The sequence below is a fragment of the Elephas maximus genome, chromosome 12 (genome assembly GCF_024166365.1).
Source record: "Elephas maximus indicus isolate mEleMax1 chromosome 12, mEleMax1 primary haplotype, whole genome shotgun sequence".
Taxonomy (NCBI): Eukaryota; Metazoa; Chordata; class Mammalia; order Proboscidea; family Elephantidae; genus Elephas; species Elephas maximus.
This window is the reverse complement of record NC_064830.1, coordinates 99,563,790-99,685,685: the sequence shown is the minus strand read 5'-3', so window position 1 is coordinate 99,685,685 and position 121,896 is coordinate 99,563,790. Positions and strand designations below refer to the sequence as shown.

Below are 121,896 nucleotides of genomic sequence, written 5' to 3'. Positions count from 1 at the left end.
TGGATCTCGAGTATTTGTTACCTTTATTTTTAACGTAACTTATTTAACTAAGTTTACATAATTTACGTTTTAATAATGGCCATGTTACCAGCCAGCTCACAAAGTTCCTGAAAATTTAACAATCCGCTGTTGTAGGCTGACTCCATAACATCCCTGTGATAAACCCTTCCGGTGCCGCCCAGATCAAGACAAAGAACATTCCCAGCTCCCCAGGAGGCTCCCCCCTGCCACCACCCCGGCCACCACCATCCTCACTCCGTCTCCGTCACCTTCACCAGAGGTCGGCTTTGCTTCTTTGTACCTGTCCTGTATCTGGAGCCACACAGTGTTCATCTTCTGATCTTTCTTTCACTCTGAAGGCTGGTGAGTCATCCACATTGCTGTATTGTAGCCAGTTTTTTTTTTTTTTTAAATCACCGTGTACTTACGTGATGATATCAACTTACGACACGTTGTCCACTCTATTGATGAATATCTGCGTTGGTTCCAAGTTTTGGCAATTGTGAATAAAGCTGCAAAGTACATTCTTATATGTCTTTTGGTGGAACCATTTCTCTTTATTCTCCTGATTCACAGGGGAGCTAATGGATGGGACACATACGTACGTCCTAGGAATCATCCCCACCCCTATGCATGCACCCACACACGCGTGCACGCATGCACACACCAGGTTATATTAAAAAAAAAAAAAATTACCAAGGGGAATACCTGACCTGTTTCCCAAAAAAATCTACATTTGTGTAAAATGCGATTTTAACATCTTACTAGAGAAAAATGGTTGTCTTAATTACAAAATCTTAAAAAAATTGGGAAAAAAAAAAAAAAAAAAAACGCTAATTAGCCCATGTAGCTCCCTGGAGGAAACTTTCATTCTTGCTTGCTATTTGGCTTGAATCTTAAAATTAGGGCTTCAAACCCGTTCATTCAAGTTCGAACCCCAGCTGAGAATTTGCATTTCCACCGGATAAACCGAATTGGAATCTACAGTTTAACAAGATCCCCAGGTGGCTCTTATGTATGATAAATTTTAAGAACCACAACTTTACTAGCGGTTCCCAGAATCGGTCCCTAACCAGCTGCATTAGCATTAGAAATGAATAGGTTTGAAGCCCTGCTTAAAATATGACTCTGCCAATGTGATGCCAAGGCTTCGAATTTTATGTAGGAATGGGGTCACCTGAAGGAGCAGCTGAAGACCCCTGTACGTCTGACAACAGGCATGTTATGCGATTTACTTACATGAGATTGTGAACCACAGGTACCAACAACACAGAACCTGACGGGTATGTCCGTGACACATGCTATGGAGCCCCGGGTCGGAGTGGCCAGCAACACAGAACCTGACGGATATGTCCGTGACACATGCTATGGAGCCCCGGGTCAGGGTGGCCAACAACACAGAACCTGACAGATATGTCCGTGACACATGCTATGGAGCCCCGGGTCGGAGTGGCCAGCAGCACAGAACCTGACGGATATGTCCGTGACACATGCTATGGAGCCCCGGGTCGGAGTGGCCAGCAGCACAGAACCTGACGGATATGTCCGTGACACATGCTATGGAGCCCCGGGTCGGAGTGGCCAGCAGCACAGAACCTGACGGATATGTCCGTGACACATGCTATGGAGCCCCGGGTCGGAGTGGCCAGCAGCACAGAACCTGACGGATATGTCCGTGACACATGCTATGGAGCCCCGGGTCGGAGTGGCCAGCAACACAGAACCTGACGGGTATGTCCGTGACACATGCTATGGAGCCCCGGGTCAGGGTGGCCAACAACACAGAACCTGACGGATATGTCCGTGACACATGCTATGGAGCCCCGGGTCGGAGTGGCCAGCAGCACAGAACCTGACGGATATGTCCGTGACACATGCTATGGAGCCCCAGGTCGGAGTGGCCAGCAGCACAGAACCTGACGGGTATGTCCGTGACACATGCTATGGAGCCCCGGGTCGGAGTGGCCAGCGGCACAGAACCTGACGGATATGTCCGTGACACATGCTATGGAGCCCCGGGTCGGAGTGGCCAGCAACACAGAACCTGACGGGTATGTCCGTGACACATGCTATGGAGCCCCGGGTCGGAGTGGCCAGCAGCACAGAACCTGACGGGTATGTCCGTGACACATGCTATGGAGCCCCGGGTCGGAGTGGCCAGCAGCACAGAACCTGACGGGTATGTCCGTGACACATGCTGTGGAGCCCTGGGTCGGAGTGGCCAGCGGCCCGGGCCCGATGTCCTACTCCCGCGGAGCAGGGGGCTTGGCAGGTCCTTCCTCCCTCGCCCCGGGACGTGCTCTGTGGTGGGTGATCCCTGCTGCAGTTTCAGGTCGTGCAGCTCAACAGCAGAGCAGGCCCTGGAACCTGGGCTGCCGACCCCCAGATCCAGCCCAAGTTCCTTGGCTGGGTGCCCTCTGCCCCCAGCACCCAGTGTGAGCCCCACCTGCTTGAAACAGACACGGGGAGGCATCATTCTCAGCTGGTGGGCAAGAGGCTCGGCGGAGGCAGTGCTGGGCACCTGTGGCTGTCCTCTCCCAGGCTCCAAGTGCCACACAGCCAGACAACGGCCCCACTGTCTCCTCCGAGGGGCAGACTCGGGCTGGGCTACTGATGCTCGCTCCCCAGGGGCCAGGGGGTCCCAGGAAACGCAGGGACCCACGGACCTCACCCTCTTTGCCAGTTTGCTTCTTCCGAGAAGCAATGAGAGAAGGGAGACCCCCAGTAGCTGCCTGTTCGTGGGCCCGTGCTCACCCCAGGCAGTAGCGGGACAGGCTGGAAGTCCCAGCCACCCCTCTCAGCAGCCCGCCAAGGACTACACAGAGCCTGGGGCTGTCGTGTCTTTAATATATAATTTTATTTCTGGTTATAGAAACAAATGCTAAGAGGAGAAACAAAAGTTCCCCGTCCAAGTACAACAATTTAATAGATAATAACAGAACAGTTAAAATAAATGGAAAAAAAAGTAGAAATTTTAAACTTTGTTATAGCTTTAAAACGTTAACGTCTGACAATTAGAAATCACATTCAGATCTTGAACTTTTAAAAAAAGTATGGCTCCTTATTAAAAAAATACTGTATCCCATTTGAAATGAAAACCAGCTGGCCCAGTCTCCACTGTGTGACCCGTGCTGGCTGCCCCTTGGCCACCTGGTCAACTCCTCCTAGTCCCCAACTACACTCTCCTGCACACAGCGGTCACCCACCGACGTTGTGATGCCACCTGACATGCGAGAGAGCCTAAATTTCCACTTTATAGGATACCGCAGCTTCTTAAAGCACTGATTATTAAACAGATTGTGAGAAATACTTTAGACAGCCACAAAAAAGAAGCGCACACGCACGCGCATACACACACACACCCCTAACAATACCTCCCCCCCAAATTGTTTTTACAGGAGAATTCTCATTCAGATCAGAAGCAGGAAATCTCAGAACCAGCTTTAGCCCCTCCTCAGGCTGGGGACACAGTGGTGGCCCCATGGTCTTCCGACACGTTTAGCTCGCGAGCCTGCACGTGGCGAAATCTAAGGGGACAGTCTCTTCTCGTTCCTCCCCACCCTTCCTCCTGAAACTGCAATCAAGCCACATAAATTAAGGTACACTAGGTATTCAAAGCCTTTCCTGAAAGGAAGTGAGGAAGGAAGGGAGGGAAGGAGGAAGGTGTCAAACCTAAAATATCTGATTTTAAATTTTAAAAAGTTTAGCGTTAAAAGAAAAATCTGGACCAGTCAGACCAAAAGTCAAGAGGCTGGGGCTTAGGAGGCCGTGGGCACAGCTCTGATATCCCCCAGGCCAGCTGACCTCGTGCTGGAGATGGTCCACCCCAGGGTCCGGTCAACGGGCTCAGAAGCTCGTGAGAGGGTTCCCAAAGCTCCCCTGACTACAGAGAACAGCCTGGAAGGGCAAGTGCTACCGAGCAGGACCTCGACTGGACCGGCACCTCCGCACTCCCTGGGGCGGGGGCTTGGAAGGCATGTCAAGGAAAGTCCCACCAACAGCAGTCCAGGGGGCCGCAGCCCTTCCGAGAAGGGGGTTTACTGGGCCAGGAAGAGCCCACGGCAGAGATGGCTGAGGGTGAAAGTTAACAGGGAGTTTTTTTTTTTTTCAGTCAGTGAAATGTGCCCACGTTCTACCTGTTCAGAGGTGATGCCCAGGGCTGTACCCCAGAACCCCATCCTTCTAAGCTGCTCTCATCCGGGGCTTTAGGATGGAGCAGGCATGACCACCAAGACCTGACTACACCCACTCCCAGGCAGGACTCCGGCCTCACAAGGCCAGGGAGAGCCGGTACCCTCCAGGTGCATGGCCACCCCACCACCGCAGGAGGGACGGTGCCTCCCCCCGGCCCCGCACACAGTCCCTACAACTTCTCCCCTGTACACTGTCCCCCGTCCCTACCTCACTCCCACATACCATCCCCCTCCCCCCCAGAGTGCCATCCCCACCTCTGCCTCATGGAGCACCACCATCTCCTCACCCCACACACCATCCCCTGGCCTGCGCACCGTCCACACCACCTCTCCCCTGCGCACTGTGTGCCCCTCTCCCCCATTCACCTCCCCCCCACCCTGTCCCCCCCTCCCAGAGTACCATCCTCACTTCTCCCCCACACCCCACTGCAGCAGCAGCTTCTGGTCCTCCAAGAAAACGTCCTGCAGCAGACCCCTGCGAGAACATAAGTGCTGGACGAGAGAACCGTGTCCTGAGCATTGAAAAACCTTAACATGGAAAGTCAGGGCTGGGGCCAGGGTCTAGGAACTAAAGGCAAGTATAAAGTACGGGGACACGGACAGTGGTCGAGGGCCACCACTGCACCTATCTGCTCCCTCAAAGAACCAAGACGTGGGGGCCCCCTCCCCCCACCAACTGGTCCCGGAAGCCTGGTCCTGTCTTCATAGCAGCTCCCAGGGGAACATTACGTTATTCTTAAGCCATGATATTGCGTCTGGGCAGAGGTATCACGGGTTGGGAGGGGCTCACAACCAGGCTTTGGGCAAACACATTCCACTCTGAGCCAAAACCAGGAGGATGGCCCAGTCTGGGCTTCCGGCAGCTTCCTCCCACCCCATGGACCAGGCTGCCCTCAATGCTCCGGGGCTCTTCCTGTCTGCAAAGAGTCTCACAGCCATCTTGTAGCTTATTCTAGAACAAGCAGTGCGCCATTCAGCACTGGAATGAGCCAGAGCCAGCCGTGTCCCTGCACACGGACTGTCTCCCTCTCAGCCACCCAGAAGTGCACAGCCTCCTCAGGGGCCAACTTCTTTCTCCTGCCTCCCCTCAGGAGGGCCCGGAGCACAGAGGACAACCCTGGGCATCCAGGGTGGATGGAGACGGTAAGTGCAAAAAAGAATCAGCAACTTCAAAGGAGAAACAAATCCTCACCGCTCCCACTGGACTTACTTCTAAAAGCTACAGGGAGCCCTTTCTTCTTTTCTGACGCTTTCTCACATTCGATACCAGTCCTTTTTTTAAACAAGGTCTGTTCTTTGTGTCTATAAAGACAGAAGCTAACCATGTGCCAGAAAAACACCAAAGCCAGAAGACCGTCCTCCTCCTTCTGAGCTGCCCAACAAAGGTACAGAGTTGTTACATCACAGCCCGCATGGAGAGTCCCGTCTCAGCCCCAAGATATTCCCGGGCTGTCCTTTTCATTTCAGCAGAAATGAGAGTGAACGGGACATGGCCCGTGCCCTTGAGCCTGCCTCACAGCCCACTGAGGTGCAGACAGGGGCCCGGGGGCTGTGAGAGCCATCTGTCCACAGGAAGCGAGGCACCACCTGGTCGCTTTCCCCCGGCTCCAGAAACAGCGTGTCCATCTAAGGGTCACACGTAACTCAGGAATTCATCTTCACCTGTCAGATTTGGCTTTGCTGTTATATCGAAAAGAAAGAAAATGCAAACAGCAAGCCCCCCATTAGGCACAACCAGGCCATCAGGAGGGTGGCTGACCTGTGTGCTCTGGAGTCAGCTCCCCAGGGGCCACAGTGCCTGAGAGTAAAGCAAGTGTGAGTCCCCAGCAGGACCATGGGGGCAGAGGGAAGGCACTAGCTGGGTCACCCACCCCCGCAGTCCAGGAAGAACAATGCTCCAGCGCTGCACACACTGTGGAATGAATGGCCACCCCTGACGTGGGGGTTCTCCTGGCCCCTTTGCTCAGGGCTCCTGGAGGCCATCACATGCTCAGCTCTGGGGTGCTGGGCAGCCTCTTTGGCTGGGGCTGCCTCTCCTCTGGGCACTGGCCCTTCCAGGGCCTTCTGGCTCTTGGTTCCAGGTCAGGTTGTGGAACCAGCCGGGCAGGCAACCTGGCCAGTGACCAAGCCCCTGTCAAGAAGCTCCTTATTTACGAACCACCGAGGCCTCACCCCCTGGCCCCACTCTAGGTCTGAACTGACTCCACAGGACCCATCCCCTAACCCTTTGCTCCTCTTGGGCCCAGCAAAGCTAAGACTGCAGACCCTGCGCAGGGCAGCCTCCCATGGGCCCTTGGCCTCTGTGACCCCTGTCCTGTCACTCTCTCCTCCTGAACCATAGCTGGTGTATGGAGCTGGCACTCCTAATGGACAGAAACCAAACTTGCCAATGTCAGGAAAGCAAACGGTCAGATTGGGCAGAGGCCAAAACTCCTTGAGCTGTCTGTGGCCACTCCAGGTGTCCCCTGCAGACTGTACCAGCTCTCACAGGTGGCGCACCCAGGCAGTCACCCAGCCTAGAAGCACATGCCACCCCTGCAGGTGCCACAGGCAGCATCAGGAGGGCACCAGGAGACACAGAAGCACAGCAGGGGAACCAGAAGCACCGTCCAGGCCCTGGGCTGTGAGGCCACGGATCGGGAAATGTCGCTGCAGGGCGGACGTTCACACAGAACACAGATGCATAGGAGGCGCAGAGCACACCCCCATTCAATGGTGGCCTCGACCTCAATGACACACTCACACACACTGACACCAGCCCGTCCCCTCCCCTCTGAGCTTTACCGTTGGCAATGGGAGTGGACGCCACATAGAAGCTCATTTCCATCTAAAGTTTAGTGCCATAGAAATGACCGGTCTGAGGGTCTGAACAACAGCCCGGAAGGCGTGCCCCCCCCACTCAGCAGAGGGAGTGCTGGGGGGCCTTGATGCCCATGGTGGGGGCCAAGGTGGCCTCAGTGATGCTGGCTGTGTGGACATCAAGGTAGGCAGAGCCCTGCAGCCCGCAACCTGCAGGGACCGGCGCCCGGTCGCACCCAGCTGAAAACATCCAACTTGCCTGCAGCTCCTTAAAACCATTTTAAGCCAGAACAGCCCGGCCCGAGGCTACTCTTGTGTGACTGTCTGCTCTGCCCCTCAGCTGCCTCCAAAGGAAAGCCTGGTGGCCCAGCACTCGGGGAGAGGACAGGTGGGCTCCCAGAGAAGCCTGTTTCTTCCAAGATTCCCAGGCTTGCTTAGATTGTGATGTTGCTGTCTCTGGTTGTGGCCACAGCTGTAAGAATCAATGCCAGAAAGTCTGGCAGTCTTCGGATCAACTTTTACACAGACGTACCCACTGTTTCCTGAACACGCTCTCCAGGGGCAGCTGAGGGGCTTGCGATTCTACCCCAAACCGGCTACAAGTATGTTGGCCTGGGCTTGGCCTACTCGTGGGGCCTGGACCTCAGGGGCAGTGGGGTGCAGGAGGCCATCCGAGGAACTGGGAGGGCGTGGTCTCTCACCACGTTACGACAGGACTCAACAACCAGTGACGTGGGCTGGGGTAGGCACACTACCTCCACGCTGCTCCAGGAGGTAGTTTCCTTCCTGCTGACTCGGGGCCCTGGTGCTTTTAGGCAGAAGAGACAACTCTGACTTCTAACAGCAGGCAGGCGCTGGGCATAAGTGAAACTGATTTGGCTGAAGGGCAGAATGACCAGGTCCCACTGCAGGTGTGGCCCTGGCCTCAGGCACAGAGCCAGGCTGCTGCTCGTCCCCGTCAGAGCGACCCCGCCAATGTCCTTGTGGCCCTCTCTTCCACTTCGAGCCAGTAACCTCCTTTTACCTCCAGTACCAGGAGCCCCAAATTTGAGCTGATGCGACGTGAGGGTGGGGGGCCCTGGCCTACCGGCTTGGGCTGACCTTCCACCTTGTCTTCCTCGGAGTTCACACAGAGGCAGGTCCACCCCTGAGGGGACGAGGCCAGCAGGTGCCCGACTGACACCGTGAACCATCCATGAAGGAGCCTTAGAAACACGTGTTTGCCTCTGCCTTGCGACTGCACCTGAATTCCATGCTGACACGTAACACGGAGTGTGTGGGGTCCGAGAGCCACATCAGACCCCAGGTTAATGCTGACAGCTCTGAGGCATCCCACGCCATCAGAAGCAGGGCAACCTGCTGTGCCCTGCCTGTGTCTTTGCTCCTGAGTGCAGCCTCGTGGGCCTGCTGTGGCCAGGCCACATCCGTCCCTCCAGTGCTGTGTAGTCTTCCGGATGACACTCCTTCCGTGCCCACTAAGCTGAGAGGACGGGGGTGCCGGGTCGTGGACAGAGGGCAGCCTGCTCCTCACAGCAGATCTGCTGGGGTACATTCCTCGGATGCTGGACTACAACCTTCCCCTCTGTGCCCCCGAGAGCCAGGCTGGGGGAAGAGAAGGTGTGAAGGGAGAAGAAGAAAAGAATTTCCAGAACCATACAATCGGTTGTCTGAATGTGTTTATGTTTGTGTTTGACCACGGGGAGGGCAGAATAAAAGGAGGAGCAACCGCATGTCCTGGGTGTGTGGTGGGTTGCTCCTTACACGTTGGGCACTGCGGACTCCAGGCTGCATTGCCCACACACGTCCGTGGGAGCAGCGGGCTCGGCCGCACCCCCGCTCCAGATCCACAACATGGGGCTGTCACTCTCCGGAGCCTGGGCCCTGGGGGCCAGTGGCCGCGATCACGCCGGCTTGTGCGGCAGCTGTCCCACCGGGCTCCTCCACCCGGGATCGCTTGACCTCGGGCTCCCCAGTGGGGGAGACGGCAGCAGCGGGGGCAGCAGTGGTGGGGGTGGCAGCCGCTGTGACCACAGCTGGTGGCTCCTCAGGCCCCACCTCGCACACGCGGGTCACCACCACAGGAGTTGACGAGCTGGCCTGGGCCGCGAGGAGCTGCAGGGGGCTTGTAAGGGCTGGGGGAAGAAACAGGCTGTGAGTGGGGGCCAGCAAGGACCAGCACCTACCTTCCCAAGCACAGGCCACATCACCTGCTGGAGGGCAGCGTGTCACCCTCCCGGCTGAGGCCACGGCCCCTCACACCCCCACACCAAGCCCTCAGGCCCGCAGGTCAGGTAGAGGAAGGTGAGGTCTGTATGTGGCAGCGATCCCTGCCCTGCCTGACCCCTGCTCCCCAGTCCCCTCCCCTGCTCTCACTGCTCCGTGCATGCTGTGTGTAAGAGCCCAAGATCCTGGATACCCCGACCTGTCTGTGTGCCACTGCCCCCTCAACCTACCCGCCTTTCCCCGTGCCAGCCACCACGAGAAGGCTCGCTCCTGGCTCCTTTGTGCCTCCTCACAGAAGTGCCACCTGCCCTGAACTCCACACCCACTTAAGCCCTCCCACACATCTGCTGTCCAGTGGCTGCAGCTCTGACTTCCTCCTGCTGACCCCCTTCCCGCCGCAGGCCTCGGGTCCTGTGGGCTCTGCCTCTGTCCCTGGCACTCTCTGCTGAGCCCACCCCCTGGGCCTCACCGTAAGCGCTGCTGGCCAGGCCGCTGGTGGGAGCAGCGTGCTTCCCGTTCTGGGTGACTGCCCGTACCGGCAGGTGGTGCTGCCCAAGGGTCACCGGAGTGGCTGGCTGCAGTATGGTGACTGTGTGTCCGGGGACGCCCGGGGCCATCTGGCTGGCCACCGTCTGGATGACACGGCTAGCTGCAGGGATGGTGGCAAAGGCGATGGTGGGCTTCTCCTCCAGGCCTAGAGGATAGGACATGCATCAGACCCGACTCCTGGTGGCTATGTGTTTTGGCTGCGCAGCAGGCAGCCTGCAGGCACTAGGCTGGGGGCTCCCAGCAGCCTGGCTCTCAGAAAGGAAGCTCACTGATGAAATGTGTTTTCAGATAAAGATGATGAATAGGCTTTAGAAAAAAGTTTGAACACCTTGAACTTTAGCCACCTCAAATTTAATCTGAGAAAAAAAATACAATATTTGAAATGAAGTGATTTTACCATTGTAACTTAGTCTTTTACCAAAATGCATTTTCCATTGTGACAGTATTAAGAGATTTCTGAGAGATGAAGCCAATGGTGGGATAACCAAAAGCAGGTTCTGCTCAACGTAAGGGCCCAAGAGGGCTCCACAGTGCAGGCTGCATCTCAGTGTTTGCCTGCTCACTCCCAGACCCAGGACTCTGCAGCATGGGCTGCGTCTCAGCAGTGTTTACCCGTTCACTCCCAGACCCAGGTTTCTATGTTCTGCTGGAAATGCCGCTGAGAGGCTCCTCTCTGGGACCCAAGGAGCCACCTTCCCAGGGCTGCCCTCCTCCCTCAGAAAAAGTTACATTCCACTGGATGCACAACCCACAACTTCACTCCATGTCCCGTTGAGGTGAAAACGAAATCCAAGGAAGTGCCACATGTCAGTGGCGCTCCCAGACAGCTGGGGACAGCTCAGGAGAAGAGTCAGCATGGATGTAGAAGGACAGACCCCTAAAGCCCCTGCCACCCTGGAACCCCCAGGTCTTGACCCTGACTAAAGTTCCCTGAGACCCGAACTGCACGGGCTTCCTGACCATGTTACCTCTGGCCTCGCTGCCCAGGTCCAGCACAGCCGTGCCTGGGGCGTCGTGGGCACTGCTGGGCATGCCCTGGCTAGCCAGGATGTAACCATTGGTGGAGCTGGCGGACGTGGTGACCACCCTGACCATGGTGACGGTCGGCGCCTGCTGCACCACATGGATCGCGTGGCCTGAGGGCTGCTGGGAGGCCACAATGGAGGCCGGCATGTAGGCGACGGGCTTGGCGACCAGGCTGGACGGCCGGGGTGGCACTGCCATGATGACTGGCTGGGCGCTGACTGGCGAGCCTGGGTACAGAAGGGGCGCGTCAGGCTGTGGCGGGGCCGAGAGCAGCTCCCGGCCCCCTCCCACCGTGCCGAGTCCTGCTGCCTTTGACACAAGGACAGACACGGTCCTCACCAGGCGCACTTTGAGAATACCGGTACTCAGGAACAGACGCTAACTTTGACCCAAAATCCGGATCGTGTGGAATGGGTGAGCCTTCCCGGGACAGACACTCTGGGGTCTGCAAGCCACTGGAGCGCGGAGACACGAGCCCAGGGTGGGTGGGCGAGGCAGGAGCACTCCTGGGGAAAAAGACCATAGCTGTCAGTCTGACTTGAGAGAAGGACAGTGAACAAAACACCAACACGTCCTTCCCTCGGCCCCTACGACATGTACCACTCCAAAACTCCTGGCAGCGACAACCTGCCCTGACACAGAGACCTGGCATTTAAAGCCCCACTAAACGTGGGCTGTTTGTGGCTTCCAACAGGAGCGTGTATTTACTCAAAGGCCCACCAATCTCCTGGGATGTGGCCTGGCTTCTGTAGGGACCGTGGCTGCGTGCAGGCACAGTGAGCTTAAGAGGGCACAAGGAGCCTGGAGCACCATGGCATGACAGCACGCATCGCTGTCAAGCTGCCGCCACCGTCTCGCCCTCGTCTGTCCCTGCACCTTACGGGGTCTCCTCCCACCCAGAGCCTGGCTCCACCAGAATGGCTGTAACCATACCCTGCTGACGTTCTTCACGCTTCTAAACACCGCTCGTGCCGCTCCGCCCGCGTCAGGTTCTAAGAACTTACATGCTGGAGGAGTTAGCGGTTTGCTCACTACCTTCCTTGACTACCACAGAGGCTCGTCAGTCCCTAGGCATTCTCTCGGGCGAGGGTTGAATTTTTAAGTGCCCAAAACAACACTGTAAATCTAAACACAATCCTCTGTCCTGGGCGCTGCGCTCCCCCACAGCCTGCAGATGCTGAGCCAGTGCAGAGCAGGGCTTACCTGGATGACAGGGGCCCGAAGGGGGTCCGGAAGCAGGAGACGCCTCTCTGCCTCCGTTTCCGGAATGCCTGCTCCACGAGTTTGGCTTCTGAGGCAGGGTCTATTCGCCAAAAAGAACCCTTCCCAGGCTCCTCCTGGGAACGTGGGACTTTGATAAAGTAACGGTTCAGAGAGAGGTTGTGTCGAATGGAATTCTGCAGGGAAGCAGACAGGTCCACCATGACTGCGCAGATCGGCAAACAAACCTCCGCCTAGCCCATGCCCCTGATGCCAAATGATCCAGAGACACGGCTACAGAGTCACAAAGGGGCCTGAAAACAACAGACGTGAGAACTAAAGGGAAAGCACGTTATGCATATCACGGCATCAGCCCTCGGTGCTGGTGTACTGGCTTCACTGGCAAACCGCAAAGCACAGTGGTGGTTTTTCCCTATCAAAATCCAGCACAGGACTACAGAGGAATCCTGACCAAAAGGGGAGACAATGTGGACCAGAAATTCAAATCCCTGGACCATGGAGACTGGATGACCCCCACAAAATAATTGCCCTGAGATAATCTTTAAACCTTAAACTAAAATGACTCCCTTGAAGTAATCTTTAAATCAAAACAACAGTTTAGCTTAACTAGAAAAGAATGTCTGCCTTGAGCGTTGTGGTCTTTTAAAGAACTATCTACATGAGATCAAATTAACAACAACTCGAAAGGTTAGGTAAGAAGCTTAGGGGACAGTGACTTTGTGTTGATGATGGTAAAACAATTTGGAAAAGAATATAGAGAAAGGTAGCACAATTTGAAGAATGTCACTGAACTGTACATGTGGAAATTGTTGAACTGATCTGTTTTGCTGTTTATCTTCAAAAAAACAAAAAAAAATCCAACACGGGAGCATTGCCATTCTTGACAGAGAAAGCAAAAAGAAAGACATGCCCTGATCTGGGAGCATGTCAAGAGAAAGAAAAGACCGGATCGAGCAGCACTCAAAATGACTACTGAATAAATCAGTGAACTGAAAACATCAGCTATAGATAAAACGTCAATGAGCACAACATGCAGACAGCGGTACTTCTGTCCTCGGCAAGAGACCATCGTTCATGCAGACATACTGTATATAAACAACGCAGATGGTACACTTCTAAACTAGCACAGGATTACAGAATACACAGCAAACACAGACATGTAACCTGGTATATTCCAATCTTCATGTTTCCGGACATCAGAAGGGGGAACACTAACCACTGATGCAAACTTGACACAAATGTTAAGCCCTTGGCTGCTAACCGAGAGGTCATCTGGTCAAACCCACCCAGTGGCTCCAAGGCAGAAGAGGCCCGACGACCTGCCCAGATTACCGCTAGAAAACCCTTCGGGGAAGGTCTGCTCTGTCACGTGAGGTCGCTATGAGTCAGAATTGACTTGATGGCACCCCATCAATAACAACCCAAACTTAGGAGGATGTTAGACTTGGTACAGCTGCAGCTCTAACACACTTTAGCCAGACCACCATAATCAACGGGGACATCCCCTGTCCCTTTCCAGGTTGCTTTTAGGCAGAGCGGCATTCCTGCCATCGGTCCAGCGAGGTCGGAGGGCACCCAGCCTTACCTGCCAGCCCTTGTCAGCGGTCCGGTAGTAGGGGTAATGCTTGGTGATGTGGGCATAGATCCCGCTTAGTGTCAGCTGTCTGTCCTGGGCCGAGGAGATGGCCTGCACAATGAGCTGCGCATACGAGTAGGGGGGCTTTGACTCGTCCTGCAGAGAACAGAGGACAAACACGGTGTTAGCTGGAGAATGTCCCATGGTCCCAATGACTCATGATATAGAGTCAAGTCTTCCCACCAGGATGTGTAAGTCTGGTTACATCAATCCCAATGACACCCTCAGTGGGCTTGCACCAAACTAGGAAGAGCCGTGCCTGCCTCACAGGAAGGAAAAATTAGGTCTTCCTCATAATTTCATTCTGAGGTGTCTCATCTCCTCTACCAACTGATTAAAAACCATTGCTATCAGCTGGGCATGAGCCAAGACACGAGGTCATATGGAAGATACCTGCTGCTCCTCTCAGAGGCTGTAATTAAGCCTCTCAGAAGCAGGTCTGTCAACAGCAGACGGAATAAGGACACAGTCAGGAGGGGGTATCACTCATGGGTACCAAGGACAAGTCATCAGCAAATGACCAAAGTACATTATGCAGGCATGGTAAGGACAGAAAATGTCCGTGGTTGTTATGGATTGCAGTGAGTCCCCCCAGTTCTAACCCTCATACCTGTAAACATGACCCTGCTTGGAAATAGGGGTTTCTTTTGTTATGTTAATAAGGACATAAACAGTAACTTAGGTCCTCAACCTGACCTCCTCTGAGTTGTAAACAGCAAAAGAGAGACGGGGGGGGGGGGGGGGGGGGGGGGAGGCGGAGACGGGAACGGGAAGGGACAGCTCATGCTGAGGACCTGTCTACCACCCCCCTGAACGCCAGGGATCGCTGGAAGCCACTGGAAGCTCAAATAGACCAGGGAGGCCCCTCTCCCTAGAGCCACACCCTGAATTCTGACTCCCAGCTCCCTGAGCTTTGCGAGAACAAACACCTGCCCCCTGTGGCATTTTGGTTATGGCAATATCAGGAGACTAAGACAGTGGTGCCCGCGCCTATGTGTGGGTGCACAGCGCGCCCTCTGACCTTTGGGCTGTCCCCTCCAGAAGCGTCTGCCTGCTGCTCTGATGCAGCCTTGGCAGCAAACTCCGCGGCCAGCTGCAGGTCCGAGGTCACGTTCTGGACGAAGCGGTAGCCGGAAGACCCTGCGCCACGTGGGCTGGCAGGGCAGGAGTTGGGAACACTGGGGAGAGAGAAGATGCCTTGTGAATCCGCGCTCCTGAGAGAGGCGCTAGGCAGGAGCGGGGGTCAGGAGCCACCGGGAAGAAGGGAAAGGAAAATCTGCACCTTCTGATTCCACACCCATCGCCCTCTGCAGGAGCCCTCTGGACACCAAGACCAGGACTCCAGAGGCTGCAGGCACACTGCATCGCATTGTGGCACTGACTCTGGTCACAGGCCGTGGCTGCCTGGGCTCTGCACAGTCTGGTCCATTGTCCTGTTCCCGGGAGCAGGACCGGCAGGGGTGGCAGTGGGCAGGGTGAGCCTGGTGTGACTAAGAGGTTTCAGCAAGTGCCTCCCCCCAAAGCAGGACCTGAGGAAGGAGCCCCAACTTCAGGCGCTCTGCGGTCAGCCACGCCAGGCACTGAAGGGCTCTTGCAGGGAGGTGGTGGGTGGGCTCTAGGCGGGGGTGGGGGGTGGGGGGGTGGGGAGGCTGGGGGCAGGGCAGTGGTGGAGGGGACAGGCATCTGAGCCCTAAAGCCAGGCCCCTAAAGCCACCGCCACAGGTCTCTGGGTGGCAAAATGGTTGCACACTCAGCTGCTAATTGAAAGGTTAGTAGTTCAAGTCCACCCAGCGGCACTGTGGAAGAAAGTCCTGGTGATCTGTTTCCATAAGATTACAGCCACTGAAAGCCCTCTGGAGCACCGTTCTACTCGGACATTCATGGGGTCACCAGGAGGCTAGTCAACTCCATCAAAATGAGTTTTTGTTTTTTTTTTTCCCAACAGTGACAAGGATGATTGTTCAGTATTCACACTGTCCACAAGGTGGCAGTGTAAGGAAAAGCTTGGGACACAGGACACCCTCGCAGTGATAGTCACAGAATAACTGCACATGGGCACACGTGGTCAGAGGACATGCCCCCACTGGACTGAGGGTAGGCCGTTGGGGGTAGTGACGGGCAGTGACGCACATGGGCCTCCTGGAGACACTATCCCCAGGGAAGAGTCGGCACAACTAAGGAGCTTCCTGTGAGCCACAGCACCCCCTTCGACCAGAACATGGCACAGTTCAGTCTCCTTCCTGTTTTCCTTGGCTGCGGCAGCAGTCCACAGCTGAAAATGACAACCAAGTGAACAGGGTGGAAACAGCTGACGTCCCTTATCTGAGGCTGCTCTGCGTTGCAACCTCTCAACTCAGCCACAAAAAAGACAAATCAAACCCATCACCACCAAGTCTCCTCAGACTCATGACAACCCCATGTGACAGAGTAGAACTGCTCCATAGGGTTTTCTTGGTTGTAATCTGTATGGAAGAAGACTGCCAGGCCTTTCTTCCTTGGTGCAGCTGGGTGGTTTTGAACTTCCAACCTTTCTGTAAGCAGTCGAACACCAACTGTATAAGCCACCAGGGACCTCTCCACTCAACACACACCATTAAGTCCGAGGCAGGGATAGGGCCACCGCCACAGTGACCTCGGCTCCCCCACGAGAACAGAGGCTCCCTGAACACTGTGGCCAGGCCCGCTCCAGTAGGAATTCTTCGTTCAGTTGAGCAATGATAAGTTTGGCCTATTTCCTCTAATTTACTAAGATAGATTTTGGTCATCAAACCACCTCAAAGATTGAACTGTGAAATCATTTCTGTTACAAAATATCCAGAGGAAATCGGTAATCGTTGAAAATTTACATCTGAACCTCAGACGGCAAAACCCAAAGACAGGGCTGTTGCTCCCCAGAGGCTGATTCAAACGGGACGATGAATGAGGCTCAGGCACCTCGTACAGGAGAGAAGGGCACTGCTCCCCCAGGGGCACAGCAGGCCTGGTGCAGGCTGCAGTTCTGGCTCACAGGCCTTTGAGGGGCTGCTGGTCAGGACGGCGTGTGTGTGTTCACAGGGCTCTCCTGGGCTTCAGAGGACCTGACTTCCCAACGAACCCCACTCAGCTGTCCTCTCCTAGCAAGCGGTGCTCGTGCCAAATGAGCCCTGATGTCAAACCTCCATCTAGACAGGAAAGGCAGAGAGTGAGAGACCCTACAGCCCGTGCGTGGCCCACGGCAGAGCTACAAAATGCCCGACTCATGGTTCTGAGTGTTCCAGGCGCTGTTGGGGCGGGGGTGGGGGGTGGGGGGGATAGGGAGGCTGGGGGCAGGGCAGTGGTGGAGGGGACAGGCATCTGAGCCCTACAGCCAGGCCCATACCTTTGGGATTGTTCAGAGGAAAATGAAAACCAACCAACAAACGCAGAGTCTCACATGGACAGTTTCACCCCACTACTGAAAACTCCCTGAGTCATTAATTTGACAAAAGTTCTTAAAAATGAAGTATAAATGCGCACATGTATCTCCTCAGGGGACAGGAAGGAGAAGAGACACTGGGAGAGCCGCTGTTCCCCACACAAGGACGCCCTGAGGCCTGCACGGGGCACCCAGACCCCACAGCCCGAGATCGATTTCACGGGAGACCCTAACAAGGCCTCTGCCTGCCCAGGCCCAGATCTGCAGGAAGTCTGGACTCAGGCAGGGTCAAGGGGCACAGGCCAGATGAAACAACCCCTAAGCCTCACAGAAACGAAGGCTTTCTCTTCCTGATTCAAGGGTTAAAAATGGAAATGAAGTTGGACTTGCACTTTAGACCATTAGTCACTGGTTCCCCCTTTCAGGGAAAAACCCCCCATGTCACGTGTGTCTTGGGTGAGGATGTTTAAGGTGGTCACAGCAGCAAGCTCCTCTCACGGGGTCACCCATCCCCAGGGCAGGCGTGTGTAGATTGGGGCAGAACAGGACTGGCACTGGCCCCCAACAGCCCTGCCCCCCTGTAACCTCTGTGCCTGTCACTGACCCACCTGGCAGAAACACTGTATCAAGTCCACCAGTATCTGAGAAGACCAAGCAGCTTCACAGGAAAAGAAATGTGTCTAAGTCTTACAAGCAGCCCCTGGGTGGTGCAAATGGTTTATGTGCTCGGCTGCTAACCAAGAAGGATGGCAGTTCGAGTCGACCCAGAGGCACCTTGGAAGAAAGGCCTGGTGATCTACTTCCAACAAATCAGCCATTGAAAACCTACAAAACACAGTTCTATTCTGACACACGTGGGGCACCACGAGTTGGCGCCAACTCAAGGGCAACTTGTTCCTGGGCTTTAGAATTCTCTAGCCAGTAAACTATGTAGTGTGGATGGAGAATAAAGATCATTTCCACGGGCGGAAGGCTTTTTTAAAATGTTCCTTTCCCAGGAAGCCACTGGTGGATGTTGTCCAATAAAGCAAAGGAACCAATCAGGACAGAGAGGATTCCTGGGAAGGGCAGAGCTCAAAGGCAGTGGCTCCAGGGGAGGTTTTCACAGTCCAGGGGAAAGCCATGGGCTTAAACAGGAGGAATGGCGACCCACGTGCCATCACAGAGCACAGCCACGCACCTGGGCATCAACAAGAGGGACACAGATTGAACCAAACACAGAAAGGGGGCAAATGTCAACACCAAGGGAAAAAACAGAGCCAAACGTCCAAGACAGACAACGGCAGAGCAGTATCATCATGGCCCAGGTATTATAAAGAAGGTGCTATAACACTGATTAGGCAAACAATGATGCTGTCATCTTATGGGGAGGGTGGGAGAGCTAACTCCTTCACGTCCAGCTAAGGAGTCAGTATGTACTCCACACAATCACGGAACAGCCATGTAAGGCTTTCACTCTGACGTTTGTGGTCAGATCCCAGAAGAAACAGCGAGAGGTTCTGAGAGACTGCCTCTGGGTGTGGGCATGATGGCAAGTTTTTCATCATAGCCTTGCAGACTCATCTGAGTTCTTAAACAATGTGTGTGTATTACATTAATAAAAATAAACTTTAAAAAATTTGAAGGAAATGAATCCATACCACCACTCTTCCTGTGGGCAGCTGATGGACACAACACACGATCCTTTTATATTCTCTGTAGAGAGAATATAGGTTACTGCCGAGATTAAAGGGTATGACATTCACCGGGCCCCTAGCACAGCTCTGAACAGTGTTCTGTTATCATGATTGTTCTTAAAATCCCGTGGCTCCTGACCGTAAAGGGCATACTCTTAACAAAATAACCACATCTGAGAACTCTACCACCTCGGTGTAAGATATTTAGACATTTTGGAAAAGTCCTCTTACTCCCTAGACATGACTGGGATTCTACAAGAAGGTATCACAGCACTGCCTGCAGGAGTGAAAAAATGAAAACCACTCACACATCCCTCAGTAGGGAACTGGCTAACAAACTACGGCGGATCCGTAAGTGGGACATCATGCAGCCACTGAAAACCTGAAGACGTGATGTGACAGGAGAAGGACCATGGATCCTAGAAGATTTTTCTGAGAAGAAATAACAAGGGACAACATGGTAGGTCAATGAAGGAAAATGTTTGGGGAAGGTGACCATGTGAATTGTCCCTGAGAGTGTCATTATGGGAAGTGTGAGTTTTCTGAAATGTAGAGTTTTGTATAAAGCAATATGGTATTCCGTAGTATGAAAAAGCAAATTTAGAGGCATATTTCTTAGGCTACCTTCAATGGCTTTTGTAGCACCTTAACATAAGGCAATGCTGAGAAATCCTGGGAGCTAGCTACAAGACTAAGTTTCTGAACTGCTTAGCTCTGGTGAGCAACAGTCAGCAAGCTGGCCTGCACAGTTCACTGTTCTTCAGATGCAAGGAGGACCAGAGCTGATGCCCCGGCCCTGCAGGTTCGGGGTGCCTGCTGACATCCGTGGCCCCCCAGCCCAGAGTCCTCTGTCCTCTGCTCCCCAGGCTCTTCCGTTAACCCAGCCTGTGAGGTCTGGGAAGTGCTCTCTATCCCACAGCACGTGCCCACACAAAAGCATACACCAGGCTGCCTGGGGTGTACAAGTCAGACAGAACGTGGGTGTGTCCCTCAGGACAGCCCCAGTGAGGTTCACCGAGAGATGCTAGCATCCTGGCCCTGGCTGCCAGCAGAGACAGACATTCGAGCACCCAGGTCACCCGCTCTCAACATTGTGAATCAAAGCACGCCCCTGGGACAGATTCAGGCAGAAGGGAAAATGAACAGGACACATGGGTTTGTTTCAGAGCAGGGGGCCCGACCTTTCTGTGTGGATGAACCTATTTTTATTTCCTCTGAGTTTTCAGACAGGAAGAGGCTCAAGGTCTGGGTGGGGTGGGGGCCACAGGTACAGGAAAGGGACAATGGCCACTCAAGGTGCTTCAAAAGAAAGACCTGGCCATCTGCTTCCAAAAGGTCACAGCCTTGAAAACCCTAAGGAATAGTTCTACCCTGTACATGTGGGTGGTCATGAGTCGGAATTGACTCGATGTCAACTACCACCACCACCACCCCACTCCTGTCTGAAGTCAGGCTGAGAACAGCAGGAAAGGTTACCGCTAGGAACTCTGAAACAGCAGGAGCCCCTCTGAAGGAAGGAGCCAGAGTTTGCAGGAAAAACAAGCCCGTTTCTAATGCAGATCCGGGACCCAAGAACTGACAAACCCAAAGGACCACACAGCGAGAAGGGGCTAATGTCACAGAACAACATCAACTGAGTCAGAGCTGGGCTTCATCTAGCAATAAAGCAGCACTGAGTTTAAGGGCTATGACTAAAAGTTGCTTAAATTTTGAAGTCGGTTGCTTAAACTTAAAAAAAAATATATATATATAATCGTATTTTGTTGTTGAGAATATGTACAGTAAAACATACACCAATTCGACCGTTTCTACATGTACAATTCAATGACACCGACTACCTTCTTTGAGTTGTGCAACCACTCTCACCCTCCTTTTCTGAGTTGTTCTCCCCCATTAACATAAACTCATGACCCCTAAGGTCCCTGTCTAATCTTTGTAGTTGTTGTTGTCAATTTGATTCCATATTGACAGATCTTAAAAGACCATGATGCTCAAGGCAGACATTTCTTACTAGTTAAACTAAACTTTTTTTTTTTTTTTGGTTTTAAGAAGACTTCAGGGGGGTATTTTTGGTTTAAAGATTATCCCAGGGCAATAGTTTCAGGGGTTCATGCACCCTTTATGGCTCCAGAAAGTCTAGAGTTCGTGAGCATTTGAAATGCTGTTCTGTATTTTCCCCCTTTTGATCAGGATTCTTCTATGGAATCTGTGATCAATATGTTCAGTAATGGTAGTCAGGCAACATCCAGTTCTGGTCTCGTGGCAAAGGAGGCAGTTAGCCACACATTCCATATCCTTCTATTCCTGGCTTTCCTTCTTCCTCTGTTGCTGCAGGCGAATAGAGACCAATTAATTATGCCTTGGATGGCCACCTGCAGGCTTTTAAGACCCCGGGCACTAAGTAAGGAACTAGGAGGTGGAACAGAAGCACTAAACACATTACTAGACCAATTAACTGGGATGTCCCATGAAACCATGACCCTAAACCTCTAAGCTAAGAAACCAAATCCCATGAGGTGTTTCGTTGTACATAAGCAGCCTCAGCAGCTAGTTGCTGAATTTTTATTTTTCATGATGCATTGCTTACATTTGCTAAATCCCACCAAATTATCTTCGTTTTTGATCTCCATATTGGAAAAATTTTAAAAAGCCTTTTTAAAGAAATGGTTCCTGAAATCTTGCCATTATGAGTCAAATCAATCACTCTTCCTGGGCAGTGCCTTTTCTCGGGTTTACTTTCAGCTGTTTTCTTAAAACTTAGCTTGGAGGGCACTTTCAGGTGGTTCCTATCCCTGACTGATCAAACTCATTAAATGATTAACCAGTTTATTCTCCCCTAAAAACACTGTAATCCTTTGCAAGAAGAAAAAGGTCAATAAAATGTTGCCTAACGTAGCCGACTTTGTTTCAAAGAGAGTTCATTCAATTTCTGGGTAGAATACTTCAGGGCAGGAAAAAAAGAAAAAACAAAAACCTCCCCCACCCCATCCCGCCACCCACAACATTCACAGGGCAGGGGGAGGCTCCTGGCAGAGCTGTGGGGAAACCGACTAAAGGGCAGGAGGGGGAGGAGGAGGAGAGTGGCTGGGCTGTTGATGGCGGCCACAGCTCCCACAGGTTAGCTGGCTCCTCACAGCTGGACCAGGAAGGGGCTCAGGACAGGGGTGGAGGCACTGGCTCCGGAAGGAACAAAATTGCACCTGGGTCTCCAGATGTCAGACTGAGCAGGTAGGGGACAGATTTGGTAAGGGGAGGGTAGAGGGTAATGGGGGCAGAGAAGAGGAGGGGGAGAAGGAGGAGGAATGGGAGGCGAGGGTGAGCGAGCCAGGTGCCCTGTCTTTTCCTCCCTTCCTCTGTTTGAAAACACTTAGCTTGCCTGGCCCCGAGGTCCCTGACACCCCAGGGTCCCTAACATGCCAGGTCTCTAATGCCCTGAGGTCCCTAACACCCCAAGGTCTCTAACACCCGGGAGTCCCACCCCAACATAAACACAAATCTGCCTCCTGCAGCCTATGTCCAAGGCCTGGATGGAGACCACCAGGCAGGGGCCCCCCATCTGCTCCAGGTGAGGGCCAGGACAGGTGAGCTATAAACTCAGGTCCAGGGAGCATGTCTCAGCTGACCTCTGGGCCTCACTGCTCAGAACAGCCTCCCCCATATGTGTTTACTTCTGCTTTGTAAAAACATGCTTTCTTTATCCTTTACACACTGCTGTCTTCCTCCTCACACAAACCCGTTGCCATCAAGTGATTCTGATCTTTTGTGATGCCATGTGACAGAGGAGAACTGCCCCATAGGGTTTCTAGACTGTAATCTTTACTGGAACAGATCACCAGGTCTTTCTCCTGAAGTGCCGCTGGGTGGGTTCCAACCACTGACCTTTTGGTTAGCAGCCGAGCGCTTAACCGTTGCACTACCAGGCCTCCTTTCCTCACACAAAGCAGCTTCAATATGCAAAGCTCTACCTGAGGATCTCGATCAGTCGGCTACTACTGTTCTTTGAAATTTTACTGGGAAATGTTTTCATTTTATTAAGCCCCCAAGGTACGACCCAAAACATGTTTCTTAAAAAGCTTCTATTTGCTGGACTATAAATTGATTATTAATAACCCACGCCAGTCTAAGGCTGCAACAGGAACATGCTCCTTACTCAGAAGCCTCTGACACTGGGCTGGGCTGCACCTGGATGTGGCAACAACCCTCGCTGCCTGCCCTGCACACGGGGGCGGGCGCCTCTGGGTGTCAGCTCTTAGTGGTGTGCAGAGTCACCCTGCCTGTTGTTTTACAGCTGCTTTAAGGTGCCCCGGCTAAAGACTTAAGTACACAGAACTTTTTAAACAGCGTACCACACAATTCACCCACTTAAAGTGCCAAATTCAGTGGTTTCTGGTTTATTCACGGAGTTGTGCAGCCATCACCAAAAACAATTTTAGAACATTTCATGACCCCGAAAAGAAACCCCATGCATTGGCGGGTCCTCTTCTCAATGCCCACAGCTTCCTGCAACCACTGCTCCACGTTCTGTCTCCACAGATTCGCCCGCTCTAGACATTTCACACAAACTGAAATCACACAACGGGTGTGGTCTTTCGGGTCTGACTTCGTTCACTCAGCATGATGTTTTCAAGGCTGATTTATGTGGTGGCGTGCATCAGGACTTCATTTCTCTTTATGGCTGAGTAGTACTCCATTGTAAGCAAGGACCACCCTGTGTGTGCCCATTCATCTGTTGTGGATACTTGGGTTGTTTCTACTTTCTGCCGACTGTGAATAATGCTGCAAACACATTAGCGTACAAGTTTTTGTGTGGTCATATGCTTTCAATTCTCTTGGGTACACACCCAGGAATGGAATTGCTGGGTCTTGTGGTGACCCTTTGTTTAACCTTTGGAGGAACTGCCAGGCTGCCTTCCAGAGTGGCGGCACCATTTCACCGCACGTGATTTTTATCTATGTATAAATTATACCACCTAAGTCAACGTAAGCGCATCATGGCACGGTTAACAGTGGTCTCAAATGGAGTCCTCTTGTTTTGGATTGAATTCAAGTTAGATGTACGAAAGAACAATGAGATCACATACTAAATTTTAGATTTTAGAACAGAGTAATTACTGGAAGTCAGAAATGAGCTTAGGAAAAAGCTGTCTCTCTAGTAAAGCTGTGAGGACTAAGTATAATAACGCCTGTGAAGAGCTGAGCAGAGTGTCTGGCGTAAAGGAGGTTTTCAGTAACGGCTGTTACCTAGCACCATCATCGTCATCTCGGAGAATTATGAAACGACAGTGCTGGCCTCGCAGAGGAGGGCAAGGCCCGGTGAGGCTGACCGGACTCCGGTTCCTACCCCTGACCTTGGCACCAGTCCATTTCTCAGCGCCGTTTCAGAACTCTTCTTTCCGTAAAGGCAGAGGAACACCCAGATGCTGGCTCTGGGGGAGCAGAAGCCAGCTCCAAGCAGCTCAGTGCAAATGACTAACTTGTAACTAAAAATTTCATGGTGGAAAACAAAAAGCCTAAGTAAAACAATGATTGAGGCAAAACCAGGTAGAGGAATTCAATGGTGCAAAAAAACAGGGGCTACAAGAGTGTGGTTGGTTAGGAAAAGAAGGAACTAATATTTGACGAGACTGTTGTCATTAGGTGCAATTTTGTTACTTAGGGTTGGATTCAAAGGGACCTCATGTACAACAGAACAAAACGCTGCCCGGCCCTGCACCATCCTCGGGATCGTTGGTCGCTTTCAATCCATCGTTCCGGCCACTGTGTATCGTGAATATCTTCTCATTTCAGGGGTTCATCTGTTATTGTTGTTAGGTACTCACTGAGTCATTTCCAACTCACAGGTATAACAGAATGGAACACTGACCAGTCCTGTGCCACCCTCACAAGCCTTGCTATGCTTGAGTCCATTGTTGCAGCCACTGTGTTAATCTATCTCGTTGAGGGTCTTCCTCTCTTTTGGTAACCCTCTACTATAGCAAGCAAGCACGATGTCCTTCTCTGGGGACTGGTATGTTCTGATAGCATGTCCAAAGCGTGTGAGTTGAAGTCTTGCCATCCTCGTTTCTAAGTCCAAGACAGATTTGTTCATTCTTCTGGCAGTCCATAGTATATTCAATATTCTTCGCCAGCACCATAATTCAAAGACATCAATTCTTTCTCAGTCTTCCTTATTCGTCGTCCAGCTTTTGCATGCATATGAGGCAACTGAAAATATAGTGGCTTGGATTAGGTGCACCTTAGTCCTCAAAGTGACATCTTTGCTTTTTTAACACTTTCAAGAGGTCTTTTGCAGCAGATTTGCCCAGTGTGGTATGTTGGTTGATTTGACTGCTGCTTCCATGGGTGTTGATTGTGGATCCAAGTAAAATGAAATCCTTGACAACATCAACCTTTTCTCCATTTATCAGGATGTTGTTTATTGGTTCAGTTGTGACGATTCTGGTTGTCTTTACGTTAAGGTGTAATCTATAATGAAGACTGTAGTCTTTGATCTTCATCAGTAAGTGCTTCAAGTTCTCTTCACTTTCAACAAGCAAGGTTGTGTTATCCACATACCACAGGTTGTTAATGAGTCTTCCTCCAATTCTGATGCTGCCTTCTTCATACAGTCCAGCTTCTCGGATTTGCTCAGGATACAACCCTGACACATACCTTTCCTGATTTTAAACCATGGAGTATCCCGTTGTTCCGTTCAAATGACTGTCTCTTGGTCTACGCACAGGTTCCTCATGAGCACAATTAAGTATTCTGGAATTCCCATTATTCACAATGTTATCCATAATTTGTTATGATCCACACAGTTGAATGCCTTTGCATAGTCAATAAAACACAGGTAAACATCTTTCTGGTATTCTCTGCTTTCAGCAAGATCCACCTGACATCAGCAATGATATCCCTAGTTCCACGTCCTCTTCTGAATCCAGCTTGAATTTCTGGCAGTTCCGTGTCAAAGTACTACTGCAACTACTTTTCAATTATCTTCAGTAAAATTTTACTTGTGTGTGATTTTAATTATATTATTAGATAATTTCCATATTCTGATGGATGACCCTTCTTCAATTCTATGAGCTCATCTTCTAGCACTTTATTGGACTATACTCTGCTGTGATCCATAGAGTTTTCACTGGCTAATTTTCAAAGGCAGATTGCCAGACCTTTCTTCTCAGCCTGTTTTAGTTTGGAAGCTCTGCTGAAACTTGTCCACCACGGTGACCCTGCTGGTCTTTCAAATACCGGCTGCACAGCTTCCAGCCTCCCAGCAACAAACAAATCCCCACAACAGCACACACTGACAAGATGGGTGGTGGCTTCAGGGATACACGAGACTATAGAGACAGCATAAGTTTTCAGTGTGTGGCTCACAAATGGACCCCTGGGAATGCCTGACACCCTCCTTAGGGAGTTTAGATTTGTGAGGTCAAAGCCATTTTCATAACAATACTAAGACATGATCTGTTTTTCACTGGGTTGGGTTGACATTTGTAAGATTGTGGAAAAGCAATGGTGGGAAAGCTTGTAGTGTCTTGGCAAGAAGCAGGGCACTAGCACCAAACGGTACCAGGAGCCACCACACTCTCTCTGCTACTTGCTCGCAGTAAAGGAAGAAACACCATTTCACTCAAGAATGTCCTTGGTGAAGTCATAGAATACTTAAATTTATTAAAATTCGACCCTCAAATAAACATCTTTGGAGTATTCTGTAGGGCAAAATGGGAAACAGGCATGAAGACTTCAGTTGTATCCCAGGGGACAATGACTGTCTTGTGGGAAAGTACTGAGGTGACTGTTTGAGTTGCAAGCTCAACTAGCCACTTGTTACATGGAGTTCCATTTACGTATTCTACACTGAAACCTTTCCCCAGGCTTATCTTTCACATGCCAAGGGTGAGAAAGTTTGAAAAGGGCACTCCTTTCTTTAAAATCTAGATTCATTTATGAAGCTTCTCAAGAATCTCTACAAATGAAATGTAGAAAAACATTTAGGGGAAAAAAAAAATCACAGCTGTGCTTGCTTCAAACTGGCAGAAGTGATTAATTAGGTAGTGCTTCTTCGCTTTAAAAGAGAATTCACCAGAGACTTTAAGTAGTCAGGTCCCCCAATGCACCTAAAATAGTTTCAAAATTTCCATTCTCACGCGATTTTCCAGAACCATATCTACTGCTGCATAAAAGGAGGAACACTTGTGCCATGTTCTTTCTCAGACAAACACTAAGAATGTGGGGAAGCTGTGGGGCCCATGCTTCCCACCCACCTAACACCGCTCGGTTGACCAAAGGCAGAGGAGACTGGGCCACACATACCTGATGGTGCCGGTTGGGGAGGGCACAGGGCTGACCATGCTCCGGAGGTCCGGCTCCGGAATGTGGATCTTCAGCGGGGAGATCTGAGGGTAGAGTGGCCGGAGGGGAGACGCTGGGGCTTCCTCTTTGTGGTACAGCGACGTGAACTGGATCTTTATGGCGGTGCTAGGGAACCGAAAGGTACACCTGCACGGAGGGAACATGGCACGTCAGGCACAGGATGGAAAATGAGGGAAAAAGCCTGAACTCAGCACAGAAAGGCTGTAATTAACCTAATAAGATCTAACTTAAAAAACTCTACGGTTCATATGTGCCACAAATGCTATTTTTATGCTTTCATTAGGCTACTCAGCAGAGATTTAGGTTAATTCTGACATCTATTGTCCCTTTACTGGGCATGTAAACAGAAGAGACTTGTATATCCCCAGACAAATAGGTCTGATGTCATCTCCAAAAGAGGTTTCAGGCAGCCAGCCAGTCACTTCCTGTCCACTACAACTGGGGTAGGCGGGGAGTGGTCACCACTTTGCAGAGAACACTTGTTGGAAAAGTGAGGTCACACGGCCACCATTTATGCACGGCCGACCAGACTCCTGCCACGCTCCAGAGAAGACACAAAGCAAATGGTGAATGACAAGGTGGCCACGCAGCCCACACTCACACTGGTGGGAGCGTCAGAAAGCAGGCATTACCGCCTGGAGTTTAACGGACTGCTTTCACAATTAGCTGCTGGGCTTAGAAACCACAAGCCTCAGTTTTTTGACTGCCAAATGACTACGCAAACAAACCAAATGCTGGCAACAACATGAGGCAGCCTCAGGTATCAAAGTCAGTGCCGGCGTGCCTGTATGAGGAAAGCTTACCAGGGTTCATCCATCCTGAGAAACCTCCACCCACAACCCAGCTGGCACTCATCCTGCTCACCTTCGAACGTCTAAGCTGACAGGCTACCAACAAGTTGCTAACTTCTTGCCTTAGTGAAAAACAAACAGTAGCAAGCTGCCTACGTGAAGACAAGTGGCACAGACGACGTGACAATTGCTTAGAAAGGCCCTTTGTAAAAAAAGGTGTGCGTGTGTGCGTGAGCGCGTGCACGCGTGTCCGGGTGGGGTGATGGAAATAATGTGACTATAAACACACACCTGCAACACACTTTGCTAGTTTCACAAAGGCATCTGGGTCCTGCTAAGTGACTCAACAATTCTCAAGAAATGTTCAAGTCTTTGGAACTGTAAGTGGTATGAAGCTATTCCTGACTCTATTTTTAATTCGGTTGTTGTTGTTGGGTGCCATCGAGTGGATCCCAACTCATGGCAACCCCATGTGACAGAGTAGAACTGTCCCATGGGGTTTTCTGGCCTGTAATGTTTATAGGAGCAGATTGCCAGATCTTTTCACCAACCTTTCCATTAGCAGCCAAGCGCTTAACCACTGCGCCACTGGGATCATTTTTAATTCATTAGGAATGTTTAAATACTAAACACCCCGCCAACTTTCCACCAGCACATGCAAACCCCCCATTTACCTGACTCCCCTTCCGGTCTTACGAAAGCGGTTTCCTACAAACAAGGTAAAGAACAGGTCCCAGCTGCCCCATGATGGTGAAGGGCCCACTGTCATGAAGTGACGGGGTGGCACACATATCCACTCTGAGAGCTGAGCCACCCACACTGGATGAAGAAAATCAGCTGGCTGGACTGGGCCAGCACTGGCTCTCCCAGGGAGGAAGCCAGGGAGCAGAAACAGGCTGCAGCCTCTCAAGGTACCAGGCCGCTATCAGATAAAACAAAACAAAACAAACAAAATAATGGTTGCCGTGGAGTTGATGCCGACTCACAGCGCTCCCACGTGTGTCAGAGTAGAACTGTGTTCCACAGGGTTTTCAATGGCTGATTTTCAGAAGCAGACCACCAGACCTTTCTTCCAGGGCTTTGAACCGCCAACCTTTTGGTTAGCAGCTGAAAGCTTAACGATTTGCACCACCCAGGGACATTTGACCCATAGGTACTAGCTTTTATTTTTCAAACCTAAAATCAGAACGAAGGGATTCTCATAGTATTTCCTGGGGTGAGAGACAATCTGGAAGATGTGGCCCCGATACCAAAACGTTAGGGATGGAGGGGGCAGGTGTGTCTCCAACGTACAGTCAACATCGCCCCTGTGGTTTTACTTAAAGGACAGCCCAAAGTGACTTTAAAATATTCTGTAGTTTCCTTCTCATAGGTCGTATTTCAAGAAACGTTTGAAGGCATTTCCACATTCTTCAGTTGCCCTGTGGAGATTTCCTCTGTCAGTATTTGAAAGGTACAGCACACGTTTCTAAGGTGCTTTCTGAAGCTGTGTGGCGTCTCCAGGCCTGGAGGACTGTCCCCTTTTTTTTTAAGTCACAGAGCCAGCGTCCACACAGGCTTAAGAGCCCAAGGATGGGGAGGGTGTCCCTGAACTAGAGATGGAAGGAAAGGGGCTTAGAGCTGGCCGTCCAGCCAAAGGCTCCAGACAGGTGAGCCAGGCCGGCTAAGGTGAGATCCACCTGGAGAAAGACGGGGTTAAGGGTGTATGTCTGTATGTGCGTGCACACGCACTCACACACACACACCTGTTCTCCCCATGATGGGTATGAAGACATTAAAGATAAAGTTTCATAAGACAGTTCCTATGGCCCTTTACCATTAGTTTCTTTCTCCTAATTCCTTCAGCTGTTACAAATAAACTGAAGAAGCCACATTTTACTATTTGCTTAAAGGGTGTCGTCTGACTTTCTGCCTGTGGATGTCCCTGTGTGCATACATGATCACATCATACTTGAGTCACCAGGGCCAAATAGAAGGAAGATGTAGCGTCTGCCCCTAACAGGGTCACAGGCAGACGGGATCCTAAGAAACAGATAGTGTGACAGTGTGCGGAGGTGGCACGGTCCCCAGACGCCAGGTTCTCGCCAGTCTTTCTGGCTTTTGGCCTGGGGCACACCAGCAGGTGATTCTCAGCAGAGGTGAGGGTGCCCATGGAGCACATTCATTTTGGACGCCCCTCTCCTTCCTCATGCTCCTCAGTAGGGTTCCTCAGTGGGGCACTACTTTCTTGATGATAGGAAGTCCACCTGTCTCTTTGCTCACTTCTCTCTTTTACATCTCAAAAGAGACTGATTGAAGATACAACCTATCCAGACAGAGCTGGAGAAAAATGTAGAACAAAATTCTAATCCATAAAAAAGGACCAGACTTACTGGCCTGACAGAGACTGGAGAAACTCCAGAGTATGGCCCCCAGACACTGTTTTAGCTCAATGATGAAGTCACTCCTGAAGTTCACCGTTCCTTCAGCCAAAGATTGGACAGGCCCACAAAACAAAACGAGACTGACGGGGCACACTAGTCCAGGGGCAATGACTAGAAGGCAGGAGGACACAGTAAAGCTGGTAATAGGGAACCCAAGGTTGAGAGGGAGAGTGTTGACGTGTTTGTTGTGGTGTTGGTATCCGATGTCACAAAACAGTATGTCTACCAATTGTTTAAAAAAAAAAAAAAATCAATGAAAGAAAAAAGATACAACCTAATTTTATAGAATGAGTCCTGCCTCATTAACTTAACTGCCTCCAATCCGGCCTCATTAACATCATAGAGGTAGGATTTACAACACACAGGAAAACCACATCAGATCACAAAATGGCAGACAATCACACACATTTTTGGGAGACACAACTCAATCCATGACAGTGCTCCACCTTCAGTCTACAACCCAACCACACACACCGCGAGTCGGTCTCCACCATCCCAAAAACCAAACACACTGCTGTCCAGTTGATTTTGACTCATAGAGACCCTATAGGATAGAGCAGAACTGCCTCATCAGGTTTTGAAGGAGTGACTGGTGGATTCAAACCACCGACCTCTTGGTTAGCAGCCAAGCGCTTAACCACTGCACCACCAAGGCTCCTTCTACTTTCTCAAATCCCTGCTAAAGGCACCCAATGCAAACCGCCACCCACCACCAGGAGGAAGAGGTGCTCAGAGAAAGCTCCATATCTCTTTAAGACCTTCTTGCCCTAATTTACAGAAAGTAGACTAGTGATTGCCTAGGGTGTTGCTAGGAGCTCTGGTGGTGCAGTGATTAAGGGCTCAGCTGCTAACTGAAAGGCTGGGGTTCCAACCCACCAGCCGCTCTGTGGGAGAAAGACGTGGCAGTCTGCCCCTACAAAGATTTACAGCCTTGAAAACTATGAAGCAGTGGGCAATGGGTTTGGTTTTTGTTTGAGGGAGTCCCTGGGTTGTACAAAAGGCTAAGCACTCGACTACTGGCTAAAAGATTGGCGGTTTGAACCCACCCAGAGGCATCCTGGAAGAGTGGCCTGGTGACTTACTTCTGAAAGATCACAGCCATTGAAAACCCTATGGGACAGTTCTACTCTGCATATATGGGGTCACCATGAGTTAGAGTTGATTCAACAGTAACAACAACAACAACAGGGCGGTTGGGCATGGGAAGTAACTGCTAACGGGTATGGGGTTTCCTTTAGGGGTGATGAAAATTCCCTAAAATTCATTGTGCTGATAACGGCGCAGCTCTGTGAATATACTAAAATCCACTGAATTGTATAGTTTAAATGGGTTAATTGCATGCTTTGTGAATTATATCCCAATAAAGCTGTTTTTAAAAAGGTTCTTGCCCTAAAGCACCCATGTTTAGGGTCCACTCCTGTCTTGGGTATTTCCTTGGGCTGAGCTGGTAGTGGCTTGGCATCAGATCACAGGTAAGGGAAAGAGCTGGTTCTGGCCTCCACTCGGCAATCCGTCTGTAGGTCACTGTACCACGCAACAAGCGCAGGGTTGCACGCTGGACGTTGTGACTGGGTGGGGCTCAGACCGCCTTCTCTGACGGTGCTGGAAGAAGAGGACACACAGTTTGTGGGTGGCCAAAGGGGAGCCGGTCCCTGCATACGTATCCTTGTCTCCTTCTGTGATGGATGGATGGCTGGACACAGGGCCGCCCACAGTCCTTGGCCTCTCCTGCCACCAGGTATGGCCCACAGGATGGGAGCGGGTTGTAGCCTTAGAAGGGGAGGGGTGTCTTTATCCCTTCTCCCCTCCCCAATGGGTGGAATGTGGATGTGACGGCAGGAGCTAGGACAGCCACTATGAACCACGAAGTGTACACTGGACCACACAGTGACATCACAAAGAGCGCCTGGAGCTGCCACATCAATTCATGGTAAGACTGTTAGACAAAAAAGAAAGCAACATCTCTCATTTGAACCTGTCATTCTGACCTTTGTTACAAGAGCAAAATTGACACCCCATCTCAGAGTTTGGATGATGAGAGAAGCCCCCAAGCAGAGGCTGTGCAGGAGCCAGGAGGGTGGGAGCTCTGTCCCTCCCAGGAGGTCAGAGCTCAGGAAGGAGGTCCTCAGAGAGTGGGGGCACAGGGTTACCCTCACCCACCTGTCAGAGCTGGAGGTGAATCAGGGACAGGCACAGACCACCCACCCACCCACTCTGATTCACAGTGACCCTGTAGGACAGGGTAGAACTGCCCCATAGGGTTTCCAAGGCTGTAGTATTTACCAAAGCAGAATGTCACATCTTTCTCTCACAGAGTGGCTGGTGTGTTCAAACCACCGACCTTTTGGTTCGCAGCCAAGTGCTTAACCACTGCACCACCAGGGCTCCCTACAGACCACCAGAGGAAAAAAACAAGGCAATCATCAATGCAGCAAAGACACTGGAGCAGGAAGGCACCGGCCACGTGCTGACTCCACGGCTCAGCCATGACACCATCACCTCCCACAGTGGGTGGCCAACAGTGTCCAAGGACACACACAGGCAACACGATACACAGCAGTTTGGGCCGTGATTCACAAAGCACTTCAGAAGCAGTGCCCCTGCAACGGGAAACCTGGAGCCTTTCCTGTTAAGCCTCACATCACTATTTGGCCTTTTAAACTATGTATACTTATTATTTTGATTTTTTAAAAACGTAAAAAATTTCACTGAAAAACGAAGGCTTGATTCTGGGCTGATGCAGGTGACGCTGGAATTGCGGGCTGAGTGTGCTCTGTCAGGCTCGGAGGGGGGCAGACATGGGCAGCCCCTGCCTTCCTTCCTGAAGCCAAGCAGCACTTCCGCACACACAGGCTCACTGGGAGAAGAAAGCCAAACTGAAGAAGAACCCAGCTACTGGAGAATCTGTAAACACTCCTAAGAGCCTAGGAAACCCTCTGGGGACGGTTCTGCTGTCATATGAGGTCACTATGACTCAGGATGGTCTCCAAGGCACACAACAACAATAACAACAAAAACAAAACCAAGCACTTTTCCTCCCCATCCCTCCAGGCCCAAGAGGCACTGAACAGTGGAGCCAGATCCCCGCCTGGGCCTGGGGCAGGTATGGGCCCGCAGAGGGAGGTAGGACCATGTGGTGCGTAGGGCGGGCTCCCTAACACCCCTCTGTGGCAGGCAGAAACAGAAGCCAGGAATGCGGGGACACCCCACAGCCAAGGAGGGGAAGGCCCTAGGACACGTGGGCGACCAGCCCTGGCAGCCTGAGGAGAGTAGGGGGGAACAGCTGCAGGGTGTCGGTGGGGACAGCAGGGCCCCAGAGGCTCCAGACTTACCAGATTCCCGTGTTCTGCTGTGAGCTGGGAAAAGGGGCCCCTGGGGCTTGAAAAGGGTAGGTATATGAAAATGTTAATACCTTCAAAATGCTATTAACTCTAATTGTGTAACAATCAGAACTATCAGGGTGACGTTTTTTCTTAAGAAATCTGGCCAAAAAAAATAAAGATGTCACTTCACGCAGGAAGTTTCTAGAACCGAACCTGAGAAGGTGTTAGAGCACAATCCTAGGGAAGTAACAGTGAACGCATGTTGAAAGAATGAGTGACCAGAGAAGGGCCGGCAGTCTGTAGCTGGTTCTTTCCTAAACAAAGACCTACTTTGTTTGTGGGGTTTTCAAATTACATTTCCCTTCAATTCTATTTTACCAAAAATCCCTGAGCAGCCTAGAGATAAGTGGAGGAAAAGTTATATGGCATCTGAAAGAACCTTCCAGCGCTGTACATCTTTGGACAGGCCCCTCACTGCAGCAGCCCCAGTTCCCTTGTCAGTAATTACAGCATGTACATCATAGGGTACTTCTGAGTACTAATGGGCCCTTCTGAGCAGAGCACATGACAGTGTAAAGATGCACTGAAGACAGTCCCTAGGGGACATGGCAGTGTCTGCGATACACAGAGAGGTAGCAACGGCAGGGAATGGATGGTGCAGTGCGGCGGCTAACAGCCTGGGCTCAGAGTCCCTGGGTGGTACCGTTAACATGAGCGGCTGCTAGCCAAAAGGTTGGAGGTCCAAGTCCACCCAGAGGTGCCTCGGGAGAAAGGCCTGGTGATCTACTTCCAAAAAATCAGCCATTGGACATCGTCTGGAGTACAGTTCTACTCTGTCATAATGGGGTCTCTGTGAGTCGGAGTCGACTTGATGAAAATGGATTTGAAAGTCAGACAAACCTGCTGGGCGTGCGGCTGCCTGAATCCTGCAGCAGGGAGCGGCACGTTCTGGAGTCTCAGGCTGTCACCCGGCAGACCAGGTGACCCAGCACCTGGCCTGAGCAGTGGCAAGGTCCCAAGTGGTGGGGGGTAGCACTGAGTGGTGCCCAGTGCATAGCCAGTGGCCAGTGAGCTTTCACCTCAATGAGGGCATTATGAGGCAAGGGCAGAAGATGAGAGGAGATAGCCTGGAGCTAGGCTGGCCTGACAGGAGCCGCTCTTTCTGCAAAATGCCCTTTTATGCTGTTACAGTGTCCTTCAGGAAACAGAAGACTCCAGAATGGGAAGTACTACTAGATTTCACAGCGGCCGTGTGTTTTCTAGAAGCCCTGTGAGGCGTCAGGCCGAGCCTGGTTTTATGTGTGATCCCGAGGGGGGCCAGCCCAAGGGAGGGAGAAGGTCACGTGGCTGGGGCCCAGCAGACAGGGGAAAGCCGGGAAACCAGCAGAGCTCGATTCAACAGGGCAACACCCTCCCACTTCCCCGCCCATCCAGACTGTGTACAGGCAACGAGGCCATCTTCCTGGGGTGGCCGGGGACCACAGGCGGTTTTCATTTACGTAAGGTCTGAAATTAGAACTCCAGGAGGCATCAGTGGCTCTGTGTGTTATAAGCACTCCAAAGAAAAGTCAGGCTGTTCAGGAAATGGCTTTGCAAGAAACCTTTACATATAAAATCCCCAAATGAAAGAGTCAAAGCATTTTGACAATTTCCATTTTTTTTAACCTAAAGTATTTTCTATTAACAATTTCTTAATACATTTTCATAGAACACCCCCAGAATGAACAAACCACGGGTGCCTGCTACACTGGAGACACGACTTGACCGTGCATAAGCAGCACCACAAAATGGCAAAGGGAACACAGACCTAAGCCGAGGCAGGGGGTTAAGCACGGCTCTGGGCGACAGAAGCACAGACTCAAGCCAGAGAAAGCAAGAGGCAGCCAGAGGCAGAGACGTGAGCAGCGGCGAGACCGTGAGTCGCCAACACACCAGCACGGATTCTTGAAGCCCGTGGTGATCGTCAAAGAGTGAACCATTCATCACAAAGGCTATTTTTCCAAACGGCTGGGTCTGTGTCTCCATCAATGAGGGAGACCCTGGCCCACGGAACCTGGGACCCAGGGAACACACAGCATCCCAGCAGAAGCCCCAGCAGTGGAACGTCGAGGTCAGGGGGCCATCCTCCTGTGGACACGCCCATTCCTTTACCGAGGTTTATCAGACTTGAAACACAACCAAGCAAAACCACTCTGCAAGGCAAGCTACAAGCTTGACAGCTAGGAAAATTCAATGTGGCACAAAGTCTTCAATACCTGGGAAAGCAAGGACCTCTAAGATGTCACTGAGAAGCGCCCAAGATCACCCAAGGTGACAACTGCAGGAGCTGTGGCGTAGGGAACCCCACTTCCAGATCTCCTGGGTTTCCTGAAGTCCAATTCCACATGGACATGGCCCTTCGAGGAATCCCCCGTACTCATGTTTTACGTGTAAAACAAGAGGGAAGGCGGGTTGTCCTGGGCTTAGCCAAGGCGGGAAGTCACAGTGGCGATGTTGGGGCCGTCCCTCGAACAGACGCCGTGGGGACAGACTGTGCTTGCTGCTGGCTTGCTCAGGATGAGCCCTGCTCACTGTGACGTCAGTCACAATGCAAGTTCGCCTTTTATCTTCCTTCCCACATACTGAGTTAAAGAAAACGCTTTAAATCAAAGTGGCTTCCTTGGCAGATGTTCTTAAAATGCTGTCCGCAGTAGAGCAACCTGATGGTTGCTGGGCACCTGATAGCTCCTGAGCCTGAGACACATTCCCCAACATCATCTGCTCCGCTGAGCCTTCCTGGGCAGCCTGCCCACACCGGGCCAGGCTCCCGTGTGGGGCAGGTTCTGCCCTCAGTACTACTGGACCATTGGCTCCTGGAGGACCCATCATGCCAGCGCCTTTCTGCTCCCCTGCCACATAGTGCTGCCCTGGGCAGAAAGTCAATCAGTGTACATGCATGCGTGCACACACACACGCGCACACACTCACACCCACACGCACACATACATGCACATATGCACACACATGCACACTCACATGTGCACATATACACCCACACATACACACATACACACTTCACATGTACTTTTACTGCCCATGAGCATGTAAACATTTATATAGCTGTGTGTCAGGAACTCAAACACTATTAGGAGGTAAACACCTGTAAACAAGGACAAGGCAGAATGAAACAAGCGACCCACCAAGAGAACACGGAGGCATGATGGCTAGAACTTCTGCTTGCTGGGACTTCCAAAACCCACGGATCCTGGGTGACCTTGCAGCAGTATTGACAATACCTCCATCACTGCGTCTAGGGCAATCTATGAGCCAAAGAATCAGTGTTGTCACCCCAACAGTTAGTTAATGATGCAAGGACACGATCACTTTTTTTTTTTTTTTAAAGACAGGGTCCTGTGAAGATGGAAGCTTCTCGGCTGGCCCCACCTACTATCCCTGAGCTGGAGCTGCTGCCTGTGGTCAGGGGTACTGACCAAAAACAGGGCTGGGGTGGGGGTGGGCGTGGGAGTGGTTGGCAGTAGCGGTGGCGGAGCAGTCTGTGCCATGATCAATTGTCTTCTCTTCAGACTCACCTGGAAACAAATGCTACCGCTGTCCCCATGTTATCTTATCTACCACTGCTCCTGCCCCTCTGGAACGCACAGGGTTTGAAAGTATGAAAATGACGCCGGCTGAGAGGGTGAGGGAAGAGCCAGGTCTGACAGAGGCCGCTCAGTGGCAGCACGAGGAACCACTGCGTTCATTCTTGCACGATGACCAGCGAGCACTGGTAACGCGCCTCCTCAGCTCCCCGGCCCCATCTCGTGAGGGCCACAGGTCTGACTCGGAGTTCTGGACGGCGAGTGAGGACGTTAAGCCAGTCATGGGGAAAGGTAGCACGGCCTCCTCTGGCCTTCAGCACGAATGCAGGAGGGGACACATTCCACTTTAGAATAGTCTGCAAAACTGAGGTCTTTGCCTAAGCCTTACTTAACATGAAGTCCAATCACGAGGACATACAGTGCTAGTTTGCTATTATTATATTGCCAGGTTCTGTACGCTGAGCACTTTAAGTGTACAAACTAAGCAAAACATGCCATCCCTCTGACGTGCTAGCTATATTTAAACACAACCATTTAAAAAATACTAGAAGGGTCTGTGTGTCTGTCATTATTTCCCCCATCACACACGGTGGGCACAGGAAGTACCTAGAACAGGCATGTGTACAGAGATCAAAGTTCATCAGTGGTCACCAGGGGTGGGCAGGAGGGAGGGGGAAAGAGGTCTCAGTGCTTTGGGGACAGCGAGCTTCCGTTCAGGGTGATGGGAACATTTGGGAATGGTTGATGGTGATGGACGTATTTAATGTCACTAAGCTGTACATGTGAAGGCTGCTGAAACTGCGAATGCTTTCTTACTATATATTCACTACAATAAAAAAATGTATACCAAAAAAGAAAAACAAAACCAAAACAGGAGTGCAAAGACAGGGGACTTCAGTACAAAGCAGCTGCTGAACTGCAGAGAGGAGGGTGCTGGGAGCGAGAGGCAGGGGTGGGGAGGAAGAAACAAAAGAAAACTCATCAGAAATCAGCTCTTCATGTTTATTTTCTGAATTCTGGCAACTCAAAAAGGCCCCCGCCCAATGCTGCTAAACCAGAGCTGGTAGGCGGGACCTGGCCTGGACAGAGTCCCTCAGAAAGGAGGCTTCTGTCTCCAAATGGGACAAATGGGTGGTCCATAGGAGATCTTGTCTGTAAGTGCTCAGCTCTTCCAACAGAAATTGTACTGGCGAAGCACACAGAAGCTCCTGTCCTCATCACTGGGACCTCACTCTCCAGATTAAATTTCCTTTAATGCCTCCCTTCTGATACCAAAGGAAAAGACACGCATAGGTCCAAAGAGAACCGTGAAGTACAAGCTAAAATAAAAAGCCAGCCCACTTGTCTACACAGGGCAGGCAGTCTCTGGATGCCTTGGCATATCACTTCCTTGCTCACGCCGGCTTACCTTCCTAATTTGGAGACTCCGACCAGGCACACACCCAGCCTCGAACGGAAGCAGCTATACAGAGCCAGCAGCACAGAACCACGCAGGCAAGTGCGGGCCACGAGTGTGGGCGCTCCACCCTCTGCTGCCTGGGATACGGTGTGGCCTTGGCCCCTGTCCCCGAGAACCGAAACACAGCAAAGAGAGGAGGAGCCTGGGAACAGCCGCAGCCAGCAGGGATTGGGACATGATTGGAAATCCACAGCCTGCCAGCTTGGGGTGGCGGCAGGCGGGGATGTGTGTACACGACAAGGGGTATCCTGTGCAGCACCCCAAAAGCCCAGCAAGTCCTGGTGCTTCGGTCGGCACAGATAAAACGTCAGCTGAGCCTCAGGGTGCTTCTCAACAAGGTGGCGCCTGACCCTACCACCAGAGAGTGAAAGAGAAAGCCCGTCTGCACTCCACGCCCTTCTGATTGCTGCAGGAGAGGCAGTGAGTCCCCAGGGCTGACTGGTTTCCTGAAAGAGTATCTGAGCCAGGTTTCGATTTGGGTCAGAACAGTAAAAAATAACTCAATCACACTCCACACACCCACTGATAGCTCTCTCCAAAGAAGCGCCACCACCCTGGCTCCTCTAAGGAGACACTGCGCCATGTTCTGCTGCAAAAGTAAGGGGACACAGCGCGCCCTTTCAGGGTGCTGGGGTGCTCCTCCCCTCGGCAACGGCCTGAGAGCTGTCATCTAGACAAGCAGCTCCACCTACCAGCACAACACAGACTTTACAGGGATGACCCGACCACGGAGGAGTGTGGGATATGAGACAGCCTGTGGCTTGTGCACACGGGTGAGGCACCTGCAGGGGCTGCACCTCAGTGTGACCTGACCTGGCCCAGGGATGGGGTCACGGGTATGCATGTGCTGGGCGGGATGTACAGAAGGCAGAGGCAGGAGGGAGGGCAGGGACGCAGGCTGCCCACCCAGTACCCACTTCCCTCTTCCTTCCCGTTTTCTTCTGGGTGGGCATGCACACAGATAACAGAGGCCATCTCCCAGTTCCCTTGCAGTTATGACCACTGAAATGTGCATGGAACCTAACGGGGAGATGTGCAAACAAGTCTCTTAAGAGGTGGACAGACAGCTATCAAGTAAGAATTACTGCCATCACCCCTTCCTCCCGCTTGTCGCCTAAAATGGAAATGTAATGACTGGTGCCTCAGCAGCCATCCTGGGCAAGGAGGTCACCTTGAGAATGGAAGCCTTATTCTAAGAAGAGCGGTGCAGAAAAACAGAAGCCTGGATATTTGATGAGTGTGGAGCAGTCCAAGCTCAGCACGTACTGCTGTCTGTGATACAGGCAAAAGAGCCACATTAAACACACCCACACAACAACAACGACACAAAACCTCATATCCTTTATCTGACAACAGCATATAACACAGTACCAACACAAAACTTCGTTTCCTTTACACAGCACAAAACACGTAACAACACAAAACTTCATTTCCTTTACCCAACAACAGCATACAACACAACAATGATGACACAAACCTTACATTCTTTACACAACAACGCACCCACATAACACCACAAAACCTCATATCCTATACCCATCAATAGCACACAACACATGACACAAAACCTCGTATCCTTTACACAACAACAAAACACACAACAACATAAAACCTGGGATCCTTTACACATTTTGGACAAAAAAAAAACTACTTGGCTTTAAGAAGGAAAATAAATCATAGCTCTCTACTGAAGGAAAAACAAGCTGTGGACTGGTGCTGAGTCACAACTGAGGGGTGGCCCCACTGCCAAGGCTGCCTGGCCCCCAGCAGTCCCCGTCCACAGCACCAGGAGCTGCTTCTGCAAGTCAGTACACGACTCCAGAACCCAAAATACCTAACGCCCTAAGAAAAGCCAAGCAGCAGAAAATGCCAGGCCATCTAACTTTCTCAGAAACAAATGGTGATGGTTCTGAGCAAGATCTGCTGGGAAGAGCAAACGGGCCAGAACGTGCTTCCTGAATCCCTGTGAGCACTCACTGTTTGTCTGTACCCATGGAGATCAGCCTCAGCCACAAGGAAAATCATCTGCGAGGCCTGCGAGTATTTCCAGAGCCTGGTGGGACACGCAGGCCCCACGAGCCACCAAGGAGGACAGGGGCTCTGTTTACTTAGTTCTGTGTGCTGAGAACTCAGCAAGACCACTCCCAGATGGCCCTCGGAGAAGAATGTAAACCACGTCGGCTCAGCACGTACCGAAAACAAGAACAGCGTTCAGAAGACAAATGACTGCCTTTCTATAGCCCCAGATAAAATCAGGGCATTCCTCGGCTTAGAAACCTTCTGTGGCTCTTGGAAGAAAACCCAAACTCCTGCCCAGCTTCCACACCGCATGTCCCGGCCGCACCCTCACCCTGGTCTCCTGCCCAGGGCTTGCAGTGGCTGTGCCCCTGCCTGCCCAGAGCATTCTTGCCCACCTCTGCCCAACCAACTCCCCCTCAGCATCTGTGCCCACGTCCTCCGAAAGTTCGTCTCTGCCCGCAGAGGCTCAAATAAAACCAGTTGCTGTTGAGTGGACTCCAAGTCATGGTGCCTCCATGTGTGTCAGAGTAGCACTGAGCTCCATCGGGTTTTCAGTGGCTAATTTTTCAGGAAAAAAAAAAAAAATTTTTTTTTTTTAGACTTCCAGACCTTTCTTGTGAGGCACCTCTGGGTGGACTCGAATCTCCAACCTTTCAGTTAGCAGTTGAATGCTGAACTGTTTGCACCACCCAGGGGTCTCTCCATAAAGATCACAGCCACGAAAACATTCAGAGAGCACAGTTCTACTCTGTAACACAAGGGGACACCATGACTCAGACTCGACTCAATGGCATAGGGTTTGGTTTTGGTTTTGTGTGGATCCATGATTACTTCAAAATAATAAGTGCATCTGTGGAGCTGGGGACCCTGTCTGGAGAGCCACATGATGCCAGGGCTCGAGGCTGGCAGCACCTCATTTCACCAGGGATCACAACACACAAAGGGGGAGCCCTTACTGTTCTCCATTGCAAAGCTGAAACATCATGTGAAAGGAACAGAAAAGGCTAAGGTCCACTCATCCACACAAAGCAATGTCTGCAGATGTTTACCAGGACAAGAAGGTGAAGATGAGGGATATTCTACTGCTTTCATAATAGAGGGAAAAAACCCAAGATGCTGAGACAAAACCTGAGGTCGCAACTCAAACACATCCTCAACTCAAGGATGAGGGTCATACTGAGTTCCTGCTAAGGGTGATGAAAAAATCTGGAAATGGACAGTGGGGATGGCTGTACAACATGATGAATATAGTTAATGTCATTCAACTGTGCACATAAAAAATGGCTAAAGTGGCAAATGTTTTGTTATATGTATTTCACCACAGTTAAAAATATTTCAAAAAGAACTATGGTCTTCAATGAAGAGTTCAATTACGCTATAAAGGAGCATGGACTAGCATGCTATAACTAAAAATATATCAGGAAGGCCTGATGATCAGCACCCGTAAAGATTATGGCCAAGAAAACCCTATGGGGCAGTTCTTCTCTGTCACACAGGGTTGCTATGAGTCGGAATCAACTCGATAGCACTCAACAACAAATGTAATTTTAGAATGAATGGTAGTTAGAGATGAGCTTTGTCTTATAAATGAAGACACTGATGCCCAGAGAGACCAAGTGGCCTCCCCCCAGCCCCGCTCTGCATGGAGCCCCACTCACCCCTTCACCCAGAGGGAGGCTCTCCAACGAACACAGACACAAGCCAGGACCAGTTTTAATAACTAAAAAAAAAAAAAAAGTCAAGCAACCAGCTTAAAATAATTCATAAACTCAAAGCTTGTAACTGTAGGTTCTCCTTGCCTTTCTAAGCCGGTTCTGACTATGTACATGAATGTTTAAACATGCCCCAGACTAGACCACAGGAGGATGAGACCCTCGGCACTCTGCACACAGCCCTGGCACTGTGGACCCCAGCACCTCTCACCAAGTGCCTGGGCCAGGCTGGCCCACAGCAGGTCTCTTGTCGATGCTAGTTCCCCCAAGTGGACAAGGCAGGTGTTCCCCTATACCTCCTTACAACTCGCCTCAGCACTGTCACTCTCATTTCAGAGCGTCAGAAAGCCACTCCAGCATGATGACAGCCAGGCTCATGGCGCCGCTGACTCCCCAGCAACTCTGAGGAACGCAGCCCAATCTGCCACGTCTTTGGACACGACCTCAGGAAAGACCAATCACCAGAAAAAGACATCATGGTTGGTAAAGTGGAGGGTCAGCGAAAATGAGGGGAATTCTTCATGAGATGGATTGACCCAACAGCCGCAACAACGAACTCAAACGTACCGTTGATGGTGAAGATGGTGCAGGACCCAGCAACATTTCGTACTGTTTGTTGTTCATGGGGTGGCTGTGAGTCAGAGTCAGACACTAGGACAACTAACAAAAACAATTACAAATCCCAGCTGCTGGTGACCTTGCTGAAGTCTGGACACTGCCATCCTGCGGCACTGGAAGGAGTGTTGTGTTTGTCTGTTTGAACTACCTCCACAGAATCCTTATCTGCAGCGAGCCAACTGGGCCTGTGAATGGTCCTTTTGATGGAGTCCCTGAGAGCCTGGGAGCCTCTGGCCAGGACTTGGTGGATGACACCCAATTTAATAGCTCGGCAGGATTTCTGGCAGGACTGATCCCTATCGTCAGCTACAGGGAGAAACAAAGAGAGAGGCAAAGAGAACTCGCACAGTTTCATATTTCACAACAGCGGAGTGTTTCAAAATCTCTTCTCCATTCATTCTGAACTTGGCTGGGAGCTGACTGTTGATAAACAGAAGGCCTCTCATAGGTTAGGCATGCTTGCTATCTGGCCCCTTGGAAAAAGGAGGGCAGGGCGAGCCTGGAGAGCTGGAGCCATCGGGCCACCCATGCAAGTGTGCACGGCCCCAGCCCACAGCCCCACACCATGGCCGTTAACACCTGAGCCCAACTTGGACAACTTCACTCGGAGGCATGCCACCAGGGAAGGAAGGCAGCTATTCATGATCTTTCCTACATGCTCTGTCAGGAATCCATCTACACTTCCTTGGAGCAAAATCCTAAATGTTTTCTGCAGCCACAAAACCCACCTGACCAGAAAGGCTAGCCTTCACACTCTTGTCTATAACCTGTCAGTGGCTGGTTGGTGTTTCTTCTGGTCCAGGGAGAAGACGACACAGGGCAGTGCTGTAATGAGAGGATGCCTGTGTACACCTCTGTGTGCACACGGCATCTCGAAGTGCACCTGCGCATGCACACAGAACTTCTCAAAGTGCATGAGAAAACACATTAACCATGGTTTTCGTTGGAGAATGGAACTCGAGTGGGAAGGAGACTTACATTAAATGTCACGCCCCACCTGTAGAAGTACCCAGAAGCTGACTGTCCAAGGAAGGGGATGGGATGAGAGAGAAAGATTTTACCACATACCTCCTGAGTTCTGACCCAAGGGAACACATCGCTTATTCAGGAAATATTTTAATCAAAATTCGCAAAATGTGCCTTGCAAAAACAAACCTGTTGCCATCCAGTTGATTCCAACTCAGAGAGACCCTATAGGGTTTCCAAGAAACGCCTGGTAGATTTCAACTGCCAACCTCTTGGTTAGCAGCTGAACTCTTGACCACTACATCACAAATAAAAGAGTACCCTTGCTTTTAGGAAAGAAGGTAAGAATTCAGATGAAGGCAGGGAAGAACTGGATCTTATCTTTAAACCAGGTGTGTCTCGAAGAGGGCAGAGGTCAAGCTTCTCCCCTCAAACCTAACCTGAGGTTAAGACGAAGCGGTTAGCAGCTGTAGCTCTTAACCACTATGGTACCAGGGTTTCCTTTTGGTTAGTAGTTGACTTAAACACCTCAAAGATGAGTGAGAGACCAAAAGAAAGGAGAGTGGTTATTAGCCCTGGTGGTGCAGTGGTTAAAAGCTCGGCTGCTAACCAAAAGGTCAGCAGTTGGAATCCACCAGCCGCTCCCTGGAAACCCTATGGGGGCAGTCCTACCCACCCACTGCCGTCGAGTTGATTCTGACTCATAGCAACCCTATAGAACAGAGTAGAACTGCCCCATAGAGTTTCCAAGGAGCGCCTGGTGGATTCGAAGTGCTCACCTCTTGGTTAGCAGCCATAGCACTTAACCACTATGCCACCAGGGTTTCTGGGGGCAGTCCTACTCTGTCTTATAAGGTTGCTATGAGTTGCAATCGACTCAAGGACTCAGTGGCAATGGGTTTGGTTTTTGTTGTTGCTGCTGTTTGTTTAGGAAGCTGACAAGCTTCCCTAGGCTTTCCCAAAGCACAGTCAGACGTGGCGTGGGCTGCACGGTGCTTTAACTCTTTTTCTGCCTTTCTGTTTCCATTTTTCCACACCTGACAAGGGGCAGAGACCATCGCCCTCTGTACGCCCAGGGCCCTGCCCAAGGACTGCACACCACAATGCTGAAACGATCATATAAAAGAAATATTTCCCACTATTTCCAAGCCACACAGTGGACTGTGCACAGAGTTATGAACTTCCTCTTCAAAATGTAAGCATTTAGCAAGCTGACAGAGCCGGAAGAGAACTTTTTTAAAGCCTCAGATTTATTTGGATAAGTGACCTGAGACAAACCATCTCACTGAGTTCTGGGCATGCGCCTGCCCCTGTGAGTCATGCAACAACCCCCCACCCTGCCACATTTTTAAAATTGAATCTTGTTTGGTGGTTTACAGAAGTCACAGAGATATAGGCACAATTTAAAAATAAATGTCACCTCTTGCCAACTGGAAAGGAACAGAACAGAGAGAAATGAGTCACCAGGGCCGTCTCTGCACTCCATGCACATGGCCCCCGCGCTGTGTCAACAAACCGCCCCCTGGCTGTGTGAGCAGTGTTTAATCATAAATGGGTTTGAATGCACTCAGAGTACACACAGAACTGAATCTCACGATCTGAGAGAGTGAAGACTGCCAAGGTGAGAGGACAGATAACCCAGCATTGTACCATGAAAAGCCAGAGAGCTGGCACATCCAAATCAGTAGAGTCAACCACCTTCAAGATGACAGTAACAAACCCACAATCCAGACAACACGGGTTTGATTTTGTCGGCCATTAGTATTCCTGTCCAAGGAAACATGTACAGCAAAACAAAGGAGTCACACTCCGCCTAGAAGTGTTTATTCCTTGCTGCGCATTTCATGGTAAAGAACCAAACTAAAAGGAACAATCTTTTATCTGCTGCAGTTGTTACTGTGAAAGGTGAAAGGGAAAGAGCCCTGGTGGCGCAACTGTTGAGTGCTCAGCTGCAAACCAAAAGGTCAACGGTTTGAACCCACCAGTGGCTCCACAGGAGAAAGGCCTGGCAGTCTGCTTCTGTACAAATTACAGCCTAGAAAACCCTATGGGGGGCAGTTCTACTCTGTCACATGGGTTTGCTATGAGTTGGAATTGCCTTGTTAACACTCAATAACAACTCTCAATAAAAAGGATGTGCAGAGAATATGAAAAGAAATAAGAATAATAGCCCAATGTAAGCACCAAAAACCAGTAGAAAAAAAAATACAAATCTAAAACAGCAAAATCAGAGAAAATCAAGGCTTGAAACTACTGAATTCCAGGCGGTGGAGATACGAGGGCAGTTCTCAGTTTCATCTCCGTCCGAAGCACAGCTGCCCGAGCCCACCGTCTCAGGCCGGGATTCTCACACTGCAGACGAGACACCTTGTCTGGGACGATGGGAGCCTCCTGTCCAGAGCAATGAGGAGGCGTCCTGCTTGGTCACTGATCTCTCTGAAGCCAACGGTGATTTTATTAAAAACATAAAACAGTCCTCTGCATAAATTTCTAATATGCCACTCCTAATTCAAATGCCAATTTAAAAAAATGTATTAGAGAAAGGAAGTTCTGATCCATGCTATGACATGGATGATCCTTTAAAACATGCTGAGTGAAACATGTCAGACTCCAAAGGACGAGTAATACATGATCCCACTTAAATGAAATATCTCAAATAGACAAATGCATAGAGACCAAAGCTTATTAGTAGTTACCAGGGGTGAAGCAGGGAGGGGAAACCGGGGAGTTACTGCGTGAGGGACACTTCAACCATAGAAAATGCGTCCCCAGGTCCCAGCAGAGCAGAAGAGCACACCACCTGGGGGCAAAGTGATGTTTATATTAAACCAGTTGGTTATATTTTAATCACCTCTGTTCTGGTTCCATCGTACAAAATTCCATGCTAAACTCAGAAAATTGCTTTGGAGTCTATAAGGTCAATTTAGATTTTAACCGACTCACCTTTCCCAGTTGGGCTTTTCTAAGATTCACCCAGATTTACCTTCAGGTCCATTTCTCCCAAAGTGGCTGCAACTGATAAAAGGAAAACTGGATCAAAGCGCTTCCCGTTTTACCAAGTGAGGCCTGGCAGTCAGAGAATGTTTATAAACAACAGGGACTTGTGTTTAGAGACCTCTCTGCCATTCTGGATAAGAACCAAAGCGAAACAAATTAGTGGAGTATAGGCCACAAACAGAGTCTGGAAAAGCCTTTATTTGCCCTCCAAAGACGGAGTTCCAAGGAAGCCAAGAAAAGGCCTGGCCTCCAAGGACTCACACTCTTAGATCCACCCCAGGGTCCCCACCCTGGTGGGGGCCCTTACCTCACGCTTCCTGGAATCTTGAAAACATACAAACAACTGCGCAAGGGAGTATCAGTGGTAAGGTATGGCTTCCCACACATAAATCAGAAAAACAAAGTGCGTCACTTGGGAACTGTATTAACTGAATGACACAGTGAGGCCACCTTCTCCAAGCAAACTGCATGTGGAAGGTACAGGAAACAATTCCATGGCCTGCTCTTAAAGCCAGCCTCATGCCCCGGTGGGTACCCAAGTCCCTAATATATTTTAATGCTGTGGAGGAAATTACCCATCTAGGGAAACTGGCTGTAAAGCAGATTAATAATGCTGAGTGGTCTCAGGGAGAGGCATGGTTTCCAGACAGTCTCCGGATGTACTAACCCAGTCTAATTGCTATGCAAATTGCATTCTCAGTCCCATTAATTTATCCCTGATGGCCTATTTATCAGAATAGTTTTCTCTGAAATAAAGACCGAGCCACTTTCTTTACCAGTGCCCACCGCCCCCACAACACAGCCATCCCCAAATGCCCTAAATTTCCACCTGCCTCCTTCTTTTCTATTAGGATTTGTGTAGAGGTTAGCACCACAGCACCAGTGCGCTTTATAAAAATGAGGGTACATGCCCCTACAGAGGAGTTCCTGAATGGCACAAATGATTAAGCACTTGGCTACTAGCCAAAGAGTTGGTGGTTGGATCCCACCCAAAGGCACCTAGGAAGAAAGGCCTGGTGACCGGATTCCAACAGGTCACAGCCTTGAAAGCCCTACGGAGCTGATCTACTCTGTACACATGGGGTCGCCATAAGTCGGAATCCACTTAACGCAACTAATAACAAGCACCACCCCTACAGGAGCTGGGGTGGGGTAAGTAAAATCATTTCCCTGAGGCTGGGAGGCTGTCCCCCAAGGCCAAGCTGGGCCCCTCACATCATTCTGCCTACCAGGATCTACCCCCTACCATCTGGGCTAAGACAGCCTCGCTCCTCCACTGTGGACAAAGGAGTTTCATTAGGTTATAAAACAGCTAAGTTACCACCTCATGAAATTTAGAGATAAACATTTATTAAGGGTTTACCATGTAGACTGGGAGCATTGGTGGTTCAGTAGTAAAATTCCTGCCTTCCATGCAGGAGGCCTCGGTTCGAGTTCTGGCCAATGGACCTCATGTGCAGCCACTACCCACCTCTTGAGGCGCCTTGCATGTTGCTATAATGCTGAACGGGTTTCGGGCGGAGCTTCCAGACTAAGACAAGCTAGGAAGAAAGGCCTGGTGATTTCTGAAAATTAGCCAACGAAACCCCTACGGATCACAATGGTCCAATCCATAACTGATCATGGCACAGGACTGGGCAGCATTTTGTTCTGTTGTATAAGGGGTCACCATGAGTCAGGGGCCAGCTCAAGGACAGCTAACAACAGCAGCCATGTAAGACGGTAAGTCCACAGCCCAGTCCGCCCTATGGGTGGAAGTCCCCCTGGTGGAGGAGACAGACAGGCAGAGGGGGCAGCTTCAAACACCCTGAGAAGTCAGCTGGAGAGGTGTGCTGGGGCACGCACCTACGTGAGCTAAGAAGTCCACCCCTGACCACTGGGGTCAAATGTGGCTGAACTGATACTAAGGAAAAGGAAGTAACCCTCACCGGAACCGCTGCAAACGCGACTCCTGTGATAGGTCTCTACCTAGACTACATCATGGCACCTTTTACATGGCTCCATTCTGAAAAGTCCAGAAAAACCATAAATCACATTTCGCTTTTTGGTTATCATCAGCATTATCTGATCAGGCTGGGGGAGGCGGGCAGGGAAGGGAATTCAGGCCTCCGATGCAGAAAGGTGGAGAAGAGGCCACCACAGAAACCAAGGATCTCACTGTTCCCAGGGACACGAACACCAGGAGCCGCGCTGACCCAGCTTGGTTGCTGTCAGCCAACTGGCCTGTTCTGAGGTCCCTGCCGCTTGCACCTGCAGCCACACTGTGGCCCCTTCTTGCTGTCTCCACGTTTACTTGTTGTTGGGTGCCGCAGAGTCAATTTTGACTCATGGCTACCCCATGTGACAGAGTAGAACTGTCCCACAGGGTTTCTTAGGCTGTAATCTTTATGGGGGCAGATCACCAGGTCTTTTCTCCCTCAAAGGCCGCTGGGTCTAAACGGCAGATGTTTCAGTTAGCAGCGAGCACGTAACAACTGCACTATTTACTTGTAGAGTGTGTCACAAAATACAAGCTCTTAACTGAGAAAGGCAAAGCAATTTTAATCTACCCATGGAAAAAGAGCATCAACATAGAAGGTGTTATGTTCAAGGCCCACGCCAACCCGTGCTCCTTCTGGGTACCAACAGCTGTGAACAATTGCAGCAGGCCAGCTGCAGGGTTTTAAAAAGAAACAGACACAACAACACATACAGCATTGGCGTGTGTGCTCTTACACCATTGCGTGTGATTTCTCTCCCTCCCACATTTCATAGTTTCCAAATATTCCACGAGCATGTACTGCACATGTACCAGAGAAAAACTGTGAAATAATACAGTATGCAGGGAAATATAACATGAAGGCGAAACGGCACTTTTTTGGCCTTCTTTTTCCGATCGGGAAAAAGAAATGGCACTTAAGAACTTTAGCCTTTAAAAAAAATTAGAGAACGCAGACAGACAAACTCCCAAATAAGCGTGTAAGATGAAAATTTAAAATTTCTGCTAACTCTATCATATTTTTAATCTGGAATCCAATTTTTAAAGTCACTTTAGATGATAACCTGTTCTTTTAAAAATCTACTGACTTTAATTTTTTTTTTTAGCCCGTTTTTCAGTTATCATGTTAAAAAAATGACGTACCTTCATGGCTTCTTAGATTACACTGCATGTGATTAAGTTATGGCTCTTAAGGCTGAAGAGGCCAAGACTTCATGGCGGTACCATCAAAAGGATAAACACAGACACACGCATCAGACCCCCAAATGGTGCAACCACAGCGTGGTCCCATAAAGCATAGAGTATGTATACACTAAGACACGTAATCGCAAGTTTATTTCCTCAAAATACAGGCTGAGATGTATTCGCAGACAGTGCACATTTCCCCAACAGGTGAAAAACTAGACAAGAGGCCAGAAAGAAGGCTAACCCACGTGCCACAGGAAGGAGGGGGCTAGGGCACTTCTGGGGGGCCTTCAGAGGAGCTGGGCCTTCTGAAAAGACCTGGATCTGGCCGGCAGGGAGGCATCCTACTGTTCTAATAACCAAGCTGTGACTAACCAAGTTCTCCCTCCACCCATCTCACCCCCATCAGCGCGTCGTCCAGGGCCAAGCGAGGACGGCAGAGGGCACTGAGCTCAGCTCTGCCCGCTTCCCACTGGTTAGACATTCCAGCCAAAGGTTTCACAGGAAAAGGGCCGTCATGAATCACTGTGGACAGTAACAGCACATTTCCCACACAGGGCCTCTACCTTCACGGGACTTCTAGATTCCTGGGGTGGGGGGAGGTGGAGGAGTCACAAATATATTACATAAAAAACATGCAATTACAAACTCTAATAATGCCTCTGAAGAAATACAGAGGCCCAGGCAGTGAGGGCCCCCGACTTGGTCCTGGGGAGGGGGCACTGGGCTGGGTGCACAAAGGAGCTGGGACAGGGTGTTCAGGGTAGTGGCGGGGCGGGGTGGCGGGGGAGGCGGTCGGAAAAGGCCTGTCTGAGGGATCACAGTGAGCAGGGGGCAGGCACGTAGGGCCCTGTGGGCCAGATTGAAAACTTAAGGGAGCCATTGAAGAGTTTACGTACGTGCCATAAAAACTTACTCGTAGGATAAGACTGCCTGCGAGGTGGAGATGAAATGAAACGTCAAAGTGGACACAGTAAGATGTATTAGGAGTCCCTGGGTGGTGCAAAGGGTTAACGCGCTGGGCTGCTAACTGAAAAGCTGGAAGTTTGAGACCACCGAAAGGTGCCTAGGAAGAAAGGCCTGGTAGTCTGCTGCTGAAAAGTCAACCACTGACAACCGTACAGAGCACAGTTCTACCCTGACACACATGGGGTTGCTGTGAGTCGGAGTCAACTCGACATCCTCTAGCTAAGAGGGGTTAGGAGGCTCCAGGAGCAGTTTACCTGCGAAGTGGAATGGCTGGTGGTAGAGGGTGGCAAGGCAGCTAAGCAAAGGGGGAGGGAGGCACTGGCAGAGCTTCTGGGTGTGAGAAAGAGGAGCAGAGGGTGCCGCTCGGGGGTCTGTCCCCAACCTGGCTGCTCCTCCTGGCCTGGGACTCTGCTGATGCATCCATCTGCCTTCCCCAGGGCAAGCAGTGACGTGCTGAATCGCGGGCACAGTGACGCCCATCACAAATCTTGGTGGCACTTAAAAAACAAAACCCATCTTGCTTTAGAAAAACTAAATTTGCCAGACTGATCCCAGGCCAGAAATCACAGTAAATAAATTATTAGGGGAAACCTTACACAGAAGCCCCACCCATAACAGAAGAAGGAGGCTGCTCTATACCTGCAGCTAGTCCTGCGCCCTCCTGGCCTCCGGTTCTCCCTTGGGCAATGCCAGGTAAGTACTGACTCCAGAACGAGGGTGACGTGCCTGCCTAGAGGCTGGTCACATTAGAAAACGCCCCGCCCCTCAGGTGGACACAGCCCAGTACCAGGGCACCCGGCTGAGGAAGGCCAGCAGGGTCTTGGCACCGTCCTTCCAGGCAGGGTCCTGGGAACAGGGCACAACCTGTGCAGGCCACACAGAGGCGGGCACGGGACCTCCCCTGCCCTGTGCTCAGCCCTGACTGCTCCCACCCACCTCACCAATGACCTGAAGGCTTCTAGCCTGCACCACACCTGCTGGCTCTCCATCCCCGTCTTATCCAGTCACCAGGAAACCCCTTTGACCCCCACCCCTGTGGTCAGTCCCCCCAGTCCTTATACACCCTTTGTCCTTCCACCTGCCCTGTCCTGGTGGGCACTGGTCCACCAACCTGCATGGCCTGTCTCTCAGCAGACCAGGACTTGATGTTACTGAGTCCTGCCTTTCCGGCCTCTCCAGGACAGCCCGGGCACAGTGCTCTCTGCAGCTATAGCCTGGACTGGAAATGAGGGCTGACCCCGTCTCCTGCTGGTGGAGGCTGGCAGGGGGCCGTCTGGGATGGAAGAGCTGGTAGGCGGCACCCGCACACCCTGCCCTGTCACAGCTCCCTGAGGACTCTCCTAGGACTAGGCCCTGATGCTCCCCTCTGCACTAGCGGGCGGTGGTGGGTGAGGGCCCTGCGTGAGCTGCCCAGTTTCTTCAGCTGTTGCTGTCAGTCTATCTGTCCTGACACCTGGCACCCCTCTGCTGGCCACCACGCCAGGGTCACACTCACTCGCAAAGCACTCGCAGTCCTGGGAGCCACGTGCTTCGAGCACTGCCGTTCCCCAAAGCGCTGAGAGGGAAAGGCTGAGGCAAAGCCTGGCCTCACCACTTAGTAATTTATTCTCAGGTTCTTTTAGGAAGCAAGCAGCAACCAATTTTCCAAACATATAGATAGCTACCTTTTTTTTTTTTTCCAAGTATACACACATTTTTCCTTCAGGTGTTTGTTTTTTCTGTATTTACAGACATGGGGTGTACCCAGCCTTCACACTTGTACTTTTACAGAATACAACATGCTACTTTCTCCCTCTCCCAAATTTTATTACAGTCAGGAGAGTCTCTGCAAAGTTCTCAGCAGGCAGTGACTTTCATTTTTTCACAGAGTCGCAATATTCTGAAAGAGGAGGCCAAAACTGCTTCCAGAGTCCGGAAGTGACTTTAGGTTGTCTGAGTAGCATTCTGAACGTTACGGAGCAAGTCCCCGGACGGTTGGGTTTTAATACTCAAGCGTTGAGTTTTGCCACATATAAAATCATGTTTCCTAATGGTGTTCTATCCCAGGCAGAATTCTGGATGCACAAACTCTAGCCTACTCTGGTGGACGCCTTCAATTCTATGCAGATTTTCTTCCCCCATGCACAGCGAGACAAGGAGGCAGGGCCCCAGGATGGCCTCTACACTGGTTGCCAGTAGAGCTGGGTCCTCCCCACACTTGAGGGCTCCGGGTGCTATAGGTCATCCTAAGGCCTGTCTCTCTGCTGCTCTCGAGCCATTACTGGCCCTGCTGGTGTCATCTCTTCAGTGCCCTCAGTGATTCCCCTCCACAGCCCTGCTGCCATGCCAGCCCCTGCAAGTGACAGCCTTCCACTGGCCCAGGGTCCACCCCCACAGTCCATCCGCACCCAGTGCTCCCCTCCATGCAGAGAAAATCCAACACTTGATCAAGGCTGATTCCACCTGCCCTTCTGGTCTCGAGTCCCCATGAACTTCTGGCCCTGGCCGTGCCAGCTTCCTTCCAGGATGTCAGGTAAGCCAGGCTCCCTCCTGGCTCAGAGCCACAAACTTGAGGCTCCCACTGTCAGAAGGCTCTTTCCTGGACTCTTGACGCTCCTCTTTGTCATTCAGTTCTTAGCTTACATAAGGCCTCCTCAAAGCCCCTCCCACCTGCCCACTCTCTGCGTCATGGTCTGCGTCACTTTTACCGCACTGGGGACGGGGCACGGTGTCTGCAGTCAAGCTGCACTTGCTCCCTGGGGGTGAGCGGTGTCTCCTCCATCTTACGAGAGAGAACAAGTATCTGTCTTTCTGGCCCCTGGACTTCCAGGCCTGGCACAGGATTCAAGCGCACAGGATTCAAGTGCGCTCTCCAGCACACCTGCCAACAAATTTAAGAGCAATGCTCTCAGGGATGGTGTGCGTGTGTGCGCGGGGCCGGGGGGGGGGGAGGGACAGAAGGAATCGCGGGTGATTTTGTCGAATTCTGTTCAGTCCCCACACCGGGGGCATGTGGGAGCCCACTGAGTCCAGCAAGAGCTCCAGGGACACGAGTAGGAGATGGAGATGGGGAGCCAAGGCACCTGATGCCCCACCTGAGATAGGGAGGGCACCTGGTGTGAGACAGGAGATAGGGGAGTTTCTGACCAAGAGGCAGCAGCATGTAGCTAGGGTGCAGTGTGGCCGGCCCTCCAAGGACCTGCAGACAGCCTCTTTGGTGACAGCCAAGAGAGCAGGGGCGGGTACAAAACGAGACTGCAAAGGGTTCCGGTCTAAATAAAGGTCAGGGCTGGTAGAAAGAGTTACGGTGCTTGTGTGTGATGGCATCAGTTATGAAGCAATCACTTTGGAAGAGTAGAGAAAATACTAACAGTGTGATGAAGAAAGCTGTACAACACCATTTACGTAAACATAAAAACCCACACAAAACTAAACAATATATTATTCTTAGGTATCTACAGGTGTCTGTAAAGTGTGATAAAGGACAAGAGTTAAATTCCCAGGATTGGAAATGGGGCTGGAGGAGGGAAACAAAGGAGACTTCTGCTTTATTGTAACGTGTTGTTTCTCTCATTTAAAATGGGAGTTGAAAAAATAGGACAAAATGTGAATGACTGGCGATTCACAGTTTTTTTTTAAAAAATTATTCTTCATACTTTTCTGTATTTCTAAATGTCTTAAAATACATATGATGTAATCAGTTCTGGGGGAGCCCTGGTGGTGCGGTAGTTAAATCGCTCAGCTGCTAATCAGCAGTTTGAACCCACCAGCCTGTCCACGGGAGAAAGATGTAGCAGTCTGCTTCTGTAAAGATTTACAGCCTCGGAAACCCTATGGGGCAGTTCTGCTCTGACCTACAGGGTCACTATGAGTCGGAACTGACTCAATAGCAGTGGATTTTGGGATCAGTTCTGTGCTTTTTTCTCCAGTTTCTAACTTTTCTTTCACAGAACGCCTTGTATCTAGCTTGTCCTCAAAATACAATGAGGGGGTGAGGTGGCCTGAGGCCAGAGCACTGGGCCCCCTTATCTCCCAGGGGTGGCGGTCCTCCCGGGTCCTCCCTCAGTTTCAGCCAGTCTTTGCACCTGACAAAGGAGATTCAGACCAATTCAACGTGAGACATGGGTTTGTCTTTTCAAATCCCCCTGTACTTTGAGCTCCCATTCTATAGGCAAGCTCAGAAAAACAGAAGGAAAAAACCTGCTATTTCTTTCCGGTCATAGAGGTTCAAGGGCAGTGGGAATCGGAGCCACCACGTCCTTGTCCGCATTCTCTAGCTCTGAGCAAGGATGCTATCTGCGACCTCTCTGTCAGGTGACCAGGCCTCTGCCGGAAGGTGCTGGAGACAGGCAGCTCCCAGACTTCGGAAGAGCCAGTCTACTCACTGTGATTGGCTCAAATCACTGAGTGTGCATTCCTTCTGATGAAACAAAACCTCCCTTCCTGTGTCAGATGCTTACAGAATAACGCAGGCCCATCATGAGGAGTCTCTGGGTGGCACAAACAGTTTGCTCTTGGCCGCTAACCCAAAGGTTGGCAGTTGGAATCCACCCAGCGGCACTGTGGAGGAAAGGCTCAGCAATCTGCTTCTGTGAAGATTACAGCTAAGAAAATCCTTCAGAGTAGTTCCACTCTGTAACACATGGGATGACCATGAGTAGGAACTGAACTGGTGATGAGTTTGGGGTTACGGCAGTAAACAGAAAAACAGGGTCCTGCTCCCACAAAACTTAGCATACAGCAGGTGAATGTAACTACTGATAACCAACCACAGGAGCAACATAAAGTGCACCAGGAACCATGGGGAGCCCTGGGCACAGGACCCCTAGAACCTGGCCTCCTCCAGGCATCAGGGCGGCCTCCTCAAGGAGATGCTTGTAGGGGATTAAGCTGTATTTGCTCTGAAATGCCTCATCAGCAGACTTCATAAAGCTAGAAACAGGAAAAAAGCCCATTACCATGGTATTTATCCAGTGTGACTGGGAGGTTCTAGCCAACTCAACAAGACAACAGAAGGAAATGAGATATGAAATAGTGGTGCAGTGTGATGGATTGCTTTTACGTGGTCTTTCTTGACATGATCTTGTAACTCCCACCAAATGACTGGATGGGACTATGCAAATAAGGTGCTTGTGGGACACCAAGTGGATCAGACAGCTTGCTAATAATGCAAATAAGGTGCGTGGTACCCTTATGGGGGTGGGACCACGCAAATAAAGTTCATGGAAGCCCTGTGGGGTAGGAGAGCCATGCAAATAAGGTATACGGAACCCTAATGAGGAGGTCAGTTTTATCACCCCACTAAGCTTCAAATGGGCCATCCCAGAGGCAGAAAGGGGGACCTCACTACCACCAAGAAGGAAGAACCAGGAGTGGAGTGAGCATCCTTTGGACCCAGGATCCCTGCACTGAGAACCTCCTAGATGCAGGAGGCAGAGAGCAATAACACTGGAGATGGCGAGAGACAGCGAGAGACGGAGAGAGACAAGAAGCTGCAGCAGAAAAATGGCAGTAGCAGAGGCAGCAGAACTAGGAGACGGGCAGAAAACAGTGCGGTGGGCTTCTTGGTGCAGGAGCAAGGCCGTTAACAGTGGGTGTGTGGACCCATAGAGCAAGAGAGCTGACCACCTTCAAGTGGGAGGCTTCCTGGTAGAGTCGGGGGCCTCTGGACACTTGGCAGTGGAGCTAGGCTCACTGACCCAGGGAGAGAGAGCCGAGCACCTTCGGGCCGAGGCTTACTGGTGGAGTGGGGTGCCTCTGGGCATTTACTGGCAGAACCAAAATAGCTTTGTAACATTTGCCCCAGCACAGCAGAAGCTAGGCTGGCCCAAGAGGCCTGAGGCGCTGAGAAGTCAGGGGCAGAGAGAAGCCTACCTGTGGCACAGCTGAGAAGAGGCTGTCCTGATGGAACAGCCGTATGCGGAGTCGTTACTGATCCTGAACTGTAACCTGTGACTTCCCTAATAAACCCCTTAACTGTGAGTATGGTCTGAGTTCTGTGTGGCCGTTGCAACGAATTATCAAATGCAGCAAAGGAGTAGAGAGCGCCACGGGAGGGACAGTTGGTGTCAGAATTGGTAAAAAGGTTGGAGGATGGAAGTACAGTATTTTTATGCAAATAACGTGTGCCTTCCGTGTCTGTTTGCTGGCCGTGCCTTCCACACCCTCACAAAACACTGCCATGCCAATCCTCTTCCACCTGCTGCTGTAAAAAAAATTACCATAGTGTGATTACAAAAATACTTCGTGGGGCACAAGGGAGGCGCAGCCGGCAAACAAACACAGGAGGTGTGCGCTCTCTCTGTAACTATGGTAGGTCTGACCTTCACTTCACAGGAATCACCCTTGGGCTGGTGCTGTTGTTATTCATTCTCCTTCTCCCTTGTGAGGTTAGAGCAGGTCAGATGCCTCCCCCACACCATTCTGACAAGTGGCAAGAATGAGACAAAGTCAGGATCATTTGCAAGTGAAGAGCATGAAAGAGTGTGAAGGAAAAGCTGTTCCTGGGAATAGCAAAGGCAACTAGATACAAAGTTAGTAATGTATACTAGTACTGATTATGACAGGAAAAACAGTAACTATGTAACTAAAGGAAGTGATTAGCACCATCAATTAGGACTTCCTGATCCTTTCAATCCTTTCACTTGGAAGCACAGGCAGAAACGAGCGGCCACACCCAGGAGCCCAGGCTCTGGGCTCCGCAGCCTCCTCAGGAATACGCAGGAGTTGCAGCACTGGTGCCTCTTTAAATTTAAATTAATTAAAACTAAAGAGAATGAAAGGACCCTCGGTGCCACAAACTGTGCTCACTACTAAAAGTTGGTGGTTCCATGGCAATCTGCTTCCATAAAGATTACAGCCAAGAAAACCTTATGGGCCAGTTCTACTTTGTAACACAAGGGATTACCATGAGTTGGAACTGAATGAATAAACAGAATGAAACCTCAGTTCTACAGTCCCACAGCCACCCTTCACATGTTCAACCGCATCTGCTGTACTGGACAGTGAAGCCCCAGGGCATTTCTGTCATTGCAGAAAGTTCTAGACTCTCCCTGGGATATCCGACTGGCTAATCCAGGGGTGAACAGGCCTGGAAAATCTGAGTTCACACCACAACTTACAGAGAAAATTATAACTGCCAAGGAAGCTGGAGAGCCAGTAGAGACTTCCTGCAGCTCGGAGCCAAACTATAAATGTTCCTTGGTTAGGATGGAATTCAACCAAAGGGAGCTGGATATTCTTAAGGGAAAGATGTTTTTATCAAGCTGTGATGAGTCACTGTTCCCAACTACAGGAAGATACCCGGCAAGCAGACAGGACACTTACGTCCCCAAGGGGAGGCAGAGGAACACATATTCCTACTTTGCAATGGTCTTTTTTTAGATAACCTCCTGGTCCCCTACCTGTTTGCCTTGCCATCCTAGCATCAGGTTTCATTTCCATATTCTTCAAACACAAGCTCCAGAGAGTTACTGAGTTTACAAGTTGTTTTTCAAGGACTATGTTCCAGGCCCTGCTTCCGGGTGACATACCAAGAGGCTCCCTCGCTGCATCAGCTGACCGCATCCACACCACAGGCCAGGAGGGCGCTTCATGGAAGGCTCCTACAGACAACTAATCCCATCCCAGCGTACGGGCTGACCTGGGCTTGACTGAGCTTGGCTCAGGAGTATCGGGGCGAGCCGCCTCCAGCAGACCCCGTCCTGCAACCAGTTAATACACACCCCCCCCATCAAAAGCACCCAAACCAGAACCCATTGCCATTGAGTTGATCCCGACTCATGGGGACCCCACGTGTCACAGAGCAGAACTGCTCCACAGGGGTTTCTTGGCTGTGATCTTTACGGAAGCAGATCACCAGGTCTTTCTTCCGTGGGGTCACTGGGTGAGTTCACACCACTAACCTTTAGCTTAGCAGCTGAAGGCACGCCGTTTGCCCCACTCAGGGAACTATCAAAAGTACAACCACCCCCAAAAATCTAAACGTGCCATCTTTCATAAGAGTTGGGCATAAATTCTGACTTGAAGCTATAAAATTATTTTTTAAATCCTGCATGCTGCCAAGAAAACAGGACACCTGTGAAGTGAGCAATGCAGGTCTGTGGGAGGGGCACATGTAACATTATAATGGACATTCAGAAACATAGTAAGTACCTCTGATTTTCACCACATGAATCACAAAGAGTAAAACTTGGCAAAACCGTCTCTGGTGGCCAGAATGGACAGGAAGAATTTTTATGTTCATAAGAAGTGGCACAATTTTGTTAAAAAATATGCTTAGAAAATAGTCTCATTAAAAATCCCAAACAGCAAACATTTTGGAAAAATACATTTTGTCCCTTGAATTATTGAGGACTCATGTGAAATGTCCTTCTCCACATTCAGTCCACCCCTTCGGCCTTTCTCTTGGTGCCCAGGGGAGGGGCTAGAGGGAAAAGGCAGGGGGGCCCCCTGAGAAAATAACAGAGGTAGCTAACAAGATGAACAGTTCCATCGATTTACTCAAGAACTAAATGTTCATATAAAAATTACCAAATTTAGTCAAGTTATAGCACAAGGTGCTAATAAGCTGGATACCAATGACTAAATTACATGACTTCTTTCTATAAAAATATGCTGTGCCATCCCCTAGGTATATACCCAAAAGACTTGAAAGCAGAGACTCAAACAGAGACTTGTACACCAGTGTTCACTGCAACACTATTCACAACAGCCAAAAGGTGGAAACAACCTAAATATCCTTCCACAGGTAAGTGGATAAATAAAATATGGTACATACATACAATGGGATACTACTCAGCCAGTAGGAGAAATGAAGTCTTGATACATGCTGCAGTGTGGATGGAGCTGGAAGACATCATGCTGAATAAAATAAGTCAATCACAAAAGGATAAATATTGTATAACCTCACTTATATAAACAGACAAGAAAAGGCAAATGTATAGAGAACAAAATTTATTAGTGGTTATCAGGGTGGGAGGGAGGGGAAAATAGGGGGTTAAGGGTGATGGAAATATCACACTGATTAAGCGTAGGGTTGCAGGGAGGATTATTTTAATTGCTGTCAATAAATTGTAATTGGCAAAAGTTGTGGGATAGATATATTTATAGCAATGTCAAAAAAATAAAAAAGAGGAGCTGCTGAGGCTGCTTATGTACAACCAAACACCTCATGGGATTTTGTTCCTTGGTTTGGAAGTTTAGGGTCATGGTTTCATGGGACATCCTAGTTAATTGGCCTAGTAATGTGTTTAGTGCTTCTGTTCTACCTCCTAGTTCAGTGCATAATGCCCGGGGTCTTAAAATCTTGCAGGTGGCCATCCAAGGCACAACAATTGGTCTCCATTAGCCTGGAGCAACAGAGGAAGGACAGTCAGGAACAGAAGGAGGATATGAAATGTGAGGTTAACTGCCTCCTTTGCCATATGACCAGAAGAACTGGATGGTGCCTGGCTACTATTATGGAACATTTTGATCAAAGATTCTGTAGAAGAATTCTAATCAAAAGGAGGAAAACGCAGAACAGAATTTTAAATTCTCATCCACTCCAGACTTCCTGGAGCCATGAAGGTTGGCTGAATTCCGAAACTGCTGCCCTGAGAAAATCTTTAAACCTTAAACCAAAAATATCCCCTAAAGTCTTCTTAAAACCAAACAATAGTTTAGCTTAACTAGTAAAAAAATGTCTGCCTTGAGCATTATGCTCTTTCAAGAACAATCTATATGGGATCGAGATGACAAGAGCAACTCAAAAGGCTGGATGGGAAACGTAGGGGTCAGTGAGTTTATGCTAATGAGGGAGAACAATTCAGAACTGGAGGGTGAAAACGGTTGCGCATCTCAAATAATGTAACCGCTGTCACTCAATGATACGTGTAGGAACTGTTCAGTTGCTGTATGTTTTGCTATGTACATGCTCAACAACAACAAAATGCTGTCGCTGAACTTTTAAAAATCAAACCACATCAAAAAGCCTATTCCTATAAAAGATTTCAATTAAAAAAAACATGATTTGGTGGGTTCAAAGGGATCAAGATTAACTACCAGCTGAACTTAAGGCGGAAACCCTGGTGTTACAGTGGTTAAGTACTACGGCTGCTAACCAGAGGGCTGGCAGGTCGAATCCGCCAAGCGCTCCTTGGAAACTCTATGGGGCAGCTCTACTCTGTCCTGTAGGGTCGCTATGAGTCGGAATTGACTCCAGGGCACTGGGCTTGGTTTGGTTTTGGTTTTGGAACTTGTGGGAAGAATACTCCTCCTTTGGAAAATTTTACTCTACATGGAAGTCCACAAATGCTCAATAAAGTAGCAAAAAGTATCATTTATTCCTCTTAGTTTCACACAAATCATAAGTCAGTCTAATTTAGATCAGAAACTCAGGTGACACTATTAAATGGCATCGATCGTGAATTTCAAGTTCTGTAACAAGGAGGAATACCACATCTTTCCACCATTTCACATCTAAGAACCTCAAAATGCTTTACAAACTAATTGTGCAAACCCAACCGCTTACGGTTACAAGTAATTCCCGCCGTGCAAGTGCAAACTTGGTGCAATATGCCATTTTTTCTCAAACTGCAAATACCTAACTGGTATTGTCAACGAGTATTTATTATGCACCTTCTAAGTATTTTACATGGAGCCCTGGTGGTGCAAGGAGCCCTGGTGGCGCAGCAGTTAGGGGCTATGGCTGCTAACCAAAAGGTCGGCAGTTCCAATCCACCAGCTGCTCCTTGGAAACCCTATGTGGCAGTACTACTCAGTCCTATAGGATCGTTAGGAGTCCGACTTGGCGACGACAGGCTTTTGGTGCTGCAAAGGTTAAGCGCTCAGCTGCTAACTGAAAGGTTGGCGGTTTGAACCCACCCGGCAGCTCCACGAGAGAAGGACCTGTCAATCTGCTTCCATAAATCTGCTTCCAAGAAGACCCTATGGGGCAGTTTTACTCTGTCACAAGGGGTCGCTATGGATCAAAAATTGACCCGATGGCACCTAACAACACCACCAAATGTTTTATGGAAATCTATTTCCAAAAAATCAGCCAATGAAAACTCTAAGTAGCACAGTTCTACTCTGACACACACGGCACCATGAGTCCGAGTCGACTCCACGCAACTGGTAAGGGAAGGTATTTATCAGGCATGGCGGAAGGCGCCAAAGTGAATAAAGCAAGAGTTTTCTGCTCTGCAGGGAAAGTAACAATATCTGTAGATAACCACGGAAGGCAGAGAATGAAACCCGACAAGAGAGCCCCAAGTGGGTCAGGCCTTCTTAGACAGGGACAAGGACAGAAAAGGGGCTAGGGCAAAGGTGGAAATTAAGTTGGCTCTTAATGGAAGAGAGCCTGACCTTGGAGAGGAAAAGAAAAGGTATCCAGAGAGATGGGCTGGTGTGAAATAGCAATTGTCACAGTGTGGTCCAGAGACCCCTGAGGGTCCCCAAGGCCCCTTCAGGGAGTCTACAAGGTCAAAACTATTTTCAAAATAGTACAAGGACGTATCTGCCTTTTGTAATGGGTTGACCCCCGCACAGGTGAGAAAACTGCAGAGCCTTAGCACACATCAGGGCTGTAGCACCAAACGGGGCTAGAAGTTAAAAAAAAAAAAAAAAAAGAGGCCAGTTTCACTCAAGAATGTCCCCGATGGTGCAGTAAAAGGTATTAATTTTCCTAGATCTTGGCCCTTGAGTACGCATCTTTTTAATATTCCCTGTGGCAAATGCGACGAAGACATAATAGCTTCTGCTATACACCTAAGCACGACGGCTGTCTCAAGGAGAAGCACTGGAGCAACTGAGTTGCGAGCTCATCTAGTTGGGTTTTGTCTCGTTTTTTTCATTCCATGAAACCGATCTTTACTTGAAACAACAACTAACAGAAAAACCATGGTCATTCATTAAATTAACAGCAACTCGAAAGATCAGATTGGAGGCTTAGGGGGCAGTGAGTTTATGTTAACGGTGGAAGAGTAATTTGGAAAAGTAGGGTGAGAATGATTGTACAAATTGAAGAATATAATCAATAATCGATGTCACTGAATCATACATCAGAAATTGTTGAACTGGTGTATGTTTTGCTGTGTATATTTTCAACAACAAAAATTACTTTTTAATAACTATGATCATTCAGATTTGGATATTTGGCAAACATTATCTGGAAAATAAACTAAGTGCGCTGTCACTTCAAGGAAAACAACTGAAAATCATCTATTGCCAACTGAAAGAGTCCATCTTTCAAGCAAGACTTACAATTTGGAAAACTTCTATCCTCCACCATAAGCTCAACAGCTTCTCAAGGCTTGAAGACTTTTCTAATGGAATCAGTGGTGATATTAGCACACATGATCTTTTTAATAGTGTGTTTAATAGATATATCAGCATTATGGGATCTGCATAACTCAGAATCAGTATTTTCCCCAATAATCAACACACGATGCCACCAAAGGGAAAAGATTCACTCAAAATTCCAGGTAGATCAATGGATTTTAACGTTAACAGAGTACAAGAAGATTGCTGATATAGTTTCAGGTTCCATTTTGCAATTGACCTTAAAGAAACTACCACTTGTCAAGTTTTGGTGAGGTATCAAAGAAGAGCACAATTATCTGAAAAGTTTCTTCATGTATTTCAGCAAAACACGACGCGCAACAGGCTAAAAGCAGAAGCAGATGTCAGATTTCAGCAGCCTCCTATTAAACCAGACATTACAGTCATTTCCAGAAAATGAACACAGTACTGTGCTTCTCACTAAATATTTTTATCTTGGACAATATAGTTATTTTTCATAAAACCAGTTATTATGTAATTATTGCTATTTTTTAATTTCCCACTTTTAATTTAAGAACCAGTGAGATCCTGACCTTGGTAAACGTCAACAGATATACATCAGCAAAAGCTCTTTGGGGTCCCTCAGTAATGTTTAAGGGTATAAATGGGCCCTAAAATCAAAAAGGAGTCCCCAGTTAATCGCTTGGCTACTAGCTGAAAGGTTGGTGGTTCAAATTCACTCAGAGTTGCTTCGGAAGAAAGGTCTGGCAATCTACTTCTGAAAAACCAGCCACAGAAAACCCTACGGAGCATAGGTCTACCCCGACACAAGTGAGGTCACCATGAGCCAGAATCAACCAGGACTGCTACTGGGGAAAAAAGAAAACCACCACAATACTGTCAGAACTGCTGGTATAGACAGCATATCTACCCCAAAGAGATTCACTTTGAAAGTTAGGGTTGTGAGGATAAAGAAAGATCTGTAGATCATGTGAACCTCCTCCGGGGGCATGGGATTGGCTCAGGGCAGTTTGGAGCCACTGAGATTCTAGAGCAGGGCACCAACGGGTCAGAGCTGAGCTCTCTGGTGTCAGGTAAGAGCCCATGACTGGCAGGTAAGTGCCTGCCTTCCTTGGCATGGTTAGAAATGTTACTGAATCCTGTATGAAACACCCACCTCCATTCTCTGCCCGTACTGAGCAGCCTTTGTTGAATGGACTGGAGTTGTTCTTGGGCGAGAACAACCTCACATTTGCAAGCAGTATGTGACTTAATGGTAGAACTGTTGTGTCTAGGGAAAACAAAACATGCGTTAACTAATCTTCACAGTATCCAAGGAAAGCACATATGGTCAACAGTCTAGAAATGGGCGGAGGGAGGCCTGCGGGGACAGAGCAACAGGACCAGGTGTCCATAAGCCAGATAGGGACAAGCCGGCTCTCACCTTCTGGGGTGGTGGTGGTATTGGTGCTGTCGAGTCCATTCCAACTCATAGCGACTCCGTGTGACAGAGGAGAACCGCCCCACATGTTTTTCATTGCTGAAATCTTTATGGGAGTAGACTGCCAGGCCTTTCTCCCACGAAGCCGCGCAGCTGGGGGCGGAGGGTTCAAACCCCTAACCTTTCGGTTAGCAGCTGAGTGCTTAATCATTACGTCATCTTAAATGCAAGCCCCCTGACAGCACACAGCACGCCTTCTTGGCTTCCCTTTATAAAATCACAGAATATGCTCACACATGCCATTTTTCTTTTCTTTTTAATTAACCACCAACAATTTCACCAGAAAACTAGAAATTCATGGAAAGCAACAGTAAAAATGAAAATTAACTACGGGATCGCCTAACGAGTCACAATACAAGGGCCTATTTCCAGGAAATCAAAGTAAAAGCATTTTATGCCATCCTCTCATTTTAATATGAAATGCTTTAAATGTAGGATAATTATGGAAACGAGGCATTGCTGTAATTTAAGTTGTCATTAATTTAGCAAGTTTATCCCCTGACATTCACAAGGTGCAGAAACAGCAAATAGTAAATTACTCCGTCTCCAAATCAAATGTTTTAGTTTCACTTCAGCGCATAATTTTAAACATAACTGTGCCTTTTCCAAAAGTACTGAACACAAACACTACCTTATATACTTTAACACCTACCAATCCTATTCCTAAATCAACATGGCAAGAGCCTTCATAAATTTATTACGAAATCAGTTCAACAGGTATGACATGATAAACACCATCCATCTCCCAGACTGATTTCTGAAATGCTGTGTACATTTTCTTATACAGGTAATAAGCTCAATCTAAATACTAGAAAACGGCATATATTTTTATTAATGTATGTTCAGTGAACCAGTTCCCAATTTGCTACATTCTCATAAACTTTTTTAAAGTAAGATATTAACAAGAGGTCCATCTGACTTTGAACCAATATATGTGATACACAATAACTGCCAAGAAAAACAGAACAAAGCATTTATTTGGAGAAAATGCTACATTTCATCTCTTGAGCAAACTTCATTTCCCTCTACCACACAGCAGCTGCCCCAGCCCCACCCCTTCCTTAGACAACAGCTACTTTCTTCCACTCCCTTCTACTTAATCACCAGATCGGAAAATATCTTCCTTCCGAAGACCTCTTGGCTAAGTCTACCATCTCCAGGGCCACCTGAGCCAGGTCTTGACGAGTCACACCTGAACTGCTGTGTTCTTCCCCAGGTGGTGTCCGAGGGCCCACCTCCTGCCATGCTGACTCGCGCACACACAACTAACAGGCTGGCCTCCTCCCTAACCCACGGTTCTTCCATTCTGCTCTCTCACTGTGGGCGATCAGAGCCAACACAGCTTTAGCTTTTGCATCTTTCAGCTCCGGCTGCTGCAAAGAAGCTGTCTGACGCCCTCTCTTGCCCCTCAAGTGTGGAAATCCAACTCAATCCACGTGCCTAGCCCTGAACCGGTCCACCATGACCCAGGCATGGGGTCATCTAAGAACCCGTAGTTCACATGTGGCTGCCATGAGTTGGAAGTGACTTGATGGCAACTGGTATTTTGGGGTCCCTGGGTGGTACAAATGTTTAAGCAATCAACTACTAACTGAAAGGCTGACCGTGGAAACCTACCGAGAGGCACCCTGGAAGAAAGCCCTGGAGATCTCCTTCTTAAAACTCAGCCACTGAAAACCCTGGGGAGCACAGTTCTACTCTGACACACGCGGGTCAGTTGGAAACGACTTACTGGCAACTGGTTTGGTTTTGGTTTTTTAGTTCCTACTGGATTGGGAGAGGGATGGTGATGAGGGAGACGGAAACCCCAGAAGACAAGGAATGCCGTTACTGCTTCCATAGTACGCTGGGCAGTGAGACGTTTAACAGATACCGTCCTTGCTGTCTCTACTAATTCTAGGGCGTTTTGTAATTGATTTCCAAATAATTTCAATCAGATAACTACATGACGGTTAATAACTAATTCCATACCCTTCAAGCAACTAGTTGGATGGATAGCAATGAGAAACTATGCAGTGTGTCTTTACAGGGCCTAAAAAAAGTATTTATGTAGTAAAATGCTCTGGTGGTTGTAATTACTCACTTTTTGTCATGATACACACACAGAAGCTGTGACTCCTAACACGTGCCCTTCACAATGCATGCGAGCACACCATTCCAGCATCGGTGGCCAAAACAGTTGCCAAAAAACCACAGGTGTAGTAAATTAATAGGCGTCAGCAATGACCATCCAAAGTGGCTAATGTTACAAAAATGGAGACAAACAGGCATTTTACGTCTCCTGACAGGGCAAACACCATCATCTACGAGGCAGTTTTAGGAAAGAAACATCAAACCTGAATCCGATCAGACCTCTAGATCCAACAACCAGTTTTCAGGAATTAAGGGAGAGAGGGACATATTAAGGGATGCCACAGGAACCCAATCTGTAAAACCACACTGTGGGAAACGTTACAGGACAAGCAAACCCATTTCATCAATGAAGAAACAGCAGGGGGAAGAGAGAATGAGATGCAACCTATCAATTAAAGGGGGTGGAAGAGACACACCAACCAAGCAGAACTCAAATTCTTGAAAAGTTCAGATTTACTGGACGAGTTGAGACTACAGGACTCCCTGAAACTGTGGCCCTGAAATACTCTTTAAACCTTGAACCAAAACTAGACCCTGAGGTCATCTTTTAGATAAATAAGATTGGTTAAAAAAAAAAAAAAAATCACCCGTGAGTACTACATTCCTTTGAAAAATCATTTATACGAGACTAAACGGTAGACAATTACTCTAAAGCAAAAATGAGAAGAAGGCAGGGGAACTAGATTACTGGAAATGGAACAACCAGATGGAATTAATGAGAATGTTGACACATTGTGAAAAATGTGAGCAATGTCACTGAACAATCTGTGTAGAAATTATTAAACGGGAACCTAATTTGTTGTGTAAACTTTCACTAAAAATACAATATTACTTAAAAAGAAAGAGCAAGAGAGACACCAACCAATCAGTTTTTGAACTTATTCGGACCCTGATTCAAATAAAGGCAGCGTGAAAAAAAAAAAAAAAAAAAACACGAGATAGTAAGGGAAATCCAGACACCAACCGGACATTTGATGAGACTAAGAAATTGCTGTTAATTTTTTAGGTGTGATAATGACATTATAGTTAAGTTTTTAAAAAAAGAATCCTTATCTTCTGGAGATCTGCATATGGCTTCTGGGATTTGCCTCAACAGCAGGGTGGGGGTGAGGAGGTATGGGAGGAAGGTATGTGAGGAGAGCTTGGCCCTGGCTGATAATGGTGGAAGATGGCCGATGGGGACGTTCATCACACTGCTCTGTTTTTGTACGTGCTTGAGATTTTCAGTCATGAAAGGTGTTTAGACAACATGACTGATGGATCAATGTCACTAACCTGCACACGTGAAAAACACTGAATTAGAAAATCTTGGGTTAGGTGAATTTTTACAGAAACAAAAGTGTTTTTGTAAAAATGCCCATTGCCAAAAGTTTGGAAAACACAGAAAAGAAAACAAACAAAGCCCACTGTCATTGAGTCAATTCAGACTCATGGCAACCCCACGTATTACAGAGGAGAAGTGCCATATAGGGTTTTTTGGCTGTTCTCTTCATGGAAACAGATTGCTAGGCCTTTCTTCCGTGGTGCTGCTGAGTGTGTTCGAGCCACCAATCTTCAGGTTAGTAGTTGAGTGCAAAACATTTGCGACACCCAGGGACCTTCTAAAGAAAGAAAGAAAAAAAAAAAACCCATAAATTCTATCACTTAAAGGTACCACAAGGAGAAGTCTGTTTTTATTGTGATTATTCAAGAAACCCATGTTTTTTTTTATAGAAGTATTAGGAAAAAAAAAGAAAGATAGCCACAAAAAAAAAAACACCAAGCAAGCAAGAGCAAGTAGGGGGCTATAGGTGGATCCTTTTTTTTAAGTTCATGTCTACCATCTAAATTCAAATTCCTCATTAAGTGGCACAATGACCTCCAGTCTCTTACACACCACACCCACCTATGTAACCGAAGAACACTATCCCCTTGTGCTGTGCTGACTGTCCATTTTAGGAAACCAGGCTCAATCAACAGCATTGCTTTTCTCCAAGGGAAGCTGCAAATTCACTTGGTCATTAACTTAATCAACAAACACAACTCACCCGAGCACCTACTGCCAGCCAGTTTCAGCACCATGTGCCCTGGGGTTAAACAAAAAATTCTCCCGCTTTTGCACTTTTCACAATTGCCCAAATGTGGAAACAACCCAAATGTCCATCAACAGATGTATGAATAAACAAAGCGTGGTGCATACACACAACGGAATATCACTCAGCCATGCTGAGAAATGAAGTCCTGATGCAGGCCACAACATGGATGAACACTGAAAACAGCATGAAACAAGCCGGTTGCAAAAGAACAAGTACTGTATAACCTCACATATGTGAAATAAGCAAACATACAGAAACCAAAGATAATTCGTGGTTACCAGGGGTGGGAGGGAGGGTTTGCTCAGGGGGCAGTGAGTTTATGTTAAGGGGGAGGACCAACTCAGAAAAAGAAAGTGAGAATCGTTGCACAACCTCAAGAATTTAATCAACGTCGCTGAAATGTACACGTAGAAGTTGGTGAACTGGAGAACGTCTTGTTGTATATATTTCCACCACAACAAAAAATAAAAAAGTCTCAGCCCCAGCTCTCAAGGAGCTTATGGGCCAGAGGCAATGAGGCTGGCAAGCGCAGGTCTGCAAAGACAAGGTGAGACAAATGGTAAATCAGAGCAGACGTACATGTCCCTCTGCGTGGAAACGACAGCATGATTCCTACCACACTGTCCCGACTAGGGGGTATATCAGATCAGCTCTCGGTGGTGTTACAGGTCATTTTTTCCCCACCAATAATTAAAAGCGTTGAAGATTCTGAAAGACTTACTCCTGGTAACAAGTGAGGCTAAGTTTCAGCCTCTCTCTTAACCACATGCTTTCCTGAGTGGGAAAGAAAAGGGAGGAGGATGTAGTGGAGCCTCTACAGAGGAACGTGGTTCGTCCCAATGTCACCCCACAAAGATGTCCTCCATCAGATGTCCCCCACTGCGAGGGGCGGGGGAAGGGCATCAGGACATGAGCCAGCTTTGGGCGAGGGGGTTCGTACCACCAAGGTGCAAAAAATGCTCTGTCTCTGGCAACTGCAGCCCACTAAATCCAAGCAAGTTCCAGTCCGCAAAATTCTAATACAATAAAAGAATTTGAAGTTTATGGTAAAAAAATTCGTGATTCCAATATCAATGGCAAAACCATGTACGAAAGCCTGAGAGCAAATGGACACAATATTACTGCCATATTTTTAAAGTCACTTCCCACGGCGGGGGGAGTGACAAAAACTTACACATTCAAGCACCTTGCCCTGAATTCATGAAAATACCTTGGTCACCTTCAATGTAATAGGCCAAGGAATATAACTCTAAAAAGCAGTGCATAACAAACAGACCGTTCTACAGATGCGACTACTTAGGCTGAACTTTTCTACAACAAAGAAGAACATAAAAACTGTTTAAACTGATGAACACATCAGTTGGCCGGCTTTGACAGTTTCCAAAAGCAAACAGCTTTACTCTGGGATGGCAGGCCCCGACATTCACTCACTGTTTCTCTGTCTGCATCTCGGTTCTGTTCCTGTAAAGTTTCCGACACTGCCTACAGGAGCACTGCTCAGAAGCAGCAGCACAGCTGAAGTCAAATAAGCACAGACTGGCACCCTGGGAGAGGCGCTGCAGGCACATCAGTGGACGGTGACCCATTCAGCCTGCCAGCGACAACCTCAATGCCTCAGGATGCGCCCAGGAGAACGCAAGCTCCTCGGAGTATCAATCTGCAAGAATCCAAGTGCTCCAGGGACGTTTCATGCATGATGAACCTGGTATGGGCCTATTCACCGGATGGACAGACAGGACCCTGAGGGTTGATTTTCTTTTGCCTCGAGTTAGAGAAAACTCTAGCCCAAAAGTCTCACTTAGGATGCAGTGAACTAGGCCCTAGGGAACTTGTGGCTCAATGGCTTAACTGCTTGGTTTGCTAACCGAACACAGCAAGCAGCTCCGTGGGAGAAAAGACCTGGAGATCTGCTCCTGCAAAGATTCACAGCCTAGGGGGCAGTTCTACTCTGTCCTATGGGGTCGCTAGAAGGTAGAATGGACTCGAGGGCACACAACAACAAGTCAGGCCCGTGTCAGGAGACAGGCGATAGCAAGGCCGGTAACCTGGGCTGTTAATGGCAGCCCTTACGAAACCTCGGTTATACAGAGATGCACTGGCAGCAACAGGCCTCTGAGAGCCAGGGAGGGAAGGAGGGGCCGTTTACCTGTCATTTCCTCCCCAGAAGAGACTGGTGAGAACTCTCTGCAATGGCCCAGAAGGGAGAGGGCGGGGGTTATCTAAGAGATACAACAGAGCAGTAACAATCACAGGACCCAACTGCTTCGCTTCTGGAGGAATTGTGATTTACAGAAATGCACCTTTCACACCTGGAAAGTGGAGGTAAACTTTCCCTCTCAAACCCCAAGTCAGAGTGAGTCACTATCAATGCTGAGCTCGAAAATGATTCAAGATTTACAACCAAACATGCCAAGACCCTAGAAAACAGGCCCTGGGAATTACGCCGTCAGAAATACCCTGCACTCAGGGCGCTTATAAAAGATTAATTAGGCAGTCACAAGACAACTCCTGAATGTGAAACACACTGAAAAAATACAAACACCAGTGAGAAGTTAGAGGCAATTACTGATCAGAAAAAAAGAAAGTGCCTAAAGAGGAGAGGAAATGAGTAATTAAACAGGTTCCCTCCTGATCAACAGATCTTGAGAAGGCAAGGATCGCCTCCGACAGCGCAGAGGGTGAGAAAAACTATATGCAAAAGCCAAAAAAGAGCAGAGTGAATAAAGGATGGAGGAATACACCGGAGGTTACCTCAGCACCTCGGGGCACCGGCGCTCTGCCAAGCTGGGGTCTGTCCCCTGCTCCCACGACCTAGCCCTGCAGCTGCTCTTTCCCTTCCGGCTGAAGGGGAAATGGTAACTGAACCCTCTGAGGCCTCCTGAGTACCAGGTACTCTGCTCTATCAAACCTCCTTCCCCAGCAAAGCCGAGAGGGTGCCATTTCTTACTCAGGGCGTTTTCAAGGTACATGCAAACTCGAGGGCACTTTCTGTGCTAGTCCCCCTGCCCTACGGTCACTCTCCTATCTGTCCTCTCCCTCTAAAATTCTGTCCATTCACAGCGGGCTCCCACTACTGGGGGTCCCAAGGGAGGAGGAGCTCGGGCCTTCGAGGGACCCTGCACTTCTCCGAGACCACCCCTCCCACCAGTTGATGCAACACCTTCTCCGGTGTGTGCGCGAGACCCCAGAACCAGGGCGGGGCGACAGGAGAGACTCCCAGGGATCCAGATCAGGCAGGGCCATAGATCCTTCCCCAGACCGATACCAGACCAAGCACAGGTCACCCCCGGGAATCGGGGGGTGGGGGCGGGAGCGACCCCAGGGGTCCAAGCCGGGCGATAGAGTCCCCTCCAGGGCCCGGGCCGGGGAGGTCCACAGGTTCAAAAACGGGGACCCAAGCTGGTCGGGTCGGGGCGGAGACGACCCCAGAGATCCAGGCCGGGCAGAGGTGACCCCCCGGCATCCGGACGCGGCCCCTGGTATCTAGACCGGGCCAGGCGAGGCGGGGAAAGGCGGGGAAGACCACCGGGGTCCAGGCCGGGCGGCTGTGACCCCGGGGATTCCGGATGGGGTGGAGGTTGCCCCGGAGATCCGGACCGGCGGGGAGTGAACCCCGGGGGTCCCGAAAGGGGGGTATGATCCTCCGAATCAAGGCTGGACGGGGATAACCCCGGGAATCCTGGAGGAGCGGGGGCGACCCCCGGGGGTCAGGGCCGCTCGGAAAGGAACAGAGGAGACCTCGGGGATCCAGTCGGGGCTGACAGGCCGACCCCGGGGCCCGGCGGGGTGACAGCGCCCTCCCCACCCCTGGCACTCACTGCGGGGGCAGCTGCAAGGCAGGGGCGCCGCGTCGCTGGAAGGCCCCGTCCACGAAAACGCCGTTCTTGCCAAGACAGCGCAGGTAGAAGTGCGGCTCCTGAAAGGTGAGCTGCAGGTGGCGCCGCGAGATGAAGCTCGACAGGCCCATGCTGAGGTCCACCGAGCCCTGCGACGAGTTGCGGCCGATGGTGACGATGGGCTGCCGCATGAGGAACTCGAACTCGCGGCCCTCGAGGCGCGCCAGGGCTGGTCCAGGGCTCCGGCGCACCGACGCTGCCGCCGCCGCCACCAGCGCCGCGCCAGGGCCGGGGTCCGGGGCCAGGGCCAGGGCCGGGGGCGGCGCGGCGGGCGGCCCGGGCGGCGGGGCCGGAGCCGGGGGCGGTGCGGCGGGCGGCCCGGGCGGCGGGGACGGGGCCGGGGGCGGCGGCGGCGGCAGCGGCGCGGCGGTCGGGAAGGCGGCGGCGGCAGCGGCGGCGGCGCACAGCACCGGGCTGCAGGGTGCGGAGCGCAGCGCCAGCAGGGCGCGGGCCCCGCTGTCCTCGCCGACTTCGGCCATGTTCGCGCAGCTCCGAGCGGCCTCGGTGGCGCGCGCGCGGGGGGCGGGGCGGGGCGCGCGGACGCGGCGCCGGGCACGTGCGGAATCCCGGTCCGGATCACACCGCCGCCCGGAGCGGAGCTGCCCGCCCAGCGCCAGCGCAGGCGGCGCGGAGGAGAGCTGAGCCCAGGGTGAGCTAAGCCCGGGGAGAGCCGCGCCCGAGAGCTGACCCCGCCTCGCTCGCCGGTCCCTCCCCCCGTCACCCCCAAAACCTCTAACCTGAAACTTTGGTCGCTGGAGAAAGGGACACATGACCTCGACAGCCTCCTGGGTCCGCCTCGCTCGCCAACTCTGAACCCGGACCCCCCACCCCCCCGCCGCCTCTGCGCTCCGCTGCTGGCTGCCCCTTCTTCACGTTTCCTCCTTTGACCCCCAAAGTTTGTATCATAGGGCACAAGAGATAGGGGCATAATGACCTCGGCAGTCGCCAGGGCCTGAGTCGCACGCTGACCCTGGGGCCATACACCCTCTGGCAGCCCTCCGCTGTTGGCTGGCCCCCATCCTGGGTGATCCCCAAAAGTTCTAACCTGAAAGTTTGGGCGTTGGAGAAAGGGGCACATGACCTCAGCAGCCTCCTTGGCCCGAGTCACTCACTGACCGTGGAGCCAGCACCCCGCCCGCTGTGCACTAAATAGAGTGAATTTTGTTTTTTAGATCACACCTTACCTTAAGAATTGAACGGGGGAGGGGGGAGGGGAAAAACAACTCTAGAAAAATTGTGTTTGTAGACCTAAAGCAAGGCTTTAGAGCTGTGCTATCCAATTTGCAAGCCACATGTGACTATTTAAATTTTAATTAACTACCTAATAGGGTTTCCAAGGAGCGCCTGGTGGATTCGAACTGCTGACCTTTTGGTTAGCAGCCTCAGTTCTTCTTCGCTACTGCGCCACCAGGGTTTCCATTTAGATTTTAATTAAAATTAAATAAAATTAAGGAGTCAGGTCCTCAGTGACACTAGCTACATTTCAAACACTTAGTAGCTACATATGGCTGGTGGCTACCGCATTGGACAGTGCAGATAAAGAATATTTCCATCATTGCAGAAATTTTTATTGGATAGTTCTGCTCTAGAGAACGGGATGGAACTGGGCTTCTCTTTATCTTTCAAAGTCAGGGGAATCATGCCGCTGCGCAACGTGTCCCTGGCACATAGTAGCTGCCCAACAATACTCCCCAACAGGAAGCTCCCCAACAAAGAAACAATGAGAGGGTTGTTCCTTTCCTCAAACCAAAGGGGTCCTCGCTTTTGTCTGTTGTTCCTGGGTAAATAAGAGCAAGTCAGTAGAGTGCAGCCCCATCACAAGAGAGAAGCCATACAGAAATCCCTCCACCCTAGGACTAGCAGAGTTTCAAGGTGGGTGGATAAAGCTGGGGAGGAGAAGCCCCACAATCTGAGAGCTGCTGGTCCACACTAGAATCTTAGCGAGCTCAGTAACCACTTGGTGAATGACTGGGGAACCCAGACCATTCTTCTCTCTTATCACCATCCCCTTCTTTTTCCCGTTTGCGGAGTGTCACTTCCTACTGCTTCTGTATCCTTCTTGGATCCTTCCTGCATCCCTGGTAGGGTTTCCTGCCAGTTCACTGAGTTCCTAGGATTTCACACCCCACAATGTTGGGACTGCTGACCAGTAGTGAAAAGGACTACACTTTTGTATCATTGCAAAATATACAGAGCAAAAGTGTGTGTGTGTGTGTGATTGTGTCTATATGGGTGTGCGTGTATGAGTGTATGTGTGTATGACTGTGTGTATGTAACGTGTGTATGTGTATGTATGAGTGGGTGTGTATGTTTCTATGTGTGTGTATGCAAGTGTGTGTGAGTGGATGTATGTATGTGTGGATGTGTGTATCTGTGTGAGTATATGTGTGACTGTGGGTGTATGTAACTGTGTGTGCATGTGTTTCTGTGTGAGTGTGTGTATCTATGTGAGTATGTGTATGTTAGTGTGTGAGGGAGAATAATCACAGAAAAAATCCCCCACAGAAGCATTTCTTTATCCATTTGAGACCATACCCTAAAAATCTAAAAGAGGTGACCTCGGTCCCTTCAGCTTGCTTGGAACAGGCTGACTTGCTTTCTTGTACAGCCTATCTCCAGCCACCCTGTCATTTAGAACTCACACATGTTTCTTAAACACCAATTCAGGAAAAGATATGTCTGACGCTGACACCACAGGAAATGTGTTCAAACCAAAGCATGGGTGAAAAATACTCTCAACAGAACACACTGGTGTTGGCACTTAGAAAAAGAAATGTTGTGTTACTTATCTATTGCTGTGAAATGAATTACTCCAAAACTTAGCAGCTTAAAACAATAAGCATTTATTATGTCACTGTTTCTGTTGGGTCAGCAATTAGGTAGTGATTTAGCTGGGTGGTTCTGGCTTGGGGTCTCATCAGGTTGTGGTCAAGATGTTGGCTGGGGCTATGTCATCTGGAAGTTGACTGATCCTGGGAGATCCACCTCCAAGGTGGCTCACCCTTGTGCCTGGCAAGCTGGTGCTGGCTGTCTGCAGGAGGCCTCAGTTCCTCACTCTGTGGGGCTCTCTGAAGGGTTGCTTGGGTGTCCTCACAGCATGGCAGCAGGCTTCTCTCAGAGTGAAAAAATTCCCTGTTGTTCTTGTGTGCTGCCAAGTTAATTTCAACTCATAGTGACCCTACAGGACTGAGTAGAGATGCCCTGTAAGGTTTCCTAGGCTGTAATCTTTACTGAAGCAGACTGCCACATCTTTCTCCTGTGGAGTCACTGGGTGGGTTCAAACCACCAACCTTTTGGTTGGCAGCCGGACACTTAAACACTGCGCCACCAGGGCTCCCAGTTGTAACCTTAGCAGCATCCTTTAGATAAGGACCCTGAGGATTTAGCTAGGCAGACAGAATAACCATTCTAACGCTTGATGATCTAGGACAATACACTTGGAAATGGCTTAGGGATATTTTATGGGCCTGCATTTCCAATAAGGAGCCCTGGTGGTGTAAACGGTTAAGCACTTGGCTGCAAACCAAAACATTAGTGGTTTGAACCCACCCAGTGTCTCCACAGGAGAAAGACCTGGCAATTTACTTCTGTAAAGATTCAAAAAACCAAACCCATTACCTTCGAGTCCATTCCGACTCATAGCAACCCTATAGGATAGACTAGAACTGTGCCATAGGGTTTCCAAGGAGCAACTGGTAGATTCGAACTGAAGACTTTTGGTTAGCAGCAAACACTTAACCACTGGCACCAGCAGGGCTCCCAGCCTAGGAAACCCTATGGGGACAGCTTTACTCTGTCACATGGTGTCGTTATGAGTCAAAATCGACTTGATGGCACAATTTCCAATATGGTAACCACTAGCCACTGCAGCTATTGAGCACTTGAAATGTGGCTAGTCCAAGTTGAGATGTGCTAGAAGTATAAAAAATATACACCAGGTTTTGAAAACTTAGTACAAAAACAAAAATATAAGCTATCTCATAGAGGGCTGTGGTGGTTTAGGGTTAGAATTCTCGCTTGCCACGCGGGAGACCAGGGTTCAATTACCTGCCAATACACCTCATGAGTAGCCACCAAGCTACCTGACAGTGGAGGCTTGCGAGTTGCTATGATCACGAACAGGTTTCAGCAGAGCTTCCAGACTAAGATTGACTAGAAGGGATGGCCTGGAAATCTCTTTCTGAAAATCAGCCACCGAAAACCCTATGGATTATAACGGTCTGATCCACAACTGATCGTGGGGATGACATAGGACCAGGCAGTATTTCTTTCCATTGTGCATGGGGTCACCATGAGTTGGGGGCCAGCTGGATGGCAGCTAACCACCCCCACTACAAAGCTATCTAATAATTTTTATACTGATGACAGTTGGAAATGAGAATATTTGGGATATATTGGGTTAAATACAATGTTATTGAAGCTAATTTCCCGTTCCTTTTTGCTGTTTTAATGCAGCTTCTAGAAAATTTGAAATGACTTACATGACTCATCTGTGGCTTGTATTAAAAAAGTTCTATTGGGCAGCGCCGTTATAGACTAATGAAACTTTTTGTCCCAACAGGTGTTTTTGTCCTAACAGCACTGCTTTGAATTTGTCTTTTAAAAGAACATGGTCTCATAAATGTCAATATGGTTGTCTTAGTGTCATTTTTATTCCTCTTTTAGTTGTTAGATCGAGTCGTGTAAGTTTTTATGTCCAACGGGTTCAGAGCTCGTAGCTGGAACAGCTAAAGGAGACCAGAAGAGGTAAGGGGATAGACAGAATATTTGGAATATCTAGGGGACACAAAATATTTGGGAAGCACATGGGATATCTGAGGAACAATGGAATATTTGGGAGGCACACAGAATATTTGGGGGAGCAATGGAGCATTTGGGTAACAACGCTGTCTCTGCTTCAGGGTTCTTTGGTTTCAAGCCACAGAAACCAACTCCAGGCAACTAAACAAAAAGAGAATTTTTGGAACGACACCAGGTTGTTCACAGACGCAAAGAAAGCTGAGATCCAGGGTTCAGAAAGTGCAGGAACCAGGCCGCTGGGGGGATTTAGCGGCAAAAACTAAAGACTGGTTTCTCGGGATTCCCCCTCCCACCCCAGCCCCAGGATTAATCAGCTCCCGCCTTTCCCCCTTCTTGAATCATTTCATAGGAGCGTTGAATCTTCTGAAGGGGGAGGCTGGATGGCTCGGGATGGGGTCTGGGCCAGGCGTGGGCAGGCGCCATGGTGGGCAGACCCTGCAGAGGGCTGGTCCTGCCTGGAAGCGAAGTCTGGCTGCTGTCAGCACAGGGGAGGGAGGGGGGACTGAGCCGACAGGAACAATAGCTGTCCCTGCTTCATTCCAACACGATTTCGTCAGTGACCGGTGCAGAGCTTGGCCAATGTGGCTTTTTTTTTTCTTAAGACTTTAAGTTCATCTTTGTAAATTTTAACTCTGGAAACATTTGGAACATATACATAAGAAGACAGAACAGTAAAATTAACTTTCATGTCCTATCGCCCAGCTTCAACAATGATCAGTTCATCATCAATCTTGTTTCATCTATACCTGGCACGAACCTTCTTGTATTTAAAAAAAAAAAAAAAATCCTATTTTGGTAAAATATACATAACGTGGAGTCCCTGCGTGGCACAAACAGTTAAGCGCTTGATTGCTACCTGAAGAGTTGACTGTTTAAACCCACCCAGAGATGCCTCGGAAGAAAAGCCTGGCGATCGGCTTCTGAAAGGCCACAGCCTTGAAAACCCTATGAAGCAGTTCTACTGTGCACACAGGGGGTCACCATGAGTTGGACTCAACTCAGCAGCAACTAACAACAATGACATATATAACACAAAATTTGCCATTTTTAAGTGTAAAATTCAGTGGCATTAATTTACGTTCACTGTGTTGTGCAAACATCACCACCATCTATTTCCAAAACTTTTTCGTCATCCCAAACAGAAACTCTGTACCCCTTTAGCAATAACTCCCCAGCCCCTGGTAACCTCTGTTTCCTGTCTCTATGCATTTGCCTATTTCTCCTATTTCATGTGGCGCCCTGGTGGCACAGTGCTTAAGTGCTTGGCCACTAACCAAAAGGTTGGTGGTTCAAACCCACCAGCTGCTCCGTGGGAGAAAGATGTGGCAGCCTGCTTCCATAAAAATTGCTGCCTAGGGGGCAGTTCTACTCTGTCTTGTATTTCATATAAGTGGGATCAAACAATATTTGTCCTTTTGCGTCTGACTTATTTCCCTTGGGAGACGCTGGTGGCGTAGTGGTTAAGTGCTACAGCTGCTAACCAAAGGGTCGGCAGTTTGAATCTGACAGGCGCTCCTTGGAAACTCTATGGGGCAGTTCTACTCTGTCCTGTAGGGTCACTATGAGTCGGAATCAACTGGACAGCACTGAGTTTGGTTTTTGTTTTTTGTTTTTTTGGTTTATTTCCCTTAGCATAGTGTTTTTAAGGTTCATCCATGCCATAGCCTGTATCAGAATTTCTTTTCTGTTACTTGAAACCACACTATTTATTCAAAGTCCAGACTTCCCAGCAGGAGCTCAATAACTGCAATATTCTATGTTTTATAGCATTTTATACATGTAAACTGTGTAAAAGAATTCAGTAGATGATAAGCCCCTTGGTGGCAAGAACCGCATCCTGTCTGCTGTGGTGTCTCCAGCACCCATAACAGAAGAAGCAAACAGTAGGAACTCAAAAACAGTTGGTACAATGAACATATGGGTATGAATTTACAGGCATTATATGGGATGTGGAAACCCTGGTGGCATGGTGGTTAAGAGCTACGGCTGCTAATCAGAAGATCAGCAGTTCAAATCCATCAGGCGCTCCTTGAAAATTCTATGGGCAGTTCCACTCGGTTCTATAGGGTTGCTATAAGTTGGAATCGACTTGACTGCAATGGGATTTTTTTTGGTACATGGGATATAAAAAGCCCTGGGGGCACAATGGTTAAGCGCTCAGCTGCTAACTGAAAGGCTGGCGGTTCAAAACCACCCAGTGGCTTTGTGTGAGAAAAGACCCGGCGACCTGCTCCTATAAAGATTACAGCCTCGAAAACCCTATGGGGCAGTTCTACTCTGTCACGTGGGGTCACCATGAGTTGGAATTGACTTAACGGCACCTAACAACATCAATATGGGATGTAGGAAAGTCACAATATTTTGTTGTTGTTACATCAAAAGGTCAGATCATATGCAACTACCATTCAGAAATGACCAAATGTGGCCAATTATTGCTCATTTCACTTGACTCAACCTGATACTAGAATCAAAACTTAATAAAAAAGACTGAAGTGCAGGAGTCCATAGAAATTTTCAGAGCTCTGAACAATGAAGAAGACAGAATTAAACAGAGGCACTGAAAGAAAATTGAATTGGGCTTTAGCAAATCAAATACCACAAGTAGGAACTGCTAGTTTCTCACTCGACTCTAAATATATATTCACACAGTCTCTGTTTTGGAGTGGGAGAAAAACAAAAACAAAAACAAATGTACTTTCCCACATCGATGAAGAAATTCATATCCTGAGAAGGAAATGGAATTTGAGAAGCCCAACTCTCAGCTGGTGGGGAGACGTGTAGTTGTACCAAACACACACACCACTGGGGTAATTGAAAGCAGATGAGATTCAGCCTCCTAGTTAGCATTGGAGATATGCAGCCTCCAACTATGATGTGGGGTGGCCAGGCCACAAAATACACATGAAATGTGCATGGCCCTGCATCCCTTGAGTTTCCAATACTCATTCGTCATATTTTCCCTTCTACAGTTTAACCTATTAATGCTTCAAAAGAAGAAACAAAACAAAACAAAAAAAGCCCCAACAACAACAAGCTGACTAAGAGAGTCTAACAACATTCAAAACCAAAACCCGTTGCTGTTGAGTAGATTCCAACTCATTGCAGCCCTATAGAACAGAGTAGAACTGCCCCATAAGGTTTCTAAGGAGTGGCTAGTGGATTTGAACTGCTGACCTTTTGGTTAGCAGCTGAGCTCTTAACCACTGCACCACCAGGGCTCCTGCAACATTTAAGTTAATAAAAAAGATTCAATCTATAAGACATAATTTTGCCTCCTTCTTTTTGTGTATATTAATGTCATTAAGCATGTCGTTGTTGTTAGGTGCCGTCCAGTTGGTTCTGACTCATAGCCACCTTGTGTACAACAGAATGAAACAATGCCCAGGCCTGCACCATCCTTGTGATAGTTGTTATGCTTAAGCCCATTGTTGCAGCCACCACGTCAGTCCATCTCGTTGAGGGTCTTCCTCTTTTTCGCTGACCCTCTACTTGACCAAGCGTGATGTCTTCTCCAGGGACTGGTCCCTCCTGACAACATGTCCAAAGTACGTGAGCCTAAGTCTCGTCATCCTCACTTCTAAGGAGCATTCTGGCTGTGCTTCTTTCAAGACAGATTTGTCATTCTTTTGGCAGTTAATGGTATATTCAATATTCTTTGCCAACACCACAACCCAAAGATGTCAATTCTTCTTCGGTCTTCCTTACTCATTGTTCAGCTTTCGCGTGCATATGATGCGATTGAAAACACCATGGCTTGGGTCAGGCATAGCTTAGTCCTCAAAGTGACATCTTTGCTTTTTCACACTTTAAAGAGGTCTTTTGCAGCAGATTTGCCCAATGCAATACATCGTTTGATTTCTTGACTGCTGCTTCCATGAGTGTTGATTGTGGATCCAAGTAAACTGAAATCTTTGACAACTTCAATATTTTCCCCATTTATCATGATGTTGTTTATCCGGCCAGTTGTGAGGATTTTTGTTTTCCTGTTATATTAATGTCATCAAACATAAGCAGCTCTGTTAATGTGCTCAGCTACTAAACAAAGAGTTGAAGGTTCAAGCCCACCCAGAGGTGCCTTGGAAGAAAGGCCTGGCAATCTATTTCCAAACAATGAGCCATTGAAAACTCTGTGGAGCACAGGTCTACTCTGATACACTTGTGGCCGCCATGAGTCTGGAGCAGACTTGATGGTAACTGGTATTAAAATTATAGTGAGGCCACGTTATGGACTTACAGGATTTTAAATCCTCCCTAGCCGCACTTTCCTACTAACTTGGTAAATGAAAGTACCAAAGAATTCCTAGGATAAAACAATAATTAATGTCTGAGAAAGCACCAAATACATACAAAATACAAAGCAAGTCCAGGGCACAGGGTACCTGAACCTCTCAAAAACTAAGAACTTAAAACCCTGATAAACCAGCTGCTGTTGAATCAACTCCAACTCGTGGTGACCCCATGTGTGTCAGAGTAGAACTGTGCTCCACAGGGTTTTTAGTGGCTGATTTTTTGGAAGAAGATCACCAGGCCTTTCTTCTGAGGTGCCTCTGGATGGACCTGAACCTCCAACCTTTCGATTAGCAGCAGAGTGCATTCACTGTTTGCACCACCCAGGGGCCTCTAGGATAAAACAATAATTAATATCTGAGAAAGCACCAAATACATACAAAATAAAAAGAGAGTCCTGGGCATAGGAGACATAACTCTCAAAACTGAGAACTCGAAACCCCGGTTCCCATTTGGAAAGAGCTGTGCCTGACAGTACACACAGAAAGTAGAGTTTATGTAACACCACCATGTCACCCTTGAGTCACCACTGTAACCCGACATGTAAGGAGCCCTGGTGGTGCGAACAGTTAACCACTCGCTGTTAACTGAAAGGGTGGTAGTTCAAACCCACCCAGCAGCTCCATGGGAGAACCACCTGGCAATCTGCTTCCATAAAGATTACAACTTAGAAAACCCTATGGGGCAGTTCTACTCTGTCACATGGGGTCGCTATGAGTTGAAATCGACTTGATGGCACCCAACAGCAACAAGCTGACACACACGGAGGGAAGGCTCACTGCATAAACCTCTCACCTAGAAAGTTAATCAGTCATCGAAGAATTAAAGAGCTAAAAAGGTAGAAATGATTCTGGCCTCAAGGCTGCCAGAAATGAATCATTGTTTGAGTGAGGAAAACAGGCAGTGTGCCCTCAGGGAGGGGATAGTCAGAAGGTCTGGCTTCTGGTCATGACGCTGATGACAGCCATGTGATCCCAGGTTAGTGTTACGTGTGCAGTCAAAAGAAGCAGGGAGGCCAAATGATTAGATGCCTCCCCAGTATCCTTTCTCCCCTTCCTCCTCGTCAACCACCACCACCAGTTGCCATGGAGTTGATCCTAACTCATGGCAACCCCAGGTGTGTCACAGTAGAACTGTGGGTCCAGGAAGCCCATCCTGCCATCTTGCACTGGTCTTCTGGTTCTGTTGCTGCTGTTTTTCTGCCACTGGAGTCTGCTGTGCTTACTGCCACCTCTCACTGCTTCTCGCTGCTGCCACGTTATCTCTGGTGTTATGGCTCTGTCTGTGTCCTGGGTCTAAGAGGTTCTCAGCACATGGACCCTGAGTTTAAAAGATGCGCTCTGCTCCTCCTGGTTCTTCTTGATGACAGTGAGGTCCTCTTCTCCCCTCTGAGTTTGGGTCCCTTTAGGCCTATCAGGATAGCAAAACTGACCAATCCCTTTATTAGGGTTCCATACAATTTATTTGGATGGTCCCACCCCTGCAAGTGTTCCATGGACCTTATTTGCATTATTAGCAAGCCGTCCAATCCCGTTGCTGGCCCACAAGCACCTTACTTGCATAGCCTCACCCAATCATTTTGTGGGGGTCACAAACCATGGCTAGAAGGGCCGTATAACAGAAATTCACTGAACTACAAGCAGAAACCCTTTGCACTACCCAGGGACCTTAGGCCAAAAGCTTAGGATTCCTCTGATTTCCTCTGCAAGTTGGGAAAAATAAAAGCTTGTTTTGAGGGTAAGGTAGGGTAGGAGTTCCTGCAGGGCACAAAAGGTTGTTAAGCGCTGGGCTACTAACCAAAAGGATGGGGATTCAAGTCCACCTGGAAGTGCCTTGGAAGAAAGGCCTGGTGATCTACCTCCAAAAGGTCACAGCCATGAAAACCCTATAGGGCCCAGTTCTACTCTGCATCACACGGGGTAGCTATGAGTTGGAATCGCCTCCACAGCAACTGGCTTGGTTTGTTTGGTTTGAGGGCTGGGTGGGAGGGACTTCTTGGAATTTTCTAGTAAGACCCTGAGCACCGATTTGTGCTGAAAGCCGTTGAGTAAAATACGACACTTTCTAATCGTTAGTGGCATTTTGTTAAAATCAGCCACTGAGTGTCTGACCGCTTCCCAGGGAATAATAGTGAGCAGGTACCCTGGATTTCCTACCTTAGCTGGTGTGATTAAGCCTGAGGACACACTGTAGAGCCGTTATTATAATCATCTCTCCTATTAGAGTGTCATTTTTTTTAATTAAAAAAAAAAAAAACTCACAATAGCAAAGCTCCAGAAGTATTGTTAACTGCCACGGTAGGATTCCTCCTGCTATTTAACCATGTTGAATATTAGGCTAGAGGAGCCTTGGTGGTGCAATGGTTAGCACTGTGCTGCTAACCAAAAGGATGGTGGTTCAAACCCACCCACCCACTGCCTCCTCGGGGGAAAGACCTGGCGATCTGTTCCTGTAGAGATTACAGCCTAGAAAACTCTATGGGACCCTCATCTGTCGCTGGTGAGATTGTCAAATGCTGTAGCTACGGTGAAAAACAGTTAGGACATTCCTCCAAAAAGTTAAACATAGAATTAACCATATAACCCAGCAATTACACTCCTATGTATATACTCGAAAGACCTGAAAGCAAGGATTTAAAACAGTTGTACCCCAATGTTCATCGCAGCATGTTCACAATAGCAAAAAGGTGGAAACAACATAAGTGTCCATCAACAGATGAATGGATAAACAAAATGTGGTCTCTCTGTACACCGGAATATTAGTCAGCTATAAAGAGAAATGAAGTTCTGATACAAGTTATGACATGGAGGAACTTTGAAAACAGTATGCTGAATGCAATAATTCAGACACAACAGGACAAATATTACATAATCCCATTGATATGAAGTATCTGAAATAGGCAACTTCATAGAGACAGAAAGTAGATCAGAGGCTACCAGGGGCTGGGAGGAGGGGAAAAGACGAGGTATTGCTTAAGGGGTACTGAGTTTCTGTTAAGGGTGAAGAAAAAATTTGGGGAAATGGGTAGTGGTGACGGCTGCACAAGGCACTAAACATGAATGTATATGTGGAAATGGTTGAAATAGCAAATGTTCTGTTATATAACTTACCACAATTAAAAAAAAATCTAATTTTCTTTAAATGGGAAAAGCAACAACAACAACCCTATGGGGCAGTTCTACTCCATCACGCGGAATCACTGTGAGTTGGAATTCACTCAAAGGCACCTGATAGCAGAATCTATATGCCTAATGTGGCTTTGCAGATGACATGACCTTACTTGCTGAAAGAGAAGAGGACTTGAAGCACTTACTGATGAAGATCAAAAACTACAGCCCTCAGTATGGATTACAGCTCACCATAAAGAAAACAAATATCCTTACAACCGGACCAATAAGCAATATCATGATAAATGAAGAAAATATTGAAGTTGTCAAGGATTTCATTTTTTTGGATCCACAAACAATACCCGTGGAAGCAGCAGTCAAGAAATTAAACGATGTATTGCATTGGGCAAATCTGCTGCAAAAGACCTCTTTAAAAAGTTAAAAAGCAAAGATGTCACTTTGAGGACTAAGATAAGCCTCATCCAAGCCATGGTGTCTTGCGTTTTTTTTCTTTTTAACTTTTATTGTGCTTTAAGTGAAAGTTTACAAACCGAGTCAGTCTTTTATACAAAAATTTATATACATGTTGCTAAATGCTCATAATTACTCTCCCCCTAATAAGACAGCACACTTCTTCCATCCACTCTCTATTTTCGCGTCCATTCTGCCAGCTTCTGACCCCCTCTGCCCTCTCACCTCCCCTCCAGACAGGAGATGCCAACATAGTTTCATGTGTCTACTCGATCCAAGAAGCTCACTCTTCACCAGTATCATTTTCTGTCCCATAGTCCAGTCCAAGTCCTGTCTGAAGAGTTGGCTTTGGGAATGGTTCCTGTCTTGAGCTAACAGAAGGTTTGGGGACCAAGACCTCCGGGGTCCTTCTGTCAGACCATTAAGTCTGGTCTTTCTATGAGAATTTGGGGTCTGCATCCCACTGCTCTCCACTCCTTCAGGGGTTCTCTGTTGTGTTGCCTGTCAGGGAAGTCATCGGTTGTAGCCAGGCACCATCTAGTTCTGGTCTCAGGCTGATATAGTCTCTGGTTTGTGTGGTCCTTTCTGTCTCTTGGGCTCATAAGTACCTTGTATCTGTGGTGTTCTTCAATCTCCTTTGCTCCAGGTGGGTTGAGACCCATTGATGCATCTTAGATGGCCACTTACTAGTGTTTAAGACCCCAGAAGCCATTCTCCAAGTGGGATGCAGAATGTTTTCTTAACAGATTTTATTATGCCAAGTGACTTAGATGTCCCCCGAAACCATGGTCCCCAAGCCCCCGCCCCTGCTACACTGGCCTTCGAAGCGTTCAGTTTATTCAGGAAACTGCTTTTAGTTTAGTCCAGTTGTGCTGACCTCGCCTGCATTGTGTTGTCTTTCCCTTCACCTAAAATAATTCTTATCTACTACCCAAGTAGTGAAAACCCCTCTCCCTCCCTCCTCCCTCCAGTAACCATCAAAGAATATTTTCTTCTCTGTTTAAACTATTTCTCCGGTTATTATAATAGTGGTCTTATACAATATTTGTCCTTTTGCAACTGTCTAATCTCACTGAGTGTAATGCCTTCCAGATTCCTCCATGTTATGAAATGTTTCACGGATTCATCATTGTTCTTTATCGACGTGTAGTATTCAAGCCATGGCATCTTCAGTCACCTCATATGCATGAAAAAGCTGGACAATGAATAAGGAAGACCAAAGAAGAATTGATCCCTCTGAATTACGGTGCTGGTGAAGAATACTGAATATACCATGAACTGCCAGAAGAAGGAACAAATCTGTCTTGGAGAGAATTCAGCCAGGGTGCTCTTTAGAAGTGAGGATGGCGAGACTTCCTCTTACTTACTTTGGACAGATTACCAAGAAGGACCAGTCCCTGGAGAAGTATATCACGTTTGGTAAAGTAGAGGGTCAGCGAAAAAAGAGGAAGACCCACAGAGAGATGGATTAATACAGTGGCTGCAACAATGGGCTCAAACATAGCAGCAATGGTGAGGATGGCGCAGGACCAGGCAATGTTTTGCTCTGTTATACATAAGTTTGCTATGAGTCAGAAGTGACTCGATGGCACCTAACAACAACAAAAATGTGGATAAATTCCAGTTGTCTGATTTTGTCAAACTTTAAGGAGTAAGTAGGCATCACCAGTCATGAATGAAATAATATAATTTGATTTTCATTGCAAGAAGGGCCTCTGATCTATTATTGGGCCTTCTCGCCTCTCTATCTCAGGTTCTTATAGTAAAATGGGGCGGGGGGGAGGTTACCAAGTATTTGCTTAATAAATCAAAAAGAAAAGGAACTAAACTGAGCCAGAAGTTGCAAACTGGCAACCCCTGGACCTAGTCCAACCTCCGTACGTGTTTTGTTTGACCCACAGTGAGTTTTTAAAAAGTTGAGTTTGTTTTCAACATTCAGACATGTGAGGATTTCCAACTTTTCTTTAAAAAAGAAAGAAAGAAAGAGAATGGAAAACAAAGAAAGGAAGACAAGAATGGAGGGAGGCAGATGACAAAGTGTCATCGGATAAGTTATGAAACAAAATTTGGTAAGGTCTTACGCTGGATCTTAGCCAAAAGGCCAAGAAGCGACAAAATTTGGTAAGGTTTTAAAACAAGAAAAGCATGGGAAGGTCGAGCAGCGTTGGTTCCCATGATCATATGGCAGTATGGCAGAGTTGATTAATAGCTTTCTCCTCTGGAGAGGACATGGGATCTTCCATTTGCCAACACCTTACCACTCCCTCATGTCTCCCTGATACTACACAAATGTCAGTTACCTAGCCTCAGCACACTGTTGCTTTTCATATTAGTAAAGGGGAGAGAGAAGAGAGGAAGTGGGACCTTGACATTTCTCCTCAAGCTTCTGCTTGGAGTGGTACATATCACTTCCATGGTCAAAGCCAATGATGTGGCTATGCCTGCTCTCCCTGGGCCAGGGAGTCCATTCTTCCCACTGGGACAGACATGCTGGATAAGGCCTGGTAGGGAGGGGTAGAGAATATTATGACAATAAATATAATCTACCCTGTCATGTTTCTTTTTGGAGTTCTGGGGTAGTACAAACAGTTGAGCACTTGACTACTAGCCAAAAGGTTGGCAGTTCGAACCTATGCAGAGGTGCCTCAGGCTTCTAAAGGGTCACAGCTTTGAAAACCCTTTGGAGCAGTTCTACTCTTTACACATGGGGTTGCCAATAGTTGGAATCCATCTGAAGGCAACCAACAACAACCACAATGGTACGGTAGAGAATATTGTGACAATAATCTACCTGTCATGAATATAATCTACTCTTTTAGGAGTCCCTGGGTGGCACAAACAGTTAAGCTCTCGACTACCAGCCAAAAGTTTGGGGGTTCAAACTCACCTAGAGGTCCTTTGGAAGACAGACCTGGCTATCTGCTTCTAAAAAATCAGCTATTGAAAACCCTGTGTCATGAGTCAGAATAGACTAGATGGCAAGCAGCAACAACAACGTATCTCTTAAAAATAGGAAAACTAAAGACAGAAAGCCGTGTATTAGAAGAAAAATGGGGGGAGGTGTGTGTAACTGGAACCCCTCAGAACTATCATTAGTCCCATTTTACAGATGAGGAAACAGAGGCATAGAAGCGCCAAGTAACTTGCAGGAGGTCTCACAGGAAATAAATGGCAGATCTGGGTCCCACCCAGTTGTATGTGACTCCAAATCTTGTCCTGGAGTCCACTTTGCTATACTATATCTCCCACTATTTCCTCACACAAAATCCAGCAAGTGTGTGCGTATCACTTTCCTGGGGCTACTGTTATAAAGCACCACAGCCGGGTGACTTAAAACAACAGCAATTTATTGTCTCACAGTTCTGGAGGCCAGAAGTTTGAAATCAAGGTGTCGGCAGGGCTGTGCTCTCTCCAAAGGCTCTAGGGGAGGAGTCTTCCTTGGCTCTTCCCGCTTCTGGTGGCCCTAGGCATTCTTGGCTTGTGGCTGCATCCTTTCAGTCTCTGCCTTCATGGCCATCCTGCCTCCTCTTCTCCTGAAACACACTGTAAAGTTACCTGGCAAAAGAAGTGAAGTGGTGGGGGCAATAAGCCAACCCACCACCTATCGTTTTAGTTAATTCCTCAATGTATTATTATTTTTTTCTGATGTGACTTGTGGATTCACTAGTCAGTAATACTGCATTATTCATTAATCCATGAATGTGAAATTTGACTTCTGCTTTTAAACAGAAGATGCAGGTCAAAATGCTAAGCGATCATTTCCGTGGATAAATTTTTACGTGCCAGGGAGCAGGCCTGAGATCTCTGATTGTACTGTGGTTAAAAACAAACGATATCACCATGCTACTGATTGACAATCTGTCTGTTGGCATCGAGTCTGTTCCAACTCATGGCCGTCCCACGCTTTAGAGTAGAACTGAGCTCCATAGTGTTTTCTTGGCTGTCATCTTTATGGAAGTAGATCACCAGGCTTTTCTTCTGTGGTGCCGCTGCTGGGTGAGTTCAAACCGCCAACCTTCAGGTTAGTAACTGAGAGCAAACCATTTGGGCCACCTTCTCCACTGTACAGACTCTGCTGCTCGTTCTCAACCCTTCCTGCCGTCTGGGCTGTGTCTGTGTCAGATTGTCAAGCCTACTGTTCTGGCCAAGGTATACCAAACTCTATACTTTGAAGTCCACCCCCTACCTTGCTAGGCCAAGGACAGACAGTGCTGTTGCAATGAAATGCTGCGTCTTGATTCAGCTAATCCTCCCAGTTATGCTCTTCCTCCAGACAAACTTCTGCCCTGAAATATGAACAGATGGTGCTCAAATGCTTCTGGAGCCAGCTTTTAGTCTTTCCTTTTTTTTTTGTAACTTATATGAAAAACAATGAGTTGCCACTCAGAGGTGTAAACATCGAGGACAGTCGCTCCTTACAGGCAAAACGGGTCGCTATTTCTCTCTGCAACAGGACAATCCAAGTGCATCCCTAGAGATCACAGACCTGCTACCTAGTGCAGAAACGCTTGCCTGTGGAAATGACTGCTTGGCATTTTGGCCTGCGTCTCCTGTTTAAAAACAGAACCCAAACTTCATATTTATAGATTAATGAATGATGCAATATTAGTTATTGGTGGAAAAAAAAAAAGAGACAAAGAAGTTGGGATTCAAGCTGATGTCTGAGGAGCAAAGAAAAAACCAAACTCGGTGCTGTAGAGTTGATTCCAACTCGTGGTGACCCCAAGTGTTACATGGTAGAACTGCTCTGTAGGGTTTTCTAGGCTGTCATCTTTGCAGAAGCAGATCTCCAGGTCTTTCTTTTGTGGTGCTGCTGGTTGGATTTGAACTGCCAAACTTTAGTAGTTAAAGCTCAAACGTTTTACACCACCCAGAGGCCAACATAACAAAGGAAAGCCTGTATTTCCAAACAGGTTTATATTTACAGGTACAGGGATCAGTTTTGGGAGTCACAATTCAATCCATAACAAGGAAGCAGTAAAAAAGCACTAATTTTATTAAATCTTGACCCTCGATTACAAGTCTTTTTAATATTCCATATGACTAAATGGAATAAAGAGTGCTGGTGGTACGATGGTTAAGCATTAGGCTGCTAACCGATAGGTCAGCAGTTCGAACGCACCCAGGGGCTCTGTGGAAGAAAGACCTGTTGATCTGCTCCCGTAATGACAGCCTAAAAATCCTATGGAGCAGCTCTACTCTGTTACATTGGGTCACTCTGAGTTGGAATCGACTTAACGGCAACAGGTACGGATATGAGTTGAAAACTGACTTAACGTTACACTTCTCCATACTAAATTGGCATGCTCAATTGTGCCAGGGTTTGAGTTGTGAGCTGAGCTCATCACAGGAAATGTGATTTTTGTTTTTTCTCTCCTACATTTGACAAAAGGTTTTATTCAGTTGGGTCTTTTTGGTTTCTAAAATTAAACAAGGAAGGGGCTGCGTGAAGGGGAAGCCCTGTCTCGCCCACCCTGCTTTCTGCACTTGGCTTTTCTGAGCACTCCGCAGAGTTGGGCCCCTTCCAAATCCCCATCTCTGAGAGGCCAGGTGGCTATTCTTGTGTGACTGTGTGAGCCTGGGAGGCTGAAATATCTTGTTAGTGCTATTTTGGTGAGCAGGGTTGGGGGAATCTTTCTGCTCAGGCCCCTTGGAAAGCTCTTCCTGCTTAGAAAGAGGTTTTGTTTGATTCCCTTTTTGGCCTCTGAGGCACCAAAGGGGGTGAATAATAGGGAACCGCCTAAAGGTTTCAATAGAGCTGCAGCATGAGCTCCAGGCCCGGCCTTTGTTCAGCAGAGAACAGCCATACAGCCTTCCCAGGGAGCTCACTGGGAATCCAGTCTTCACTGCTGCTCTGTTTCATCTTTGCCAGGCCCACCTCACTCCTTAAGCCCCTCTGGGAAGATTCATCTGCCTCCAAGTGGGGGAGCATGATCACCTGGAGTCTCTCAACTCTGGGGGAAAGTCCTGGGTGATGCAAATGCTTAAGGGTTTGGCTACCTACCAAAAGGCTGGAGGTTTGAGTCCACCCAGAGGTGCCTTGGAAGAAAGGCCTGGTGATCTACTTCCGTAAGATTATAGCCATTGAAAACTCTATGGAGCACAGTTCTACTCTGATACACACAGGGTTGCCATGAGTCAGAATGGATTCCATAGTAACTGGTCTTTCCTTTGGGGGGCAGTGGTGGTTCAGTGGTAGAATTCTTGCCTTCCAGGAGGGAGACCTCGCTTGATTCAGGACCAATGTACCTCACGCACAGCCACCACCCATCTGTCAGTGGAGGCTTGAATATTGCTATGATGCTGAACAGGTTTCAGCGGAGCTTCCAGACTAAGACGAATTAGGAAAAGGCTTGGCGATCTACTTCCAAAAATCAGCCAGTGAAAACCCTATGGATCACAAGGGTCCAATCGGCAACGGATCATGGGGATGGCCCAGGACTGGGCAGCGCTTTGTTCTATCGTGCGTGGGGTTGCCATGAGTCAGGGGCCAACTGGACGGCAAGTAACTGCAACAACAACCGCCCTCTTGAGTGGGCCTGGGAGTCTGCAAGCAAAGGGGAGGCTGAGCTCCAGCAAGGTGCTCCTGGCTCCTGGGCTTCTGGATGGAAATTTGGGCCCAGAGACCCTTGGATTCTTTTGTAAAATCCTGCAAACAAGAGCAAGGGGCAGGGCCGGTGTTCATGGATCAAATTGTGTCCCCCTAAAGTATGTGTTGGAAACCCTGGTGGTGTAGTGGTTAAGCGCTATGGCTGCTAATCAAAAGGTTGGCAGTTCGAATCCACACAGGTGCCCCTTGGAAACCCTATGGGGGCCGCTCTACTCTGTCCTATAGGGTCACTATGAGTTGGAATCAATGATGGCAATGGGTTCAAGTGTGTGTTGGAATCCCAACCCCTGTGGGTATAATCCCATTCGGGAATAGGATTTTCTTTGTTATGATAATGAGGCCGTATCAGTGTAGCGTGTGTTTTATAAACCTAATCACTTCTCAGTTACAAAAAAAAGCAGATTAGACACAGGAAGGAAACACAAATGGGAAGAGATAGATGTGAAGATTGCCAAGGAACGGAGGAACTGCCAGAGCTACAGAAATTCAAAGAGACAAGGATGTCCCCCCAGAGCTGTCAGAGAGAGAGAGAGAGAGCCTTTCCCTAGAGATGATGCACTGAATTTGGACTTGCAGCCTCCGAAATGTGAGACAATGGGTTTCTACTCTTTAAAGCCACCCACTTGTGGTGTTTGTGTGACAGCTGCACTAGGAAGCTAAGGCAGTTTGTGACGTTTCACCATCCAGGGACAGAGTACAAGCAGGGCACCTCCACTGCTGCCCAGCCTCCAGGCCTCTGCGGTGGAGGTGAGGGGAGAAGCACATGGGGACACTTTGCTTTTGGCCAGCCCCAACTAACTTCTGGGCAGACAAAGCAGGCCTCCCATTACCATGACATAAGTAAGGGCAAGCTCTGAAAGGGAGAGGAAGGTGAAAAGGCATGGTGGAGTTAAAACAGGAAGGAATACCATAGCCAGCCGGCCCAGGCCTACAGACCATCACAGGTGGAATTCTCCAGCTGGCTCAAGGATTCCTTTGGCTGCATTTAGCTCTAGGTGAAATGGGGGAGAGGTCCTTGCATGGTGCAAAGGGTCCGCTCTCAGCTACTATCCTAACAGTTGGCAGTTCAAACCCACCCACCCAGTGACTGTACAGAAGAAAGGCCTGGCAATCTGCTTCCATAAAGATTATAGCCAAGAAACCCTATAGGGCAGTTCCACTCTGTAAGGCTTGGGGTCATCATGAATCAGAATCAACTTGACAGCGTCTAAAAACAACTAAAGGCCGGCAGCACCAAGGAAGAAAGGCCTGCCAATGTTTCCTGAAGGATTAAAACAACACTAAACCCACTGCCATTGAGTCAATTCTGACTCATAGCAACACTATAGGACAGAGTGGAACTGCCCTATAGGGTTCCCAAGCCTGTAAATCTTTACAGAAACAGACTGCCACATCTTTCTCCCATGGAGGGGCTGGTGGGTTCGGACCATCAGCCTTTCAGTTAGCACCCTAGTGCTTAACCACTGGGCCAAAACCCCACTGTCGTCAATTCCAACTCATAGCAACCCTATAGGACAGAGTAGAACTGCCCCATATTTCCAAGGATCAGCTGGTGGATGAATTCAAATTGCTAACCTTTTGGTTAGCTGCCGTAGCTCTTAACCACTGCGCCACCTGCTCCTTCTTAAAGATTACAGCCAAAAAACTCTATACGGCAGTTCTACTCTTTAACACGTGGGGTTGCCATGAGTTGGAATCACTTGACTGCAACGGGTTTTTTTCTTTTTTAGTTGGAATGGAGGAATTTTGTCTTGCTTTTTTCACTTAGCATCATGTCAGCTCAAATCTAGCCTCTCCCAGTTACTTGCACCTGCGACCTCACGCAGGTACCATTACCTCCCTGGTATTCCCCTATTTGGTGGACAAACCCCTGTCATGAGAACGCAACGGACCCAAGAATGGATCCTCCGGAACCGGAAGGCACCGAGTGCGCAGGCGCAGCGTGCGTGCGCCGCCAGGGGGAGCAGCGGCACGGCTGTGGGGGAGGGGAGCGTGCCGCGCCGGGAGCGGACCACGTGCGCACCACGTGGCGCCCCTGCCCGCCTGAGGCCAGTGGGGTCCCAGCCCCCCACGCCAGGAGGCCAGCAGCCCGCGAGGGTGACGGGGTCGGCCTCTCCACTCGCGACTCAACGACCTTTGACCCCCGGACCCTACTACCTCCAGGGTTACCCCCTCACTGGAGGCCGCGCGGTGTGTTTATAAACAGAGCTCCCGGCGGGGCCGAAACCCCGGATAGGCGGATTATCGCCCAGGGGAGCGGAGTCTTTCGCGCGCGCGCGCGCGCAGTGTAGCTGCGCCGCTGCGCTCCTCCTGCGCGTGCGCATTGGTGGGCAGCCTCGGGGCGTGGTCGTGAGGTGGGTCAGGAGGGGCCGCGTTCGCGGCTTGGGGTACCCACCACCCCGCCTTCTATAACCCCGCTGTTGTCTTCGGGTCAGACACGCTGTTGGCTGGGGCTATAAAATGGGACCGAGATGCGGAGGTGGTGAAGGTTAAATGCTGGACTCGCCCGAAGACCCGCCCAAAGGACCCTTGACCGGCTCCTCGGCCCCATGGTGCCCCTTGTGGGTAGCCTCCACGTAGCAGCCAAAGAGTGTCTTTAAAAACAAGTCAGAACTCCTCAAAAGGGTAAACTAAACTATGACGAACCAAAAAAAAAAAAAAACCCCAAAATCCATTGGGTGGGGCACATTCCAGCTCACGGAAACCCTATATGTTGCAGTGCAGAACTGTGCCCCGTAGGTTTTTTTAGCCGTCATCTTTGTGGAAGCAGATCACCAGGCCTTTCTTTTGCGTCACCGCTGGGTGAGTTCCAACTGCCAACCATTACCTTAGGAGTCAATTGCGGTCAGTTTGTGCAACCCCCCTCTCCCCCCCACAAAAAAAACCATTGCGATGGAGTCGATTCTGGCTCATAGCGACCCAGTCAGACAGAATAGAACTGCCCCATAGGGTTTCCAAGGAGCGGATGGCGGATTTGAACTCCTGGCCTTTTGGTTAGCTGCCAAGCTCTTAACCACGGATCGCAGGGAGCTAGAATTGCCATGAACCAAACCCAGTGCCACCGAGTCGATTCCGACTCATAGCGACCCCTATAGGACAGAGCAGAACTACCCCATAGAGTTTCCAAGGAGCGCCTGGCAGATTCAAACAGATGACCCTTTGTTTAGCAGCCGTAGCACTTCAGCGCTATGCCACCAGGGTTTCCAGAATTGCCATATGACCTAGCAATTCTAGGTATATACCCAAGAAACTTAGAAGTGGGCACTCTTAACAGATACATGTTCACCAATGTTCATAGCTGCATTATTCACAATAACCAAAAGGTGGAAACAACCTGTTTCCATAAACAGATGAGCGGATAAATAAAATGTGGTCTATCCGTTGTTGTTGGGTGCCGTCAAGTTGGTTCATACCCTGTGTATGGCAGAACAAAACGCTGCCCAGTCCTGCACCATCCTCACAGTCATTGCTGTGTTTGAGCCCATTGTTGTAGCCACTGTGTCAATCCATCTCATTGAGGGTCTTTGTGTTTTTCAATAACTTTATACCTTACTAAGCACGATATCCTTCTCCAGGGAGTGGGCCCTCCTGATAACATGTCTAAAGTATGTGAGACGGAGTCTTGCCATTCTCGCTTCTAAGGAGCATTCTGGCTGTACTTTTTCCAGGACAGACTTGTTCATTCTTCATGGTATATTCAACATATTATTCAGCCATAAAGAGAAATAAGACCTGATACATGCTGTGACATGGATGAACCTTGAAAACAGTATGCTGAGTGAAATGTCAGGCACAAAAGGACAGATATTTATATGATCCCAATATATGAAATATCTAGCATAGGCAAATGCGTATAGACAAAGGTTTATTAGTGGTTACCAGGAGCTGAGGAAAGGGGGAAGTAGGGAGTGGTTGTTTAAGGGACGTTGAGTTTTTCTATAAAACACAAAGTTTGTCTTTTTAACCATTTTTACATGTATGATTCAGTGACATTAATTACATTGATCATGTTGTACAACTATTACCATTATCTGTTTCCAAAACTTTTTCCTCACCCCAAACAGAAACTCTGTACCCCTTAAGCAATAATTTCTCATTCCTCTCCCCCCACCCCCAGCCCCCGGTAACCACTAATTAACTTTGTCCTTAATTTGTTACAGTGAACATTGGGGTACACCTATCAGTTTGAGTCCTTGCTTTCAAGTCTTTCACTTAAGTATATACAGTTAAGTAATAGCAGTGGTTAAAGGATATCATGTAGCATCACTTTCGTTGTGTCCTATTGGTTGGAACAATTGGAAGCCTGCCCAAATTCAAGAAGAGGGGACACAGCATGTATCAAGACTTATTTCTCTTTGTGGCTGAACAGTATTTGGATATACCATGGACTGCCAGAAGAATGAACAGATCTGTCTTGGAAGACGTATAGCCAGAATGCTCCTTAGAAGTAAGGATGGCAAGTCTTCGTCTCACATACTTTGGACATGTTATAAGGAGGGACCAGTCCCTGGAGAAGGACACCTCAGTGGGAGGAGTGTCAAAGGCTTTTGTTTTTGAAGCCATGTTTCAAAATCACTTCAGTAGGTGATCGTAGCACCGTTTTACAGATGGAGGAAATGATGCTTAGGGGTGAAGAACCTTGCCCAAGGTTATACAGCTGAGCAAGGACTAGGACTCAGCTTTTTCAGCATGAGTGAACCCAGGCCTTTCTCTTCCATATCTCTCTCACCCTGCTCTGCTCCAGCCTCATGGATGGAAGCCTTCAGGAACTTCTAGTTTTATTGTTGTTACAGCCCTTATCACTGTCCCAAATTACCTTGTGTGTTGGTTTACCTATTTAATGCCTGTATCTCTCACTCCCAAGAAACTTATTTGTCTCATTCTCACCTGTGTTTGCAGCATCCAGCCCAGGTCTTGGCCCACCGGAAGCGTTCAGTCAATGCTTGTGGAATGGATATATGGAAAGCTTTCAGCAAGGTGCGTTTAGTGTTTCTAACTGCTGCTTGTTGAGCCCCTACTACAAGCCAGGCACTTTACAGACCTTAACATAGTTCCTCACAGGAATCCTTAGCCCTGTTTTACAGACTGGGAAATAGAGGCTTGGAAAGGGAGAGTAAGTTGTTCAAGGACACTTGGCTCACAGAGTCAGGATTCAAGCTGTGGGCTGGGTTATTTTCCCAGTGACCACAGCGCTCTCCCCGCAATCTCCCAAATTTGTAATGGGTTAGAGAGGTAGGATGAAGGTGGTGAAAAGTTAAATGCCTGACTACTAGCCAAAGGAAACCCTGGTGGCGTAGTGGTTAAGACCTATGGCTGCTCACCAAAACGTCAGCTGTTCGAATCCACCAGGTGCTCCTTGGAAACCCTATGGGGCAGTTCTACTCTATCCTGCAGGGTCGCTATGAGTTGGAATCGACTCGACAGCAGTGGGTTTGGTTCGGTTTACTAGCCAAAAGGTTGGAGGCTTGAGCCCACCCAGAGGCACCTTGGAAAACAGGTCTGGTGATCTGCTTCTGAAGGGCCACAGCCTTGAAAACCTGATGGAGCAGGTCTGTCTGCACATGTGGCGTTGCCATGAGTCAGAATGGACTTGACAGCAACTAACAACAGCAACATGTGCAAAGGTTTAGTCCATTTGGGGGTCCCACTAGTACCATTGTGAAGAATTCTTACTGAAATAGGGGTTTTTTATATCACACCATTTCTCAAAGAAGCTACCAGGCTCACCGTCATAAGGAACAACATGTAATGGAATGGAACATAGTAATGGGCAGGGAGATGGGACTTGGAGATGAGAGGAAAAATAAAGATGGGAGACCCCCAAAAAGGAGCAGTTTTATGATGATGACTGTGGGAGTGCACTGGAACCCCCGGGAGTTTGGGGAGCTGTCTGCTTGGTGGTGAGGATCTTGCCCTGGGGCCTGGGGGCAAGCCTGGCCAGCCCCTTGGGGTGGCGTCACCCTGCCTAGATGGCCCCTATGGTTGACTTTAAAATGAAGATTCTTGGAAGCCGAAACTCCAGAGAGTTCATAAGTGGTCTTTCACTGTTGGCCGGTGAGGGAGGGAGCTGAGCAGGGTGGGGTACCGACCAGAAACCCCTGGCTTCAGAGCTGCAAATGAGTTGTTCACCTGCCAGTGGATCCGTGTAGTTGGCAGAATCCCAGACACCACTTGTCCTGAGCTTACTGCAAAGATCTCATAAGACTCCAGCAGGCCCAACATGTAATTACGGGCAGGCAATTCTCCCTCTGCAGCAGGAACGATCAGGCCATTAACGTGTCACTTGTGACACTAGTTAGTAGTGAGAGCAGACATCTTAATTGAAGCATCTATTTTTAAAAACTTAGTTTTCCCTCCCTGTCTTAGTCTTCTAGGGTTGCCGTAACAAAATACCGCAAAGTGGGTGTCTTAGTTGTCTAGTACCACTATAATAGAAATACCACAAGTGGGTGGCTTTAACAAACAGAAATTTATTCTCTCATAGTTTTGCAGGCCAAAAGTCCATATTCAGGGTGTCAGCTCTAGGGGAAGGCTTTCTGTCTCTGTTGGCTCTGGGGGAAGGTTCTTACCTCTTCAGCTTCTGTTTCCTGGTTCCTTGGAGAGCACCATGGCTTGGCATCTATCTTCCCCCACCTTGGCTTGCTTAATCTGCTTCTTTTATATCTTCTAAGAGATTGATTCAAGACATACCCTGCACTAATCCTGCCGCATTAACGTAACAAAGACAACCCATCCCCAAATGGGTTTCTAACCACAGGCATCCCATTGCCAGTGAATCAATTCAGACTCATAGGGACCCAACAGGACAGAGTAGAACTGCCCCATAGGGTTTCCGAGGTGTGGCTGGTGAATTCAAACTGCTGACCTTTTGGTTAGCAGCCGAACACTTAACCACTGTGTCACCAGGGCTCTAAACCATGGGCATAGAGATTAGGATTTACCACATATATTTTTTGAGGACACAATTCAGTCCGTAACAGTGGGTGACTGTAAAGAAGAGAAATTTATCGTCTCACAGTTTTGGAGGCTGGGAGTTTGAATTCAGGGTGTCAAGAGTTGACTCCACAGCAACGAGTTTGGTTTTGGTTTTGAGGGATAAGCTCTCTCTGTTGGCTCTAGGTGAAGAACCTTCCATGTGTTTTTCAGCTTCTGTAGCCTTGGGTATTTCTTGGTGGGTAGATGGATCCTCGCATGCTGTCTTCGCCTGTGTATCAGTGTTTCCCTCTCTGTCTTCTTTTATAAAACGCTAGTCAGAAGGGATTAGGATTAAGATCCACTCCATACCCTGTACGAGTTTGTTAATTTAATATCGGCAAAAAACCACTTAAACCCCTTATTTCCCAATCAAGGTAACATTCGCCAGCAGAGTGGTTAGGACTTCAGCGTATCTTTTTGGGGACGCAGTTCAGTCCATAACACTGCCCACCCAACTGTAAACTGCTCAGAATTTCTAAAACTTATTTTTGGCTCAGATTTGCCTCCCTCCCCACCCCAAGTTTGGAAAAAATTCATTTAACTCTTTCAGTATCTGTCTATCTATCTATGTAATCTACCTAATCTATCTATAATTTCTCTATATCTATTGATGGACAGGCCGGCCGGCCGGCCATCTTTCTATTTGTCTCCATCCCTGGGATATTATCCCTTCCCTTTTTCCTCATTTTAAACATAAAAAGTGTATTCACACACACATACTTGTAACTCATTTATTCAGGTGTCTCCAGCTTGCAAAAGCTCCGTTGATCTTGAAGTAGAAAGCAGAGTTTGGTAATTGAACATGTGAGACGGCACTGTTGCTTTAGCACCTTAACATCTTAAAACTTCAGCATTAGAAGCAGTCTAAAGCAAAGATGGAAGGAGTCTTGGTAGTACAGTGGTTAAGCACTCAGCCGCTAATCAAAAGGTCAACAGTTTGAACCCACCAGACACGCCGTGGGAGAAAGATGTGGCAGTCTGCTTCCAAAGAGTTATAGCCTTGGAAACCCTATGGGACACTTCTATTCCGTCTTATGGGGTTGCTATGAGTTGGAATCAACTCAACGGCATGGCTAATGGGTAAAGCAAGGATACTCGAAGTGTAGTCTGTGGACCACTCCTGGTCTGCCGACTGTTCTCTGGTCTGTGATGAGGTAAGAGCAGAAATAAAAAATAAGCATCTAGAAACTTCTTTAGTATTTTGACACTTCAGTGACATTCAAAGGACCCCTGGCGGCTCAGTGGTTAAGGGCTCAGCTGTTAACCAAAAGGTCGGTGGCTTGAATCCACCAGCTGCTCCATGGGAGAAAAGACTTGGTGACCTGCCCCCACCTCCCGAAAGATTACAGCATAGGAAACTCTGTGGGGCAGGTCTATTATATATCATCCCATTGCCTTCTTGCCTGCATAGTTTCTACTGAGTAATCAGAGTTTAGTCTTATTGTTTCTCCTTTGTAAGTGACTTTTTTTTCTTGAGCTGCTCTTGGGATTCTCTCTTTATCTTTGGCATCTGTAAATGGCTGGCATAAAGGAAGTGACATGGGGCTGGGTTGCTTGGCCTTGGCGCAACAGGACCAGCCTGCGGGGAGGAAGAGAGTGGGGCTGGATCGCTTGGATGTGGTGCAGCAGGGTGCAACTGGCAGGGGGAGAGGCATGGGGCCAGGATGCTCGGCTGCGTGGCAGCAGTGTGGAGCCAGTGGGGAGGGAGGGGGCATGGGTCAGGGCGCTCAACCACAGGGCAGCGGGGCAGAGCCAGTGAGGAGGGAGATGCATGGGTTGGGGTACACAGCTGTGGGGCAGTGGGGCAGAGCTGGTGGGAGGGAGGAGGCGTGGGCTGGGTCACCTGGCTGTGGTGCAGCATTGAGGAGCCAGCAGGGAGAGGGGCAGAGCCAGGATGTTCAGCTGTGGGGCAGCAGGGCGGAATGGACAGGGAGGGAGGACATAGGCTGGGGTGCTCAGCTGCAGCACAGTGTCTCAGAGCCATTGGGAAGGAAGGGGGCGTGGATCTGGGTCGTTCTGCTATGACATAGCCAGACTGGCCAGCAGGGAGGGAGGTGTCCAGACCTGGGTCACTTGGCTGCATCAAGGCAGGATGTGGCTGGTGGGAAGAGAGAGGCAAGAAGGGCAGGTGGAGGGGGTTGGACAGGTCTAGTTGGGGAAGGAGTAGAGGGAGTTTGTACTGTGGTTCCTGGCAGTTGGTGCTGCTGGGGTGGGTGGGGTTGTTCTTGCCACTACTCGCCAGAAGGGTGGGGGTTGTAGGAGTGTGCTCCTCTGGTTACTGTGTGAGAGTGTTGGGGCATTTCCTTGAGCTGCAGCCAGCAAACGCGACCTCACTTCACTCTGGGTGTGTCCTGCCATTCCTGCATCTTCTATTGGGAGTTCCACAAAGGTGACTTTCTGTGCTCTTTGCATGAGGTTTTTGTCTTTATCTCAAAATGGCTGCCCTGTGCTGTGCCGGATGGCAGGGAACTTCCACTCTGTGTTTCTGCTTGTTCATTGTTTTTGATCAATTTCTTCTTCTCAGTGGTTTCTGATCTAATACTTCATCCTTTTATTTAAAATTCATGGTTCCAGGGTTGGTGTCTGTATCTGTTCAACTTGGTTTTTTGGGTCTTTGTTGCAGAGGGATGGCTTGGTGCATCTGACTAGTCCGTCATCTTGGCTCTGCCTCCAGAAATGAAGTTCTGATACATGGTATGACATGGGTGAACCTTGAAAACATTATGCTGAAATACGTCAGGCACAAAAGGACAACTATTGTATGATCCCACCTATATGAGATATCTAGAATAGGCAAATGCATAGAAACAGAAAATACTTCAGAGTTTACCAGGGTCTGGGGGAGGCAGGAATGGGAAATTATTATTCAAGGGTACTGAGTTTCTCTTTGGGGTAATAAGTTTTGGAAGTAGATGGTGGCAGTTATAACATGGTAAATGTAATTAATGTCACTGAACATGGTTAAAATGTCTGTCTTAGGCGGGGTTCTCTAGAGAAGCAAAACCAGTAAAGCGTGAATGTGTATATATATGTGTGTGTGTGTGTGTGTGTATCTCAAGGAAATGGCTCACGCAGTTGTAGAGGCTGGAACATCCCAAATATGTGGGTCAGATAGAGGCTTCTCCTGACTTATGTAGCCACAGGGGCTGGTGAACCCAAGATTGGCAAGTCAGACAATAGGGCTCTTGCTCATAGGCTGCAAAGATGTACGAATCACAAGATCAGCAGGCAAGACTGCAGGTAAGCTGCAAGCTCGAGTCCCAAGAACCAGAAGTCAGATGGACAGGAGCCAGTTGCAGAATTCAGAGGAAGCCAAAGCCCACGAGCCTTGTCAGAATGCCCACTTATATTCCATGCAGGCCATATGCCCAAAGAAACTCCCTTTCAACTGGTTGGCTACTCACAGCAGATTCCATCATGGAGGTGATCACATTATATCAAATCTCATCATGAAAGTAATTGTCATATGACTGCCAAACCACTGAGAGTCATGCCCCAGCCATCACAACCTTAACTGCCACAATGGCAAATATTTTGTTACACATGTTTTACCACAATTAAATTAAAAAAAGAAAGGGAAGAAGAACGATTCAGACTTACCTTGTTGTTGATGCCACCACGTTGATTTTGGATTCAGAGGGACTCCACGTGTTACAGAGTAGAGCTGCCCCATAGGGTTTCTTAGGCTGTAATCTTTATGAGAGAGATTGCCAGGTGTTTCTCCTGAGGAGTTGCTGGGTGGGTTCAGACCACCAACCTGACTCATCTTACGATAGGCCAAAACAGTTTCCAAGAAGGCTGAGGTGTGGTGCAGGAACATGTGGCTTCTTGCAAAACCTTTGTGGCCAGATTCTGGGCCTATAAAATGTAGGGAAAACCTGGAGCATCTGAGATTTGGCAATCATACTGACGTTGGCTGAGAAATCTCTGACTCAGGGATTAGAATCTGGGTGGGAGGGACACTTGAAGATGAGGCTCAGACACTGCACCTCTTGCAAATGATTATGAGGACAATAGGGTCTACTTACCTCTCTGCATAACCAGGGACTTCTCTGGAAGGACACCTGGAACACTGATGACGGTCATGACTGGGGCTAGGGGTGGGAGGGAGACTGACATTTCACTGTCTACTTCTTTGTTCCTTTTGAATTTCATTTCATGTACATATATTACCCATTCAGGAAAGTTAATGAAAAATAATAAAGCTTACTTAGTTCTGCCTTCTCATTTTGTTTATTTTTTAAAGTTAATATTTATTTTTGTTGTGGAGAATATATACCCATTCAACAATTTCTACATGTAGACTTCAGTGACCTTGATTACATTCTTCGAGTTATGCAATCATTCTCATCCTTCTTTTCCAAGTTGTTCCTCTCCCATTAACGTAAACTCACTGCCCCCTAAGTTTCCTATCTAACCTTTCGAGTTGCTGTTCTCAATTTGATCCCATGTAGATAGTTCTTAACAGAGCGTAGTGCTCAGCAGCCTTCTCATTTTAGTAATGAAGAAATGGAGGCCCAGAAATTCAGCAATTTTACCAGCAACATCTAGCTCACTAGTGAGCATCAGGTCTTGAACCCTGGCCTCCAGACTTAAAGTCATACCATCATAAAAGCAGCTTTAAAAAATAATTATAATAACATTTATTTAGAAAGTTGTAGCTTATAACTTACGGCTCTGAATATACTTCTTTTAAAGTTTTATCATGGTAAAATATATTTAACAAAATATTTGCCATTTCAACCATTTTTTACATGTACAATTCAGTGAATTAATCACATTCACGATGTCGTACAACCAGCACCACTGTCTTGTTTCCAAATGTTTTCCATGACCCTAAACAGAAACTTGGTGCCCCTTCAGCAATAATTCCCATTCCCTCCTCCCCCCATCTCCTGGTAACCACCAATAAACTTTTGTCTCTACACACTATTCTATCCCAGATATTTCACATAAGTGAGATCGTACAGTATTTGTTCTTTCGTGTCTGCATTGTTTTACTCGGCACAATGTTTTCAAGGCTCATCCCTGTTGTAGCTTATATCAGAACATCATTTCTCGTTATGGCTTAATATTTCTAAACGTTCTTTTTTATACCTGTAGCCCATTTAATCAACATGGTCCAGGCATTTGCATCTATGATTCTTTAAAGTACAATTCATTCAGTTATTCAATAAATGAACATGCATTCTGAGCCAGGCATAGGTTTAAGTGCTGGGAATACATCTGTGAACAAAACAGACCAAGATCTCCATGGGGAAACTGATGAGCTAGTGGGGGAAAGAGACAATAAACAGTAAACCGGATAAATAAGTAAAGTTAATACGGTGTCTGAAAGTGATAAGTACCGTGGAGAAAGAGGTCAGTGGTGGTTCAGAGAATCTTTATCTTCTATGCGGGAGACCCAGGTTCGATTCCCAGCCAATGCACTCATAAGCAGCCACCACCTGTCTATCAGTGGAGACTTACATGTTGCTGTGATACTGATCAGGTTTCAGTGACAGACTGGGAAGAAAGGTTTAGTGATCTACTTCTGAAAATCAGCCAATGAAAACTACTGCGGGTCACAACAGTCTGATCCTGTTGTTGTCGTGAGTTCGGGGGCCGACTAGATGGTAGTTAACAACAATCACCACCATGGAGAAAAGAAAACAGAGCAGCGTCAAGGGTCTGGAGTGCTGACTTCAAGAGTTGAGCATAGAGATTTGAGCAAAGGCTTGAGGAGGGGTGAACCCAGCTGAGAAAGGCTAGATGCAGACCTTGTAGGGCTTTGCAGACCTTTGTAGGAACTCTGCCTTCTAACTCTGAGTGAGTTGTTGGGGTGGTTAGATGTATGAATAGGGAAACCAGGAGAGAAGTCTGGGTTGCAGATATAAATTTGGGAGTTGTCAGCATATGGATTTACAAATCAGACCAATACATATTTATGAAAAGCCTGCTAATTGTAGAGTTTCATGAGTGGAAGGGGTGGACAACAGAACTCATCAGCCAGCATGTTAATGTGAATTTAAATCAGGGCTTCGAACCTGTTCATTCTGTTTCGAACCCTTGCTGAGAAGTTGCACTTCTAACAAGTTCCTACCTAGGCGATGCTAATGCAGTTGGTTAGAGACCATTCTAAGAACCATGAGTAGAGCCCCATCAACCAAACCCCCGTCATCAAATCGATTCCGACTCACAGCAGCCCCATAGGGTTTCCAAGCCTGTAATCTCTGCAGAAGTAGATTGTTACATCTTTCTCCCTTGCAGCTACTGGAGGTTTCGAACCACCGACCTTTTGGTTAACAGTTGATCGCTTTAACCACTACGCCACCAGGGCTCCTTATTAGTAGAGCAGTGGTTTTCAAAATTTATCATACATAAGAATCACCTGGGGATCCTGTTAAACTGTAGATTCTGATTCAGTATATCTGGGGTGGAAATGGAAGTTCTCAGCAGGGGTTCAAACCAGAACAGACCAGTTCGAATCTCTGCTTTAAATTCTCCAGCAAGGATGTCAAATACACCTTTAGCTCTAAGGGAAAGGCTTTCTAAAATTTACTGTAGCAATGTTGTTGTTGTTAGGTGTCGTCGAGTTGATTCTGACTCATGGTGACCCCATATGTTACAGAGTAGAACTGCTCCATATGGTTTTCTTGGCGGTAAGCACTTCGCTGCTAACAAAAAGATCAGCGGTTCAAACCCACCCAGCTACTCAGCAGGAGAAAGACCTGGTGATACTCTTCCCTACAGATCGTTGTATTTGAGTCAGTTTTCAACTCACAGAGACCCAGGGACTCCTTCCGTAAAGGTTACAGCCTAGAAAACCCTGCGGGACTGCTCTGATGGGGAACACAGTAGTAGGTCAGGGACTGAATGGGAGAGAGATGTAGAACAAAATTCAAACTCATAAGTAAGACCATACTTACTGGTCTGATAGAGACTGGTAGAACCCCCGAGACTATGGTCCTTAGATACCCTTCAAACCTGGAACTGAAATCACTCCTGGATATCACGTTATAGCCATATAATAGACAAGCCTATAAAATGAACAATAACACCGGTGGGGAATGTACACCTCAGAACAATCAATTATAGGAGACCTAAAGGGCAACACTTGCCCAAAAGCAAAGTTCAGAAGGACAGTAGGGGCAGGAAAGCTGGGTCAATGAACATGGGGAACCCAGAAAGGAAAGGGGGAGAGTGTTGACACGTTCAGGGGTTTGGAACCAATGTCATGAAACAAACTGTGTAAATTGTTGAATGGGAAACTAATTTGCTCTGTGTCTTAATTATCTAGTGCTGCTATAACAGAAATACCACAAGTGGATGGCTTTAACAAAGGGACGTTTATTCTCTCACAGCCTAGGAGGCTAGAAGTCTGAATTCAGGGTGCCAGCTCCAGGGAAGTTCTTTCTCTGTTGGCTCTGGGGGAAGGTCCTTGTCATCATTCTTCCTCTGTTCCAGGAGCTTCTCAGTGCAGGGACCCCAGGTCCAAAGGATATTCTTGGTGGCATGAGTTCCCCCTCCTCTCTGCTTGATTCTGTCTTTTCTATTTCATTAACATAACTGACTCTAATCCTGCCTCATCAAACACCTTAGAAATTAGGATTTACAGCACATAAGATAATCACATGAGATCACAAAATGGTGGACAGCCACACAATATTGGGAATCATGGCCTAGCCAAGTTGACACACATTTTTGGGGGACACAGCTCAACCCATAACACTGTAAACTTTCACCTTGTGATTGTAAAAATGTTAAAAAACAAAGCAAAACAAAACAACAAAACCTTATGGATCGATTCTGCGCTGTTGCACGGGGTTGCTGGGAGCCAGGATCCACTGCACGGCACCTAGCAACATCAAGGACCTTAACAAAAGCAGCTCGCCAGGCGTTGTCTTCCCCGGAGCCACTGGTTGGGTTCAAACCACCGACCTCAAGGTTAGCAGTCAATTGTGAGCCGTTTGTGCCACCTAGGGACCTACTCTGGCAATAGCAGGTAGGAGAGAAAACAGATGAAAGTTTTAGAACCGTGGTTCTCAAACTTTATATTAGAACCACGTGGGGAGTTTAAAAAAATCCTTGATGTGCAGGTTGCACCCAAAACAGATCAAATCAGAATCTCCAGGGCTTCCTGCATCAGTAGTTACTAAAGCTCCCCAGGGCGTCCCAATGTGCAGATGGGGTTGACAGCCAGGGTTCTAGAGCAGACTGTCTTGTCTCCAAATATAATGGCTGTGAGTCTCCCGGATGTGTTGTCAAAATGCAGAGTTCCAGGCAAGGCCTGAGACTCTGCATTTTAAACCAGCTCCCAGGTGCCGACACTAATGCTGCTGGTCCTTGCCCTTCTGAAGAGTAGCATCAGCATACCTGGGGCTTGTTGGAAATGCAGACTTTCAGGCCCCGCCCCAGGCTCTGCATCTGAATCTGCATTTTACAGCGTCCGGGGGATGACTGGGAGGGCGTGGTAAATGCTGGCCAAGGCTCTCCCTACCCCCTGCCCCCGTATTGGCCCTGTGGTCTTGCCAGCAAACGTGTAGTTGATGAGCAATAAGTGTCTGGCTTCTGATTCTGTCCCTGGTGCTTTGAGCAAACGACTTTCCTTCCTCTCTCCATTGCACAGTCAGGAGAAAATAATAACAATGAGAGAATGTTTCTAAAATAGTCCAACGTCTCCCAATCAAAAGTGCTGAGGGTGAGCGTGATTTGTTTTTCCAGCTGAGTTTGCTGTACCTTTGATCACCCTGGACAGTGCCTGGCGTCCTGGAGATGGCAGTACAGGACGGGAATTGAGCAGGGTGCGAAGCTGCAAAAACCCACAGCTGCTCCTTCCTGCCTTCATCGCCAGAGCAGCCTGCTGTTCTCCCCAGTGTGTCCTGGGCCCAGCTTCCTGGAGAAATCTGGAGCCTGGGTCAGCTGCTATCCCCTGCAGCCTGCCCCCAGTAACCCTCTAACGCTGCTACTCAGATGGACATTGTTGGGAGGCTCTGGTCATTGGCCAGTGTGGGAAAGCACTCATTTAATCATTCAAGTGACATTTAATGATTGGCTGCTGTGTGGCAGGCAGTGTGCTTAGTGTTGGAGACATAGTACAATGCAAATACAACAAAGGGTGATGAAGCCAAGCATCAAATACCTAAGTACATGTGCGTGATGAGTATGTGCTACAGAGATGGGGTTCCTGGTGCTAAGAACTGATGTAAGAAGGGATTTTGACCTCGTCTGGGAGGTGAAGTCTTACTTAGGGAAACATAGCAGATAGCTCGGCAGAGAGAGGTGGGCAGGAGGTGTGCTTAGTGACTGTCTTAGGGTTCTCTAGAGAAACAGAACCAGTGAGATGTATCTCTATCTCTGTCTCTGTCTCTCTTTCTCTATGTCTATATCTATCTACTTTAGATAGGTACAGATAGATATGAAGGAACCCTGGTGGCACAGTGGGCAACACTTAAGTTTTCGGCTGCTAACTGAAAGTTTGGCTGTTTGAACCCACCCAGAGGCGCCTCAGGAGAAAGGCCTGGTGATCTGTTCCGGTAAAGATTACAGCCTAGAAAACCTCACTCGTTATTATGACCAGTTCTGTAGGGTCACTGTGAGTCAGAATCGACTCGACACACAACAAGAAGTATGTGTGTGTATACACACATGCACACACACACACACGTATATATGTACAGGCAGGCCTTGGAGATATTTCGAATTCAATTCTAGAACCACCGCAAAAAAGCAAATATTGAAATAAATTAAGTGTGCAATAGTATTACGTCTAAAAAAACGATGTACATACCTTAATTAAAAAGTGCTTTATTGCTCAAAAATGCCTTCACCGAGTCATAATTTTTTTGCTGGTGGCAGGTCTTGCTTCAATGTTGATGGCTGCTGACTGATCAGGGTGGCGGTCGCTGGACGTTGGGGTGGCTGTGGCAATTTCTTAAAATAAGAAGACAATGAAGTTTGGCGCATCAATTGACTATTCCTTTCATAAAAGATTTCTCTGTAGCGTGTGGTGCTGTTTGATAGCATTTTACCCACAGTAGGACACCTTTCAAGATTGGAGTCACTTCTCTCAAACCCTGCTGCTGCTTAATCAGCTAAGTTTACATCATATTCTAACTCCTTTGTTGTCATTTCAACAATGTTCACAGCATCTTCACCAGGAGTGGATTCCATCCTAAAAAACCATTTCTTTGCTCATTCATAAGAAGCAACTCCTCATCCATTGAGGTTTTGCCATGAAAAAATGAGATGACAGCAGTTCAGTCCCATCTTTGGGCTCCACTTCTAATTCTAGTTCTTTTGCTGTTTCCAGCACCTCTGTAGTTACTTCCTCCACTGAAGTCTTTTTTTGAAAATTTTTTATTGTGCTTTAGGTGAAAATTTACAGAGTGAATTAGTTTCTCATTAAAGAATTAGTACACAAATTGTTTTGTGACATTGGTTGCTGTCATGAATTAAACTGTATCCCCCAAAAATATGTGTATCAATTTGGTTAGGCCATGGTTCTGAGTATTGTGTGATTGTCCATGGTTTTGTCATCTGATGTGATTTTCTTATGTGTTGTAAATCCTACCTCTGAGATGTTAATGAGGTGGGATGGGGGCAGTTATGTTAAAGGGGCAGTACTCATCCTACAAGATTAGGTTGTGTCTTGAGCCAATCTCTTTTAAGATATAAAAGAGAGAAGCAAGCAGAGAGACTGGGGGACCTCATACCACCACGAAAGCAGCGCCAGGAGCAGAAGCAGCGCCAGGAGCAGAACGGGTCCTGTGGACCCAGGGTTCCTGCTGGGAGAAGCTGCTAGTCCAGGGGAAGATTGATGAGGACCTTCCTCAAGAGCAGACAGAGAGAGAGAAAGCCTTCCCCTGGAGCTGACACCCTGAATTTAGACTTCTAGCCTACTAGACTGAAAAAATAAATTTATCTTTGTTAAAGCCATCCACCTGAGGTATTTGTTATAGCAGCAGTAGATGACTAAGACAGTTGCCAAGCCCGAGGTTTGTCAACACTCTCCCCTTCTCCACCCCTGTTTCCCTGTTTCCATTCCACCAGTTTTCCTGTCCCTTCCTGCCTTCTTGTCTTTACTTTCTGACTGTTGTGCCTGTTTAGTCTCATATACATGACTGAACTATGAAACGCATTCATCACGTGTTATTTTTGCCCTATAAACCAAAAAACCAAACTCGTTGCTGTTGAGGCAATTCTGACTCACAGCGACCTTGTAGGACAGAGTAGAACTGCCCCGTAGCATTTCCAAGGAGTGGCTGGTGGATCCAACTGCTGACCTCTTGGTTAGCAGCTTAACTCCTAACCACTGCACCACCAGGGCTCCAAGTAAACTTATAGGAGGAATGAAATAAATATTGAGCCCTAGACAGAGGGCCAGTGATGCATCCGGTTTTATTCAGACAGAGGTTGAACAGGTTCTTTCTGCATTCCTGCATTGTCATTCGTTCCTGCAGGCATTGAAAACAAGGTTGAAGGAAATACCAGGAATGAAAACGCCATCAATTATGTCTTGGAACTAGTGAGTGGTGGTGGTTACACAACATTGTAAATGTCTGAAATGCCACTGAATTGTTCACTTTAAAATGGTTAATATCCTGTTGTTATATGAATTTCGGGGCTCTGGTGGCGCAGTGGTTAAGATGCACCTTGGAAACCCTATGGAGCAGTTATAATCTGACCTTTAGGGTCGCTATGAGTTGAAAATGACTTGATGGCGAAAGCTTTGATATGAATTTCAGCTCAAAAAAAAGACATCGGTTAATAACTCAAAAATATGATCAAGCTGCATTGCAGCCTAGGCGGAGAGAATGAAATCAGTACCCTTAATTCTGTCCTAGCTAATTTGAGTGAGCTCAGGTTTCTGGCTGAGGCAGACAGACTTTTTGTGATCAATTTAGCAAGTGCCACGGTCAAGAGGGAGTCCTGGTGGTGCAGTGGTTAAGAGCTCGGTTGCTAACCCCAAGGTCAGCAGTTCAAATCCACCAGCCACTCCCTGGAAACCCTATGGGGCAGTTCTACTCTGTCCTATGGCGTCACTATTAGTTGGAATTGATTTGATAGCAACGGGTTTGGTTTGGTTTTTTTGTACGGTCAAGAGAATGGGTCATAGATCAGACTGACTGGATCTGAGGTCAGACTCTGCTGCTTAAGTGTTATGTGACCTTGGCAAGATGCTTAATTTAAAAAATCCCGTTAATTTATTATCAGCAGTCCACGGGGAAACGTGGACATTATCCAGTATTACACATTTAATCTTGACTGTCTTATGTACCTTCCCATGAGGAAATGTCAAATACAGCCAGGAAACATCCAAGAAGAAAGAGGGTTGTCAGAAGTCATAAGATGCCAAAATTGTTCCAAATGTTAAGAAAACGAGTCACAGACCAAAAACACTTCTGTAAGTCCCAGCTTTTTAAGTTATTTGTGCTTTAGTTTTTCTATCTGTAAGTCTCAGTGGAGATCACCTATATCAATGAGGATGTAACGGGAAAAAGCTGTTTAACACCCCACTCAGTCAATATAAGCTTTGTGGTTACTGTTGTAATTACTGTTATTAATTCACCTATTAATTCTGTAGGTGTTCCTGGGCTGTGAAAACAGTTAAGCACTTGACTACTAACTTAAAGGTTGGAGGTTTGAATCCACCCAGAGGTGACTTGTAAGAAAGGCCTGGTGGTTTATTTCTGAAAGATCTGTCATTGAATACTCTATGGAGCACTGTCCTGCTCTGCAATAGATGGGGTCACCATGAGTTGGGATCAACTCAGTGGCAATGTTACCGCAAAACACGGATTCGAGCCACCTGCCGCAAAGCCAATGCTGAGATGGGGTGAGGTAAGCAGCAAGAGGGCTTTATTGCATACTAGTATACAAGAGACAGAGGGGCATGGGCTCCTCCAAAGTCTGTCTGTCTGTCAGAGACCGACTGGAGGGTTTTATAGGATTAGGGTTTAGGCTTGAAGAATCTAGAGAATGGCAGTTCTCCTCTGAGGGGGCATGTTGACCATATTTCAAACATGTTGAACTTCTGCGGGTATCCTCAGAGGTCCTCTGATGCCATCCTGGTTTCGGTTACAAGATGGGCCCCCATTGTCTAGTTGTCTCATCCCAGATCTTATTGATTGCTGTTCTGCTTCTCCAAGAGGAACATAGGTTAATCGTAAACTTTATAGAATCATGGGAATGGGAGAGGGAAGGGAAGAAACAAAGCACAAATCACAAAATCACTGGGGTATGCAAACGCTAATAGTGCAAGCCATGCAGAAACAATGCAACAATACAGGATGTTAGGCCCCTACAATCTCTTTATCATGCTGTCCCTTTCAGCAACTTTTTTTTAAAATTATTAGCTCTATGCAAATTCTGTGATGGCAGGAAATGTGCTTGTTTTTTTCTACCCAGGAGATCCAACTTTTAGTATAATGCCTGCCACTCAATAAATAGCTGTTAAATGAATAAAGGAATTAATTATATCAATATTTAAAATTCCAAAAGTCTATGGACTTTAGTTTGATTTTAAGAATGTATCGTACGTTTCTGCCATTCTACTTCTCTAATCCATTGTGCTGGTTTGTCATACTGTGGTGGCTTGCATGTTGCTGTGATGCGGGAAGCTATGCCACTCATACGCCAAATACCGGCAGGATCACCCGTGGTGGACAAGTTTTAGCATAGTTTGCAGACTAAGAGAGACTGGGAAGAAGGACCTGGCAATTTACTTCTAAAAAAATTGGCCAATGAGTATTTTCGCTGCCTCATATGCGTGCAAAAGTTAGACAATGAATAAGAAAGACTGAAGAAGAATCGATGCCTTTGAATTATGGCGTTGATGAAGAATATTGAATATACCATGGACTGCCAGAAGAACAAACAAATCTGTCTTGGAGAAAGTACAGCCAGAATGCTCCTTAGAATCAAGGATGGCAAGACTTTGTCTCAGGTATGTTGGACATTGTCTCGGGCTGGGTTTTCTACAGAAGCAAAACCAGTGAAGTGTATAAATATATATTTAAAGAAATTTGTATATAATTTGTATATTATGTGTATATAATTTATATATTATATCAAGGAAATGGCTCACTCGGTTGTAGAGGCTGGAACGTCCCAAGTCTATGAGTCAGTATAGAGGCTTCTCCTGATTCATGTAGCCACAGGGACTGGTGAACCTAAGATCAGAGGTCAGACAGCAGGGCTCTTGTTCACAGGCTGTGAAGATCAATGAATCCAAAGATTGGCAGGCAAGACTACAGGTAAGCTGCTAGCTCAAGTTCCAAGAACTGGAGGTTGGATGAACAGGAGCCAGCTACAGGATCCAGAGCAAGGAAAAGCCACAAGACTTGCCATTACGTCAAGTTATATTTGATGCAGGCCAAAAGCTCAAGGAAATTCCCTTTCAGCTGATTGGCTACTCACAGCAAATCCCATCCTGGAGGTGATCACATTATATCAAATCTCATCATGGAAGTGATCACAACATCATATGACTGCCAAACCACTGAGAATCATGGGATGGCCCAGCCAAGTTGACACACAACCTTAACCATCACAGACATGTTATCAGAAGGGACCAGTCCCTGGAGAAGGACATCATGCTCGGTAAAGTAGAGGGTGAACAAAAAAGAGGAAGACCCTCAATGAGATGGATTGACACAGTGGCTGCAACAATGGGCTTAAACATAGCAACGATTGTGAAGATGGCACAGGACTGGGCAGTGTTTAGTTCTGTTGTACATAGAGTCATGTCTTAGTCATCTAGTGCAAGTGGATGGCTTTAACAAAGAGAAGTTTATTCTCTCAAAACCCAGTAGGCTAGAAGTCTGAATTCAGGGCACTGGGTCCAGGGGAAGGCTTTCTCTCTGTGTTGCCTCTGGAGGAAAGAACTTGTCATCAGCCTTCCCTTGGTCTGGGAGCATCTCAGTGCAGGAACCTCAGGGCCAAAGGACGTGCTCTGCTCCCGGTGCTGCTTTCATGGTGATATGAGATCCCTCTGTCCTTCTACTCGCTTGTCACTTTTATATCTCAAAAGAGATTGGCTTAAGACACTATCTAATCCTGTAGCCCACATCAAAATGAATGCTGTTAATCCATCTTATTACTTCATAGCGATAGGATTTACAACACATAGGGAAATCACATCAGATGATAGAATGGTAGACAATCATACAATCATACAAGGGAATCATGATCTAGCCAAGTTGGCAGATATTTTGAGGGGATACAATTCAATCCACAACAGGTTACTAAGAGTCGGAACCTACTGGATGGCACCTAACAAGAACAACAACAACAATCCTTTGTGACCACCTTGAGGTGTCTAATAGGGCAGCCAGAGCCCAGGAGACTCTAGGAAAATGTTCATTGAATGCATGGGCACATCATAGAAACTCACTTGGGCTTGTTTGAATGTGAAAGATTTTGATAGACATTACTGCTGTGGTTGGGGATAAATATTTCCTGACAGTTGAGCCTGACCCAGGGCAGTCCGAGCCGATGGGGGATGAAGTGCCAATATCTAGTCTTTAATCTGCTAGACAGGTCATTATAGCCCGCCCAGCAGGGGCTAGTCCTTTAATGTGGAATCCTGCCATATTCAAGGGGTTGTCGAAGAAGGCCACCCTCCATGGGGTGAGCAGTTACTGCTGAGCAGTGGCCCACTGGGGCAGCAAAATTCCGAGGGACTGGTATGGACCAGTGTGTGTGGCACCAACCAACCAACCCAACCAACCCAACACCTACCACCTACCAACCTGCCACCCTGCCCACCCGCCCACCCGCCCGCCCACCTGCCTGCCTGCCAGCCTACCCGCCAACCTACCCACCAACCTACACCCAACCAACCCAGTTGTCCTCAAGTCAGTTCCAACTCACAGAGACCCCATTTGTGCTCCAAAAGGTTTTCAATGGTTGAATTTTCAGGAGTACATCACCAGGATTTTCTTCCAAGGTGACTCTGGGTGGACTTGAACTTACAATCTTTCAGTTATCAGCCAGAACATTAACAGTTTGCACTGCCCAAACAAAAAAAAAATCTGTTGCCATTCAGTTGATGCCAACTCATGGCGACTCCATATGTTGCAGAGTAAAACTGTGCTCCATAGGGTTTTCAAGGCTATGACTTTTCAAAAGCAGATTGCTAGATCTTCCTTCCAGGGTGCCTCTGGTTTGGTCTGAACCACTAACCTTTCAGTTAACAGCTGAGTGCTTAACCGATTGTGTCATCCAGGGATTGTGAGTGTGAGCATCTGTGGTCAGAGACCCTTCCAAAGAAGATAAAGTAGGAGGCCTAGAGCAGAGCAGGGAGCGGCCAGTGGTGGCTGAACATTGTTTGAGGTCAATGACTCACCGCATCACACTCTTCCCTTTTATTTCTGTAGGTTTGACCTTGTTTTACCCACATTTTTGAACACTACTCAGTGACACCCCTAATGGACTTGCTTCTCTTACACTGAGTCCAAACGTCCATCTGGCACCTGATAGAAGAACATTTTGACCTACTGTATGGTGGCGCTCACTGCCGGATCAGTGGAGCAACACCACCTTTGCTTTCTGAGTAGCAGAGCATATTTTTAAAATTATTTGAATGCTTTTTTTTTTGGAATGCTTTACTGCATTTTGCCTCATTATTTCAAAAATAATAATATTGTAAATGTCCTAATATGAAAACTAGTGATAAGAAGCATTGAACAAAAAAGCAACCCAAATGGAGATGAAGATAGAAATCACTGTGTGTGTGTGAAAAATGATGAATTTTTGTGATAGTTGTTGTTAATCGGCCTTCGAGTTGTCTCCTGACTTATGGTGACCCTGCCCACAGTGGAATGAATCACTTCCCAATCCTGCACCGTCCCCATGATCTGTGGCAGATCAGACCGTTGATATCCATACAGGGTTTTTTTTTTTTTTTTTTAATAATTTTTATTGTGCTTTAAGTGAAAGTTTACAAATCAAGTGAGTCTCTCACACAAAAACCCATATACACCTTGCTACCCAATAACCCAGTGACACCTTGCTACACACTCCCAATTACTCTCCCCCTAATGAGACAGCCTGCTCTCTCCCTTCGCTCTCTCTTTTCGTAAGCTTCTAACCCCCTCCACCCTCTCATCTCCCCTCCAGGCAGGAGATGCCAACATAGTCTCAAGTGTCCCCCTGATCCAAGAAGCTCACTCCTCACTAGCATCCCTTTCCAACCCATTGTCCAGTCCAATCCATGTCTGAAGAGTTGGCTTTGGGAATTGTTCCTGTCCTGGGCCAACAGAAGGTCTGGGGGCCATGACCACTGGAGTCCTTCCAGTCTCAGACCACTAAATCTGGTCTTATGAGAATTTGGGGTCTGCATCCCACTGCTCTCCTGCTCCCTCAGGGGTTCTCTGTTGTGTTCCCTGTCAGGGTAGTCATCGGTTGTAGCCGGGCACCATCTAGTTCTTCTGGTCTCAGGATGATGTAGTCGCTGGTTCATGTGGCCCTTTCTGTCTCTTGGGCTCGTAATCACCTTGTGTCATTGGTGTTCTTCATTCTCCTTTGATCCAGGTGGGTTGAGACCCATTGATGCATCTTAGATAGCCACTTGCTAGCGTTTAAGACCCCAGATGCCACTCTCTAAAGTGGGATGCAGAATGTTTTCTTAATAGATTTTATTGTGCCAATTGACTTAGATGTCCCCTGAAACCATGGTCCCCAAACCCCCGCCCCTGCTACTCTGGCCTTCGAAGCATTCAGTTTATTCAGGAAACTTCTTTGCTTTTGGTTTCATCCAGTTGTGCTGACCTCCCCTGTATTGTGTGTTGTCTTCTCCTTCACCTAAGTAGCTCTTATCTACTATCTAATTAGTGAAAACCCCTCTCCCTCCCTCCCTCCCCCCTCTCGTAACCACAAAAGAATGTTTTCTTCTCAGTTTAAACTATTTCTCAAGTTCTTATAATAGTGGTCTTATACAATATTTGTCCTTTTGCAACTGACTAATTTCACTCAGCATAATACCTTCCAGATTCCTCCATGTTATGAAATGTTTCATTGCTTTATCGTTGTTCTTTATCGATGAGTAGTATTCCATTGTGTGAATATGTCATTATTTATTTATCCATTTATCCATTGATGGGCACCTTGGTTGCTTCTGTCTTTTTGCTATCGTAAACAGTGCTGCAATAAACATGGGTGTGCATATATCTGTCCGCATAAAGGCTCTTATTTCTCTAGGATATATTCCAAGGAGTGGGATTGCTAGATCGTATGGTAGTTCTATTTCTAGCTTTTTAAAGAAGCGCCAAATCGATTTCCAAAGTGGTTGTACCATTTGACATTCCCACCAGCAGTGTAGAAGTGTTCCAGTCTCTCCACATCCTCTCCAACATTTATTATTTTGTGCTTTTTGGATTAATGCCAGCCTTGTTGGAGTGAGATGAAATCTCATTGTAGTTTTGATCTGCATTTCTCTAATGGCTAATGATCGTGAACATTTCCTCATACATCTGTTAGCTACCTGAATGTCTTCTTTAGTGAAGTGTCTATTCATATCTTTTGCCAATTTTTTAATTGGGTTATTTGTCTTTTTGCAGTTGAGTTTTTGCAGTATTATGTAGATTTTAGAGGTCAGGCGCTGATCAGAAATGTCATAGCTAAAAACTTTTTCGCAGTCTGTAGGTAGTCTTTTTACTCTTTTGGTGAAGTCTTTGGATGAGCATAAGTGTTTGATTTTTAGGAGCTCCCAGTTACCTAGTTTTTCTTCTACGTTCTTTATAATGTTTTCTAAACTGTTTATGCCATGTATTAGGTCTCCTAACGTTGTCCCTATTTTTTTCTTCCATGATCTTTATTGTTTTAGATTTTATATTTAGGTCTTTGATCCATTTTGAGTTAGTTTTTGTGCATGGAGTGAGGTATGGGTCTTGTTTCATTTTTTTGCAGATGGATATCCAGGTATGCCAGCACCATTTGTTAAGAAGACTCTTTTCCCCATTTAACTGCTTTGGGGCCTTTGTCAAATATCAACTGCTCGTATGTGGATGGATTTATGCCTGGATTCTCAATTCTGTTCCATTGGTCCATGTATCTGTTGTTGTACCAGTACCAGGCTGTTTTGACTACTGTGGTGGTATAATAGGTTCTAAAATCAGGTAAAGTAAGGCCTCCTACTTTGTTCTTCTTTTCCAGTAAAGCCTTATTTATCGGGGCCTCTTTCCCTTCCATATGAAATTTGTGATTTGTTTCTCCATCTCATTAAAGAATGTCGTTGGGATTTGGATCGGAATTGCATTAAATGTATAGATTGCTTTTGGTAGAATAGACATTTTTATAATGTTATGTCTTCCTATCCATGAGCAAGGTATGTTCATGTAAGTCTCTTTTGGTTTCTTGCAGAAGTGTACTGTAGTTTTCTTTGTATAAGTCTTTTACATCTCTGGTAAGATTTGTTCCTAAGTATTTTATCTTCTTGGGGGCTACTGTAAATGGCATTGATTTGGTGATTCCCTCTTCAATGTTCTTTTTGTTGGTGTAGAGGAATCCAACTGATTTTTGTATGTTTATCTTGTATCCCAATACTCTGCTGAACTCTTCTATTAGTTTCAGTAGTTTTCTGGAGGATTCCTTAGGGTTTTCTGTGTATAAGATCATGTCATCTGCAAATAGAGATACTTTGACTTCTTCCTTGCCAATCCAGATGCCCTTCATTTCTTTATCTAGCCTAATTGCTCGGGCTAGGACTTCGAGCACAATGTTGAATAAGAGCGGTGATAAAGGTCATCCTTGTCTGGTTCCCGATCTCAATGGGAATGTTTTCAAGCTCTCTCCATTTAGGGTGATGTTGGCTGTTGGCTTTGTATAAATGCCCTTTATTATGTTGAGGAATTTTCCTTCTATTCCTATTTTGCTGAGAGTTTTTTTTTTATCATGAATGGGTGTTGAACTTTGTCAGATGCCTTTTCTGCATCGATTGGTAAAATCATGTGATTGTTGTCTTTGTTTTATTTATGTGGTGGATTACATTAATTGTTTTTCTAATGTTGAACCATCCCTGCATACCTGCTATGAATCCCACTTGGTCATGGAGAATTATTTTTTTGAGAAGTTGTTGAATTCTATTGGCTAGAATTTTGTTGAGGATTTTTGCATCTACATTCATGAGGGATATAGGTCTATAATTTTCTTTTCTTGTGGTGTCTTTACCTGGTTTTGGTATCAGGGATATGGTGGCTTCATAGAATGAGTTTGGTAGTATTCCGTCCTTTTCTATGCTCTGAAATACCTTTAGTAGTAGTGGTGTTAACTCTTCTCTGAAAGTTTGATAGAACTCTTCAGTGAAGCTGTCCAGAGACCAGGGCTTTTTTTGTTGGGAGTTTTTTGATTACCTTTTCAATCTCTTTTTTTTGTTATAGGTCTATTTAGTTGTTCTACCTCTGTGTTAGTTTAGGTAGGTAGTGTGTTTCTAGGAATTCATCCATTTCTTCTAGGTTTTCAAATTTGAGTATAGTTTTTCATAGTAATCTGATATGATTCTTTTAATTTCAGTTGGGTCTGTTGTAATATCGCCCATCTCATTTCTTATTCGGGTTATTTGCGTCCTCTCCTGTTTTTCTTTTGTCAGTTTGGCCAATGGTTTATCAATTTTGTTGAGTTTTTCAAAAAACCAGCTTTTGGTCTTCTTAATTCTTTCAATTGTTTTTCTGTTTTCTATTTCATTTAGTTCAGCTCTAATTTTTATTATTTGTTTTCTTCTGGTGCCTGTGGGTTTCTTTTGTTGCTGTCTTTCTATTTGTTCAAGCTGTAGGGACAGTTCTTTGATTTCAGCCCTTTCTTCTTCTTGGATGTGTGCATTTATTGATATAAATTGGCCTCTGAGCACTGCTTTTGCTGTGTCCCAAAGGTTCTGATAGGAAGTGTTTTCATTGTCATTGGAGTCTATGAAATTTCTTTATTCCATCCTTATTGTCTTCTATAGTCCAGTCTTTTTTCAGGAGGGTATTGTTCAGTTTCCAAGTATTTGATTTCTTTCCCCTGCTTTTCCTGTTATTGATTTCCACTTTTATAGCCTTAGGGTCAGAGAAGATGGTTTGTAATATTTCAGTGTTTTGGATTCTGCTAAGGCTTGCTTTATGACCTAATATGTGGTCTATTCTAGAGAATGTTCCACGTGCACTAGAAAAGAAAGTATAGTTGGTTGCTGTTGGGTGGAGTGTTCTGTATATGTCTACGAGGTCAAGTTGGTTGATTGTGGCATTTAGACCTTCCGTGTCTTTATTGAGCTTCTTTCTGGATGTCCTGTCCTTCACCAAAAGAGGTGTGTTGAAGTCTCCTACTATTATTGTGGAGCTGTCTATCTCACTTTTCAATGCTGATAGAGTTTGTTTTATGTATCTTGCAGCCCTGTCATTGGGTGCATGAATATTTAATATGGTTGTATCTTCTTGGTGTATTGTCTCTTTAATCATTATATAGTGTCCTTCCTTATCCTTTCTGATGGCTTTAACTTTAAAGTCTGTTTTGTCAGAAATTAATATTGCCACTCCTGCTCTTTTTTGATTGTTATTTGCTTGATGCATTTTTTTCATCCTTTGAGTTTTTGTTTGTGCCTCTAAGTCTAAGGTGTGTCTCTTGTAGGCAGCATATAGATGGATCTTGTTTTTCAGTCCATTCTGCCACTCTCTGTCTCTTTATTGGTGCATTTAGTCCATTTACATTCAGGGTAATTATGGATAGGTATGAATTTAGTGCTATCATTTTGATGTCTTTTTTTGTGTGTTGGCAGCTTCTTTTTCCCACTTGATTTTATGTGCTGAGTAGATTTTCTTTATATATTGTCCTTTCCTCATATTTGTTGTTGATTTTGTTTCTGCTGAGTCTGTATTTTTCCCTTGTATTTTGATGAGTAGGATAGTTTGGCTTCTTTGTGGTTACCTTATTATTTACCCTTATTTTTCTAAATTTATAAATAACTTTTATTTCTTTGTATCACCGTATCTTCCTCTCCATATGGAAGGTGTATGACTACATTTCTTAGTCTCTCTTTATTATTTTAATGTTGTCTTCTTTTATATAATAACATTGCCATTACCCTGTGTTGGGCTTTCTTTTTTTTTTAATCTTGTTTTTTTTTTTTTTTTTGGATTTCCTTGTCTGGGTTGACTTCTGGTTGCTCTGCCTGGTGTTCTAGTCTTGGATCAATACCTGATATTATTGATTTTCTAACCAAAAAACTCCCTTTAGTATTTCTTGTAGTTTCGGTTTGGTTTTTACAAATTCCCTCAACTTGTGTTTTTCTGGAAATGTCTTAATTTCACCTTCATATTTAAGAGACAGGTTTGATGGATATATGATTCTTGGCAGGCAGTTTTTTTCCTTCGATTTTTTAAATACGTCGTCCCGTTGCCTTCTTGCCTGCATGGTTTCTGCTGAGTAGACTGTGCTTATTCTTACTGGCTCTCCCTTGTAGATGAGTTTTCTTTTATCCCTTGCTGCTCTTATAATTGTCTCTTTATCTTTGGTTTTGGCAAACTTGATTATAATATGTTTTGGTGAGTTTCTTTTAAGATCTACCTTATGTGGAGTTCGATGAGCATCTTGGATAGATATCTTCTCATCTTTCACAATATCAGGGAAGTTTTCTGCCAACAAATCCTCAACAATTTTCTCTGTATTTTCTGTTAGCCCTCCCTGTTGTGGTACTCCAATCACTCGTAGGTTATTTCTCTTGATAGAGTCCCACATGATTCTTAAGATT

General features: G+C 47.8%; 1 protein-coding gene and 2 long non-coding RNA genes across 6 annotated transcripts; 1 reads left to right on the top strand and 2 right to left on the bottom strand.

Annotated features, from left to right (window-relative positions):
• Positions 1-786: 786 nt before the first annotated feature.
• On the bottom strand, positions 787-2,060 carry LOC126087278 (uncharacterized). 2 transcript variants are annotated; one of them, XR_007519703.1, is made up of 3 exons: positions 1,981-2,060; positions 1,469-1,852; positions 787-1,404 (listed from the first exon to the last, which is right to left on the bottom strand). It is a non-coding gene; the product is annotated as an uncharacterized LOC126087278 (long non-coding RNA). The 2 variants fall into 2 exon arrangements; XR_007519704.1 differs by having other exon boundaries at positions 787-1,340.
• On the top strand, positions 1,708-3,451 carry LOC126087279 (uncharacterized). Its single transcript, XR_007519705.1, has 3 exons — positions 1,708-1,763; positions 1,892-2,179; positions 3,399-3,451. It is a non-coding gene; the product is annotated as an uncharacterized LOC126087279 (long non-coding RNA).
• A 1,144-nt stretch (positions 3,452-4,595) lies between these two features.
• FOXK1 (forkhead box K1) lies at positions 4,596-73,439 on the bottom strand. Of its 3 annotated transcripts, none has more exons than XM_049902851.1 (9): positions 72,867-73,439; positions 27,019-27,204; positions 14,669-14,825; positions 13,597-13,743; positions 11,994-12,187; positions 11,130-11,296; positions 10,733-11,017; positions 9,685-9,909; positions 4,596-9,124 (listed from the first exon to the last, which is right to left on the bottom strand). In XM_049902851.1, the coding sequence occupies exons 1-9, from the start codon at positions 73,421-73,423 to the stop codon at positions 8,853-8,855; spliced, it is 2,190 nt and encodes a 729-aa protein (XP_049758808.1). In that variant the 5' UTR covers positions 73,424-73,439; the 3' UTR covers positions 4,596-8,852. The 3 variants fall into 3 exon arrangements, with proteins under 3 accessions (XP_049758808.1, XP_049758809.1, XP_049758810.1); XM_049902852.1 differs by having other exon boundaries at positions 71,800-72,960; XM_049902853.1 differs by having other exon boundaries at positions 11,139-11,296; positions 71,800-72,960.
• Positions 73,440-121,896: the final 48,457 nt, after the last annotated feature.

Bases quoted from the DNA above. Each gene is read 5' to 3' on its own strand.
- FOXK1 (XM_049902851.1), bottom strand. From the start codon at position 73,423: ATGGCCGAAGTCGGCGAGGACAGCGGGGCCCGCGCCCTGCTGGCGCTG. The intron at 27,205-72,866 runs GTGAGTGCCAGG...CCCTCCGTGCAG, and splicing joins GCCTTGCAGCTGCCCCCGCA to GTGTACCTTTCGGTTCCCTA. The intron at 11,297-11,993 runs GTAAGCCCTGCT...CTTTTTCCCCAG, and splicing joins TTCGGGCCCCTGTCATCCAG to GAGTGCTCCTGCCTCGCCCA.